Consider the following 144,179-nt stretch of genomic DNA (forward strand, 5'->3'; position numbering starts at 1 on the left):
CTGACAGGAGGCGTCCGATGCTGCTGACTGGCTTGTTGAAGTTGTGAAGGAGTATGGGTGTACTCCAAAATACTCAAAGAAGATTTTGAAAGAAAGCTGGTTTAATCTAAGGAAAATCTTTTAAGTACTCTGATTATGTACATAAAAGGTAGTGATAACCTGATAGTGTGTGTATGGAAAGCTTCCACTGGCATTTTGTAACAGTTCTCATGGGACTGAGCAGCTCATTTGATAAAGTGAATACCATTCTCCCAAGTGCGAGCACATCTGTCCCTGTGTTTTAAAAAAACCAAACCCCTCAACTCTGTACTTGTTTATACATTTCCTTTTTCATTGATACCTTCAGCAGTAGTTGCAAAGTAGCTATTTCCTGTGTTGCAGGAGTTTTGTCTTTTCACAAGAACTTTATAGACAAGATCTGAAGCCTCTTCAGTCTTTCTAGCCTTTGAGCAAAATTATGCTGATTCAAACCAGCAAGAGACACGTTCTGACAAGTCTGTATGTTCAAATTGAAACATCTCACTTTATTCCATCAAAAGGTTAACTTCAGGCATGTGCAGATGGACTTTCTAGTAAATGCATAGTCTTCAGGTTGCTTCATGTGTACCTTCTCTCACTTTGCCGTGACCAGCTTTCTCTGGTCAGGTTATCAGGAATAGTCAACGTGGATTCACCAACAGGAAATCATGCTTCACCAGTCTAATGGATAGCTTTGTATGATGGCATGACTGGCTGGGTAAATGAGGGAAGAGCAGTGGATGTTGCGTAACTTGATTTCAGCAAGGCTTTTGACACTGTCTCCCATAACAACCTTATAAGGAAGCTCAGGAATTGTGGGCTGGATGAGTGGACAGTGAGGTGGACTGAGAACTGGCTGAATGGCAGAACTCTGAGGGTTGTCATCAGTGGCGCAGAGTCTAGTTGGAGGCCTGTAGCTAGTGGTGTTCCCAGGGGTCAGTACTGGGCCCAGTGCTGTTCCAGTTTTTCATCAATGACCTGGATGAAGGGACAGAGTGTACCCTCAGCAAGTTTGCTGGTGACACAAAACTGGGAGGAGTGGTGGATACACCAGAAGGCTGTGCTGCCATTCAGCATGACCTGGACAGGCTGGAGAGTTGGGCAGAGAGGAACCTGATGAAGTTCAACAAGGGCAAGTGCAGGGTCCTGCACCTGGGGAGGAACAACCCCATGCACCAGTACAGGCTTGGGGCAGACCTGCTGGAGAGCAGCTCTGTGGAGAGGGACCTGGGTGTCCTGGTGGACGACAGGTTAACCATGAGCCAGCAGTGTGCCCTGGTTGCCACGAAAGCCATTGGGATCCTGGGGTGCATCAAGAGGAGTGTGGCCAGTAGGTCGAGAGAGGTTCTCCTCCTCCTCTACTCTGCCCTAGCGAGGCCCCATCTGGAGTACTGCATCCAGTTCTGGACTCCCCAGTTCGAGAAAGATGAGGAGCTACTGGAGAGAGTCCAGCGGAGGGCTACGGGGATGATGAGGGGACTGGAGCATCTGTCCTATGAGGAAAGGCTGAGGGAGCTGGGCTCGTGTAGCCTGAAGAAGAGAACGCTGAGAGGGGATCTTATAAATTTGTATAAATACCTTAAGGGCAGGTGTCAAGAGGATGGGGCCAAACTCTTTTCAGCGGTGCCCAGCGACAGGACAAGGGGCAACAGGCACAAATTGAAGCATAGGAAGTTCCATCTGAACAGGAGAAAGAACTTTACTTTGAGGGTGACGGAGCACTGGAACAGGCTGCCCGGGGAGGTTGTGGATTCTCCTTCTCTGGAGATACTCAAGACCCGCCTGGATGCGGTCCTGTGCAACCTGTCCTAGGTGAACCTGCTTTAGCAGAGGGTTTGGATTACATGATCTCCAGAGGTCCCTTCCAACCCCTATGATTCTGTGATTGATTTCCGTGCTCCCCTTTTCTCTGAACTTTCCACTACTTTGCCTATTTTTGTCTTGGTTGTTATCCTCCTACCCCTTATTTACTCCATTCAAACTAATATCAACTTTCTATAAGTACGTTATATTTACTAATCCAGGAGTAAAGCACAATAGGAATATAGCATTTAGCTTTTGGCATAAGCCTCAGTCTCACCAGGAACAAAAATGTGATGATTGAATGAATGGCCCATTGAAGTCAATAAAGATCGCAGCTTTACATTGTAATAGCTTTGGATGAGGCTTTAGCAAAGCTCCAGAGAATGCATTTAACCTTTTCTCATTGATGGTAATTACAGAGAATCTACTTTAGGCCAGGTCAATACTTGCCTTTCAGCTTCTGTTAAAAAAAAAAATCAAACAAAACAACATCCGAAACCTGAGTCAGTTAACCTATCCAAGCCTTAGGCCTCTTTCAACACTCAGTAACTTAGCTTCTCCAAATGCTACAGGAATCTGCCTCTCAAAACTGTGGTTCTAGGGCAGGGACCTCATACCAAGCCATACAGTCCTGCCTCTGTGCAGTATTTGATAGTGCCAAATACTACTTATTATCTGACATCACCAGCATCACTTTCTATCTTGCCTCTTAAATGCTATTTCCCCCTCTCATACTCTTCTCTAGTTACTTGTGAAACCATAAGGAACTCCAGTCTTATCTTGACTGTAAAGGCTTGTAGTCAGCACCTTCTGCAGGAGTAACAATTTGTTCAACTTCTTTAATGGCAGGGCTGGTGTGAGATGGCTATGAGCTTTGATAGGTACCTACTGAGATCTGTGATGCTCATGTAGCATTTAGAAGAGTGTAGCATTCTCGTAAGTACTCCGCAGATCTGAGGCTAATTCATGTCCAAAGTTCAAGCTCTTTTGCTGTTTCTTCAATACTCCATTTGTAGGGAGGAGCAAGACAAATGCAAAAGATTCCACAGGCAGCTGTGTCAATAATCCATACAGCCTAACAATCTCTGCTGTGCCAGAAAAGAGATGCACAGTTTAGTATGTCCAGTACTTAGTACTTCTCTAAAAGAAAAGTAATTCTGTTGCTGCCCATGAAATCCAACAGAAGGGATATTACCTGCATTACAAAGATTCTTGGCAATAACTGGGATAGCTCCCTGAACTTCTGTGTGCAATTCATTATGCAAATAGTGGAAAACCATCCTTAAATCTCACCCCAATTTCTTAAGGTAAATAACAATAAAATCAGTTTTAAATTCTCTGTGAAACCTTGTCCTAAATAAGGATCCAGGCCTGCCTGTGGATTTTACTTTACTTTTTCCTTCTAGTTGTAAAAGACAATGCAGAGGCCCTTAAAGACTCCCTACTTCTGATTGCCCCACGAACTAACAACAGAAGGGAAGTGAAGGAGGAAACACAGGCATCCAGGATGACAACGGCTTGTGGAGTCTTGGCTGGATGAGAGGGGACATAGTTTGGTGCGTTGAGCAACCCAGGTTCCGATCCAGAGGTGAGCCTTGGGAGCGGCGGACACGGAACCCTGCTGGGAAGGTAGAGTGACGAGCTCGGGACACTGGAGCAGGGGGAACGTCACCGTTTCCTGCCACACTGTCACTTCCTTCCTGCCACGCTGTTGTTTCCTGCCACAGTACTGTTTTCACATCGAGATGCAGCTCTGCACCAATCACAACGAGTTGCAGTAGTTTTGCCTGTATATGGATTGGGGGTCTGACTAATCAGATGCTGTAATAGTTTTGCTATATAAACCTTGTTTTTGCTGACTAATAAAGGTGAACGATCATACTCATATTGGGGTCACATTGTTACAACGTTTCCGTAACCCACGCCAACAACGGCTGACCCTTCTGAGAAGACAGAACAATTCCCTTCATGCAACAGAAGTAAGAATTCTTTAAAATGTCAAAATGTTGTACATTTAGTCCTTTATTAGCCTATCCTGAAGGCTCTGGATTATGATTTCCAAGATAAAGCTCTTGTTCCAAATACTGTAATGAAGGATAAGGTTACTTTTCAGATGCATGTCTGAAACCAAATGCTTCTCATCTAACATGTGCTGTTCCCGTTCATATCTCCGTTAAGGAGACAGACAGAGATCTACATTTTCTACAGGAACTAAAAATTTTTTGTGTACTCTTCAGGTTGATGCGACATAATAACCAGAAAAGATTTTATATTTAAACTATATGTAGAGCTTCATTTAATGACCTTTGGATACAGTGGTGTCTTAGTGAAAGCTCTGTACTACTCAAGACAATGCTAAATGAAATTTGTGACACTACTGTATTTGTAATAATAAGATCTGAGCGTGCATGAACCTGATGGCAAATGCAATGGCAGACACAGCAGCCATCAAAGGCAAATTTTTAGGCTGCCTTGCTAGCAGTGGTGGTTAAAGAAGAAAAAGCATATGACCTACTTTAGCAACACAGAAGAGTTCAAGCTGTCACATGAAAACAGAAACTCTTTACATTCCAAATGTAAATGTAGAAATACCAGAGGAAGTATTATCTTCTAGGAGGAGATCTAGATCGTAAGTATAATAAAGGAGGTCTCTTTTGAGGACTAAATCTAATCCATTATTTCTCCAGGCCTTCACACCATCAATGGATCAGGTAATGTCAGATAACATCGTTCTTTGTGCTACTGGTCAGTTCAGCTCTGGCTTACTTTTTGGTTCTTGTGTTCCCGAATAATGTTGTAGTAATCTACAATATAGAAGGCAACAAATTACCTATAGAATGGACTGGGAACGACATGTATGCTGCTGGTTTTGTCCAGACCAGATGAAAAGTTAACATCCTAATAAATATCCTTTTGGGACTGACATTTTCCCACCTGGGAAGTTATGGTGGTAACATAATTGTGCGGTGTTTGGAGGTGGGGGGTGTGAAGTGTTGTTTTTGTTTGTTTTTTTTTTTAATTTGTGAGGGCAAATAAACTTTCACATTATGTTGCTAATGAAATATCTATGAAAAGTAAAATTTCCTTCTACTGCAGAATTTTTCACTGAGTGTTTGACCAAAGTAATCTGTTAAATGCTGTGGGTTTGAGTTTTTTTTTGGTTTCCCTGTAGTAAGGTGCCACATTTTAGGTGGACCTAAGTGTATGTGAATCCAAGCAAACTGGAAATATACCTTTGCAGCTATGATTAAGACTCAAGTTCTTTTTCATAAACCAGGAAATTTGTCCTACGAAGTAGCAATTTGTGAAAGTAGTGATAGTTTAAGCCAATTTACTGGGAAGAGGGAGGTGAGGAGGGCAGGGAGAAGCGGATGTATTGTTGGCTACATCTCATTTGCTAGGCAGGCTTAAGGTGAATTCTCTGTTGCTTGAGATTGTTATCCAAAAAGTGGGATCTTTACCTGGTATGCAAGCCAATACGCATGGGGTCAAGGTATTTCTTGTATTACAAGTTTGTGCAAAGTTGGAAGCTAGGTGGTATTCCACAAAGCTAGCTCAAAATTCAGTTGAACAAGTACAAAATTTATAGAGTTTAGTTACACATATGCATTTTCTATACATATGCATTTTCTAAACTCCACCTAAAAGACACTTAGTTATGCACAGCAGTTTCCTATTTGTCTGTATATCTTTTGTCTTAATTTAAAGTTACAGTGTACTTTTAATCTATCGTGCAGGCTCAAGGGAGGTGGGGAGGGGGGAGGGAGGAGGTGAGTCTTGTGGTTGTGATCTCCTGCTGCCATCTTTGACTTTCACCCAGTTACTGTGAATTGTGCTGATAAATGTTTCCTTTATCAGTCCTTGAAGCCCTTGTTTTGGTTCCTCCTTTGAAAATAAGTGACTGTCTACATGTATGGTCTTTATGTAGTTACTGCAACAGTAGCTACACATAGAGAAAAGATAGCCCAAATAACTGTATTCCTAAAGTAAAGAGAACACATCCTGGCAGATGTTTTTTTATTTTAAAGTCATGATGGGTAAGTGGCATGAGTGGGCATTTCTAAAAGCTCTACAGGAAAATAACACAAAATCTTTTTTCAGAATATGGATCTTAGTGTCTTATATTCTCATAGGGCAGAAGGGTAGTATCTCCCCTTCCTTAAGAGCTTTTTGAATAGAAAAAAAATTTTAAATTTTTCCTTTAGTAATCCCTAAAGGGTCTGCTTCATTAGGTTTTTTACAGTTTCAGTAACCATACATGCTCAGAGATAAAAGGAGCTTTATCTGGCAGACATACTAGAAACAGTATAGAGTCTCTGTGCAAGAAGAAAAGCTATCTCAGGACATAACTGTATTAGATTTCACTTAAAATGTGTTTCTAAAGAAGGCTGTCTAGTGTGTGAGCACAGAGAACACCACTTCCAGCTCAAGAACAACTGGAGAAGAGGCAATGTAGCTATAAGCTGTTCAGTTATTTTTCCTTGTAGTTGCTAATCCAGTATCTCTATGTTTCTAGAGCAGCCCTGTGCCTGGGTTATTGTCACATTATTCATTATGTTATGATGATGTTCTGAGTTTAATTAAATAACCAGTCTTCTGTTTCTTGAAAAAATCATGGTATTATTGCTACTGGGAAGCTGAAGAATATTCTTATTTATGAATAAAAGGTCCATATTTGCTTTTGAATGTAATGTCTTTAGAACAATGTTCCATGCAGCAAATGACTTTCCTTGCAAGTAAAACATTTTCTACACCACTCAGCGAAGGTGCAAGCAGCAGCTCAGGCTTTTGAGACTGAGGACCTACCTATGTTCAGTAGCTAGTCACGAAGAAATTGTTTCATCTGTGACAGACCTCATTTGGTGGATCACTATCATCATGGCTATTCAAGGATCACAGTGGAGTTCTCAAAATGTTAATGGTCAGCTTTACTCATTTTTAAAACTAGGAAAATAAAGGGTAAAGAAGTGTATTCTGCTCAGGACCAGAGAGTTAGTTGTTCAGAGAGTATTTTGATGTAATTAATACATTCACTAGCACTTTGCTTAACAGCTAAACTGTAAAATAACTGTTGGTAACAAAAGTTTATCAGCAAATACCAATTTACTTCAAGAAATCCAGGAGTTGATGTAGTAACACATTTATTGATCACTTTACCAACTAAAGATACAATTTTATACAGTCAGTCAACAACAGTAACATACTTTATGAGAAGCTATGCTTTAAAAAATAGTGTTTACAATATGGATTCACTACAACTTTTCAAGCTAAGCTTTTACAGTGCTAATCAAACAACTGCTGTACTTGAATTTTTTACCTAAAACATCAACAATAATGTTGTAGACAAAGTAGCTTTTCCATTGTTAATGTGGGTCTAGAATTTAACGAGACAACTTTAAAAGGTTTAAAACATCCATAACATTGTCATTACTTTAACATTCACACTGATAAAGTGATTCATTAATACTTTCTAGCATTAATAAACAGTGTAAAAATATATTGCATATATATATATATATAAATTTGTTTCCCTTTCCTGAAAAAACCTAGTACAAACTAGTAGTATATGATCCCCCTTCAAGTTTCTTTTATTTATCTTAAAGATTGAATAGTAGTAGTTTTAAATTAACAGAAACAAAGATATGGAAATAGAGAATCACTGTTGTACTCCCCCGTAACCTCTTGTCGCAGTTACTAAGCTTATTAACCCCTTGGTAATGGTGGTTCCACTTTTGCTAACACCAGTTAGAATTTTGGCACTGACTGTGGTGGGGATAAGATTTTGCCCAGTGTCCTTTGCACTGGATGATGCCTGGCCCCCTTCATCAAGTGGTTAAAAATATTTGCCTAGAATATGTTTATCTATTATAGTTAAGATTAAGAAATGCTATGCTCAAGTTGTTAATTTTCAATAATGAAAAAAAGGTTCAGTGTTAGTGAGAAAAAAAAGTAAACTTGTAAGGTTAAATGATCATGTAAAATTTTTACTGTGTTGAAAACTTCACAGTGAACACAGTAGGCTAGTGCAGCTGAACGTTAATGCTTGCAATGCCTGCAATTACAAATATCACAGATAACTTTTAGCACACAGCAGCTTCCTGGTTTTCTGGACCAAGATGAAAGACAAATGAAAATAAGAACAAGCAATAGTAAGATTCACTGAAGATTTTTATCATGCTGTACAGTGCTCCAAGGAAGACTATGTCAAGACCTATCTCCATATCACAACCATCTAACAATTAAATTTTTATTGGTGTACTCAAATACAAAGCAGTTTTGCCTCTACGCTTTATGATCAGGTCCTGACAGCATGCACGTCCAGATCTGTGCAAGTAAAGAATCAAAACATCTAAACCAAATTAGAAATGGATGTTGGAACAGTACAGACAGATAAACAAGCTGGCAAAGGAATAAAGCATGATGTGGATAAATAAATGGTTCCTGACTGAAAAAAAACAACCTCAAACATTCAAAAATTATACTTCTGTATAAATATATATTTCTCCTGTAATATTTAAATCTGTGAAACATAAAACGTTGCTAAGAATAAACTTCAATATACTTATCCAACATTGACCATGTCTCTGCTTAACAGAATGCGAAGACAAGTTACTTTGTATTCTAAGCATTCTACAAAACATTCTTCCTGCTGCAAGTCTGCTGCAGCTGACATATTCTGAACCCAGCACAAAGATAAACACAAACAGACTTTTGTTGCATTCTAGAACTTGTTTTTTCTATGACCTTGCCATTTCATATACTACAGTGCTAATAAAAGTAGTTTGTCAACAAGATTTTACACAGAACATCAGAGTTTGTAGGTTAACTGACCTTACACAAAGCCTTTGTAAAGAGCTAGTAGGTATTTAGCATGAATATTACAGACATACAGCATTTCAGTTGCATTAACATAATGCTATTTAACAGAGCCCAGGCTGTGTTATTTCACATTATTTTATTACTCCATATAAAATAGCATTTGAGCAAATGCAAGCATAGAGAAACTCATCTGATGTAAACTGGAGCTTAAAATAATTCACCATTGTGGGGATACAGATTGCCCTCTTTTTTCTTACTTTGTTGATCATCCATAATATAGCTCCTGATCAAAATGTAAAGATGGATGAAGTGTGAGTGTATTTTTAGGGCTACATTTTAAATTAAGTTGAATGTAACTTTATTCATGTTTGTGATCTCTTCTGAAAAATGTGCAATAGAGAAATCTGGAATAAAGATAACTGAAGGTAAGGGCAAATAATCATGAGCAATATCTTTAAGACATTTACAATGCTTACAACAAAACTCACTTTGTACAGTGCCATAAATTTTACAGTCACAAAAAGAGATACTGTGTAACTATATTTGAAAATTAATTAATTGGCTGTTTACCCTGCAATGGAATATGGCAGGTGCGTAACATTTTCCAAATCTGGTGAGTCAGCTGGGCATTTCACCGTCAATTTCCAAATGTAAGGTATTAAAAAAAAAGAAGCCTCTTCTCTAGTCTTGCCACTCATACATATATATGTATGCCCCAAAGTAGTGCACATGTGCATGATTACAAAAGAGAATTTATTTTTTAAAAAAACATTTCAGACTACCAGTATGGCAAATGTTTGTCAGGAATATCCAGCAAATAGCCTGGGTTTTTTTCCATTTTCTTTATTATCAGACTTGCTCTTGCCAAAGTCTACGCAGAGTGGATGATCAATTAGGGTGAATGAAACAAGCCAATTCAAACATTTTTTGACAACAAAGTAAAGAGTTATATCTTAAACTTGTTTTGAAATCCACCTTCTCCATATGGATTTTGAAGCAATATAGCCAAGGTAATATACTGAAAAACATTTAAAAATACCAAATATATTAGTTATTTCTCCATGCAAAAACAAATTACTTGAACAATTATGACACGCAGGTTTTATCTGCAATATTGTTTAGCTTCCTGAAGCACCATTCTTAGCTGGGACATCTTTCAAAGCATTGTTTTTGAGTTTAATGAGCAAACAGGAATGCAACTAAAGGTCTCTCACTAGTTTTAGGATTCTAAAGACTTAAAACAAACATCCCAGTCCATCATTTCCAGCTTATACTAGGTAAGCCAAATGGGCACTTGGGTGCACAAAATGAGTAACTGAATGTTTAAAGGCTATTTTATGGGAAAACACTCCAAATACAGGAGGTACACATGCATCAAGTTGAGGCACTCCAGACGGTGAGAATTTCACCCAAGTTTGAGCTCTGTCAGTATGCTTTAGGTATTTAATTTTATAAAGGTCTACACAAGACTCCATAGGCATTGTACAACAGTCCTGTTTCCTGTTCCCACCTCAATATACCATGACTTTGTACTGACTAACTGATGATGAACAACTGTGTGTATACATAGTGAGTGTCAACTTGCTTCACAAAGTTGGGGCAAAGGAAAATACAGGGTCCATGGAGGGCATATTTTAAATGGTCTCTTGAGAGCACTTGGAGGAAACCTTGCTTTCACCCTGACTCTCTCCCCTACTTCCTTACTACAGATAAACTCTTGTCACACCAAGTCTATGTTGGAATCACTGAAGAGCAATCTCCCCCAGAAACAGGAGCAGGTAGACGTGTGAAAACATAAAAGCTTCCTTAGACCTTTACCTTCATGCCATGGAGGAAGAACGGCAGTGTCACCAACTGGCCAAGCTGAACAGCACTGGCTGCAGGACTCGAGTTTGGCTCTAATAAGATTCAAGGCTTAGATGAACACCTACATCATTTAATTACTTAGCTGTATCCAAAGAGTATGTGTACACACACCCCCCCGTACAAGTCTCATGTATTACATTACTTATTACCAACTAATAGACGAGCCAAGTACATAATATTCACACTACAAACAATGTACACAAAGGTGTAGCTATTTTGGCACACATGCAAGGCTAACAGTCAGTTAAGAGGACACATACTAGTGCAACATTACATTTGCTCTGTCATGAAGGTAAGATGTTTGTTTCTTGGCTAGTGTCAACAGAGAAGTCTCATTTGTGGATGACAGGCACATGCCCCCAGAATACATGCATCACTGAAAGGCAGGTTTGTGTTTTGAATATCATACATGCAGGCAGAAATCATTAAAATTTATTTTATAACTATGACAAGCCTTAAGTAAATAACTACCAATTACAACTTTAAAGTTTTGGCTTTGTGGAAAGATACACAAGGATTTTTTCTAGAGATGGTTACAGCTGGCTGGGATATGTACCACTTGCAAGCCAAACCCATAGCAGTCATTTGCCTTTTAGTTCTGGCTAATTCCAGCTACCATAAAAAATATTAATTGATCCGACAGAGGGAAAATATGGGTGACTGAAATGCTGATTCATGAACAAAGCTTTCTATAATGCCAAAAAGTTGTCAAAGGAATTTTTAATTTAGGTAAGGTCAGTAAAATACATGGAAAATATCATACTTCAATCCAAAATATCTTTGAAGGACAATATCTACGCTGGTGAAAAACACAAGTTGTGACATGTGAGTAGTTTTGAAATCTCCCTTTCCCTTCCCTAAAGTGAAAAAGAGGTAAGAAATATTGCAGGTTAAAAAAAAAAAAAAAAGTGGCTAGATCTCGGCCACTGTCCAATGTTCAACATGCCTTTGGGATTCCAAATAGGACTACAGCTAATGATAGCTGTTCACATAGGACTGCTGAAACAACAATGTATGTTTTTTAATGCCTGCTTCTCAGTAACACTATTGTGATAGCTCTGATAGCCACAAAAAGAAGAACAACAATTTTTGTTTCTGATATTTCTGTATTGATAAGATTGTTGCAAAACTCTCAACAAGTAACTAAAGCACATGGAGTGACTAGAGGGAATTAGTAAGCAAGTACTAATAAAAAACCCTATTTGACTTCTGCATATTTTATTTAAAAACTAGGTTATTTTTAGAAAATTATTTGTAAGTACTGTTTTTTTGCTTCAGTGAGGATTTTTATTTCTTGTCCTCAATCTTGCAAAGGCTTTGACGGTCGGGTTAAGCCTCAGTGGAGATACAGGTTAAGATTTTGTACTGCCATAGTTATTTACGGGTTTAATTTTAAATGAACAGTGTAATCCAAGTTTGATCTTTAAGGCAGTAATTGCTAAAAGCTACCTGAACTTTCTGATCACATTTCTTTTGGTAGCATGTTCAGCGGTAATAAAAGCAAAGATAATTAGGAACAACAGGGTTTTACAGAAGATGTCACATAGAAGAGTGCTGCACAGGATGAAATGCTGAAAATCAGACTGGAAAGTTAGATGGAATGAGTTCAGATGCCCCAAAAAAGATGAGTGTAAACCTTATTAGGTACCCACATTGTTACTTCAGACATGACATGTAGTTACAGTCTGCAGTATGGTGCACAGGAAGAGCATATGCTCTGCAACACTTCAAGGGTTGAAAATGGGTCACCTCCTGCCTCTCCTGAGCTCGCTCTTCCCCTCACCTCTGAGGTACCAGCTGTACTTGCTGTCCTGAGAGTGGAGGGAACAGCAGATGAAAAAGTAATGTACTTTGCCTCATTTCCAAGCAGGCCTGGAACTTAATGGCTAGCGTTCAAGACAGTATGTAGGCTTTCCTACAGATACTAGTGGAAAACTGTGAGTCTACTTCCATGCCAAGTGAGTAACAGTGAAAAATCTTTCCAAAGTACTGTCTTTCCAACCACAACTTCCCTTTGTCACTGTCATATCAGAATGACTTCTTTTCATGCATTTGTTTAAAATTTATTTAAAACTCAATCAGTTTTAAAACTACCCAACTGTAGAAATGAAGAAGAAACAGAGCAGTGTGTTCCTCAAAATCAAATACTGCTATCTGAAGCATATTCTCAGGTCCTGCTCCAAAGCTTACTATGCCATTGAAAATATTTCCAAGAACTTTGCATCAGGTCCATACAAAGTGCTCTGGTTCATGGCAGGGTTTTCATACTGTACAAGTAATGCAACGTCAACTCTGGCAGAACCCCAGGTAGTTCCATCAGCCTTATCTAAGCAGAATAGCTCAATTTCTAGTCAGTGTCAGCTTGGATCTGTCTGCATCCTCAACTCCTTTGCACACCTTCTATCTTACGAGCGTGCTGTTCTCTTCCACTGTGAGCCAGCAACTTAATTATACCTTAAAACCTTTCTAACCAATCACTCCTCCTGTGTAGCAAGTCTGGCGTTACTGACACTCAGTACCTGGGTACCTGAAAAAGCCTGTCACTCGTGCACCTCAGGGTAAGGATCACCTGATGTGCCAGACGAGGCAGCTAGCTCGCAACAAAGAGCCACATCAAGTGTACTGGAAGGGCTCCGCAGTAGATTGGACTTCACCCTTCAGTCGGTGTGGGTCCAGATCTTTTCAGTTACCAGTGAGTTAATGCATCAAGTCTTAAAGTCAACAGGAAGAACAGGGACACTGGTTTTGCCTGTGACTTAGCTGAAGGATTTATCAAGGCCTAGAGGCTTAGCCTTTTTATTCACAAAAAATCAGGACTATCTTGGAACCTTCTTTAGGTGCACAGGCACCAGTGATCTAAAAGAAGGTTCTCTATGTTTAGACAGTTCACTACCATGCTGCAATAATTTAGCTACTGTTGGTATCGCAGTATGCTATTTTCTGCCTCAGAGTGTGACAGGTCACCAGTGCAACACAGGAGTGGATAATGCTTCACCCCATGGAAATTTTTCTTCAAGAATAGTGGGTAACTCTTGGAAAGGCTTCACGAAGCTGGATGCTTCTCATCCTGTGCATCCTTACATACATCAAAAAAATCTTCCCAGATAACTAGAGCCAGCCATGGGAAAAGCCATTTACATCTTTACAAGAACATGTGCTGAGTTTTGGCAAAATTCCCACCCTCTTCAAAACAACATCCAAAATAAATTATAAACAAAAAAAAATCTCCCAGCCCACAAGCAAGTCCTTGCCTTTGTTTGCTATTGTTGTTTTGGTTTCAGGCTGATGTGTGGGCTCAAAGGGTCACTGGAGGCAAAGCTGTAAGAAAGGCTGCCATTCAGTGTCAGAAAAACAAAACAGGAACAGTTCAAGGGCTGCAAACGAGTGCGCTGTTTCCAGGCACTGGCCAAATGCAGACTGCTGACCTGCATGGCACACGGCTGCACACACTGCTCACTAAATTTTATGTACTCTGAGTGGGATGCTGATACCAGTGGGGGAGAGCAATAAATTTATTAACCTTTATTCAGAGTTGAACATGAAAACCAGTGCTTGAGCTCTTTTTGGCAAAAAGCAAAGCAGAACTGCTAGCAGCTGTTTTTGAATACCGAAAATCTTATCTTTCATAATTTTAGAGAAGCAGAGCAGTACACTAGGGTACTTGTTCAGCTCTTGTGGAAAATTGGACCAGACTTTTCTCTCCTTTTTAACCAATATAAAAAATGAGTTATTTTTATTCCTGTTAAACCGTTTTGGCATTCTGGGCGCCAGACAGCTCACACTCAGCTGCCTGTACCTTATGCCTGTGGAACTGGTTCTCCTTCTATAGCAGTGGAAAACCATTCTCACCAATACTATTACTCCCAGGTTAGGCAGCAAAAGTGAACAGGGAATCAAATCCCTTGGCTTTAAACAAATCTAACATAAAATGTTATGATACTATATTTCTGTGGGCAAATTGCACCTGATTACATGGATATTAATTGTAAATGTCCTTATTCTAAGGGACTGTAAATTAATGTAGTCATAGTCGATATTTTAAAGCATTATTAGCTTAATGCCCCTGCATTTGAAATGTGAGGCAGTGCAAACTTGAAAACAGACTGCAGAAAGCTTTAACAGGCTTTCTTAGGATGTCTTGTTCCTCACCTCTCAGGTTAGTACAATAGCTCCATCCACATCTAGCCAGTCAGAACCATGCTACACTACACACAGTAACAAGCACAAAGTATAGACAGGAGGAAAGTAAGGGCTGGTATTTTCCACCTGTTTCTGTTGACATAAAATACTTTAGAACCTATACTGTCCTAGAAACAGCTTTTTTTCAGTTTTTCATGAGTGGTGTATGACATTTACAGGCTAGCACCTCGTATACTACAACCACTTACTCCCCAATAGTATATTGTTCAATGTTTTAAGGAAAGTGCCAGATAGCGTATAAGACATTTTTTAAAAGTCCCAAAACAGCAGTCAAATTAAACTGCATAAATAATTATATTCTTCAGAAAGACAGCTATGAAAGACCCTCTTTTCAAAAGGTTCTCTTCAACATCCTCAGGGCAGCTGGACATTTAGGAATGTTTGAGATCTTTTGCTTGAATTGACAATGTGTGGTATAACTGCTCTTGACTTTGGGTTGGGTTTTTTTTTTGGCTAAAGTTCAACAAAATGATATATTTTTTTGTACCGATATATTGATTTTTGCCAATATACGCATGAGGAATGTAATGAAGTGGCATTGTGCTGCAAGTAGCTGAGCAGATGTTGAAATCAGTTCCAGTTCCTGAAAACAACTTCTTGACAACATAGTCTTAGCATTCACAATAACTAAACATGTGGGATTCATCTACATCATTCTTTCAAACATATTCTCTTTCCCCATCTCTTTCTCCCTTCGTGTTGTAAACCCTCAGCCTTATTTGCTTCCTTGTACTTTATGATCATATGTGCCTGCATGCTTATAGCCAGAAACATATCCTGAAGCATCCACCAGATCTTCTCGGCCAGCTTTGCCTTTTCCTTTCCCACTGGGATCAAACCTCTCTTTGTGAGAACCCGTGAATTTTGATGTATCTGTAAGGCGCGATACAGTTGGAGATGAAATGGCTTTCTATTGGAAGAAAGAAAAGAAACAAAAAAACCACATCAGAAATCAATTATTCCTAATAAAAATATTTGCACATTTCACTGACATTTAAATCTTTGCTAATGATGGAGACTATGTAAATATCTACTCACTTCCAGCAAAAGGGTAAAAAAAAGAGTTTGTTTCTTGCCATTACATACAATGACAATAATCACATAGCCAAGAACAAAACAGTGCAAGTTATGTCAAAAACTTTTCAAAAAGACTTTCAGTATGAGATACTTCTGATTGATAATCAAGCTCTAAGCACCAAACATATGAAGAAGTCATACGGAACAGCCATGTTCAAAATCTATTATGTCAACATCCAAGCATAAAAGCTTGGCTCCACCAATATGGAAAAAGCAAACCAACAGAACTACAATTCATTGCTTCATGAGACAAATTTATTCTAAACTCTAGGATTCATGAGAGAAGTAACAAACTAGAAGGACTGAAAGTTATTTTCAACATTAGCAAATTAGCAGTCTGTGATATGGCATTGAGCAAAGACTTTCCTTTACGTTGCTTCCACTGAGTCACATCAGGCCACTTAAAAATCAAAGTTTTGCTCTCGTTGACACAAAGAAAATTTGACTACACAAACAGAAAGAAAAAGATATTTCACAGAACAATATAGGAGCATGCTAACCTGTGTGCTTGGACTGGAAGCAGTCTCTTTGAGCCTTAAGTTTACATTTTAAAATCAGATGAGAAAGGGCGCTAAAGGAGAAGGGAAAACACAAAAGATTTTTGAATAGTAGTGGAAATGGAGCTCAGATGAACAAAGACTGATAAAATTTGGGTATCTTTCTTATGTGCACCACCCTGTTTGGGTGCATTTTAGAGACAAAAGTGACATGGGCTTCACTGCAGTGAAGTAAATGTTCTGGGAAATCTACCTTTCATCAAAAACCTCATTCCCCCTCTACCCATCCTCAGTCCAATAAATGCTCATTAATATGACCTAACAAACAGGCTTTCGAAGTAACACATCACTCTTGCACAGGATGATATATTTCGAATATCTTTTAATGCCAGACATTGAAACTGGAAAAGATGCTCGCATCTGTACGAAGAGGAACAGGATACTTAGATCCAGTTAGACTGTGAGTGAATGCTGTAACTTGCACCCCATGTGTCCTGGTTTCAGCTAGGATAGAGTTAATTTTCAGAGGAAGGTGGGAGGGGACACAGCCTGGAAGGCTAGCCAGACAAATGGGATATTCAATACCACAGGATGTCATGCTCACTATATAGCTGGGGAAGGCAGCCAGAGTCGGGTAACTGGCATGGAAGCGAGCTGGGCATGGGACAGTGAAAGAATCGCACTGTGTATTCCTTGCTTTGTGTATTCTTTTTATCAGTATTATTGTTGTTACTTTCCTCTTCATTTGCTGTTCTGTTAAACTTTCTTTATCCCAGCCCTCGAGTTTTGCCTTTTCTTCCAACTGTCCTTCCCATCCCACTGCAGGGGGGAGGAGTGAGCGAGCGGCCATGTGGTTCTTTGTTGCTGGCTAGAGCTAAACTACGACACCGGGCAAGCCACACGTCCTCCATACAATTTAAATAAAAGCTGTTTTGAGGGAATTTGTCCACATACATAACTCCTTAATGAGTATCTCAGGTTGTAAACTTCTGCTTTTCTCCCGCCAAACACACCCAACACGTGCCACATACAACACTGCACTGCTCCACAGAGTTACTTTCACATAAGGTCCTGAGTGGAGGTGTGAGTTCTGTCAATATCTGAAAGAAAATGACCGCTAGAGCATACATTTCTCAAAATAGCATTGCTGAATGACCTTTAGGGATTTTTGCCTTGCAGTCTCAGAGTACTATTTGCAGAAGTGGTTATTCTTCTATATTGAAAAAAAGAAATAAAAACAATGCTTAGGAGGAAGTACTGCTTCTTAATACACACAGTTTTCTTGTCCATATTAGCCTGCCAGCACCTTATAACCAGGAAACCTGTATTCACAGTAGAGCTAATTAAAAAAAAATACACCCAGTGATTAGTAATTGTGTTAGCAGCCCAGCTAGATAAAATGAAAATGCAATAAAAACGTATAAGCTGAGACATCAAAAGCAGCAAAGTAAAAGCTCCTGGCCTGCTGCCCAGCTGAGAATTTACTCTTTCGGTTCCTCAAGGTATTAGTAAATCCCACAGGTTACACACACAGTCATACAACAGAACCAAAGGATTGTGTGGCCACAGGACGTCACTCTGACAACTCAGGGAAAACAAAGACGTACACTTCTGTAAGAGTGCACAACCTGATAGCTTCACCCTGGGCACAGGCACTAGGAATTCTGTCCTACTTTAATTCTTACTTGTGAATCACTGTTTTGTTTGGTAAGTGAAGAGAAGCATGAGGGCTTGTACCTTGAACAAAAATTCTGGCACAAACCAGTAGAAATCAGCTTCTATATGGTGTAGTGTTTCCTGTTCTGCAATGTTCATGAGTAAGAACCCAGCAACGACTTGCAGACAAACTGTCAGACTGACTTAACAAAGTCTTCCACCAACCACCATTCTGAACCTTGCAGCATCTATAGTAGTAGGTAGTACACCTGTCTCACCTAACTCGTAGAAATACATGGGCTACCCATTTCGTTTTCAATTTAAAACCCCCACAGGTCATAACAGCTGCAGAAGCATATTAATAAAGGCTGACTGTAGGACAGAATACGTGTGGGGAAGTTTCTTACGCGTGTTTAAGTTATTACTAGATCATTCTCCCTCCAAAAGAACATATAATGCTTCTTACTTAAGACATTTTATTAACTATTAGCACACTTCTTGTGTGTTCTTAACAACCTTACTAAGAAAATGAAGATCCCATCTGTAAATCTCCCCATGTAAGCCAGCAAGGAAAAAGCTAGGGCACGATACTTGCCAAAGTCTCTTTCATTCTCCCTAACACCAGAAGCAGCTGCTATAGAAGATGCAAGAAAGCTTATCATATAATCAAAGGACTGAACTTTGCTCTTTGTTTACTCATACAACACTTTCACTAAAAGCCACAGGATGCTACCAGTGACAAAAGCTGTTTGTACTGTAAACATGGAAATACTCCAAATGCAAGACAGCAGCAATATTCAGTATAATGTCTATTACACTTAACACATATTTACTTTCCCTGTATTTCATCACCACTACTTTACGGAAAATCAGTTTTCTCTAAATGTGCATACACTCTCCATTCTAACATGCGGACAGAAGTTTCAGAAACTCTAGCTGACTGCCTTTTCCTTTACCAAATTCTTTCTCAGGATAGACAACTATTTTGACAATTTGTAATGGTAAGTTTAACCACTATTTGGAAAAAGGACTACAGCTTCTGCTTCTCTGTTTCAGTATGAAATGTGCCTCAATACGCAAATTACAATAAAAATAAATAAGAATTTTGGTACAATAACATAATTGTAATAGACATACTAAGACTTGTATGAGTGCAATATGAAAGGAAATGCACATATAGTAACACACAAGAAGAAATAGTAAAACAAGGATTAATAGAATGGCCTGTCTGAATAACAAAGGAAGCTCCCAGGAAACTACTCCCAGGACATCGTTCTCAGTGGTAAACTTGAGGAATGTGTTTTTTATATCAAGACAGCCTGAACTCTGATAAGACCACAAAACAGATGACTTGCCAGGGTAAAAAAGTGCATCCTAACAACAAGGCGATAGCAACAAGGTTGAAACGTGCCACATGAGCCTTTCCTTTTCCTGTTAGTCTGCTGGTAAAACAACGACACATTTCAAACCAACAGGGAAAACTGAGGATGGGCAACAGCTTAGCCTACAATTTACAGAGGCTGAACCAAGATCCTGAAGCAAAGGACCAGTCTGTAACAACTACTGACTCTTCAAGGTCATGAAACATCTATCAAAAAACTAGCTTGTCATTGTCAATCATGAAGAACCCAGGAGATGTAGTGATGTCTCAGCAGCGAGCATCCCTTTTCCTCTGTGTCCCACATACAGAGCAGATGCAATGTGTGTGCCAAAATGTGAGCAATTTGGCACACACACCTTTGTGCTTGACTGCAAGAGTGTGAGTGAATTAAATCTATTAGAAAATAGGTACATGTGAACATGAATCCGTTTACTAGAGACTTTGTAAATAACTTTTACCTTCACCTTCTGTAGGATCTTGCACTGAGTGGGGTTTTTTGGTTTTGTTTGTTTGTTTTCCCCCACTAATTTCCATTTGGAATTTACCAGTCATCTGTCTACAGATTTCACATCCACTTCTTCCTCCTGGTGTCTCTTTCATAACACTGTTACGTCATCTGGTGAAGACCTGTGCTAGGACTAACATGAAAACATTCTTTTATAACTCATTCTTCATCTCCTAGGGACAAGTATGTTCCTAGTGCAATAGCAATACAGCAAATGGCTGAAATACAAAAAAAACAGCTCTGTGGTTTAGCACCCCTTTGACAAATCTCAAAAAAAAAAACCCAAACCACACTTAATTAGCAGACAATTTGGGACAATGGTTCAGATCTTTCACCTTCATATCTATTAATTGAAAGTTGATACACATACGTTCAGGGAGAAAGAAACATCAACATTCTAAGTAAAGGTAAATTAACACCACGGATTAAAAAATTACGATCTTTTTGTCCAGAAAAACAGTTAAACAAAACCTAAAGCCCCAACATAATGAACATCACAAATCCAGAGCAAGAACAACAGTGATCCCAAATCCTGTGTTCTTTCAGCCCAGGATGGATCAGGCGGCTTCCTGCATCACAGGAGTCACAGTATGTGAAATCAACATAAAGGCAGTAGCTGCAAGCCAAATCTTTCTCGAAATTGTTTTTAACTGAGAAAGAACTGCAGCCTTTTCCTAAGTTGCATGGGAAGTCACTGGTGCACCTCTCCCCACATGGGACAGAATATTATAATGGAAAGATGGCAATCCCTATTGGTTTCCTACTGGGACAATTTCTGTGAAATGGCAGGCTCAGTTGGTTTCAAACAGCACATAATTCAGGCAATTTTAATTCCTTGTATTCATGCAATTTTAATTCCTTGTACAATACGCTATCACTCCCTGAACTGATCCATCCACATAGAAATCAGAGGTAATGAGATGCCACCATAAGTCTATGCAAAACACCCCATTTCTCCTTTTTCCTCTCCTTTTATGTTTCTTATGATGAATACGTATCCATTAAAAAGAAAATACTATTTCCTCTTTAAGGTCATGTGAACATTACATAGAAGGGCCAAGTGGAATCTAAGCATCCTGCTAAGGTGCTTTCTTTCAAAAAAAACTTTGTAAATACACAGTAGAATACACAAGGACTTCACGTCTGTCTTGGACTCCTCAATCAGAAGCAGCTAGTGGTACTATATATCACAGAATCATAGAAGTGTTGAGGTTGAAAGAGATCTGTGGAAGTCATCTGCTCCAAACCCCCACCTCCTCACCTAGAGCCAGTTGCCCAGGATCACAGCCGGATGGCTTTTGAAAATCTCCAAGGACAGAGACTCCACAACTTCCCTGGGCAACCTGTGACAGTGCTTTCACAGTGAAAAACTGTTTCCTGATGTTCAGAAGGAACCTCCCATGTTTCAGTTTGTGACCACTGCCTCTGGTCCTGTCACTGGGCATCACCAAAAACAGCCTGGCTCTCTCCTCTTTGCACCTTCATTTCAGGTATTTATATACATGGATGAGATTCACCCTTGAGCCTTCTCTTCTCCAGGCTAAACAGTCCCTGATCTCTCAGCCTTTCCTTATAGGAGAGATGCTCCAGTTCTTAATCATCTTCATGGCTGCTCACTGAACTCTTTCCAGTAGCTCCATATCAGTCTTCTACTGGAGAGCCCAGAACTGGCCACAGTACTCCAGGTGTGGCCTCACCAATGCTGAGCAGAGGGGAAGGATCACCTCACTCGGTCTGCTTGGCAATACTTTGCTTAATGTAGCCCAGAATACTAGTAGCTTTCCATGTGGTAAGGGCACACTGCTGGCTCATGTTCAACCTGGTGTCCACCAGGAGCCCCAGGTCGTTTTCTGCCAAGCTGCTTTCCAGCTGGGTGGTCCCCAGAATTTACTGGTGAATGGGGTTATTTCTTGCCAGGTGTGGGACTTTGCACTTCTCCTTGCTGAAATTCCCAAGATTCCTGTCAGCCCATTTCTCCAGCCTGTTGAGGTCCCTCTGGGTGGCAGCATCTGGATGACTTATCAGCCACTCCTCCCAACTTTGTGTCATCAGAAACCTTGCTGAGAGTACCCTCTGCCCCATTGTGCAGATAACTAAGGAAGATGTTAAACAAGACTGGACCAAGTGTGCCCTCTCTGACGTACACCGCTAGTTACTGGCCTCAAACTAGACTTTGCACCACTGGCCACCACCCTCAGGGCCAGCCATTCAGGCAGTTTTCAATCCACCTCACTGTCTGCTCATCCAGCCCTTATAGCAACAGCTCGAGGGGCTGCAAGACTCGTATGGGAGACCACACCAAAGGCCTGACTGAACTCCAGGTAGACGCTATCCACTGCTCTTCCCTAATCCACTGGGCCAGTCATTTCATTGTAGAAGTTCAAGTTGGTCAAGCATGACTTCCCCTTGGTGAAGCCATGCTGACTACTCCTGATGACTTTCTTGTCCTTCATGTGCCTGAAATTATTTCTAGGATTAGCTGCTCCATCACCTTCAGTGTCCTGAAGTGATTCATAAAGTTTATGAAGAAAGATTCCTCTATGAGCAGACGACTTATTTTTAGTGAACTGCCTTTATGAACTGAATGTGCAGCCAACTTGTTTTTATCAAAATGCTGTTTCTGTTGATGAACAACAAAACCAACCACTGAGACTCAACTGGCAACTGAGCAATGGGCAAAAACAATTAAAAAGGTAGTTGGGAGCTTATTCTTCTGCGCAACCCAGCTGTTCGTTGCTAATTGCACACAGGCATTGGGAGGCAAATAAAAAAAAGGGGGGTGGGGGGACCTGACCATCCCAGAGAAAAAATGTAGGAAGAAACATAGTGAACAGCACAATGGGCTGGATGAGGACAATTTCCATCTTAGCAAGTCGACATTCTCCCTTCTTTTTCATAATTAATCACAGACAAATGATTCTGTCTTGCCATACAGCAATTTTGCTTGAACTGACCTCCAGAGCTGCTTCCTAGATTGTCAGCCCGCTATCCAGCCCATACCTCACCATTTTGGTGATGATGCAACTGGGGCTAAGGCCTTGCCATAATCAAGGTGTACTACACCCCTTTGCCCACAATTCCAGTCATTTCATCCTACAAAGCAATGAGGTCCATCAGGCATGACTTGCCCTTGGCAAGTCCACACTGGCTGCTCCAAATCACCTTCTTCTCCTTTGTGCGTTGAGAAAGAGCTTCCAAGAGGATTTGCTTCACAGCCTCCACAGGGACTGTGGTTATGCCGACTAGCCTGTAGTTATCTGGATTAACTTTCTGATGCAAGTGGTGGAGGAACCAACAAGGAAAGGCGCTCTGCTGGACCTTGTATTAACAAACAAGGAGGGACTGGTGGAGGACGTGAAGGTTGGAGGTAGACTCGGCTGCAGTGACCATGAAATGGTCGAGTTCAGGATCCTGTATGGAGGAAGCAGGGCGATAAGCAGGATCAAAACCCTGGACCTCAGGAGGGCTGACTTTGCCCTCTTCAAGGAGCTACTGGGAGGAATCCCGTGGGCCAGGGCTCTCGAAGGCAGGGGGGTCCATGAGTGCTGGTCGCTTTTTAAACAACACTTCTTCCATGCACAGGAGCAATGCATCCCCCTGAGAAAGAAATTTAGCAAAGGAGGCAGGAGACCTGCATGGTTAAACAAGGAGCTTCTAGCGGAGATCAGGCAGAAGAGAAAGGTGCATGGCATGTGGAAAGAGGGACAGGCCACTTGGGAAGAGTACAGAAACATAGTGAGAGCATGCAGGGATGCGACGAGGAAGGCCAAGGCTCACCTGGAATTGAAGCTGGCAAGGGATGTCAAAAACAACAAGAAGGGCTTCTTCAACTACATCAGCAGCAAAAGGAAGGCTAGGGACAACGTGGGGCCGCTGCTGAATGAGGCGGGTGTCCTGGTGACGGAGGATGCGGAGAAGGCAGAGCTACTGAATGCCTTCTTTGCTTCAGTCTTCAGTGCTAAGACTGGCCCTCAGGAATCCCAGGCCCCGGAGGTAAGAGAAGAAGCCTACAGAGAGGACGACTTTCCCTTGGTCGAGGAGGACTGTGTGAGGGATCGCTTAAGCGATCTGGATGTCCACAAATCCATGGGCCCCGACGGAATGCACCCACGAGTGCTGAGGGAGCTGGCGGATGTCATTGCTGAGCCACTCTCCATCATCTTTGAGAGGTCCTGGAGGACTGGAGAGGTGCCCGAGGACTGGAGAAAGGCCAATGTCACTCCAATCTTCAAAAAGGGCAAGAAGGAGGACCCAGGGAACTACAGGCCGGTCAGCCTCACCTCCATCCCGGGAAAGGTGATGGAGCAGCTTATCCTGGAGGCCATCATCAAGCAAGTGGAAGAAAAGAAGGTTATCAGGAGTAGTCAGCATGGATTCACCAAGGGGAAATCATGCCTGACCAATCTGATAGCTTTCTATGATGACATGACTGGCTGGGTAGACGAAGGGAGAGCTGTGGATGTTATCTACCTTGACTTCAGCAAGGCTTTCGACACAGTCTCCCATGATATCCTCCTGGGGAAGCTGAGGAAGTGTGGGCTGGATGAGTGGTCGGTGAAGTGGATAGAGAACTGGCTGAATGGCAGAACTCAGAGGGTTGTCATCAGGGGCGCTGAGTCTAGTTGGAGGCTGGTGACAAGTGGTGTCCCTCAGGGGTCAGTACTGGGCCCAGTCTTGTTTAACTTCTTCATCAACGACCTGGATGAAGAGTTAGAATGTACCCTCAGCAAGTTTGCTGACGACACCAAACTGGGAGGTGTGGTAGATACACCGGAAGGCTGTGCTGCCATTCAGCGTGACCTGGATAGGCTGGAGAGCTGGGCAGAGAGGAACCTGATGAGGTTCAACAAGGGCAAGTGCAGGGTCCTGCACCTGGGGAGGAACAACCTCATGCACCAGTACAGGCTTGGGGTGGAGCTGCTGGAGAGCAGCTCTGCGGAGAGGGACCTGGGTGTCCTGGTGGACGACAGGTTAACTATGAGCCAGCAGTGTGCCCTGGCTGCCAAGAAGGCCAATGGGATCCTGGGGTGCATCAAGAAGAGTGTGGCCAGCAGGACAAGGGAGGTTCTCCTTCCCCTTTACACTACCCTGGTGAGGCCTCATCTGGAGTACTGTGTCCAGTTCTGGGCTCCCCAGTTCAAGAAGGATGAAGAGCTACTGGAGAGAGTCCAGCGGAGGGCTACAAGGATGGTGAGGGGACTGGAGCATCTCCACTACGAGGAGAGGTTGAGGGAACTGGGCTTGTTCAGCCTGAAGAAGAGAAGGCTGCGAGGGGACCTTATAAATGCCTACAAATATCTGAAGGGTGGGTGTCAGGAGGATGGGGCCAAGCTCTTTTCAGTGGTGCCCAGTGACAGGACAAGGGGTAATGGGCACAAACTGAGGCACAGGAAGTTCCGTCTGAACATGAGGAGGAACTTCTTCTCTCTGAGGGTGACGGAGCACTGGAACAGGCTGCCCAGGGAGGTTGTGGAGTCTCCTTCTCTGGAGATATTCAAGACCCGACTGGACAAGGTCCTGTGCAGCCTGCTGTAGGTGACCCTGCTTCGGCGGGGGGGTTGGACTAGATGACCCACAGAGGTCCCTTCCAACCCCTACTATTCTGTGATTCTGTGATTCTGTGGATCCTCCTTCTTGCTCTTCCTGAAGACGTGTGATGTTTGCCTTTTTCCACTCACTGGGAACATCCCCCACATGCCACAGCCTTTTGAAGATGATAGGGAGCAGCTTTGTAATGACATTGCCCAGCTCCTTCAGCACCCTTGGATGCATCCTACCTGGTCCTCTCTCTTCCTTTACTGTGGGTACTGCTTCACACCCACAGACTCTGCTGCAGGCCCAGGGACCTGGGACCCCTGAGGGCAAGCCCTACTGGTTGAAAAGGCAGGCAGAAAAAGACACTGAGTATCTCTGCCTTTTCCATGTCACTTGTCATTAGGTCCCCTGCCACACCAAGCAGTCAGCCCACACGTCTGCTACCACTGCACCTACAGAAGCCTCTCTTGTTGTCCTTCACCTCCCTTGCTATTCTCCACTCCAGCTGAGCTTTGTCTTTCCTCACTCTGTTCCTTCATGCATGGGCTATATTCCTCCCACACAGCCTCCCCCTGCTTCCACCTCCTGTGTACCTCCTTTATGTGTGTGAGCTCAGTCAGAAGCTCCATGTTCAACCATGTTGCCATGCTTCCTGCACATGGAAACGGACCGTTCTTGTGCTCCAAGGAAGCTGTCTTGAAGATCAACCAGCTCTCCTGGGCTCCTCTGCCCTCCAGGGCAGTTTCCTGTGGGAAACTGAACAGGCCAGGATCTGCCCTTCTGAAGTCCAGGTCTGCAATAGTGTTGTTCATCTTGCTCACCCCTCTCAGGATCTTAAACTTTACAGTCACCTGGTTGCTGCAGACAAGGCTCTCTCAGCTCTTGCATCTTTAACCAGTTCTTCCTTTGGATTGTGAATAACAGGTCCAGAGTTTCTCCTTGAACCACTGATCATCCACATTAAGACTTTTTTAAATTAATTTTAGAAATCTTATGGATCACTTCCAGTTATTTTAGCTTGGTTAATGTCATCCCTGAGTACCAAGGCCTCGGATTGCGAGTTTTTTTCCAACTGCCTAAAGAAGGCTTTATCTATCTCTTCTTCTTGATCAGTAGGTCTGTAGTAGATGCCTACTACAACATCATCTGTCCTGGTCTGTATTCTGCTCCTTATCTGCAAGTTCTCTACTTGCTTGTCACCTGCCCCAAGGTAAAGCTGGATGCAGTTGAGCTAAGCCTTTACATAGACCACGATCCCTTTTTCTCATTTTCCCCACTGTATTTCCTGACGATCCTCTATCCATCCACTGCAGCCCTTCAGTCAGGACAGCTGTCTCACCACACCTCCATAATCGCAGCAAGGTCATAGCTCTGCAACTTATTTGTCCTGCTTGTTCCCCATGCTATGTAATTTTGTGTACAGGCATTTGAGATGAGCCCACATCCTGCTGCATTTACAGGTGGATGAGAGCGTCCCTGGTCAAGCTTGTCACCTAGACACATCTGCTCTGCCCGTTACAACCTTTCCTCTTCAGGTTATGGTAACCTTCCATACCCAGTTTAACACTCTGCTCAGTAGATTAGCAAGCCTAGTTTGCAAAGACATTCTTGCTCCACTTTGTTAGATTTATTCCATCCCTGCTCAATAGCCCTCATTTCTCTGGTCACAGAAGCCAAAGCCCTGTCTGCAACACAAGCCGTACAGCCAGGCATAGTCCACTTCTACCTAAGCTTTCCTCCTCCCTGTAAGGATTGAGAAGGCAAGACCAGAGCTCCATGCCCTTTGCTCTCACCCTAGACTTCTGAAGTCTCTCTTAATACACTCCAGGTTGCATCTGGAGCAGTACTGTTGATACCCACAAGGAAGAGCAGGAAAAGGTCCATATTAGAAGCCTGGACAAGTCGTGGCTTCCCAATCCTGGGACCTACAAAACAACAAAACTCCTGAGACATCAGGTGGAGTCAGAAGATACACGCCTCAATCATCTGCAAGAGGAATCTCCAGTAACTATCTGTGCCTGGTACCCATTGCTCCTGATACCTGGTACAGCACTGTTGCCAGGGTATGGTGACTCCCATTATGGAACGGAAGTGTAACAGCATGTGAGAAATTCTGGACGGCAAAAGCCGTGACCCCTCTATGGTCAGGGATGCCTCCTGTGACTGTTCACTCAACTCTTGCTCAGCTTTTGGCTAACACATAGCTCATACTAAGGCCTGATGCACGCTGGGAGCAGCATCATTAGGTCAAAGCAAAGGTAACAGGTAGGCAGGCCACAATAGACAGGAAGAGATAAAGATCATTATGCAGCCATTATCACCTGCAGCTTGCTGTCTCCCACAGCCAACGTTCTTGCATACTGATTGTCTGGCACCCTTTTCAGAATCCACTAACTTATGGAAATTGTATAGACCAAACCCCCAGACTGACAGGTATAAATACATCAGCTTATCCAAAAGGTGTTTGAAGCTGATCCAACAGCAGACAGACTGCTAAGGCTTTCATGCCTTCTGGTGTGATACAAGGGACGTTCATGCTGTGACAGAAGAGGAAAGAGGGAGGACCCTCACCATGAGCTACAGTACTGTGACACACCCTCTGTGACACCCCCTCCGTCATTATTCTTCTTCTGAGGATTGTCTATGGTTATTGTATTGCACACTGATTATTAAGAATTTGACCTGATCTGCGGAGGGTCCAGGTGACTGAAGATACCGGTAACTGCAATTTTAGCTAATAGGAAAGCTATCCTAATTGCTAGAAATTCTGTGTAAGGATAAGCTATGCTGATTACTAAAATCTTTCTATAATAATATAAAATCTTTCTATAATAATAAAGTTCTAATTATAACTACAAAAGTGTGGCCTTTTCTCATTCTACCAAGGAGCCTTAAAAGCACTTGCTTGTCCCCATAGTATCAGGTAGTGCTGAGTGACACTATTATTCATTTTTTCCATTTTGTGTGGACACTAAGTTCAGGCTTAGCTGACTCTGACGGGTCTTGTTGATGCTCACCAGTGCCCAGAGTACTAATACCTATTTTGAAATTGGAGATCTGTGGGTGGAACATATCTGCAACTTCTTCTTGTTGCCAGAAGTCACAAGCTTCCAGTCTTCTCCATCTTGATAGTCTCCATCCACCTGGTATCCAGCTGTCGCTCCCCCCTCACCTTGTGTAGCTTGGGTTTTCCACAAATACCATGTCAGTCTCCTCTTCATCTTCCCTCTTAATCTGGAACCTCAGGACCTTGACCACAGCACATCTCCCACAAGAGAAGCCACCACTGCCCTGACCTCCGGGGAGAGGCAGAAGAACTCTCCAGCACAGGACCTGGATAGAGGGCTCCTCCCTCTGAGCCAAGGACTCTGATATGCTAATGGTAGTCCTGTGGACTATTACTACACCTTAATGGACATCCATGTGCTAGACACTACGTCCTGAAGCATGTTGAGACCACCACTGTACAGTCTTCAAGAAGACCCACATAGTCTGGAGTGGAATTTCTGAGCCTCTTTGCACTCCTGCTGCAACAACTGCTGTCTCATTTGCTACGCTCTGTAGGCTGTGCTCTGGCTTCCTTGCTCTTTCCTTAACAGGTCCCCTTCTGTAAGAATATAATCCTGCCCACATCACCACCACCCTGAGCCCCCATTCCCTAGCTTTTAAAGTTCTGTCGCTGCTGTACTGCCCTGTCACCTACACCTACACCTCACAGCAAATTTGATTGGACTGGGTCCTGAGCAACCTGATCTAGCTTTGAAGTGATGCCTTCTGTGAGCAGAAGGTAAAATGAGATCGTCCCAGGTCCCTTCCAACTGAAATCATTGTACATTTCTATGTCAGGTTCCCTGTTGAACATACACTGAGGTTCAGCTGGCTTCATTTTAAGAGCCAGCAATGACCAAAGCAAGTATATGTTCCACATGAGGTGTAGAAATGCATTCAACAAAGTTACAGCACACAGCTTTTGGGACAGGAAAAGAAAGAACCTCGGTCTCGCTCTGGTAGCCTTTGTGTAAGAGTGAGGCCAATTAAAAGGCCCTAGACTTTGTTTACATGTCTGATCGTAAACTGTCAAAGATACATGACCTGCACTGTATATTCTATTACCAGATCACTACCAAATGAGCTAATAAAGTTATGGCTTAATTAACCCCTACCACTTGCCTGTTGTTTTTCTTCCTGTGTGACTAAGCCAACCATACACCTTACGCTGCACATTAGAAAGTAGCCCAAAATTCCACTCAGTTTCAGTGTCTGGCTGCAGAACCTTCTCAACCACATCAGCCACAAGCTGGCACTTTTGTAATTCTGCAACATTCTGAAGAAAAATAAAGATGAAAAGAAAAAAAATCTTCTATCACAACATACACCAAAATCCTCATTGTCTGCCGTGGAAGTAAGCTTTCCAATCATCCCTGTTGAAGCAGTGGTTTCCCCAGGCTGCCATTCAGCAGACATATTACCCTCCTCCCCAAAACAGAGAGCACAAAACATAAGAAGTTAAGAAGAATCTCCAAATGCTGCTGAAGTATACTTATCCACAAGCCTCACTTAATCATGATTTCAACTCTCTCCCTAATATGTTTAGATTAATGTGTCAGTAGTCACACTGAAGTTTTCTGGCTGAAACCTGAACCAAATCTACATGACCTATAGAGAGCTAAGTGTGACTGAGTTATTCTATAACAGTTTAAGAAAAGCTTCATATAACTCTGTCTAACCATACAGAAAGCAGTCCAACTTAAAATTTCCAGGACGTAGACTTCTCAAAGTAAACAAAGCATTAGAATGCTTGTATATAGATTTCATATCTGTATTCCCAGGTTGCTGGGGGGAGAATGACTGTGTATTTATTTATTTTAATACCTTTAATATTCAAGTGTTTGGGTCATTTTTACCACCGGGTACTAAATTAGCATGCTAAACATAAAATTTGGAAGTTTTGCCCCCCACACTTCCAGCCTGCAATCTCCCTCCCTTTAAGCTCTGTCTCCTGCTCCTTACTTTGCCAGTAAGCAGGAGAGAATATCGTGATCCTCCTGCTCCCCCATTATTTCTTCACTACTTCTCCAACTCTCCCCAGGACTCCACAGACAACAGGAGTATAGGTAAGCCTCACACTGCTGGCTCATATTCCCCCTTCATTCCTCTCCTCCTGCTACTGGCACATTCATATACCTCTGCAGAACTGACATGATACTACTCTGCATCTGCAAAGCTCTCTCATCACCCTATCATCCACGCAGAAAGAGGCTGCTCCCTCATTAACAGCCACTCATCATTTCAGTATCCGACTGCTGAAATACCGAGAACAGAATCAGGAGTGGGGCCTAGAAGGTGGTGCACCATTCAAAGGGAGAATCCCTGGATAGATGTACAAGCTATTCAAACTCACTAAAATGAGTGAAGGACAGAAATAAAGGTTCATTATTTTAAGTCTGTGTCAAAACCACCATTTGTTTCAAATGAGAGTACAGGAGTAATAAAACAAAGTCTTGTTAAAAATCTGACAAATTATACCACTCAAGAGATCTCTCCACTTGACATTTCCACTGTTCATTTGTGCAGAACCAATTTCTGGAAAGATTATTTACAACTGGATTTTCATTCACAGCTCTACATCCAAAAGTCAGGAGGATCACAAATTTTAAGCAGATGAACTAAATTGACAGGACTATTCAAGTTGATGTTAAACACTCCAGTATCTCCTAAACTACAGGGTAAAAGCTTGCCTAACCTGAGCATTTAAAAGGACAACCAAACTTAAGCACACTAGGCTTTGTAACTTCCTTTTCATATATAAAACTTAATGCCAATATTTTAAAAAGAAAAAAAGAAAGAACATTATAGTTCTGACAGACTTGGAACAAACAAAAAACAAAGACCAGACTACATAATCATTCCCAGATCTCCATTGTTCTGGGATTCACATGGTGTATTAAACGTATTTTAAGGCGTCTTTGCTTTAGTCTTTTTGGTATTTCACACACCACCTTTGACCTGTTTGATTCGGTTCTAAATTTAACTCCCTTCAACCCTCTTTGATTTGGATACACCACTCTTCACGAATGTTTCTATGCTTTAACCACACACAAGAGTTCTCCTTGAATTTTCCTGACTGTGCTGCTAGGTGGTACTTCAACTCTAGCAGAAACAATGTGTCCTGGTTTTGGTTAAAACAGAACCGATTCGCTTTTAGTGAATCTTCCTTACAGCTAAGTTCCTCTAAGTAACTGCATTTTTCTGAGGCTGGCTGCATATTTTACAGACACTGTCTGCTCCAAAGCTGGTAACGCCTAATGTTTATAGTCTTATTGAGCTATTGGTAGGAATGGAAGGCAGGAAAGGCCCCTGTTTATAATTATTACTATAGCAGCCAAGGTCACTAACAGACCTTTTATGTTCCACAAATAAGGAGTCATAAAGGGTGATACTCGCAGGGAGGGGCAGACAGAACAGGTGACCCAATATTGGCCAACTAGGTATGCTATGTCATACATGTCATACCAGTTTAAAGCTGGGGGATCACGATGGTCTTGCTCTCTTTGTCCATGGCTGGCTTCTGAACAGGACCCTGTTCCTTGTCCCGCCTGCAATCTTGATCCAGATTCTGATCCGTGCATTCCTGAGTCCAGTTCCCGTCTACTGCTGAGTGCAGTCCAGGACTGCCTGGTGCTGCCTGGCAGCTGCTGCGGCGAAGCCGGTGCCCGCAGCACCCAACTCCAGGAAACTCAGTATCAGTTTTGTATAATTTATTTCTCTTATTATTATTAGTATTATTAGTGTTATTAGTAAAGTTGTTTTAATATTCCATTTGTAAGTCTCTCTCCCTTTTCCTCCTTTGTCCCTTCCCCTGGTGGGAAGGCAGGGGTTAACAGAGAGCATCTGCCACTCTGCTTACTGCTGCCTTGCTCTGAACAGTGACCCACTGACAGTGCCACACAAGCAGCAGTGCCATACTCAGCTGTTGCATAATCTCCACTCCCACTCAGCTCAGCACAGTTGTTGCCTTCAGGCCCAGAGGCAGGCTGCCTGCCTTGTGAGTTGTGAGGGGAAGCAGGTGAACAGAACACCACTGTGGTAGAACAAAGGACACGCTAGAACAACCCATCCATTAGATCAGTAACATACCGTTACTCCAGATATAATCGGGGCTTTTCCTTCAATTAGTTTATATATTTCTTGAACTGCTTCCTCATCACTCTTGTCTTTAAATCGCTTCTTGGAGAGTTCTTGAAGAGCTTCCTTAAACTGCTCAAAAGTGATAGTTCTGGAAGACTTTCCTCTGTCAAAACACACAGAAATTGAAAGAAATTACAGGAGAGCACAACAAGTGTTCCAAGAACAGCAGAATGGTTTCAGTTTATCACTGTGAACAACCGAAAACTGCAAGAGAACAGGAAGATCCACGCAGCCCACTTACAGCGTCAAATAAATCACATCCCAGGAACATCACTTTCTTTTTTACACACATCAGTAGGACAGCACTTTAGAAACTTCCCTTGATGAACATTTAGAAATACAGGGGAAATAAAGGGACCTGGCCTGCTGCCAGAATGCCTCCAGCTCATCAGATCAAATATAGTCTCATTTGGTTGATCACTTGGAAAGCCTGCATGCATAAAAACCAAGAACTGAAGCATCATAGGTGAGGTTTGTTATTTAATGTTTCAATTCCTCTCTGAGTAACTGGTTATAACATATTATTCATGGGTCACTATTCATGTATTCACAAGTAAATTAAGAATAATGCTGTTGCGTAAAGCAAACTATTGAAAAGCATTTTTAAAACTTGAAATTCCTCCTCTACTAAAGACTGACAAATTTTGAAGTGATGCATTTAAATTCAATACCTGTCATCTTTCTTAGACAATCGCCTTCATAAAACATTACAGGCTCATGGAAAACACAGCATAGCAGTCTGACAGACTCCTAAAATCGGCAGAAATTCAGAGCTGAAGCCTTGCTGTAGTTTTCACCACTAGAAAGCTGTTCTTTCCACACTAGTAAATTACGTGCACAGGTTTACTTTTAGCGGAGAATATATTTCGGTAACAGTGTACAGTGCAAATTCTGATAAGTAGAGTGGAAAATTCACAGTTTGCAAATTATTTGTAAATTATTTATAATTTATACTGTCACTCCCGCAGATCTTTTACACCTATCAGGCCAAAGGGTTCAGCTGAAAAAATACTTACAAAGAAACTCCGCATTCACTACAGAGATGTGTTTAACCAAAAGGGTATTAATGCAAGTCTGTTTTCAAGTATTTTAAAATATTCAGTTTAGGCAGTAGATAATGTAGTGGAGTACACACTGGTCCTTTCCTTTCCCTAATACAAAACTATATTTAGTGTTATTCATTTTAAAATTCAGGTATGAGGCCACTCATAATTAAAAAAAAATATTTTCTATGAATTACATCACACACAAAACACACCTTTTCTTGTGTTATTAAATTACATATTCCCTGCTCTTTAGAACAAGAATTTACACATGAAAATTTAGCCATACGTTTCAATCTGAAAATTAACAGATGAAGTAGAAAAATTTTCAAAATATGTTCTGATACTTACATAAACAGTACCATCTTTAATAGCAGAGCATGTTTTCAATTGTTTACAACACTATGAAACCCTCAAAGTCAAAGGAATATTTGAGAGTCCATGTTGCTGGGAAACATGCTACTACACAAGTTTTGTTTGCTGCTAAAGCATTTATTTTTATGTCAATTTAGAGAGCATTTCAAGCAAATCAGTAAAACACCCCCAAACCACCACACAATCCGGACTAGTCCTTTCAGTGACAGCTGTTTATACTGGAATAAACAAGAGATGCAAGAACAGAGAAAGTGTGCACTAGGAACAGAAATCTCAGGCTAGAAAAACTATGCATAGAAATCTAATTTTAATTCAAGCATCAAAGAGCCACTGTCAAAAGCAATTCATCTGTCATGGACTTATCTTTGCTCTTCTCTCAGACACCTTTAGAGGTCACATCCCCCTCAGTGGAGGGTGCCTCCACCACAGAAAGGGGGAAGCGAGACTTCTCAGTTTCAGACACCAACAGTTAGGAAGTGACTTCTACTTCAGTTAAACAAACACAAAATGAAATTTCATCCCAGGCTTTTAAAACAAGAATAAATTGTTACTCACAACAAAATTCAACACTAATGCAACCCTTTACAGACCATTCATTACTAGTATCCTTTATTTCCAACACAGCCCAACATGTAGCAAATCTTTACATCCCTCGCACTCCCTATTTTAGCCAGAAATAAACTTAACCTGTTTCCTAGTCAAACTTTGCTGTTTGCAACTACTTCTCTGCTTTAGGTGAAGCATATGCTGCAGTATCTCAAGGAATTAGCTAGTAAAAGAACATGATAATACGGAAATAACGAATATAATCCAGTATTTCACTAACCAGAAAGACAGATGGAATAAACTGCAACTAACTACTTGGAATTTGTCCAGGATTCTCATTAATAGGATTAACATCCCTCTTCTGATAAAACATGTCCAAGAACTTTCAACTAGCTCAAGAGGTCAGGACTTGGTTTTGTTTTGCCTCTCATTCACAAAAAGATAGCATTAACAATCACTGTAAAGCTTCAGCATGACACCACGCTAAGGCCAACCTTGTCCACTGCAGACTCACAGCCAAGCCTAATGTACAGACCTTTCATATATAAGTTTCTGTAGCACACAGGTTACCTGGGAGTCTCCAATGAAGACTAGTACAGTTTAGTTTGGATCATCAGTCAAGATCATCACAATGGGAAAGGGAACGACCACTTTCAGTAAAAAGTGTTGAAGTTCATGTTGACTCCTTTTATTTTTATTAAAACATGCAGAATTTATGGTTCCACACTTAAAAAATAGAAAAGCGTGATTCCACCCCCCCCGTATTAAAAGGAAAACCACATCACTAAGAGGAGCAAAGAACATCTCCTTCTGGTCTAAGACAGCCATTCCCACCTCTCGCATTTGGTCTTTTCACTGTCACACTAACATGGAAAAAGGAAATGAGATTCTTTTCCCTCCAACTCAAGGTGTAAACACAAATTGGATACCTACATGGGCAATGCAGTATTGCTGCTGGACCCAAAAGAATAAGAAATGTGCATCATGTCAAATAGTCTTTACCAGAAAAAAAATTGATTGGAGTGACACTGAAAATAGGATTGGGAGTAAAGGAATTTTTTGGAACTATATCCCAAGTAAAAGTTTCCTAAATAATGCTAAGCTTTAACTTTGAAATTTTTTATCTTTTTCTATATTCCAAAAGCATCCTCTCTCCTCCTCCCATCTACTAAAATATTATCAAACGCATTTGAAAAGCACCATAATTAACTGAAAAATTCTACAGTTGCAAGATATGCCAAGTCTTGTGGAATACCCTAAGAACACAACTATTGACTAACTCACAACATGTTCTGGCACTTTTGATACGCCATGTATGGTACACATATGCCATGTACCATAGCATCTAAATTACGAAGTGGCAATGCTACAATCCTTCCCATCTTTAGAGGAAGGTCTCAAAGAGCTCCGAGAAGCTACTGTCATCATTTTTACTCAGCAGGACAACATGCTCCAGCCCTCTCTTCTATCTGTACAGTTATAGGTTGAATGCAGAGGAGAAAACAGACTGAGTAGGTAGAAATAACAGAGGCAAAGTCTCTCAAGAAACCTATGTAGCTCTTCATTTACAGGCTCTTAAGCCACAGGATCAGCCCCCTCCAGGTCCACTAAAAATGCCCTGTGAAGAAGGACTTGGGGGTACTAGTGGATGAAAAATTGGACATGAGCCACCAATGTGCACTCACAGCCCAGAAAGCCAACTGTATCCTGGGCTGCATCAAAAGAAGCGTGGGCAGCAGGGCAAGCGAGCTGATTCTGTCCCTCCACTCTGCTCTGGCAAGACCCCAACCTGGAGTCCTGTGTCCAGCTCTGGAGCCCTCAGCTCAGCAGAGTCATGGACCTATTGGAGTGGGTCAGGAGGAGGGCCACAAAAATAATCAGAGGGATGGAACACCTCTCCTATGGGGAAAGGCTGAGAGAGTTGGGGTTGTTCGGCCTGGAGAAGAGAAGGCTCCAGGGAGACCTTACCTTTCAGTACTTAAAGGGGCCTTAGAAGCAAGCAGGGGACAGATATTTAAGCAGGGCCTGTTGCGAGAGGACAAGGGGAAATGGTTTTAAATTAAAAGAAGGTAGATTCAGACTAGATATAAGGAAGTATTTTTTTATAATGAGGGTGGTGAAACACTGGAATATGTTGCCCTATCCCTGGAAACATTCAAGGTCAGGCTGGACGAGGCTCTGAGCCAGCTGATCTAGCTGAAGATGTCCCTGCTTATTGCAGTGGGGATTGGACTAGATGACCTTTAAAGGTCCCTTCCAACCCAAACTATTCTATGATTCTATGAAAAATGATAATATTATGAACACTGCATGACACACAATGTAGTCATAACCTCAGTTTCTTTCCACCATTTTTAATGCCCTGGTCACACTCAGGAAGGCCCTTCCTGACAGCAGCTTTTCAGTCATGAAGTTAAACTGAAAAAAAAAAACAACCCCACAACCAACAACAACTAAAAAACCTCAAACAAACCACTTTCTTTCTATTAAGTAATTGCTACAAAGAATCAGTTTCTTTGTGTATATTTGTAACTTGGTTTTAGAAGCTTATTATAAATGTCTCGTTTCCATGGGAAAAACAAAACAAATATATTAACTTTTTTTTTCCAAGTGTTACAAGTTCAAACAACTTGTCTGCAATTAAGTGACAATTGTCTGCAATTAAGGACGATCTCTTGGCTACTAACACTCTTCTTTTAGGTTTCCTAAAACATTCACTCCTGTTCATTTATTAGACTGACATTTTTTTCTTGCTACTTGTGATAACATACCAAGTTGTCTTGATGTAGTCTAGAAACATTATGTACATTAATCACAACAGTTAGTCGTATTTGAAGGAAAAAAGGGTTGTACTTTGTCTCTGTAAAATACATCACTCATCTAACGGATGCTTTCAATTTTCCAAGAATGTCGCTGTAATGTTAGCAGCACAAAGTCCAAGGCTAACTGACCTGTCAGCCTCACCTCTGCCTGGGAAGATCATGGAACAGATCCTCCTAGAAGCCATGCTAAGGCACGTGGAGGACAGGGAGGAGATTTGAGACAGTCAGCACAGCTTCACCAAGGGCAAGTCCTGCCTGACCAAACCAGTGGCCTTCTATGATGGAGTGACTACATCAGTGGACAAGGGAACAACTACAGATGTTGTCTAACTGGACCTTCTGTAAGGCCTTTGACACGGTCCCCCACAACACCCTTCTCTGTAAACTGGAGAGAGAAGAACTCCATGGGTAGACTATGGATGAGGAATGGGCTGGATGGATGCATCCAGAGAGCAGTAGTCAACAGCTCAATGTCCAGGTGGAGATCAGTGATGAGTGGTGTCGCTCAGGGGTGCCTGTTGGGACCAGTACTGTTTAATATTTTCATCAGTGACACAGACAGCAAGATCAGGTACACCCTCAGCAAGTTTGCAGATGACACCAAGCTGAGTGTTGAGGTTGACACGCCTGAGGGACAGGATTGCCATCCAAAGGGACCTGGACAAACTCAAGAAGTGTGCCTGTGTGAACCTCATGAGATTTAACAAGGCCAAATGCAAGGTCCTGCACACAGGTCAGGGCAACCTCCGGTATCAACACAGGATGGGAGATGAAGGCATTGGGAGCAGCCCTGAGGAGAAGGACTTGGGGATACTGGTGGATGAAAAGCTGGACATGAGCCACCAATGTGCACTCACAGCCCAGAAAGTGAACTGTATCCTGGGCTGCATCAAAAGCAGCATGGTCAGCAGGTCGAGGGAGGTGATTTAGCCCCTCTGCTCCGCTCTGGTGAGACCCTACCTGGAGTCCTGCGTCCGGCTCTGGAGCCCTCAGCACATGAGAGACGTGGACCTGTTGGAGGAGGTCCAGAGGAGGGCCACAAAAATAATCAGAGGGATGGAACACCTCTCCTATGAGGAAAGGCTGAGAGAGTTGGGGCTGTACAGCCTGGAGAAGAGAAGGCTCCAGGGAGACCTTATGGCAGCCTTCCAGTACCTGAAGTGGCCTTCTAAGAATGAAGGGGACAGACATTTTAGTAGGGCCTGTTGCGAGAGGACAAGGGGTAACGGTTTTAAATTAAAAGGAGGTAGATTCAAACTAGATATAAGGAAGTAATTCTTTACAGTGACGGTGGTGAAACACTGGAACAGGTTGCCCAGAGAGGTGGTGGATGCCCCACCCCTGGAAACATTGAAGGTCATGCTGGACGAGGCTCTAAGCAAGCTGATGTAGTTGAAGATGTTCCTGCTCACTGAAAAGGGGATGGACAGGATGACCTTTAAAGGTCCCTTCCAACCCACTCTATAATTCTAATGTGTTTAATGAAGAAGCAGATTATGCCACGGGTCTGGTAGTTTATTTTTTTCCTTTTGTGGTTTACAGTTTTCACTTTCTGCTCTGTCTGGGCTACACACCTCACCATTTTTACTGGCCTCCAGCCCCTCAATTCACAGCCAAAAAAAAGTCCCAAACTAAAGCCAGGTCCCTAGGTAGGCTAGCCAGGCTGCTAGAACCTTGCAGTGTAATGGAGTATTTAACATATCCTGTGAAGATCTCTTTCTTGGTATATATTAATCAAGTACAAAATTACAAAACTTAGATATACAATGCAAAAATTTACAAATGAAAAAGAGAACACAGTTGCTTAGATAAAACTGAACAATGTATGACTAACTCAAAGCATAGACTTGTGTAAAAATTTGACAAATATAGCTGAAGGGAGGAAGGCGGCAGAGGAAGAACTATGCTGTAACACAATTCTACCAGGTTCTTTGCGCTGCACTATGTAATAGCTCTAAAGAAAGGTGATCGTAAAAGAACCAATTAAGAACACAAAACTTGATGTATCACCTTGCATCAGAGACTTCTACCCAATTAATGAGTAGAACCAGGATACTGAAATTAGACATCTATATGTTGATGCAAGTAGGAGTACATTGGCAAACTGCTGGGAAAGAAGATACCCTTCCAGAAGATATCCTCAGAAAAATGATCCTAGGGAGAAGATACAGAGATCTTCAGCTAAGGTAGTGGTTGCTTCTGGAACACATGCACCTTTGAGTGCATGTCTGTTTACCAGAAGTGGACTCCCTTTAGGGAAAGATTAGGGCTGACAACGAAGACATCCAGACAACCTATAAATATAACTTCCAGTGTCTTGGCCAAGTCAGACATAAGGAGTGGGACTGAATGGCTTCATGTACCACACAACTACAAGGCAATGTAGTCTTCAGTTTTCTCACCATTCCAGGAGAGCAAAGCAAAAAGAGAGACACAATGCAAAATGCAGTGCAAAATGCTCTCTCTGTATCATAGCAATAGTCTTGACTTGCAGAAGCCTCTCTGGAGTCAGGGAGTGGGCAGCAAGGGCAGAAGAACACATGTCATTCACTCAGGAACTGAACCTGGAAGTGCCAGTTTCCCTCCAGGTGCTTTTTGTGTCATTACTGAGCAAGGGTAAAGCAGAGTGCACCTAGATCATTCCAAGTATCTGAAACTGTGACAGCTTGTGAACTGCCATGCTTTGAAAGTCTGAAGCAGGAGGACTTCACCAGCTCACTAAACTAGCCGTCATTATTTTTATCAGGCTTTATTTTAACCTAAGCATTTTAGGCTTCTTTCATGAAAACTCTCTTCTCCTACATTTGAAGTTAACCTTTTTCTCCTCTTACCTTTATTTTTGTAGCATTTCCTCCCTAAGTGCTTCACTCGCAGTGAAAATTCCATTTCCAGAAAAATAAAATCTGAAGTTCAAAAAAAAAAAAAAAAAGGCAAATCCTGTCATCATTTAACCTGGCAGGGGGAAACCAGGACGACGGAGCCATTCACTCACTCCTCTACCCCCCCAGTGGGATCTGGAGGAGAATGGACAAAAATTCACACTCGTAGGCTGATACAAAGATAATTTTAAAAGACAACAGAGGAAATAATAATGATTACAATTATAATAATAATAAAAAATACGCAAAACAAGCAATACACAATACAATTTTTCTCACCACACAATGACCAACTGCGCAGCCAGTCCCCAAGCAGCAATCATGGATTGTGTGGAACTCCTGGATTTTGCCAAATTCATGGAAAACGTCTGAACTCACGGAAAACGGTTCCTGCCCCCCAGCCAACCCCCACTTACGAACTAAGCATGATGTCTACGGCATGGAATACTTCCACTGGCCAGCTTGGGTTAGCTGCCTGGCTGTGCTCCCTCCCAGCTCTTACACACCTGCTCATTAGCCAAACACGGGAAATGGAAAAACGTCCTAGATTTCTTAGCAACAACTAAAACCATCAGTGTACTATCAATAGCATTCTCATGCTAAATCCAAAACACAGCAGCTACTAGGAAGAAAAGTACCTCTATCCCATCTGAAACCAGGACAAACCCAAAAGCTATGAGCCCATCAGGTAAAATAGTTTTGGGCAGGGAATGAAGAGGGGGACTGGAGAAACAAAATGACTTGGCAAAAACGTGTAGTAGGTAAAAGCTTCCAAACAAAAGCAAACCCCAAAATGAGTTAAAGGGATTAGAGATTAATGGGATTTAAGGAGGGTGAGGAAAAGAAAAAGTCCAAGCAGAAAGCAGGTCTGATGGCTATACAGGGCTTAGAGGAAGAGACTAAATTAATTTAAAAGCGTAGCAGAATCCACTTGTTTGGGTTTGTTTGAGGTTTTTTTTCAGTTTAAGAAAAATAATGTTAAATCGGGATATTTAAGAATAAAGATCCATGTAATGGTTAGCTACCGATAAAAAGCTGCAAAGAAGTATTTGGAAAATTCTCTGAAGCCTGAAGAAAGTGTGTGCCCAAACTTACGTCAAAGGAGTTTGCAAATTCATTTCTCGTGACAGGCCTGAGTTTGAAAAGAGATAAAAACGTGTGCTACCAACGGTCTGGGAGGACTTCAACTTTCCTTGTCAACGTGAAGGAAGGGTTTGAAAGGAATGTTGGTGGATCGCTGAGCGCTGTCAGTGTAGCTCTTTGACGTGCATAGCGGAGGGCTGGGCTGATGGCGCCTCATGTTTTGCTAATTACTGTGTAGTCTCATGGGGGCTGGGAGGTGCCTTAAAGAACCGCTTGGGACTGACCCCACAGTTTGGATGGAAGCCAGGAAACAGCTGAGTCTGCGCAAGAACAAAAGGTCAACTAGAGGTGACGAAGAAGAGTCACCTATCTTCATCCCCATGATCCCCGATGACCACCACGAGGAGGCCCTGCGCAAGCACAGTTGGGAGGAGTCCATGGAAATGACCCCTTGGAACTAATTTTAATAGGAAGTGGGGACAGGTTATGCATATGTATAGGTGTATTGGTAAATCTAATGCATATGTAATACTTGGTTGTATAAGTTGAAGAGACGAGTTGCTGCTCGGTACGCACGACTTTGGTGGGGCTACCCCCATGCCGCCCGGTGCCAAATAAACATCGCTACTGTACAGTCTGACGGATTGGGGAGTCTGCTTGCTGCACGTCAAATGGATACCATACAAAGAAAAGAGATGTTCTGGCTTTCAATCCCCTGGACTCTGCACAAAGAATATAGTAACTATACACACACAATGGATAAAAGACAGTAATTTTATTGTACAGCTTTTATCCTTAGAATGCTGTCTACTTCTGTGAAAAAATCCAATAACTGACATGGAAATTTCAGACCACGTTTTTCAGTAACACAGAAATCTATCTTTCAGGTGCATGAAGGGCTAGCAGTTTGTCAGCAGAACTCAGGTGGAAGTCAGACATTAAAGGACAAAGCAGTGGCGAGTGACAGCTGCAGGGAAGTTAGCCAGAGTACAGAAAGATGTAACAAATGGACAGCAAAAAAAGAGGCTGCAGACGGGTCTTAGACCCAAATGACAGGGGACAAATCAGTCCTGAAGCAGGAAGACGGTGCCTCAGAATCAGGCTTCTGCAGATGTACTGGTTTCTTCTCCTGAGGGCTCAATTTATTTGACACTCTTTGGTTCTTGTCAACCTAAGGATATGCACTAGTCTGGGCACGCACACAGAGATCATACTGTTAACCACAGCATTAACAACCTAATACAGTTCACAGCTGCCAGGGACACTGCTGAGCACATCCAAAACATGAAAACCCAAGAGGACAATGTCATAGTGCTCTTTAAGTCAGTCACATACCAGTAAAAGAAAGTAGTTAAGGATAGCTGAAGATTTACTAACAGTTCTCAATAGCTAATCATTTCATCTGCTGGTCTTCCTCAGGCTGTGATGAGCTTACTACACAAGCTAGTGATAAGAAGCTATTTCCTTAAAATAATACTTAGCATTTTGTCTTTCAGAGAGCTGAAGAAGCTGATACAGCCGCTGCAGTTTCAAAAGCTTTTTCTGCTGCTGAAGTGCAGAGGATTATGGCAAAGGTATTACAGCTGACAGGACAGGGCAAAGAACCAACATCACCTGTAGTTTCTCTGCCAGTTAAAGCAGCACACATGAACTCATTGCTCGATAACCCAGGAAAGAAAAGTAGGAAGCACAGATAAGGCATCCTTCTAGAGCTCACCAGCAATTCTATAGGAGCTGACACATCTCATTCATGTCCCAGAAAAAAAAAACCACCAAAACCAAAACCAAAAGAACGACACACAAAAACCCAGCAGCTAGGTTTATTTTGACTCACTCTCCCCAGCAGTGTGAAAATATATGGTTAAAAAGAAGACCAGTCTATATACAATAAAACAGTGTCCAGCACAAACACTGTTGAAAGGAAGCTAGAGTACAGCCAACGCTGCATGGCCAAACATCCTCTCAGCAAAAGCGAATGCATTTGATCCTAAGCAGTTAACCCACAGAAGCTATACAAAATTGTTCATAAGTATGAAAAGAAAAAGATTGTCAAGGACAGCTTTCAGATTATTAGCTATTTTTCAGGACTTCTGTTATATCATTAACCTGAATTTGTATAAATACATGACAATCAGGGATAGGAAGAGAGACATAACCCAATTAACTTTCGTGTTAGCACCCAGTCCCCTCAGGCTTTTGACAGCCAGTAACCTTCCTTACTGCTTTCTCTCCACATGTAGAATTCATGTTTTGACTGTACTGACATTCAGGGAAGACAAGTTACCTCTTTTCATGAGAGCAATTAACCAAGAACAGGACATCGTGTTCGACTGAGCAAAGAAAAGTTAAATCTCCACAGTAGACACTGAACAGTTACAATAAGACAGTGCTATTTTTATTAATGAGACTCAGAACAAGAAAGCTCAGTATCCCACTAAGGACTAGATATTGTATGATTATGTGATACGACATCTTACTCAATTTAGACAAAATTCAAACACAACTACAGGAGGTCAAAGAAAAATGGCATTATTAAATAGGACTTGACATAGTCAGATCTTCACTCATTAAGTCTCATGATATTAGAGCTTAAATTATGCTTTCATTAAGAACAGAATTAGACCTTGAAAGTCAACCATTGCACAAGGAACAGAATAATAACTGAATCCAACTCATTATTATGCAACAACAGTGAGGATCCAAGCTTCTTTCGAGCAACATATCATTAAGAAGTTGTTCTCCTCTCAGTTTTTCCTTAAAATTTAAAAAAGACAAAAATTTATGTGCTGCTAACTTTCCTATAATTTCTTTCTTGTTTTCTTCCTGCCATTTTGTGATGCTTCAGCAAAAAGTCCAGTTCCATATCTTTACAATGTCTAATATTATGAGGGCTTTTTTAATTCCCAGGCAGGATCTCTATAGCTACCAAAATTGTCATTTTGCTTACATTGGGCCAATCCACATCAGAGCAGCATGAAAAGAACAATGCAAAACGGTGGCAAAGGAAAGGTTATCTATTGCAGGGCCATGTTTTTAAATCACTGTGAAGCTGAAGTAAAACTACAAGTGCAATTTGAACATTTTATTGCTTGTTTCTATACAGAAAGATGTCTGGAACACTCTGTTTCAGTGTGGTCTCTGATAAAACTCCCATCCTAATTCAGAAGTTACACTGTTCAGTATAAAGAACAGTCACTGACTGAAGACAAGAAACATAAAGGGAAAGGGATGGAAGAAGCAACCTTTAATTCACATATAGCATATGCACTCTATTATTCAGGCACTGCAGCTGTTTGTTAATGACCATACTGCAATTTTACTCATATTTTGTGGCCAAGAAAAGCACTAGCTGATAGCTGAGGTACCCAGCTCCCCTCCAGCTTCAGGACATTCCCCCGTACCCTCCAAGTAAATATTTTCAGTTACAGACCAGTTTGGGCTTTTTTTTTGAGAAAAGTATAATACCCTTTAGGACTATAGATAAGAAGTGTCTCTGCATAGCTATTTCTGAAACATAATTTAAACATTAAGTGATATGTCTTGATCTATTTGGGGACTATAATAGCAGCTCATTGCTTCCAAAAATGCTACTATGGAAGCCAGAGCATCAGTCTCACCTAATTCAAGGTGGGATTTTCCTTTAGAGTTTAATAACACAGAACTGAATACCAACAGATTTTTATCAGACCATCCTAATAAGAAAATACAATTGTCAGATGGTTTTACAACAGCGACATTCCAGTTTTTCAAAGGATTTCACAGGGCTGGGATTTTTTCCATGTGGCAAATCACATATAAGTGTGAAAGCAATTTCTGAACCCGGTGACAGTTCAATGACAGTGAACTCTGAGAGGTCAGATACATTCAGGTAAGTAAAAAAGTGTGTGTATGTGGGAGGGGTTGTTTTAGTGATCCTGAAGACAGGGAGCAAACACGGATGCACATGTATCTGCCAACCTTTTCTGCTGGCAATATGAGAAGGTGGCAGCATTAAAAATAGACAGCTGGCGTTAACTGAGAGAGCAGGCTCAGTCTGTGGGAACCATTGACCATGGATGGAGATAGAAAGGTGTGAAATCAAGAATGACACACCAAGTGAAAGAATAAAAACAAACCACAATGGTAGAAGTATCATATCCAGAGGTCACATGCAGAGAAACCCGCAAAACATCTGTTTGTCATGACAAACGGCCAAGGACCAAATCACAACCTTCAAGAAAGGAGACTCCAGACTGCAGGTGAGCACACAGCAGAAACAGCTCAAGTTTTCTTTAAAACAGAACAAGATGTATAACCTAAATAACAAAAGAAACTGTACATGCCTCCCTTTCTGGAAGATTGCCTTCCCACAAAAAATTGTGTGGTCGCAGGAAAGTTCTAAATACGCAGACAGTCTCTGATCTCCCCATTCTATGTGTGTTCCCTGTATGGGAGATTCAAATCTGTGTTAAAACTCCAACACTCACAACCATGTCCTGCTCCCCATATCCCTATTATCTTCATCTCTTCCGAAACAGCAGTTAGAGACTTCTAATTGCTAATGCAATTGTCTGCATTGCCAGCAGTTATTCCCATTTTACAAACAAAAGGCAAGACAGAAAATAAGGCAGAATTGTGGCTAAAACAGTCTCTCAAACATTTAAAAATTAGAGTAGGAGAATATTTGAAGAGATATCCACCTGAAGAGAACTGTACTATTTAAAAAGGGAAAACAGGAAATCTATAGTAGTTTGACATGCAAAATATTCCTCCTAATCTTTGCCCACAATTAAAAAAAGCACACAGAGAGAAAAAATAACTGCATGTATTTGAGATCTACACAATTGACATTTCAACACTTTAAATCATGTTCTTGCTTTGGGTACAGCCTTGGTCAGTCCGCTACAAACCTGCAGAAACATCAAGTTACTTTGAACAGGCACAAAGCTAGTTAGTTCACTCAAAAACTGGATGCACACAAAAATTTGTGGAAAAAGTATTTTCCTATCATTTGGAAAAAAAAAAGGGGGGGGGAGATAGGAGATGGGAAACAAAACAGGAGATCTATGAGTTCAAGCCAATTCTTGCTGATACGAAAAATTAAGAAGCAAGCTGAAGTTAAACAAGTGTTTTTTTAAAAGTCCAGACTTGCACATGACAAAACAAACTAAAAGCTAAAGGTATTCCAGATACCAAATCCAAGCTTTCAGAAATATGTCTAAATTTGCTCTTGTTCTTATTTGGTAGACATCATGCTTCGTAGTTCAGATTATATACAAGTCATATAGAACACTATGCACGTAAATGAAGGTTTTTATGCAACAAAAGAGTTTTAATTGGTGAACATGGTATTTTTGAAAACCGCGTATGCAAAACTGTAACCCACTCAGAAATCAAGTTAATTAATTCTCTCAGGTGAGGTGTTCAAGAGAATGTCAGAAGACAAAATCTACAGCAAGAGCACAGTTTTGCTCAGTTCACCTTTTGCAATAGCTTTGATATGTCCTTACCACTGTGAATGAGTAGGGCAACACCAAACACACTGAATTCTTCTCATGGCATGTAATAAAATGCTTGCAAGTTAACCTGAAACTGAAGCCTATGAAAAACAGCTCAACAAAGACAGGCCAACATTTTTCAGAGACATGATGCTGCAGTCACGTGACATGAAACCAAAAAAACCCAGCCAATCAAAACCTTAAATAACCATAAGCCAAGGCTGCTTGCATTCAGACCAAAGAATAAATGCAAGACAATTGTCATGTCAATGGGATCCTTCTTTAAGCACAGTGCTTTCATTTTTTGCCTGGATCCAAATAAGCTAATTTTGCTGTGAGTGGTCTGACTTCATACACATTCTACATTCTTGGAAAAAGCTCTGTTGCAATATTACACAAAGCAATGATGCATGTATCCATTATAGAAGTTACTTCTCTCTGCTCACTCAAGCATCAACATCATTTCCAGAAAAATCTTACTGTTCTTTTGCAGAACAGGCACTGAAATCACCTCCACAAGAACATACAGAGTGATGAGCAGTTTTTAACTACTGCGAAGTGCAAGACTTACTATGTAGAAGCTCAACAGGCTCACATTCTGCTAACACTTGTAGCTGGTCTCAAAACACCACTGCTCATGTGCGCCACAGAGATATTCATAAATTGAGAGGTAAATACTTGCTTTTCTGTTATCCATGTCTTCTAGTCAAGTATGAGTTCTGGACTGTTTCTCTCCTTATTAATTTGTTCCACAGCAAACGTCTCTTTCCTACAGAAAGAGAACTGGGACTAGGGGTAGCTGTCAAAGCAGACGGGAAGTCTTCAGGCTAAATTATACAGCAGCAAAAGCTATGTAACACTTGCATATGGGAAAGGTGACGCCTCATTTGTTCTGCAGATCCACAAGTCTAAAAGACAACTCCACATGTATGTATTGCCAGTCCAGAGAATATTCTTTAATAAGTACCTCTGCTATGCCTCTACCATTTCTCCTGACCTTATCTTGTGGAGATATGTACCTTTGCACAGCTTACGGAAAAAATAGCCAATGCATCCGCCTACTTACTTATATTGTATACCTCAAGAGCCACCTCTATGCACTTCCTATCCCAACACAAAGTTGCAGTAATTGACAAGGCAACCATCAAACTGAATGAAGATTCCCCTACTAATCACAACAAGGAACATCTGCGGGAAGTGCAATAGACCTCCCATGGTATGTGCAGGCCCTTGCACTCTGAGACCTAAACAATTCAATGCAGGCAAAGCAGAGACTGAAGACAAAAAAAATAGAGGGTTTGCAAACCATAGAGTTCTATCCATTTCCTGATAAAAATCCTAAGATAAAGCTAAAAACCCTAAGATAACTCTACTAGAGAAAGTCTGCCAAACAAGTAGTTAAAATAAAGCCACATCCAGCTTCAGAAATAAGCCATTTTAATTCTGAGGCAGTCCTCCTCGGAGTGAGAGAGATCAATCCTCTTTCTGTGTCCAAAGAGGGAAACGTATTTTACTAATGGAATTCTCAGTTGTACCACAGAATCTGCAGAACAGTCCATGCCAATGATGTCCTGGCTTTGTGAAAGATACAAACAGTGACCAAATTCTCTATGGGAATCCATCTCCTCCCCTGGATTAACTGTTTATCAGTCTTTATAGTGCTGATTCACGTGCTCCTGAAACCATCGAAAAGAAACGCAGAAAATTATGACAGTTAACATCAATACAGATATTCTCTCATTTACATCACTTCTCAATTCAAAGCACTAGATGTATTTAAAAGATCCAAAAGTTTACAATAAGCAGAGGTTTACCCACACAGTTTTCTATCTTATGGACATCATTATCACGAACCAAAATGATGAGGAACAATTGGGAAGCGTCCAAGCTGTTGGAATGAATTGTGAAAGCAGAGAGGAGACTATGAAAGAACAAGTGTACATTCTTCTGGAAATCTGTGACTTATTTAGATCAACAGCTACTGAAGGAAGGTATCAAGCCAGCGCTGGAAAAGGTGCTGACAATTTTGGAGATGTCTAGCATAACTTCGATGACTGAACTAAGGAAGCAGCTAGAGTTACTGAACTGTTAGGGGAAATTTCTGCCAAATTTAGCCTTTTACATCTGCTGCAAAATCTATCAGGGCACAGGACCCCATTGCATGCCAGGAAGAAACTGAAGCTGTCCTTAGACAAGTTCAGTTGAACAACGTTGCTGTGATCAGATACCACTGAACAGTTAACAGCATGTAACAAGCTCAAAATACCTTAGAAGCTTTTCCTTCCAAAAAAACCCAACAAACCCACCAAAATAACCCAACCACGCTTACAATGTAAGAAGACATACCAAACATCAGAAACCTTCTTCAAGAATACAAACTCCCTTTCGACGCACCTCTTGTTCATTTTCTGTCAGGTCACTACTCTCCAGCTTTTGAATACAAACTGCTAAATACGTGCTGCCCTCTTGACTTTTGCTTTGTACTAATGGCACTTTCTGTTTCAATTCCAAACAGGAATTATTACATTCTTACATTGGCAATATCTAGCAGCTCTTAGTTACTTACATTCAGAAAATAAGGTTTCATATCTTTTTTTTCCTGAATCATTATATCAATTCTCAAGCTGACATTTTCTTCAAAGACACAGATTTTACCAGCTGAAGCCAAAAAGTCCAGTATTGTTCCAAATTGTTATTTGCTGACAATATGGTATTTTGGTCCGAGAAGGATATTCAATGTAGTAATATCCGTTCCCACTATGTTTGGTACAGGAGGATAAGTTTTCTACATTGTGGCCAGTTAATGATGCAATTAATATTAGAATTCTGTGCTTTTATTCCAACACATACGTCAGAAGACTGGTTTATCTACCAGATCCTTATATACCCATTTATTTGTGATATAAGATCTTCTGAATGAGGACAGCTGAGGAATTTGCATGGAAGCTAATTCAACATCTTGTCTCTCACACTCCACTAGTACTGCCTGTAGCGTAGATTGCTGTACGTAAGCAAGTCAAGTATATCTTCATAGCCTATATAGAAAAACTGCATACTGACCCTTGCAGGAAAACAGGAGGAGATAAAAGCAATAGATTAAGACAATGTGCTGCACAGCACATACCAGCCTGTGCAGGTCTACAGTGGAAACCCCCCATAACAAGCAACAGATAAACATCTTTGCAGGGTTATATGCTGATCATTTTTATCACAAGACCTCTATATTAGGTATGGTTATACAAGTAGTTAATTTAAAACTTGCTTAAGGACTTCATGCATGTATTATAGCTCTGACAGTAAGGATAGCAAAATCAGAAGGAGCTCAACAGCAACTGGCTCAGGCCAATGCTCTGCTTCAGTTACTACACAACATCTGACAGGGTAGAATATAGCCAAAGCAAGCTTTATGCACTGCTAAACACCTTATCCTACACCTACACGACTCAGCAAAGCCCTGTGAGACCACAGCTACAAAAATCAATATCTGTCTTTGCGCCTTCCTACCCTACAGCAGAGGCAGTGTGTCCACCTCTTTAGAGGCATCGGAAGTCAAATCCTCTCATGCCTCAAAGCTCCAAAAGACTCACAGATTTTCAAAGATGACAAGGCGAATTGTTGGCCAGAATTCTTCTGAGTATGTGCAAATGAGGCACACTGTGCGCTTCCTTTTATTAAATAACAGTATATGACAGTTAACTCAATAACACTGTAGAGACTGTAACTCCTTTAAAAATCACCACGTATGTCGGAGAAGCTGTGCTGTTCAACAAATTACTTCTTCTAAAATTAAGAGATTACACTTGCAGCAAGTACATAAAATAATCTAATCAACACTTGGCATAAATTATTTGGATAACTGACTCCAGAAAGTACATCTTGTCATCTTCTTTATCTCAAGACTTTGACAAATGGAGTTGAAACACCTCCAAAAAGCACAAATGTCATGGTAGATAACATTAAGTCAGTGCCCCTAACATTAAACAAACCCAGTTCTCTATGCGTAGCCCTTCAGTACTTTTACTGTTTACCTCAGGTGACCATCACTTCACTGTCCATCTGGACTCTGTCTATCACAGATTACTACTTAAAGACATAGAAGTTAAGGAAGCCAATGACTGGGTGACACAGTGTAGCATCTAATAGCGGAATAAAAGGAACAACCTCCCAGGCATGCATGAGATACTATATTGTTGGTCACAGAACACAGAACTAAATCAGAAAAGGAACTACGAAAATGTCCTGGGTTCGTCCAGGACAGGGTTAATTTTCACCAGAAGCCAGGAGGGAACACAGCCAGGCGAGCTGACCCAACCTGGCCAAACAGAGCAGGGTATTCCATACCATGTCTCGTCATGCTGGGTTCTGGTTGGGGGGAGCCGGGCAGCAGGAACTCTCTCGCTGCTCTGGAGCGTGCGGCAGCGGCAGTCAGTGAGAGTTGCTCTCTGCGTTCTCCTGTTTTGTGTTGCGTATTCTCATTATCAGTATCATTGTTGTTCCTCTTCCCTTTGTTTGCTTTCTGTTAAACTGCCCTTATCCTGACCCACCAGTTTCTGCCTGTTTATTTCCATTCTCCTCCTCACCCCAGCTGGGGGAGAGGCAGCTGCGTGGCGCTTTTGTTGCCAGCTGCAGCCAAACCATAACATTAAATTTGGCGCCCAAGTGTGGGGCAGGGCTAACAGCAGGGCTGAGCAGAGTGTATTAAAACAGCTTTCTTAGATTTTGTTATACGCATTTATTTTGTTAGTTAAACAGTCGCCGGCAAAAAAATGCTTCTGACTTTAATCAAATGGCTGTGGTATTTGAACCCTTACTTGCTGTACGTGTTCCCTGTGGTGATGTTCGTAACCTCGGGGAAAAGGATCAGGATGACGATTTTGCTGTACTGTATGATATCGACTTACGACCTGGTAACATCACTGTGCATGAAATTAGGCTTGTATTTGCATGCGGCACTGCGGTCACTTCCATACCTTGGATCCTATATCTTAGAATTTATTAATAATGGAACCCAATCTGTGGGGAAAACCAGAGGGGATACTTTCCCCCACTCGTTCACCCCTCCTCTCTCCTTCAGGCCGGTCCTAATGGCTTTTGAGAATTTCGAGTACCCGTGGGATGCTCAGGGCAGCACTCTCCTTTTGTCATGCCTCCTGAATGGGTTGCAGGTTTTGTTTAGGGTTAAACAAGTAGTTAAGAACATCGTGCAGAGACCTGCCCCGGGGCTGGATAGCTATGAGTGGCTGGGTGTGTGGGACAGCATGGGCAAGTACCTAGGGCAGTGGACACCCCTGATGTTTTTGAAACTCACCCCTGAGCAAGTGCAGAATCCGGACAAACTAGTGAAATATCTGCAAAAAGTGTGCTGCCACCCTGGGAACTCCAGAGAGACACAAATCACCCCAATGTGCTGGGGTCTGGCCCACACCTACCGAGCTGCCCTGTTCAACACTGTTCAGTGCCCTAAAGGGGAAAGGGGGGGAAATGAAGCAGCAGGCACTGCGACTGGCGCTGCCCCCCCAGCCACCCCTGCAGCCCCTCCAGCCCAGCAGGCTGTCACAGCCCACACAACCGGCACCACGGCTGCCGATGCCACAATCGCAGGGGCGGCCCCGGTTTCCCCAGCGGGCACGGCGGCTGCTCCAGCCCCAGCTCCAGCTGCAGGCATCGCAGCTGAGCCAAATGACCAACCTGTGCCGGTAGCAGTCGCCCCCGTAAAACTAAAGAAAGACGCAAAGAAAGCAGATCACTCCGGGAAGGATAACAATAAGCTAGGGTCATGGCAGGAGATAGAGGCAGAGATCATCACCCAGTCCCTGTCCCTGAGCAAGCTGCGAGACATGCGGAAAGATTTCAGCTGCCACCAAGGCGAACACATTGTCACCTGGCTGCTGTGGTGCTGGGATAACGGGGCCAGAAGCTTGGAATCAGAGGGCAAGGAAGCCAAGCAGCTGGGATCCCTGGCCAGGGATGGGGGCATTGACAAGGCCATTGGGAAAAAGGAACAAGTCCTCAGCCTCCGGAGGAGACTTCTCTCAGGCGTGAGGGAGAGCTACCCCTTCAGTGAGGATTTTGTATGTTATCCTGGCAAGTGGGCCAATATGGAAAAGGGTATTCAGTACTTGAGGGAATTAGCTGTGCGGGAGCTGGTTTACTATGACACAGACAATGAGCAGTTACCCACAGACCCAGATGAAGTCCAGTGTACACGATCCATGTGGAGGAAGTTTGTACGGAGTGCACCCTCCTCATATGCCAACTCACTGGCAGTAGCAGACTGGAGAGGTGAGGAGGCACCAACAGTGGATGAGGTGGCTGTCCAACTCCGGCAATATGAGGAAAGTCTCTCTTCCTCCCTCGTCTCAGCTGTGGAGAAACTGGACCGGGAGGTCCAGCAAATCAAAGAGAATATGTCCTACTCCCCACCTGTAAGGGCCAGCATCTCAGCCATTAGGGGCAAGCGTTTCTCTGCTCAGGGGAGAGGATACAGAAGCTATACACCACGGGGCAACCTGTGGTTTTACCTGCGCAACCACAGAGAGGACATGAGGAAGTTGGATGGAAAACCTACCTTAGCCATAGAGGCATGAGTGCATGAGCTGCAAGGTAAAACAATCACAAAAGGGGATTCTGTTAGGAAAAATGCTGCTCCAGTTTCCAGTAGTCAGCTCTCCAGACCAGGTAGACAGTTTGATCTTGATTCCAATCCTCTTGAAGTGATCTCCAAGTCATTTTTACAGCAGGTGAGCAGAAAATTCTCTGACCAGGATTAGAGGGGCCCTGCCTCCAGCCAGGTGGAGGAAAGGGACAACCAGGTTTATTGGACAGTGTGGATTCGGTGGCCTGGCACATCAGATCCTCAAGAGTATAAAGCTCTAGTGGACACTGGTGCACAGTGTACTTTAATGCCATCAGATTTCCAAGGGTCAGAGTCCATGTGTATTTCTGAAGTGACAGGGGGGTCCCAAGAGCTGAGTGTATTGGAGGTTGAAGTGAGCCTGACTGGGAAGGAGTGGCAGAAGCACCCCGTTGTAACTGGCCCCGAGGCTCCGTGCATCCTTGGTATAGACTATCTTAGGAGAGGGTATTTCAAGGACCCAAAAGCGTATATAAGTGGGCTTTTGGCATAGCTGCTTTGGAGACGGAAGAAATTCAACAGCTGTCTATTTTGCTTGGTCTCTCGGAGGATCCTTCCATTGTGGGGTTGCTGAGGGTTGAAGAACAACAGGTGCCAATCGCGACCACAGCAGTGCACCGGTGACAATATCGCACTAACCAAGACTCCCTTCTCCCCATTCATCAGCTGATCCGCCAGCTGGAGAGTCAAGGAGCAATCAGCAAAACTCGCTCACCCTTTAATAGTCCCATATGGCCAGTGAGAAAATCTACTGGAGAGTGGAGACTGACAATAGACTACCGTGGCCTGAATGAAGTCACACCACCGCTGAGTGCTGCCGTGCCAGACATGCTAGAACTTCAATATCAGCTGAAGTCAAAGGCAGCCAAGTGGTATGCTACAATTGACATCGCTAATGTATTCTTCTCCATCCCTTTGGCAGCAGAGTGCAGGCCACAGTTTGCTTTCACCTGGAGGGGCATCCAGTACACCTGGAATCGACTGCCCCAGGGGTGGAAACACAGTCCCACCATTTGCCATGGACTAATCCAGACTGCACTGGAAAAGGATGAAGCTCCAGAACATCTGCAGTACATCGATGACATCATTGTATGGAGTGATACAGCGGAGGAAGTTTTTGAGAAAGGGGAGAAAATTGTTCAGATCCTTCTGAAAGCCGGTTTCGCCATTAAGCAAAGTAAAGTCAAGGGACCTGCACAAGAGAACCAGTTTTTGGGGATAAAATGGCATCAAATCCCAATGGATGTCATCAACAAAATAGCAGCTGTGTCTCCACCAACCAGCAAAAAGGAAGCACAGGCGTTCTTAGGTGCTGGGGATTTTTGGAGGATGCACATCCCAAATTACAGCCAGATTGTAACTCCTCTGTACCATGTGACCCAGAAGAAGAATGATTTTGAATGGGGCCCTGAGCAAGGACACGCATTTGAACAAATGAAACGGGAGATAGTTCATGCCGTAGCCCTTGGTCCAGTCCGGTCAGGGCAAGATGTTAAAAACGTGCTCTACACCGCAGCCGGGGAAAATGGCCCAACCTGGAGTCTCTGGCAGAAAGCACCAGGGGGCACTCGAGGTTGACCCCTGGGGTTTTGGAGCCGGGGATACAAAGGATCCGAGGCCCGCTGTACTCCCACTGAAAAAGAGATTCTGGCAGCATATGAAGGCGTTCGAGCTGCTTCGGAAGTGGTTGGCACTGAAGCACAGCTCCTACTAGCACCACGACTGCCGGTCCCAGGCTGGATGTTCAAAGAGAGAGTCCCCTCTACACATCATGCCACCGATGCTACGTGGAGTAAGTGGGTCGCGCTGATCACCCAGCGCACCCGAATGGGAAACCCCAGTCGCCCAGGAATTCTGGAGGTAATCATGGACTGGCCAGAAGGCAAAGATTTTGGAGTACTGCCAGAGGAGGAGGTGACACATGCTGAAGAGGCCCCACTGTATAACCAGCTGCCAGAAAATGAGAAACAGTATGCCCTGTGGCATACACGGCGAACACGGAATGCTGGCACAGGGGGACTGCCACATTGCCGCTTCCTGCCTCCTCGCCGCTTCCTACGTTATCGTCGCTTCCGCATGGAGATGAAGCTCTGCGCCAATCGCAGCGAGTTATAGCAATTTTGCCCATATATGATTAAGAGTAACTAACCAATCAGAGGCTATAATTGCTTTGCTATATAAACCCTGTTTTGCTGACTAATAAAGGAGAACGATTATACCTATATTGGGATCACATCGTTACTACCGAACCAGCTTCCCACTCCAACAATTGGTAGCAGAGGATGGTTGATTTCCCTGCAAATCTCCGAGACTGCAGTAAGCAGCGAGAGGAGGGAGTGCGGAAACAACGGCTGGGAGAGGTGCTGCCTGGGTGCAGAGTCGCAGGGCAGACATGGATGGCCACCTCCCAGAGAAAAAACAGGCCCACCGGTGCTGCCTGGAGCAGACACAGTTTAAGGTGGAGGCCAGAGCCGCAAGCATGGAAGTAGAGGTTGCGGCAACGTTGCTCATCGGTATGCTCTCTAAGAGAGGAATAGACACAACGGCAAAACAACTCGTGGAGTTGATTAAGTTGGGGCAGCGATTGGGTCACTTTGTGGATACCCGACTACTGTATTCTGTCTCAGAATGGCAAAAGTTGGGAGAGACAATGTGGGAAAAGACAATAGTGGGAGAGGAAAAGGAAGAAAAGGAAATAAAGGCTGTCCAGGAGCTTTGGCGAACAGTATTAGAGACTTTAAAGGCTATAAAAGCGGAACGGGAGGTAGCGTGTGCAGCAACCCGACTGCTAGCTCCTGAATCCGTAAAAGATAAAGCGCCTAAGCCTGGGACATTAGCACGGGTTTTTAGTCTACCTGCTGTAAAAGGGATGACTGGGACTACCTGTAAATCAGTTGCCGAGATTCGGGCGAGTGCGGAGAGTAATTCAGACGCTGTTAAAGGGGTGGAGGTCTTGCCGGAAGTTGCCGTTAGAGAGACTAAGCAGAGAAATGAGCCTCATACGGAAGTACTGTAACCCTCAGGGAGAGGGGAGGAGTGGCTAGTACTGCCCACAGAGGGGGCAGGCAAAGAGGCACAGCCTACAGCATTGGCCTCTCCTCTGTATCCTCCGTTGCCACCCTCAGCGAGGCGCCTTCGCTGTCGACTCCCCCTAGGGGCGAGCGAAACGAATTGCAGGAAAAGGGAGTGTGTGATCTTTTACAATCGGTTGTACAGCGCCTCCAAGAGATGAACTTACAGTTGCAGCGTATGTCAACCACCGCTAGCTCCCCCAAGCGAGAAGATGAGGTTTCCTCTCCAAAATGTTTAATCGAGCCTCCAGCTTCGGTCAGACCTGGCTGCTGGAGCAGTGTCATAAGGGACGCTATCCTGCACGGAGAGTGGAGTGTTGCTGCCAACATAAGAAGTAATCAGGCGTTAGCCTGTCCTGTGGTACAGGTTAATGGTCATGGCAAATGGGAACCACATGACTGGAAGATTTCACAACAGGCCCGTAATACCACATTGCAATATGGGGTGAAATCTGAGGTCACTCGACAAATTGTTACCTGGATTTATTCTGCTGATTTGATGTGTCCATATGATTGTCAGAATTTAATGCGATTGTTGCTAACCCCTACTCAGTTCCTATTATGGGGGTCGGCATGGCAACAACGAGCGATAGATGAGGCAGTGCGACATCCGGACCAGCGAGACCCTTATTATGGAATAACAGCAGAGATGCTTATCAGACAAGGAACCTATGCTAACCTGGAAGTGCAGTTAACCTTCCCCGCGAATATACTTCAGTTGTTGGCTCGTCTTGTCCTGGAAGCTTTCCTCGCGTTGCCTGGTTCGTCTGCTCCATCCTTCGGAACCATAGTGCAAGGAGCCACCGAAAGTTACAGTAACTTCATCGACCGGCTGTGGGACGCGGTAATGAATCATCCAGATTTAAACAATGAGAGCAAACAACAAATGTTTCGGGTACTGGCTTTTGACAATGCCAACAAAACTACAAAGCAAATTACTTGCCAGTCTGCCAAAAGGAGCAGGAGTTGAAGAGATGCTGTCCAGCGTAGAGAGAGCTGGTGCACAGAAGCAACAAGTGACAGTTGCTGCCGCCGTGCAAGGCGCAGTCAGAGAAGTTGTCCAACCGCTTGCAGCTGTGGTGCAACAAAATAGCGCTCAGCAGATGAGACAGCCATACCGTGGTAGTTGCTATTGATGTGGAGAAGTGGGGCACATCCAGCGTAACTGCCGTGGTGCCATCTGGTGTGAAAAATGCCAAAAAACTACCCACGCCACAAAAGCATGTTCGGGAAATGGGAGGAGGAGTGCGGAGAGAGGCCGCGTGCAGAAAGAAATGAATGCTCCAGGCAAAACAAGAGTTTTTTTGCAACAGCATCAAGCCGCAACCCGAGGCAGCTTGGGAATCGACTTGGACACCACAATAGACATCATCCTTAACAACACAACCGTGCATGAGATTCCTAGTAGCGCGGCTGGGCCATTGATTAATCCTAACAGCAAAATAGAAGGACTTTTAGTGGGATGTTCCTCTGCAGGCGTCAAAGGACTACTTATCATTCCTAGAGTTATCAACGCCGACTATGCAGGGCGGATTTACATTATGGCTCATACCTTTTGTCCTCCTCTGTTTGTCCCAAAAGGCAGCCGGATAGCACAAATTGTAGTGATAAGTAATCCGCTCAACCATTCTTCAGCGAGAACTCTCCGTGGAAATCAGAGCTTCGATTCCACAAGTCCTGCAGTATGTTTCACCACAAGGATGGACCACTGGCCCACCATGAGCGTCGTATTGAGTCAGAAGAACGAGTCAGTACAAATCTACGCAATGCTAGACACCGGAGCTGACGTCACGATCATAAGTACAGTTGTTTGGCCGGAGGAGTGGCCCGTGAGTGCTCCCGCAACAGTTGTCGTAGGTGTAGGGGGACACTCTACTCCCATGATGAGCAAATACCCTGTGCGAATAACTTTTCCCAAAGGGCAAGAAGTCAATTTGAGGGTCTAAGTTATGCAACTGCCTGGAACTCTTGCAGCCCTGATTGGGCGCGATGTTTTGAGTCAGATTGGAGCTGTGCTACTACTCCTTTTTAGTTATGGGCACTGGCAAGCAGTCGCCCAACCCACCATTAACCTGGCTTTCCAACAAACCTGTGTGGGTTGACGAGTGGCCCATGACAGAAGAGCGACTGCAAATAACAAGGCAATTAGTAGAAGAACAACTCGCTACAGGCCACATCAAGCCTTCAGTTAGCCCGTGGAAGACCCCCATTTTCGTCATTCCAAAAAAGAGCGGTAAATGGCGTCTCTTACACAACCTGCATAAAATCAATGAGCAAATGCAACCCATGGGAGCCTTACAACCTGGAATGCCATCACCTGCTATGCTACCGTCAGGTTGGCACGTGATCACTGTTGACTTAAAGGACTGTTTTTTCACTATTCCTTTGCATCCGCAAGACACTCAGCGATTTGCCTTTTCAGTACTGGTTACCAACAAAGCAGCGCCTTCAGAACGATAGGAGTGGGTTGTCCTGACACAGGGCATAAGAAACTCACCCACGCTATGTCAACTTTATGTTGCTTGGGCCTTAGCCCCACTCAGGAAACAGTGGCCGAACACGATCATTTATCATTATATGGATGACATCATTTGCTGTCAACAAGACGCGTTTGGTGACGATTCCTTGACGCAACTGAGTACTGTTTTAGCCAGCAAAAGCCTTGTTGTCACTCTGGAAAAAGTTCAGCGATCTGCACCATGGAAGTATCTTGGATGGCGCATTTCTGACGCTAAGATCCAACCACAGAAGGTGGAGCTAGCAACAAATTTGTGCATGCTAACTGATGTACAAACTTTACTCGGAGATATCCAGTGGGTGCACAACTGTGCTGGTATTTCCAGTGCTGAAATTGCACCGCTGACATCGTTACTACACGGCTCACACCCCAGCAATGAGGTCACCCTATCAGAGACACAACAGACAGCTTTGCAACACATCGTGCAGAAGCTTCAAACAGCCTGGACTGCTAGACGACTTTTAACCCTACCTGTCTCCTTGCTTATTTGCAGACATGAAAGATCATCTCATGCCCTTGTTTGTCAGTGGCAAAACAAGAAAGGGAAGACACAGGACTGTGTAGCGTCGTCGAATAGCCCTGGTTCTGCCACTGACAAGTCCGCTAAGGGCGATGATCCATTTTACATACTAGAACAGCTATTTTTAAGCGTGGAGCCGAAAACTAGTATACAGACACGGTCAGAAGCCATAGGGGAGCTAATCAGAAAAGGCAGGACACGGGTAGTGGAAATGGCAGGACAGGAGCCAGAGGACATCAGTATACCTGTCAAGACAGCAGACTTAGAATGGTGGTTGAGACATGCCCTACCCATACAGGAAGCCCTATTAGGCTATGGTGGGAGGATACATTCCCAACAACCAAAGGGGAAATTGTGGCAAATCTTGAAGTGTAATCAATGGCTTGAGAAGCCCAGAGTTCAGGAGAAGCCGCTGGCCGAAGGGGTTACAGTGTATACAGATGCAGGCAAGAGGCTGGGTAAGGCAGCTTGCGTAAGGTTGCGTAAGGCTGTGCTTGGCAGGAGGGGGGCCAGTGGTGTCATCACATGATACAAGGGCAGGATGGGGATTCGCTGCAAACCTTAGAACTGACTGCCGTGGTCTGGGCCTTAACTAATTGGCTAAATGAGCCTTTAAATGTAGTAACCGACTCCCTTTATGTGGCTGGAGTGGTGCCACGGGTAGCAGATGCCTTGCTTAGGGAAGCAGTTAACCCTGTATTAGGTAAATTGTTTATCCAGTTGCGGACCGTACTGTCTCAATGGGCCGCGCCTTGTTGTGTCATCCACGTACGTAGTCATCAATGGGATCTGGGACTAGGGCATGGTAATCAGATTGCTGATTATTTAGTTAGTCCCGCATGCCCTATGCCTCCAGTAGACAAGTTTCAGCAGGCCAGACAGAGTCATGAGAATTTCCACCAAAATGCGAGAGGTCTGCGAAGGCAATTTGGGCTGACAGAGAATAAGGCTTGTTATATTGTACAGGCCTGTCCCAAGTGTGGAAATCAGGGTCCAGGAATAGGCCAAGGGGTAAATCCAAAAGGACTGCAGGCACTTGAGCTATGGCAGATGGATGTTACACACATCCCAGAATTTGGGCGACTGAAGTGCGTGCATGTTACAATAGACACCTTTTCGAAAATGATATGGGCTACTGCTTTACCTGGGGAGAAAGTGCAACATGTTTGTAAGCACCTGCTTGTGTGTTTTGCGGTGCTGGGAGTGCCTGAAGATATTAAGACTGATAATGGACCTGCATATGTCGGTCAAAAGCTAAGATCATTTTTATTGACGTGGTGAGTTAAGCACGCCACAGGGATCGCACATTCTCCAACAGGGCAGGGGCTCATAGAGCGTACTCATCGTGTGCTAAAAGACTATTCAGACAAGCAGTGAGGGGTTGAAAGAGAAGTGCAACCAAGATTGCATCGAGCTCTTTTTACATTGAACTATTTGTGCCTTATGGGTGATCGGGAAGCACCGCCGGTGGTTATACACCACCAGAACCTAAGGTTCAATACCATGACAACTCTGCCGCAGTTTAAAGTAATCTATAGGGACCCGACTACTAGAGAGTGGGCTGGACCCGTACCAATAATCTTTAATGGTCGAGGATATATGCGTGTTTCCACAGATCATGGTTCAGTCTGGGTGCCTAGCCGAGCCGTGAAGCCTGCTTTGAGTCAACAAGGAAAGTTAGCCCAGGGGCAACAAGCAGACTCTCATGAATAGAACAATCGAGTAGAAATAACCTGAATCAAGGGAAAGATATATGAGTGGTCACAATGAGATACTTGTCACTGATATCAACTGTGATGTTTGTAAAACCTGTAAGCCTTGGATTTTGTGTATCTGTTACACTTGCCAAGGACAGTGGTGGTGTACCTAGTTATAATGTTGGTCATTTTGCTAACTATAGTACAGGCAAATGTGCGAAAGAAACTCAGGTGAGTAATTGTAGTGCAAAACTCATGCAAGTTCTAAACCGTAGATTACCCTGGGATCCTCAAGAGTTGAACTTGCAAGGGTGAATGAGAATTGGTAACATGACCGAAAAACTGGACTCTCAAACAGCACACCAACCAGATACAACAAAATTAGGGGTTTTTGGACAGATTGCTCACCTCACTCTTTGGTAATTTGCCCGCTTGGCTTAAGGAGTTAATTGTAGAAGGTTTGCGTATATGTATTGCGTTGATTGTTGTTGGAATTATAACGTGTATTTGCTTTAATTGTCTTAAAAAAGCTCTCTCCAGGATGATTGACTGTATCTGGCTTGCTCAAAAACAAGAAAGGGGAGTTGTGGAGTCCTGGTTGGACGAGAGGGGACATAGTGTGGTGCCGTTGAGCAACCCAGGCCCTGTACCAGAGATAGGCCTGGAAAGCAGTGAACGCGGAACACTGCTGAGAAAGTAAAGTGGCAAACATGGAACGCTGGCACAGGGGGACTGCCGCATTGCCGCTTCCTGCCTCCTCGCCGCTTCCTGCGTTATCGTCGCTTCCACATGGAGATGAAGCTCTGCGCCAATCGCAGCGAGTTATAGCAATTTTGCCCATATATGGTTAAGAGTAACTAACCAATCAGAGGCTGTAATTGCTTTCTTATATAAACTCTGTTTTGCTGACTAATAAAGGAGAACGATTATACCCATATTGGGATCGCATCGTTACTACCGAACCGGCTTCCCACTCCAACAGACAACGCCAGTCGAGAGAAGTGGCCAGTGCTCTGTCTTTACACCGACTCCAGGATGGTGGCCAATGCCTTGTGGGGGTGGCTGCAGCAATGGAAGAACAACAACTGGCAGCGCAGAGGCAAACCTATCTGGGCTGCCCCATTGTGGCAAGATATTGCTGCCTGTCGGGAGCAGTTGGCTGTAATAGTGTGTCATGTGGACGCCCATGTCCCTAAGAGTCAGGCCACTGAGGAACATCAAAACAACCACCAGGTGGATCAGGCTGCCAAGATTGAAGTGGCTCAGGTGGCTCTGGACTGGCAACATAAGGGTGAACTGTTTATAGCTTGGTGGGCCCATGACACCTCGGGCCACCAAGGAAGAGACGCGACATACCGATGGGCTCGTGACCGAGGGGTGGACTTGACCATGGACACCATTGCACAGGTTATCCATGAATGTGAGACATGCGCTGCAATCAAGCAAGCCAAGCGGGTAAAGCCTCATGGTATGGAGGACGATGGCTAAAATATAAATACAGGGAGACTTGGCAGATTGACTGCATCACTCTGCCACAAACCTGCCAAGGCAAGCGCTATGTGCTCACAATGGTGGAGGCCACCGCTGGATGGCTGGAAACCTACCCTGTGCCCCATGCCACTGCCCGGAATACCATCCTGGGCCTTGAAAAACAAGTCCTGTGGCGACATGGCACCCCTGAAAGAACTGAGTCGGACAATGGGACTCACTTTCGTAACAGCCTCATAGACACCTGGGCCAAAGAACATGGTATCGAGTGGGTATATCACATCCCCTACCATGCACCAGCCTCTGGAAAAATCGAACGGTACAACAGGCTGCTAAAAACCACCTTGAGAGCAAAGGGGGGTGGGACTTTCAAAAACTGGGATACTCACTTACCAAAGGCCACCTGGCTCATTAACACCAGGGGATCCACCAACCGGGCTGGTCCTGCCCAGTCAAAACCTCAGCACCCCATAGAAGGGGATAAAGTCCCTGTAGTGCACATGCGGAACATGTTAGGGAAGACAGTTTGGGTTAGTCCTGCCTCGGGCAAAGGCAATCCCATCAGCGGGATTTCTTTTGCTCGAGGACCTGGGTGTACCTGGTGGGTAACGTGAAAGGACAGGGAAATCCAATGTGTACCTCTTGGGGATTTGATTTTGGGTGAGAATAGTCCATAAATAGATTGTATAAAGTTAATTGTTAAATAACCTTGTCACTGTCTGTTATCACTGTTATAATTGTTATGTGTTGTACCAGTAGTATCGTAGTAAGAATCATCCAGATTAAAGAAGGATGGACTTTTTGCATGTAAATCTAGCAGAGCACAGTGATGATGGGACTGGACCCGGTTTTCAACAACAGGCACCCAGCAACTTCATCGAGATCGACGTCTCCAACCTGCAGACTGTGGGCACGGGCCGCACCAGATACATCAGCCATAAGCTCCAGATGCAGCAAGCGACCGCCCATCACCACACATCACCTCTCCTGCCACGGAAGACCATTACGACAGATGGAGCCTGAAGTCAATGGATTAAATGAACTCAACGGACACTTTAGAGTGATGATCCATAGACTAAGGGAATGACATCTGGACACAGGTGAAGCGGTGGTGATCAACTGGAAAATGGGGGACCTGGGCATGACATCGATGGTATAGAATAAGGGGTGGATAATGTCCTGGGTTCGGCCAGGACAGGGTTAACTTTCACCAGAAGCCAGGAAGGGACATGGCCGGGCGGGCTGACCCAACTTGACCAAACAGAGCAGGGTATTCTATACCATGTGCCATCATGCTGGGTTCTGGCTGGGGGGAGCTGGGCAGCGGGTACTCTCTCGCTGCTCGGGAGCGCGTGGCGGCGGCAGTCGGTGAGAGTTGCTCTCTGCGTTCTCCTGTTTTATGTTGTATATTCTCCTTATTGGTATCGCTATTGTTACTGTTCCCTTTGTTTGCTGTTCTGTTAAACTGTCCTTATCCTGACCCACCAGTTTCTGCCTGTTTCCTTCTATTCTCCTCCGCACCCCAGCAGGGGGAGGGGAGGCCACACGGCACTTTTGTTGCCAGCCGCAGCCAAACTATAACAGAAAATCAGACAAACTCTTCAAAATGGCCAATGTTGACTGAAGTTGCAGTCAGCTGGATTTGCAGGTCAAACTCAAAACCAGACTGTTAAATCAGCAAGCAGAGTTCATATCAACAATACACCTGGAGGAAAACCAAACAGCTTCTTTGATTGACTGCTCAGTATCCTTTCTATAGGTTTCTTCATCTGGCTAGAAGAGACTGAATAGGCCACAGTCTGTTGTCTGGACAAAAAAGAAGATCAAGCTAGTTCTGTGCATTTTAGTTCAACAGCTTTCCCAGCTACGCCATCCACTTCAGCGTAAGGTAAAGCTTTCCCATTACTCTCACCTGAGGTGAAGTGATGAAAGAAAAACAACCTGTCTGGAAGAGGAAACCACAGTTCCAGCTTCTCTGTAAAAGTAACGAAATAATTTCTATTTATTTTTACTATAGAAGTTGAGAAAACCAACCGTGCTATTTGTGCTATCTTAGTAAAGGATGAGATGCTGGAACACGTGGCAAATGTATTGGTCCTCTCAAGGAATTACTAAGCTGAATACTCTTCACTCTTCCTCTTAAACCAGTATCAGGACTTACTGGGAGCCAAAAAGTTTTACTCAGATTATAGTAATTCTCAGATTTGCATTCACACCACTCATTAATTACTAGCATAAAAAAATGCTCTAAACTCAAATCACTGACAGTTCAACACCATTTTCATCTGACACCTATTTCCAGTACAATGCTTGAAAAATAAAAAAATTCTTTATTTTTGCATATACACAAGAATATCACCTAATAGTGTGGCTATCAGCTACCATATGGGATATACATGTTCTTTCATCATAGCTAACTTTCCTATTGTTTTCTTATATTTGAAATCTATCTCTCAACTTACAAAGCACTTGAGATAAAAATGTTAAGACCCTGTAAATGCCAAATTACTCCCTTCTTCCTTTGTCTATATACACAGGCTCTTTTAAGCCTTTTCTTTTGCTAAAAAAACCAAACAAACAAAACCAAAACACTTAAAACCTTCTCACCTAGAGACCCTCTTCTAGAGCTGTAAATGCTAATCAATACATACTGCCTGCAAACCTGGGAAATCTTCCACTGACACCATGCCAAGTGAGAGTAGTATGACACATGCAATTTTACCCACATGAGCACACCGATCTCCACGTGGATTACAAGTGCTCCGGGCATCTGTTTCCATACAGCATCCGCCACAGGAAGAAAATGTAAATAGCTTAAATTTGGAGGGAACATTACTACCTGTTTCACACTGAGACAGAGGAAGACTGAGCATAAGGAGTATCAAAACAGTGTTCATTCTGGTCCCCTAGCACCACCAGCTAGCTTCGTGCGCAGCAGTAGTAGCTGCTATACACAGGGAAGTAACGGCACAGGATGGTAAACAGTGTAGTCACTATTTTTCATCTGTCCCATATCACAGAGCCTTGTTCTTGCAGAAGTGAACATACAACACCTTTATGTGAAATACAGACTGCACATGACGATGAGCAAGAGCTGCCTACCCTCCCCTCTACAGTCCTCCCATCAGTAGCCTCTTGTATCACTCCCACACTACTTTGGGTCAGATAAATTCTCTATTCTCAGCACTGTCAGTTCCATTCAGAAGCTTAACAAACACCACCCCACACTGAGTAACAAACTCCTCAAGTATCATAAGGCAGGTAAATCCAGGGTTAATTGGTATTGCACTGGGAATTATAATGAGTATATCTGGAGATCTTGTATAACTGAGTTAGACTCCGAAGACCAAGCACAGACCTATCTTGTTTTCTCATACTGATTTTTCAGTTGTGGTGCAATAATCTACTATCATGGTACAGTATCACTGTGTATCTGTTGGCTGAAAGAAGAACAACTTGCCCTTGTACACACTTTTATTATGAAACAAAAGCTATCACTTGCGTATTTTATATAGCATAAAAAAATACAGCCATTGACAGCAAAACAACTGCTCCTCTCATCAGCCTACTTTATTTTTTTAAACAATATTTGCAACTGAAGGGCACAGAATAAAGACTCAGCACATCTGGGCAATGAAGCAAGTGCTGTCATGTGTCATGTGAGTCACAGCCTGGTGCCAGAGATCACCACTGTTCTGCAGCTGCTGGTGCCCATGGTCACAAATCGCACAAAGTGGTACAATGCCCTGCTGTAGGAGCAGAGACGACGAGATGAACAGATCTACAGCACTAACAATTTCTCATCAGATGATGGTGGCTTATCCTTTTCGTTAGAGTCCTGTACTTTGATGTCTGCTGAAGGAGCACTCAGAAAGCTTGCTGCTTTTCTAAGCATCCTATGCAGCTCATGCCACAACCATGGAAATATAGTAGCAGTGTAAGACTAAAAGATTCCCCTCACTTCCAGGACTCTTCCTTCCAGAACAAAGTTGAGGCAGAGAAGAAGGAAGACAACTCAGCACTGCTAAGGTCATGGGCTTTTCTGTGAGCACTCGTTATCATCCTTTTTACAGAGCAGACAGTTTAAAATACTAAGCTAAAGCCAAGAAAGCCAGAGCATTCACCCGGCACAACGCAAGAGGCTGGACAACCAGACCAGTGCAGCACCACACAGCTGCAGCTGCGTTGCCTCCATTTCTGCAGCGAGCACAGTCCATGGTGAGGTCTCGTTAACTGTGCGCCATACGGCTTTGCGCAGAGTGGGGCACCATTCCCAGAATGAATCTCCAGAACCAGCTACTGGGAAGTCAACGCAGCGAGAAACGCTACTGGGCTGCAGGCATCTCATACATTCAGAACAGACATGGAGTGCAACTGTTGTGACAATGAACTCCTGCCTCCACGGAAACAGCTTGCCTGAAGACAGAAAACATCTTCTGGCCATCGCTGACAAAGGTTCAGGTTGGATTTAAAGCTGTTCCGCAGCCTAAGCAGAAACTTACTACCTTGATGCAAAACACTGCACTTGCACAAGGCTTTCTGGGGTTTTTTTTGCCTGAATTATGAATGTCCAGACAGTACAGAAACATTCCCTTCCTGCCTTAGGTATTGTGTCTTCTTAGTAACCAGTGGATCAGACCAAGGACTGGAGGCAAATGTTACCTAACAGAGTGGCAGGCAGAGCACAAGCATTACTCCCCCACACTCTCTTTTTTTAAATTTTTTTGATTTTTTAAAAACCGATCACCTTTTCTCAACTCACTTGCTAAACAGATCAATGACACTAACACTCTGATGGGAGAGCTGCAAAAATTGGTGCTGGCTCTTCAAAACAACCAGTAACTTAGTAACAGCACTTCCGTGCAGAAAAACAGCAGCGCGCTAGGAGTGCCTGTGCTGCCCAAAGTGCTCGCGACGGGCAGGAGGCAAGAGGCATACACTATTCCTTACCAGAAGGGTGTACATTTTAGCCATGGTCTTCCTGGCTACTCTCCGTCAACTGCAATCATCCTTCCTCAGTTCCTCACTGAAACTGAATGGCTTTCTGCATCTACTCCTTCCACTGTAAAACTTTAGTATCTCATAGCATTTCTTCCTAGAAAAGGTTACCCCAGAGATTTCTTTATCTAATTAAAATGTTTTGGGGAGCCTTCAGAATCCGCACCAACGTCAGCAATCTTAGCAAGGTTTTTAAAATTATTTATTTGCTGGTAACACCCAGAACCCTTGTAAAGAATGAGAATCTAAAACTGACTATGAAATGAGGAAAAAAAAATTCTAAAAGGGAAAGTGTTCCCTTTTTTACAGGATCACACCAGGACCCCATGCCAAAATGATTTAAAAAAAAAAAAAAAGAATTCACAGGAATACATGCATATGCCTTAAAAACCATGCAGAAAGTCAGGAACAGAGATTAAGCTTTAAAGAAAAATTTGGATTTCGTTCATGTTTCTTCAGTTTAGCGTGCACACAGACACACACGCGTGCGCAAACGATAAGCAACTCCACTTCGGTAAAGCCAGAAAGCAGTAAGTAACACCATTGTAATTAGTCAGAGTGATGGCTCTCAAAGGAGTGGTTTCCAGTAACACCACTTGGGTGTTTTAACACTGCAAGGCCTAACTCTATGGACAGCACCTAAAACATCTTACCAACCAGTAGTCTGGACAGAGCTAGACCAAAATACATTGAGAAGGTGCCTTGCATGTGACACCCCTTCCAGGAACAATTTCAGATTAGGAAGTTGAACCTACCTGGCCCAGATCTGCCTCCCTCAAGATAAGACCACCTAGTGCCCAGCCTGCAGGGGCAGATCAGGTCTTTCACACTTCGCATTTACAAGTGACCCTTTCTTTTCCTCCTCTGTAACAGTGGCCCCAGACTCCAGCTCCCAAGCGTTTCAAGAGTCCAAGCAACTACAAGTCATGGGATCCAGCAGCCTGATCAACACAGCCTTCCACAAAGTTAAAAACAACGTGCCAACACTTCTCTGAGGAAGAGTTTTACATGCCTATCGGCGGTGAAGATGAAACAGAATAGGGAACAGATAGGACAGACTCACAGGGGTTTTTAAGCTGAGCTGTCGGTGAATCCTTCTTCAACTGAATGTTACAACCAGTCTTTAACGAGACTTGTTCCAATTCAGTTGTAAAACAGTCCTCAAACTTCTAGGTAATGGGAAGCACACAAGAACCAGGGTCTCCCAAGTCAACCCACTGGGTTCTTTTAAAAAAAAAAAAAAAAAAAAGTTGAAGGAAGATTAAAAACTGCATCAAATGCAGCATGCTTCCATTTACCAGCATCACATCCTAAGCGGATAACATCTTCCTTCTTCTAGCAGCTTTATACACACAGGCAGACTAAATATAGATTAATTACAACATTTATGCTATATTCATCTTCTTCATGAGATGGCTGATTTCTCACTCATGTCCTTATTTTAGGAACGAAACAACATACGTACATACACACACGCTTTGTTCCTACAAAATTTACACTTCGACTTCAGAACAGCAAGTTAATTTCTATTGTCTGCAGAGGAACGTAAAGAAACATACGTATTTTTTTTCTGCCACAGTCATCATATACTGTAAACAGTCCCCTGACCGTCTTGCTGGCCCTGCACTGGGCTTGTGTAAGTGCATCAACCTCTTGTTCACACAAGGGAGCCCCAGACAGGCCACAGCACTGCGCATACAGTCTCACAAGCAACAAACAGAAGAAAAGGATCACTTCCCTGGACCTCCTGGCTACACATTTACTCACGCAACCCAGGATGTGCCTTCCCTTCCTCACTGCCACGACTCACTTGCTGCAAGGACTCACGTTCAAATGGTCGTACATCACAACCTCTAGAGCTGCTTCCTACACCATGTCACTTGTCATTAGGTCCCCTGCCACACCAAGCAGTCAGCCCACACGTCTGCTACCACTGCACCTACAGAAGCCTCTCTTGTTGTCCTTCACCTCCCTTGCTATTCTCCACTCCAGCTGAGCTTTGTCCTTCCTCACTCTGTTCCTTCATGCATGGGCTATATTCCTCCCACACAGCCTCCCCCTGCTTCCACCTCCTGTGTACCTCCTTTATGTGTGTGAGCTCAGTCAGAAGCTCCATGTTCAACCATGTTGCCATGCTTCCTGCACATGGAAACGGACCGTTCTTGTGCTCCAAGGAAGCTGTCTTGAAGATCAACCAGCTCTCCTGGGCTCCTCTGCCCTCCAGGGCAGTTTCCTGTGGGAAACTGAACAGGCCAGGATCTGCCCTTCTGAAGTCCAGGTCTGCAATAGTGTTGTTCATCTTGCTCACCCCTCTCAGGATCTTAAACTTTACAGTCACCTGGTTGCTGCAGACAAGGCTGCCTCATCCTTTACATCTTAATCATCTTCTACTTCAATCCATGGAAAACAAGAGACAAAGTCTACATTGATGTTTAACAGCCTAGAAAATACTTGCTTGTTAATCTGTAAAATGTGGTAATTTTGTAACTAACACAGATTTCACATAGAATCTTGTCTAAATGAAACCGGTGATTTTACAAAATGTTGGAATATGATGAAATTAGACTGATGTGCAAAACAAAAAAAAACCCCAAACCAAGCTTCTAAAAACCCACAAGACAAGATCTCGTACCAGACCCCTACTTCTACTCTAAACCAGCAGAAGTTCTTGTAGTCCACAGGTGGTGTACACCACAAATCGTAGCAAGTACTAAGCAAGCTGCTACACAGTACTGTATATGATATCATGCAGTATTCTATATCAGCTAGAAAATTAATCACCCACCACTGTATCTACAGGTTTTCATGTGATGTCTACTCACACAAACAGGCTTTTTTAAAATCATAATCAGCACACATCATTAGGGGTACAGAACTTACCCATTTTACATGCAAAAAACAAGCCTGCATAACAGCAATTGAATCTAAATGCTTCTTTCTTCTCGTAAGTGATCACTGGTTTACTTTTAGAATTTATGCCTCTTGACAGAAGGGGGTGTAGAGTTGCACATTTTTTAAAATAAAAAGTCTTTCAAGGCTAAAGTGGAAAAGGCAACATTACATTTGACTTCTTGGACAAGAAAGGAAACTGGACCTTAATTTCAATTAAAACAGAATATAGATGATGTGGTGAAGAACACTTTCTGTTGTAACTCACCTACATTTCTATCTGTAACTGCTCTACTTCACAATTTGCCTGGGAGAGATTTATTAGCACAGATTATGCTCTGCATACCATTCCATATCCACTTCAAACTTATTTCCTCATGCAGACATATTAAAGTACATAAGTTAACAGTTATGCCTACTTCATGCATAAAGTAGGACTACACAAATCAGGTTTTATGTCACTATTAAAAGAATCTCTCCAGTAGGGAAGTAAAACAGGACTTACAACTACTACATGCTTTGTTCATATATAAAGACCACTCCATAACTATTAACATATGTTAAAAATCCAAGAGAGGCTTCAGTAAAATCTCTGTTAAATACAAACTCCTTCAGAGAAACCTCATGGAGAGATATTTGTTTTGAACGAGTGCAGGTGTCAAAGTACAACCCCTTTCAAATATACTAAGAAAGCAAGAAGTATCATAGTTGTCCAACAGAAAGAAAAGACAACAATTCTATTATAGTTGACAAACAGGGAAAGCATGTCCTCATTCTTGCAGAGTCATCCTGCCAGCCACTCAGGGCAAACACTATCGATTAACTCTTCTACAGCCTTGTAGCGATGGTGAAGCACTGCTGAAATAAGATCCAGCTGGTCTCAGGTTGAAGCGCTCCTGTAGAGACCTGACTGATCCAGCCTGTGGGAACCAGGCTAAACAGCTGACTGTGCAAGATGTACTAAGGATAGGGTATGGGTGTGACTGCTCAAAGTCAGGGCACAATAAAGTTTGTTGTGAAGATTCTCCATAGGAACCAAACCTTCCTTTCTCAAAAAGATGGAGGAGAGTTTTCTGGCCTTTAGAACACATGGCTTCCTCAGCAACAAGAAAACATGTCACAGCAACATAAGAAACTATTAATAGAATTTAAGAGGACAATTATGCTTTCGCTTGATCTTTTACCAAAGTATTTTAGAGGCTAGAGAGTAAGGTATATTTACAAAGCTTCTGCAGATTAACTAGTCTTCAATAACAATCCAGTATAGAACCACAAAAATTTGTTTAAAATTTAACACATGGTAACATCAAAACAAACAAATGTTTCCATGGAGACAACTACCTAAATAAATGCTCACAATGGATCCAAGGCATGACATCACCCAGGCCTGCCTGCAACCATAGTAACATGCCAGGGTAAACAGAAATATTTTTATTTTTCTATCTAATAATGTCACAGAATTAGCAGCTTTATGGCAGCGCTTAAACCATATTCTTGCAGTGCTGAGTAGTAACATTTCTAAAATAAGAGTAAAGGTATTTATATCAGGGCTATTACTATTACTGTATTAACTACATACAACAAGTGGACTATGTGTATGGCATAGCTGACGATCAAGTTTTCCAGAGCAGTTGTTGACCCCAGTAAACAAAGAAATTTAAGTTCCTAAGGCAACAAGCTAGAATGCTGGTCAGAGATCAGTAACATCTATTCTTCTCAGTATTCTGTTTTCCTTAATACAAAAACTCTGAAGTTCTTCAATTGTTGTGTCTCACTGTATTGCTGGATTAAGCAGATGAATGCAGCCACACATTGCTTTTCATACCAAACGCAGAACACTTCTGTGGCCTTCTCCTGTGTCACCAAAGAGCTTGCTTTCTCCAAGGCAACAAGATTCACTAAACGCATATTTGCACTCTGCAAGCACAAAACAAGACATACAGACTACAAACTTTTGCAGCTCTGGAACAGTAACATAAGAAACAGTCAGTTAATAAGGAAAATTTCCAAGAAGGAAGGCAATTGTTTCAGCTACTATAAAGATACCCATGGAATTCCCATTCTCATGGAAACCATCCATTTTCAAATGCTATTGCATGCCTGCAAGTTGTGTGTCTCTAAATTCAGTAGATCCAGATTTCATTATTACTCTTAGTTTGCGAAATAGAAAAGAAAGATGGCTCTATAACGTTCAGATAGTATGTGAAAAATGAATGTTTGGAATGATGTCACGTTACTAAGATATTTATACTAAAACCCTTCATTTTAGCAGAAGACTGAGCTACAGGGAAAATAAAGTTGTTATTACAAAAATGGTGAAATACTATTTTTGGTCCTGTCATTAAAATTTCATACACAGTAATTTATGAAAACTTTCCTTCTCATAGAGTAGGATTGTTGCTTACCTGTATCTTCAAGTATGGCAGTGAATTTAGGGACCAGCTAAAAAAAATTATTTCCCACAAATTATTTTCAGCCTTTTTTTTTTTTTCTTCTTAACAACTATATGAGCAGGTTTTTCAGAGAAGGGGTTGCTTCATTTTTGCCATTTAAAGAGAAAAAGCTATCCTGATACCAATTAGCAAAAGAGTTTATGTAACTTCAAGCGAGGAGTTAGCTTTGAAATGAAAATTTACCCTGCAACCATAGCATTACCATTGTATGCAGTTCAAAGAACACAGGAAGAAGAGTCCAACATCTCAAGTTTTGGCTGTGAAACTATAAAATACAGTAAGGAAAGCTTACTACATAATTGCATTTACAGTTACATATACTTTTGTTGGTTTTGCTGCATTTTTAATAGTTTTCATCCCGTAAGATGTTGTAAAACTTTGTAATTCACTCCTCACAATTTCTTTTTCTTTTTCAGGTGCAACATGCATAGAAAGATAATGATATACAAGATGTCTTCATTGTATGCTTTTCTAACCTAAAAAAAAATTTTAAAATTTACTTTTCTACTTATTATAGAAATTACAGTCGATCTCAACTATATTAATGCAATCTAAATATTTGGCATAACTGTAGGTGGTTTTCCTCTGATCTTTAGGGATGCAACTTATAAATATTCAGACACGTGGCTCCTCTCACACGTGGGATTTGGCTTTTCAAGTCATTCCATTGCAAAATTCATTGCTGCTTAATTATTTCCTGAGCTGACAATATAAAGTTTTTAAAACAGTAAGGCAAGAAAAAAAAAAGGGGGGGCAGGAAAAGACATCTATTAACTCAGTCTTCAACACACAACAACTTATATTACAATCCACCAAATTGGAAGGATTTATGAGACCCTTAAGACCTCCCCGGTTTGGCGGAGGTGGGGAGAAGGGTGTTGAGTCTACCAAAATGTTCATTACTTCTCAGGATTGAACTAATAAAATCTCTCCTGCAGCACAGAAAGTTACCAGTCAGAAAATAAAACACTGTCTTTCAGTAGGTCTTAGGTAAACATATCTGTTACTAATTTCCCCTATTACTTTACCCGGACTATCAGCAAATATCAGTTCCTACATATTTGGCCAGTATCTGTAGCAGGACAATAAATGAAGCCTGGGAAAGTTAGCAAGACAACAAACGTGGTCTTTATCCATAAATTTTTTATATGGATAAAAATTTTATCCATAAATGGATAAATTTATCTGTTTATCCATGGATAAATTACTATTTATCCATAGCAATTCATAAATCCAAAGAACAATTCTACTAATTATTTTTAGTGTTTGAACAACACATGGCATTATCATAAACTGTAAGTATAGCTGTCTAGAAAACAAACCCTGCTAAACTAGGTGTCTTCCCAGTAATAGACCCAACAGAAAACCTGTGTCGAAGCTCTACCACAATGCTAGATGGCAATTGTAGTTGGGTATGACAAGCATCTCTTCTTATCTTTGGGTGTGTTCTCTGGCCAGATTACAGCTGCCAAGATCCACCAGCCCCATCTCGCTGAACGACTATGGCCAACTGTAAGAATCCCAGGCCAAAGTCCATCTCGTGAGACACAGTCCAGCTGAAGAACCTAAAAACAACAGTGAAGTACAGAGCCTTCTGACACCCATAAGCAAAGTCTCACTAAGGCATGGAAGCAATACTCTGCACTTTCTGGGGAGCTGGAAGTGTTTAATGTTTTTCATGCAACACAGATAGGAAAAAACTTCGGTTGTCAAAAAACCTTAGTGGTCTGGTGGGAAAAAGCTGCTTGTAACACAGAAGTGAGTAAGAGCTTATTTTGTGAGTATGCCTTTTTTGATGCATCACCAAATCTATCGTTATCCTTTAGCTTAGTGAATGTGAAGCAATAGAGAAATCAAGGAAAAGCAGTCATCTGAACCTGCTCAAGAAATCCTGTACACTCAGTCCATGCATAAGCCTCCTAAATTATAGCATACTACTAACACTTGAGTAACTACAGTCATTAAATCTTTCCTTGTTAAAACTTAAAATACTATATGTGAAATAAATATGATCTAGACTAAAAAGAATTCCTGACATATGCTCTCAAGAATAAAAATGTAAAAGAAAGCCAACACTTCAGAAAAAGTGGAAGCATACCTACCAAAAGCATACATATGATAAAACAGTTTCCTAATAAAGATAGCAAATCTTAGCTATTGTAAGTTTCTCCAGCTGCCATTTAAGCAGTATTAATTTAAAAATAAAATAATCTTAAGAGAGAAGAATATATCAAATACATGTTGTATGTACATGTACAGGTGAGGAACGTGCAAGTAATTAATCAACAATTAAGGTAAAAATGCTTCTGCATTTGATGCAGTAATCTTCTAAACTGTTAAATGCTAGATAGAGAGAGGCAAAGATGGCATGCTTCTTCCAAGAGAAATACCAACACTTCACAGCAGTCACAGGAGAAAGGTCTGAGAAACTGGCCCTTCTCCTCACAGAGGCAGAGACGAGAACATCCCCGAGCTCAGCTGAGCCTGATGAACAGCTGCAAAGGGCTATGCTGACATTCCCCTCGAGCCCCAGGTCCCTGCCGCCTCTGTAGAACAGGACTAAATGTCTTCTACCCCAGCAGGCACCAAAACTAACACTTCTCTATACCTGCTAACATTGTACAATTGTTTATGCCACATCATGGGGTTGTCCCAGTATTAATTTGTTCAGATACCGACATGACAAAGTAGCGCTAGGTTTTATTATTTCCTGTGATGACAGACACAGAGAAATTTTTAAGTCGCGAAAGCCAGAGAAAATTTGAAAATAAATGCCAGCGTTGTCTATCATGGTTTAAGAAAGAAACAAACAACCCTACTACCTAAACATCCACTTCAAATAAGCTCGTTCACTGACAGTATATCTAACTCTGGCAACACAAAATCTAAAAAATACAATCAGAAAGTCAAAGAGAAACTGGACTGATACAAGAACAAGAGGGTTGGAGTGTGCATATATAGTGTTTTCAGTCACCTAGATAAGATCCCTGAGGAGACAAGAAACAAAGAAAGCAACCAAATAAATATGGGCATTCTAGCTGTGCATGTTAAAGTGGACAACCTTTCAAGATCAAGGGTCCTTTCTTCTCTGCCTTCCTATGCTTTGATGCACTCTAAAGGTTCAGTGCTTGTAGCAAGTTTTCCCAACTACCGTTGTAAGCAACTCGGTTTGCATGTCCTCCCCAGCATTACATCACCGTAGTTGAGAGCACAATCCAAATAAATGCTCCTGCAAGCTAGAAGTACAATAAAGGGACCTTCCTTACAGTGTGTCACTCAACACAATGAGATGTGAGACAATTTAAACAGTTACTGTGGTAATAAAAAGGAGAAAAGACAAAGCTATCGGATCAGATACCAGGGAGAGGAGGAAGGTGAAAATAATCCAATTCTACACATAAAGCAAGAACAAAAAAAAAAGAAAAAATTATTTGGGGCTTCATACAGAATATGCCGGAACAGTTGAATGTCTTCCCTTGGATTTGATGAATTTCAAGCCTGCCTAGGTTTCCCACGTGGGGAGAAAGTTTTACTAAAGCTCCAGTCTGCTCACAAGAATAAACTAGGACAGCTGAGATAATCCTAACCAATTAATCACAGCCATGGGTCTGCATCACAAATTCACCATCAGTTTGGCATAACACTTTAAACTTGAGTAGGTGTTGTGCTGGACATCTGGACTGTTGTTAGAATAATGGCTTTTAGTATATATGGCACCTTAGCATCAGTCTTCTGAGGCTGAGCTTTGGCAAGACGTAAAACTACATCGTGACTTCATTCAGATATCCTTCAGGAAGCATTCACATCCTCTGCTGAAGTTTCAAAAGAAAGTGTGTCTTGGAATTTGTCCTGATCACATTATACCTCTTTGTACAGCATAACACCTGTGACACTGCAGTCAGTTTAAGTCAGCAGGACAGAAGCTGGAAGCTGTATCTTCACACAAAGCAATAGTCTCACAAAGCAACAAGAAAGAGTTTGATTCTGACAAAGACACACAGTGCCTCACAACTTAAGTAAGCAACAGAAGATAGATTTAGATGACATCCAGAAAACATGTTGGGGAGACAAGGAAATAGTGGCAGAAAGGAACTTACTTGATTTTACTGAAGACAATGTCAACATCTGTGATTGTCACGTTCTTCCCATCTATCACATGACAGTCCTTACATAGCTTTGACCAGTTCTTCCCATGCATTTCTTTCCCCGTGGCTCTTGTATCACCATGGATGGCAAATTTTCTAAAGGCCTCTTCCAGAGCACTTACTTCTCCTGCCATAGCTCCCTCATGGGAGCTGTTTGAATCACAGGATAATCGTTTTGCTGCTCGGTCCTTTGCTGGATCTGAAGGAGACTTTGGAGGAGTCTTATTCACAGGTTTGGTTGACTTCACTTTATTGTCAGCCATTGTGCTAAAAAGAAGAGGAGGGTAAACTCATTACATAATTTGCACTAGTTTACTTTCTGTTGAGCTACAGGCTACAGTCCATGTCACAATGTATGAATAACATAAAAATATTCTATAGTCTATATTTTAGAGTCTATTGTCCTGGGTTTGGCCAGGACAGGGTTAATTTTCACCAGAATCCAGGAAGGGGCACCCCACCCCAACCTGGCCAAACAGAGCAGGGTATTCCATACCATGTGCCGTCATGCTGGGTTCAGGGGGGGGGGGGGGGGGGGGGGGGGGGGGCGGTGCGGCGAGAAGGGAAGGGACTTGCAGCTCGGGTGCGCGCGGCAATGGTTGTGGAGGACGGCTCTCCGAGTTGTGAGGTTTGTTCTGTTTTCTCCTTACCTGTATCGTTGTTGTTCCTGTTCCCTTTGTTTGCTGTTCTGTTAAACTGCCCTTCCCGACCCATCAGTTTCTGCCTTTTTCTTTCCATTCTCCGCCGCACCCCGGCGGGGGGGGAGGGGTGGCCGCGTGGTGCTTTTGTTGCCGGCCGCAGCCCAAACCAGAACACTTAATTGGCGCCCAAGCGTGGGGCGGGGATAATGGCAGGGCTCAGCAATGGGTGTTAAAACAGCTTTCTTAGATTTTGTTAAATTTTGTTATAGGCATTTTTCTGTGTTAAATAGTCGCTGGTAAAAAATGTTTCTGTCTGTGATCAGATGGCTGTGGTTTTTGAATCCTTACTTGCACTATGTTTTCCCTGTGGTGATGTTCATTACCTCGGGGAAAAGGATCAGGATGATGATTTTGCTATACTGTATGATGTCGACTTATGACATGATAGCGTCAATGTGCATGAAATTAGGCTTGTATTTGCATGCGGCACTGCGATCATTTCCATACCTCGGATCCTATGTCTTAGAATTTGTTAATAATCAAACCCAATCTGTGGGGAAAACCCCCTCTTTTCTTTCCATTCTCCTCCGCACCCCGGTGGGGGGGAGGGGCGGCCACGTGGCGCTTTTGTTGCCGGGCGCAGCCCAAGCCAGAACATCTATAAAATTACCAAGAACTCTGTGCCCTCTGCCATCAAACAGCCATGTATACATAGAACTATGTAACTTTCTGCCCATCTAGAAAAATATTCTAGCACATTAAAAAAAAAAAAGAGTCAGCGAAAGAACATTTCAAAATAGGGCAGAAACCTAATTTCACCATCATTACATCAGCCAACAAGAGAAGACTTAGTGTTTGTTTCTATTTTTTCTTTTTTTTTTAAATAGCAATCGCCACAGTCACTCTATTGATTTGAATAAAAAGTATGCCCTTCATGTTGTAGACATTACTACCTACTTTTATTTCTGAAGGAAAAATAAGCAGCCCTTTATTTTCTGGACTGTGGGGTTTCAATTCTTTTTTATTGAAAAACCAAGTGTTTTGAAAGTGCAGCAAAAATATTAATGTTATAAGCCTTACGTTGCATAATATAAGGGCTAACAAGTAAGGAAGCCTCAGAAATGCTTAGACAGGTCTCATTTGCTAAGAAAACCACTCATTCCTCAAGTTGATGCCCAAAGAATTGTAGCTGTAGAATTCCTTCAGAATGAACACATCCATGATGCAGGAGCACTGGGAAGGGATGTCAGTACCACACAGAACAACTTTCAGATTACCCTGTGTTCATGTAGGACAGGTTTGCCTCTTAAAAAGAAACCTTAAACTGAACAACAGAAGACTAAAGTTGTTTTCAGTTGCCTTCATAAAGAAAAAACTCCTAACATGCCAGAAGCGTTCCACTTTGCCTTCTACCCATTCACTCTTTGCTGCTAGCAGAGACACTGAAAAGCCTAAGGGTAGTGTGCCCTGTGTGCCTGTCCCAACAGCTACATGCAGACTGTTGTCCAGACCCAATCTGTAGTGCTGCTACAAATTTTAACCCCTAAAGAGGTTCTTCAGGTATCAGAAGTTTTGCAAATACTCGAAGAAGGCTGGAAAGCCCACCATACTTACCTCATCCATTCTTCTCAAGTCACAGCTGCACATCACGTGACTAACATATGCAAAAATTGGTATGTATTTCTACTTAAGGTTTTATTTCTGCATCAGATAAAGTTCTTTTGGTTTATATACTGTATTTCTATACAAACTCTTCAGCAATGGAAACAATTCTAAGTGTCTCCCTCTTCCGATATTGATTAACATCTGTCACTTGACCAACCAAGGCATACCTTTCCTGCACTGCAACAGAACCAACCATAACTACCTGCTACGCAACGGTTATTGTTAAGCTTCCTGATCAGAAAAAACCTTTTAATAAAACTATACTAAAGGACCTTTCTCCTTCACACTAGAGCAGACGCGGCACGGCCAAAGTACTACTGCCTAATTTGAAAACATTCAAGTAAATGCTTAGGAACCTTGCTATATCTTAAGCCTGGAGATCCTTCTGCTTTGTTTACACTGTCAGTATGAGTTTTGACCAACAAACCAAACTGCTAAATTCAAATTTATATGACAGTAATTTACTAACTGTAGCCCGAGAGTTGTATGTGCACCTATGAAATAAAAAGAAATGCACAGAGGGGGGAAAAAAAGAGTGTGAATATTTGAAGTTCATTTAAAAGTTGAAAACATAACCAATTCCCATTTATATTTCCTTTGCACCCTGTCTGCTCTCCAAAGAACAGCAATTTTACCTCAATAATCTCTTCTTAAAGTCTTCCAACACTGAAACTCCAAAACAATAAGCACCCACAGTAAATTGTAAGCTACTACAAGTATTACAGATGCATACATTTTTAACAAATTAGTGACTAGATCTGTTTAAACTGCCCGATTGATCAGGCTACACACATTCTTTTGCTACCAAAACTGTGGTGAGAGAACATAAGAAGAGAAAAAAACACTGCTGACACAACCTACGCAAAAGAGAATTACATTAAAAACCAGACCATGAAGATCTATGATCTACCTCGGTCTTCAAGGAAGCTTGACTTCCAAAAGCAGCACCATCTTCCAAGCTTGCACCATTTCAAAACCACGAAAGGTGGAAACTAGAACCAGAAATTTTCCAAGCTAACACTAACTGGTGAAAGAGAGAGGGAGAGAGAGAAGGAGAGAAAAGAAAGAGAGGCAGAAGGAGGGAGGGAGGGAGAGAGAGAGAGGGAGCAGAGGGAACAGAGGGAGCGGGGGCGGGGGGGGGGGGGGGGGGGGGGGGGGGGAGGTGCTGAGTTTCAGCATCCATGCAGGGACAGGAATGATTCTCACACATTGATACAACGCACAGCCGATTCCGTTTGTTGGTCTGCTTGCGTGGTTATATACATTTTTCATATCTGCACACGCGATCACGCTTATTCGGATAGGCTACGGACATAAATCACGCGCTGTTCACGCACCCCATATTCCCTTATGATTGGTAACTATGCACTAACGCTAACAGCAACAGGCCGCCTCCACGTCCTTGAACACATCTTATTTTTGCTAACCCGCATCATGTGCACTATCAGAACTTTCTCAATTGTTATTCTTAGCTGTCCATTCCAGCGGCCTGTTCAGTTATGCTAACTGTTTTGCTTAAGCGGCCTAGTCATGCTAACTCTCAAACTACATCAACCCCAACAAGAGAGGGAGAGAGAGAATGCACATCAGCAAAAAGCAAAGTCCATACTTTAATGTCTGTATAGGATATAAAAAAAACAAAGTTACCTCCATAAGCAGGTAACAGGACAAAAGAAGGTGGAGATCTGCTACAGTAAGGTATGTACAGCTCATATCATTTTGCAATTTTATCCTGTGCCAAATAATCCAAGAGATTTTCAGGAATAGCCTCCTCTTGCTCTTTAAAAATTCTGTCTGAAAGCGTTCTGACTTTCTGAATGGTATGATTTTTAAAATGACTACATTATTTTTCATCCATACTACTGTTTTATACTGTCCCAATATGATAGCTATATCTACTGAAAATATTTTTTACTTACTTTCAGTTGCATAGGAAAAATGCTTAAACGAACATATTTGGCCTTAAGACAGTTCACTTCTAGACTTTGTTCTCTCAGATATCAATAAATAAGCTTTGTCCTGGAGTGTCTGGAGTAGTTCTGGGTCCGGGGGGAACAGGATAGTGTCTGTAGAAAAGGCTTCAGTTTTGAATGGTGAGATCTGGCATGCAAAGTAGACTCATTTTAAAGAAATCCTAACCATCTAAAGCAAAAGGTCAAGATAGATTAAAACTATGGCTCTGCTGTGGTTGCCAAAACTTGTCAAGGATGCTCCTGTTCTTGCTGAACCATAATTACCGTTTACTCATTAAAATCCCACATAATAGTATGAAGTTTCCTAAAAAGCAGCTATCTGGTTTACTGACCTAGCCTCAACTGAAAATTCTGTTTCTTAACACTACAAACAATACACTCTGAAGAGAAATATATTCATTCATACACTATATTAGAAAGTAAAGAGTTGCACAAGACAGGATATGAAGTCAAATTTTTAATGAGGTCAGCTCCTTTAACTTTTTTTAGTGATTACAGATGAGGAAGGAGATCATACCATGTTGAAGAAATTATCTCTCAAAGAGAAATACAGAACAAGCTGTTTGCCAAAAAATCAAGATCAAATGCAGTTTTGAGTCTTTCTTACCCTTTTTTCCCTGGACAAAGGGATCAGAAGGTGCTTGCTACCTTCTGCTAGAAGTAAAAATTAGCAGCAATTTGAGGAGAGGCCACAGTATGGTGATAAGTGGAAGTGACAAAAGAAAGTGACTACTCTACAATACCAATACTAGAATTCAGTAAAACAAAATTAAACCACTGTTCAAAAGCATAAGCTGTGTAGATGACGACTATAACAATTACAGCTAACCAAAGAAACACCTTTCATCACCATCCAAAAAGTCTAATATGCACAGTTAGATAATACCACATTTCCAGAGCCAGCAGAGGGAGGGAAGGTGGGACTAGCCACTTATGCCATCCTCTCCAAATACTTCTGGCCCCAACCTAGCAGGTCCACATCACCAAAAGCAGTCATATAAGACATTAAGAAAGGGGTATAAGCAGATGCCAGAGTTCAGAAGGCTTTGTGAAAGAACAACTGTCCCAAAAACCTGGAGTTCCAGAAATCCACAGAATATTTCAACAACTAGATGTTTTGTTGTGAACTGCTATAGTCTGTGTCATGTAATACTCCTTCAGTATCATGAAGAAAGTGATTATCCCTTCTCTCACTCTGCAATAGGTGAATAATGCAGCACAGTATACAAGCAGACACATCTATACAGACAGAGATTAAGCTAGAGATCAAACTGAATGAGGTCGTGACTAACTCATGCTAAAATAGACTGAAAGTGCAGATCTGTGTTCTCAGCACATGCCTAACCCATTAGAAAAAGTTTTCTCCTATCACCAAACTTCTTTTTAGCCAGAGACTACAACACATACTCATCTGCAGACAGACAGAGCTGGGAGAACTCCCCTACATAAAGTCACAATCTGGAATATTCAGAAAATGAGGGGACAAGCAGCTATTGTTTCTGTGAATTCCTGCTGCCAATTCTCTATAGCTGTACAAATACCAGGTACATATAAGTAAGCCCAAAGCCTCAGTACTGACCAACTGTTAGCTCTACTGAAAGATTTGTATTAATTTACACTCACTTATCCACATCCTCTCCAAATGTCAACATATTGCAGGAATTCTGGTACAGCTTTGATTTAGATTTGGGGAAATTGCTCTTAGAAGTAATCCATCTCTCAGCACCAACAAGGAAGACATGAAGACTTACGAAAATACAGAATATTTTTTCCAACAATTTCGGCAGCTTATGCAACTCTATGGAATACGCATGTACCCTCCCTGGTCAGAACTCACCACTGCACCTTCCCTACCCTGTCCCTGAGAATTAATGCGTGGCTAATCTGCTCAGGATGTGCAGACAGCTTAGTGTTTGTTACAAAAGTTAAGCATCGCTGCCATGTCACAGACAGAGAAACCAAAGCAGAGGGATGGAGAAACATGTCTGTTCTGCTGCCAGAGTTCAGAGCATAATGCGGACCCTGGGACTCAGACTCTAAACTGCATTTATTATTAGCCCACAAAAAGCAGGTACATGATTGTATGGAGTGCTCTCAAGAACCAACGTTCTCTGACTCTATGTAGGAAATATAAATATAGTTTCTAGCTGCAGATGTATAAACCCAGTTTACGATCTCCATACCAAAAAAATGCTTTTCCAAAGAAAAAAAGAAGAAAAAAAAACAAACCCCCAAAAACCAAAACAGGAAACTATCAAAGTATGAATTCTTAGCTCTTTGGGCTATACCATTCACTTTCTCATCTCCTTGTCTAGCTTGCTTCTAGCATGCTAGGAATATTCTGTTCCCAATACAAGTTGAATTGTTTTCATTTGCAGCAAGTATTACAAAAGCAGTTTTTAATGGAAGTCTTGCAGCATTAACTGCCATGGAAATGAGTAAGAGTGCATTTGTCTAAGCACGACAGACTAGAACACTACACTAGGTACTTATTACAGCCTCAGATACAATCCAGTTAATAGAAAAGGCAGCTTATTTTAAAGCTGTTTGCTCTTTAGAATATTCACCAACAAAGAATTGGCTTAAATCAGGTCAACAGTCCTGTGAACTAAGGAAGACTTTCAGTTCAAACTTTTTAATGGCAGAAAGCATTCAAGCACCAAGCAGACCTCTGTTCAGGAGACTGCTGAGATTGATGGCTTTGGAGAAAAGATTCAATAGGACAATGGCACAGTTGCAATGCAATAATGGTATTACTAACATCTGCTCTTTCCTATAATGCTCACCTTTGCATATGCCAACCTTCCTTCTCACGCACAACACCTAGTTCCATTGCAACTTGCAACACAACTCCACAAGACCCCAAAGTTGTGTTTACACTGAGCATCAGGGTGATCCCCTAGCTAAAATCCAAAGTCTGCAGTGCAAATTCCTCAACTTGAGCCCAAAGACAGTAACTTGGATAAAATAGCCCTAAAATGGAATATCTGCTCAAGTTCTGTCTTAGCTCTGATCCCTCCCTAAATTCTTAACCCCTTCTACCATATACCCCCGACAACTAAGCAGCAAAAATCTACAAATTCTGTCCTTGACTTCCTTCTGTTCTGCAATTCCTTTTGCTGTTGTTTTTACCCAGAGTCCAAGGTTCTGCTTTGCTTAGTCACACCATAGAGCTTTGGTCACAAGGTAGAATGGAAATGGTACCCTAGCCATACCCTAAATATCCACCAAGATATAATCAAAAACAGAGATTCCCCAAACAGCTTTTCTGCAACCTCCTTGCCACCTAGCAATTCTGTTGCACATTTTGCCTCCATGACCTCTTAAGTAAGAAGCAGGTAATCGACAGCACAAATCCCGGACTTACAAGCAAAGACACTGTTCTACTATCTGCAAAATGTCACCAGCAGGTTTAAAAAAAAAAAAAAAAAAATCTTTCAAGCTCTCTATGCCATTTTCACTAGTCCTTAAGCCAAGTATGAGTATGCGGCCTTTCCAACATTCTTGCTCTTTGTAACAGGTATTCAGACCAAAAAACTCCCTAGATCATGGGTGAATTTCATCCAACTGATCTCCCTTGCATCCTCACCTTACAAAGGGGGGAAAATTTAACAGATTAATCTGCAAAAGCATCTATACTTCTACTTAGTTGGCCAAGAAAAATAGGATTCTACATTAAGTCAGATAGCATCTCTTATACATGTGATCACATCAGACATCTGAATGAATGCTCAAGAAAACAGTAGCTAGGAACCTACCAAATTTATTGAGAACTAGAAACAGAGCAGTGGGAAAGAAGAGAGATGGTGGACCCCTTGCTATGCAGTTAACACAGCCAGCAAGTTGAGGTAAGTCTGGTATTACATAAAGATTTGAAGAACCACACCTTGCTAACATTTTTACTTCTGTTCTGACATGGGAATGGGAAAAAGTAAAACTTGTGGGTTTAGATTAAGACAGTCTAATAAGACAACAAAGGAAACAATAATAATAATAGAATATGCAAAACAAACCACACACAATACAATTTTCTCTCACCACCCAATGACCAATTGTGCAGCCAGTTCCCAAGCAGCAATCACAGAACTCGCGGATTTTGCCAAACTTGTGGGTTTCACTGAACTCATGGAAAAAGAGAGAGTTCCTACCCCTGGGTAGCCCCCATTTATAAAGGGAACATGGCATCTATGGTCTGGAATATTCCCACTGGCCAGCCTGGGCTGGCTGCCTGGTCGTGCTCCTTCCCAGCTCCTGCACACCTGCTCAGTAGCTGAATATAAAAAACTGGAAAAAGTCCTTGATTTCTTAGAAGCAACTAAAACCATGAGTGTATTATCAACATTCTTCTCGTATTAAATCCAAAACACAGCAGCTGCTGGGAACAAAATAAACTCTGTCCCAGCCAAAACCAGGACAGCTTCCTATTTCTGTGCCATTCTTTTAGAAATGTATCAGCGTCAACCTCTCCACACCTACATTCTCAGCTCCTCAGCCTAACCAAACTACCAGCCTTCCTAAAGATATTTCTTAGGTGGTCTTACACCTGACAGGTCATTTGCTTTCAGAAAATAGGAAGACTACAAAGAATTCTGCCCATGGGCACAAAACCTAGTAGTTTTATGTTAACTGTTATCTGTTTTTACCTTCGATTCTCCTGCTAATCCTTCCTGCACATCAAGTGTTGGTACGTATGCAAGTGCTTAAGGTGTAATTTTTATTATAAACTTTCTGCACCATTGGCAGAACTTATCCACTGCACCACAAATAGTTGCCATTCAAAATTTAAGACCTTCCAGTCAAGCCAATTAAAAAAGAAAGCAACTTTTCAATGAGCATGAGAAATGCTATTTTTATGAGCGAACTGGATTCATAACATTATCGAACTGTGCAAGGCATTTCAATTTGTCTGACTGCATCTGTTTTATTTTAGTACTTGATCTATCTTCCCAATGTTTTTAAAATGTTACAGAATTGCAGTTAAAGGGAATTCTCATTTATTTTCTGTCTGTAATTATTTATGCCAAATAAAAACAGCAGAGACAAAGTACAGCAGATGGAATCTTTTTCCCACATTTTTGCATAAACATTCAAGCTGAGGGAAGGGATAAACAGCTGGAGAAATGCAACATCCTCCTAATAAAATGCAATGCTTTAGACAATGCTTTTAAAGCTTCCCTTAAGCTTCCTTCACAGCTATCAGTAGGAACCAGAGTTAAGGCATTTCTCTTCCGAGTTCTGCTCTGGGCATATTTCTCCACATGTGATGCTCAAGTGAATAAGAGCTGCCCATTTTCCCTAGCACTGTAACACAGAAGAAAAACGAGCAGAGAACACTGCAGGCCAAGCAAAGCTAATGCAATTCTATCTACATTTAAACCAATCTTTACTTAAGGAAAATTAAATCCTTTCACAGGCTTTGTGAGGAACTGCATGGCTGAACCTCAAGTTCTCTCCACAGTCTACACGTATCTAGCACTATGGACAAGGGCAAGGCTGCCTAGATCACAGAATCATAGAATCATAGAAAGTTTTGGGCTGGAAGGGACCCCTAGAGGTCATCTAGTCCAACCCCCCTGCAGCGAGCAGGGACACCACTAACTAGATCAGGTTGCTCAGAGCCCTGTCCAACCTGGTCTTGAATGTTTCCAGGGATGGGGCCTCCACTACCTCTCTGGGCAACCCGTTCCAGTGTTTCACAACCCTCATTGTAAAGAATTTCTTCCTTATATCCAGCCTAAACCTATCCTGTTTTAGTTTAAAACCATTACCCCTCGTCCTGTCACTGCTGTCTCTACTAAAAAGACTGTCCCCATCTTTCCTATAGGCTCCCTTTAAGTACTGAAAGGCTGCAATCAGGTCTCCCTGCAGCCTTCTCTTCTCCAGGCTGAACAAGCCCAACTCTCTCAGCCTGTCCTCATAGGAGAGGTGCTCCAGCCCTCGAATCATTTTTGTAGCCCTCCTTTGGACCCGCTCCAACAGTTCCATGTCCTTCTTGTGCTGAGGGCTCCAGAGCTGAACGCAGTACTCCAGGTGAGGTCTCACCAGAGCAGAGTAGAGGGGCAGAATCACCTCTCTCGACCTGCTGGCCACGCTTCTCTTGATGCAGCCCAGGACACCGTTGGCCCTCTGGGCTGCCAGCGCACATTGCCGGCTCATGTCCAGCCTTTCGTCTATCAGTACTCCCAAGTCCCTCTCAGCAGAGCTGCTCTCGATCCTTTCATCCCCCAGCCTGTATTGATAGCGGGGATTACCCCGACCCAGGTGTAGGACCTTGCAGTTGGCCGTGTTGAACCTCATGAGGTTCACACAGGCCCACCTCTCCAGCTTGTCCAGGTCCCTCTGGATGGCATCCCGTCCTGGTGTCTCCACCGTACCACTCAGCTTGATGTCATCTGCAAACTTGCTGAGGGTACACTCGATGTCGCTGTCCATGTCACTGATAAATATACTGAACAGCACCGGTCCCAGTACGGACCCCTGAGGGACTCCACTAGTCACTGGTCTCCCTCTGGACATTGAGCCGTTGACCACTACCCTTTGGCTGCGACCATCCAACCAATTCCTTATCCACCGAACGGTCCACCCATCAAATCCATGGCTCTCCAATTTAGAGAGAAGGATGTTGTGGGGGACCGTGTCAAAGGCTTTACAGAAATCCAGATAGATGACGTCCATTGGTTTTCCCTTGTCCACTCTTGTTGTTACACCATCACAGAAAGCCACTAGGTTGGTCAGGCAGGACTTGCCCTTGGTGAAGCCATGCTGGCTGTCTCGAATCACGTCCCTGGCCTCCACGTGCCTTAGTATATCTTCTAGGAGGATCTTTTCCATGATCTTCCCAGGCACAGAGGTGAGGCTGACGGGTCGGTAGTTCCCAGGGTCTTCCTTTCTACCCTTTTTGAAAAGGGGCACAATGTTTCCCTTTTTCCAGTCACTGGGGACTTCCCCTGACTGCCATGACTTATCAAATATCGTGGAGAGTGGCTTGGCAACTACATCAGCCAGTTCCCTCAGGACTCTGGGATGCATCTCATCAGGTCCCATGGACTTCTGTACATTTAAGTTCTGCAGGAGGTCCCGAACCTGGTCTTCACTTACAGCTGGAGGGATTTTACCCTCCTGGTCTCCTTCATGTCATCCATCTACTCGGGAGGGGTGAGGAGAGAGGTTGCCAGTGAAGACTGAGGCAAAAAAAATTGTTGAGTACCTCAGCTTTCTCCTCATCTGCTGTTGCCAGTTCGCCGGTCTCGCTCATGAGCGGGGGTACGCTTTCTTTGACCATCTTTTTCCGGCTGACATACCTGTAGAAGCCCTTCTTGTTATTTTTCACATCCCTTGCCAAGTTCAGCTCCAGTTGTGCCTTGGCCTTCCTGACCCCATCCCTACACAACCGGGCAGCTTCCCTATACTCTTCCCAGGAAGCCAGTCCCTGCTTCCACTGCCTGTGCAGTTCCCTCTTCTTCCTTAGTTTGACCAGCACCTCTTGCCTCAGCCATGCCGGTCTCTTCCCTTCTCTGCCCGACTTCTTACACTTGGGGATCGTCTAAAGGTCCCTTATGTTCTTAAAGTCTGCTGCTTCAGCCTTGTCTGAACCCAAAAAAATAAACTAACCTTTAAGTACAGATTTTTTTCAGCTACCCACAGCTCAGTACAAAACAGGCAGGGAATACTTCCCTTGCTAAATCATGAAAAGTTCTTTCACATCTATAAGCTCCTCCAAGATGAACTGTTTTGGTACTCGTCTTTTCATCTGCCACATAATGCACTGAAGCTTTGGTCTGTATACTCGGTTTTCTGTCTGGGACCAAGTAAGTTCATATCACACACTCAGGACACTGTGAGGCAGGGGAAAGATAAGGAGGAAAAGAAAAAGAAGAGGGAACATTAAGGCAACTGGCAGGAGTAAGAACCTAGGCTTTTCCATAGCTGCCTTAGAGTCCTGACACAGTTAAGATTCCCTCTTAGCATGAGCAAACTGAATTGCCCACTGACTACACATAAAAACTAACTATAGAGAAAAACTTCCCATCTGTTTTGATGGGCATACCACTGTGAGCCAAAAAAATCACCAGCACAAAATCGGTCTGTTCTGTTCCGTCAGCACTTGAGATAAACACCCAGTCAGAAAAAGCATCCTGAAACCTGAACAGGCTATGTGTACTTGTCCTGGACCACATGTGCAGACCTTGTGTACTTAAAGATCGTATTTATACTATGGTATTTTACCAATAACATCCTCTCGATGTACAGTTACTTTCACTACCGTTTCAAAGTATTCCAATAACCAGACTACATTGTAATAGGAAATTGTTGCAGTACTTCTACGTATGGGCAGTTTGGGATGGGGAGGATGATGCATTCCCTAAATGACTTTCTGCTGAAGGTATAATTTGTTACTACATATTTTTTGTGAGTTTGACCACATTAGAGAGACGAGATGCAGAAACAGCTAAAACAGCTTACAGAAAACACTGGGGGCAAAGCAATGTGATTTTTCCTGTATAACGCTTTGATTTTGAAATGGAAACTCAGTTTCAAAATTTTAAAATATTACCTTAAATTTAAGGAATGGTAAAAAAATGAGTAGCCTGAAGATAAAATGTTTCATATATGGCCAATGTAGATTTTTAAAATTTTACTTCAACTTTCAACATTTAGTCAAGTTAAATACATTTTTAAAATCCCCCAAAATCAAGCCTTTACTCACAAGTCCCAAGAGCACCCTTTGATACCAGAACTTCCTTCAGAGAACTGTGCAAGTCTTATATCAAGTTCTACAATTCCCTTTGCTCCAATGTACAAGAAAGAGAAAATGCATAGCTGGATAATGCACACGCATTTACTAATGTATCTTTCTTAACAACAGCTGCATTCCCTTTTTTGTACCACTTACAGTCTTGTTCTGTGTTTTGGATTATAATATTTTGGGGGCCAGGCCCAAGTCTTTGTTCCATGTTTATACAGCACCTAACACATTAGTTAAGGTCCCTGATCACAGCTCCCAGACACTATGGCAATACAAACAGTAAGAAAAATATTTCTCTTCAACTAACTGGCAGAGGCACCTAAAAGCACTTCTTCCAATAGCAGTCATGCCAGTATGGCAGAGAAACACTAGGGCTGACAATTATGTACCTGCATTGAATTTCAGTTACACACAGCATAAAAATTATCTTTGAAGAGAGAAAAAAATCCTGTTTTGTTGCTTGCTGAGAAAGAGTCCATTTCATTTATGCAAGGGCTGCAAGCAGTATGCATGTACAAATAAAAAGGACATGACATCATCGAGCGACTACACCACAGGAAAGACTGTTCTTGTTGTAAGTTTTTCTTCATACACCGATACACGCTTGTGAATACAGTCACATTCTCACACTGAAGATTTACATAATCAAAGTATGCACAGCAAAGAAACCTAGCAGATATTTTAATTTCCATCTTACCTTACCATCTGAGAGCAAGTTATCAAGTTTAAACATTGTATGGTTTATTCTCCATGGTATTCTGAGATATATTAAGTATAATTAATTGCCTCTACCTACAGTCAGAATACTCTAATCTTAACATAAATTGACATAACTGCCTGCCTGCCCCCCCCCTTAAAAGAGCCTTATTTTTTTTAAAATTAAGCTCAAGGTACAAACAGTAAAAATAATTTCTATCATACAGCTGTCTATACAAAGTAACCAGAATCACTATAACTATTATAAAAATTAAACAAAAGACATTGTTTTCCACCACAGTCAATCCACAGTTTAACCTGGGCACAGAAACAACTACTTGCTAGACGAATATTTCCATTTATAAAGATCTTATCTTACATTTACAAGGGTCAAGTGCAAGGACTGCAAGAGATTCCTATGTGAACTTTAACTGCAATTTGATCCTTGCATGGCATGCTGTCTAAGCATTACACTGTACTATGATTTAATACTGAACGCACACTTCAGCAGTTAAAATTATGGACTATTTAAAGGTATATGTAACTGTGACCCAGAGAGGTACAAAAGCATTCAAAACAGTATTTTATTTCAGTTTTGGAAGGGATGAGGTTGAGTTTTGAGTTTTTAGGGACTGTGAAAAACAAAAGAAGTGGCTCATCATTAAAGGTTTTAAGAAATGGCCACTGACATTTTAAAAATAAATAATTTGTATAGATTCAATAAACAGCCGTGCTATTTTAAGCCCGAGACTATGAAAGCGCGTAGGTATCCCTCCGTCTTTCCCCCAAGTTTTCACAGCACTAGTGGGGAAAGAGAATCCCAAACCTTATTGTTTCATTATCATGCTAACACTTACCAACCTTCTAAACCGTGTTACTTAATAACACTAATTGAGAAAACAGTACGGAGGCTCTGTAACAGTGAAAACGGTCTCACATCACGTGTTTCACTTCAGGCTGGGGGCTGGTTTCACCCCTCCTTTTCTTTTTAAATAAATATAAGCAGTTATGCAATCCTCTGTAAAATCTGAGAGAATTTTCCCCCCTAAACCTGCTCACGCAGACCCTGCTAAACATGAAAGGGGAAGCTGCTTGCCCGCAGCATCCGCCTCAAGTTCCAAAGCTGCCAGCGCTCAGCACACGCACCTCTCACACGAGTGCTGGGTGCCTGAACACACACCCAGCTTCCTCGCGGGAGAATCTCGCCCAGGTACCAGAGCTCTTACCCAGGATTGAAGAAATACTCGCAAACGCTGCTGATGGGAGGGGGTATTTTTGTTTGTTTGTTTTCCACACTATCTAGCCGGGGTCGAAGATGAACTCGCAGGATTTTGTCTCGCCCTGTTCTTCCCCGCAGAGTGCTGGGCTCTGTACCGGCGGCTGTCACACCGCAGACCCCGCAGAGACTCCCACGCCTGGTGCCCGTTTTCAGGGAGGACGCCACGCAGCAGCGGCTCTCGCAGATACGGCCCCTCCGCTAACACTCGGGCGTTTAAAAACAACAGCAGGCAAACCGCATTTGCCCACCCATCTCCGCAAGAGCGGACCGCTTGCTCCGCACAAGCGCACGCAGCAGCAGCGGCGGAGGCTTGGCTGCCGCCGGCCCTCACTTCGCAGCACAGCCCTCGGCGTGCGCGCATGGCGGGTCTCTGCCCCGGCTCCTCGGGAAGATGCCCGCAAGCACAGCCGCGCTTGCCAACCGCCTGCACCCAGCTATCAACGCCGCCCGTCCACCGGGAAGCAGTGTGTGTGCCCCCCCCCGCCCCGCACAGGCTGCGGCCGCGCGTCCCCTCCCCGATGGCGACAGGAGGGACATGCGGCAGCCGGCGCCCGGCCCGGCGGGCAGGCAGAGGAGCGCAGCGCTGCACCGAGCCCCTTTCCACGCCGGTCCCGTCCGCGGGGCTCTGAGGGCAGAGCAGGAGGAACGCAGCAGGACGGGGGGGACAGTGAGGGGTTAATTCTGCGGAGAAAAGCCGCCGCCGCCGTGCCCGCAGCCCCCCGCCGACGTTACATAACCCCTTGCGTCTTCGTTAACCGACTACAAATCAATTAGCCAGCGCGCTGAACAGGGGGGAGCGGCAAGAAACACAGCCCCACCCCACCCGTGGGGGGCCCGTCTCGCCCGCCGCGCGAGAGGCGCCCACTCACCGCCGGCTCCCGAGGGGCCGCAGGTCCCGCCGGCACAGCCCGACGCTGCCCGGTGCTGCCAGGAGCCCGTCTCCAGCCGGCGCGGCGGCTCCAGCAGGCACCGCCCTCGCTGCCCGGGCATTGGCGAGCGCCCGGCGCTGCCCGCCCGCCCCTCCGCCGCTCGCCCCCATAGGCCGGGCGGGCTGTCCGGCGGGCGGCCGCCCCCGCCCCTCGCCGCGCCGGGGGAAACGGATCAGCGGAGGAGCAGCCGCCGCCTTTGCTGCCTTAAATGGCTGGGTGCGGCTGGCAGCGCGTCTGCCCGTTGCTCTATGCCCGGTGCCCGGCAGCAGGTGGGCAGGGGCAGGCGGAGGCTCCCTGGCAGCTCCCCCGCAGCGGCTGGCGCGGGAGGCGAGGCCGGCTCCAGCAGCCGCCGCCTGCTCGGGCGCCCTGTGCCCCCCGCCTGGGGAAGAAACGGGGCTGCGGAGCGCTGCCGGGATCTGGCAGGCTTGGGCCCGGCTTGCTGCTCGGCTGTGGTTTACGGTGAGGTTGTTGACGTAAAGTCAATAAAAACCGTGTAGAAGACTGGGCTCCGCAGTGCAGTGGGTGTTCCATAAAGCCCCACGTTCCCTCAGCTTGCCACTTGCCCAGGAGCAGGCCCGGGGCTGGCACAGCGGAGAGCTGCAGCCACTGACCTGGTCTGGAGCAGTCTCATCCGAAGTCTCCGAGCACAGGGATGTCTCAGGAGTCAGCAGACATCTCACAAAATGCTGTGCGTCCTCATTCGCAAAGTTACAGCCAGACTCTGAGGACCCGGCAGAGCTTGGTGGACTGCAACATGATGGAATCAAGTCACAACAACCCACCTGCACAGCTGAGGGAGAAAACCAAAACGATCCCGTTAATGTGACGTGCGGCAAGCAGACTCCCCAATCCGTCAGACTGTACAGTAGGGATGTTTATTCGGCACCAGGCAGCACGGGGGTAGCCCCACCAAAGTCGTTGCGCGCCGAGCAGCAACTCGTCTCTTCAACTTACACAACCAAGTATTACATATGCATTAGATTTACCAATACACCTATACATATGCATAACCTATCCCCGCTTCCTATTCAAACTAGTTCCAAGGGGTCATTTCCATGGACTCCTCCCAACTGTGCTTGAGCAGGGCCTCCTTGTGGTGGCCATCGGGGATCGTGGGGATGAAGATAGGTGACTCTTCTTTGTCACCTCTAGTTGATCTTTTGTTCTTGCGCAGACTCAGTTGTTGCCCTCAGATCATTTTTGTGGCCCTCCTCTGGACCTTCTCCAACAGGTCCATGTCTATCCTGTGCTGAGGGCTCCAGAGCTGGACACAGGACTCCAGGTAGGGTCTCACCAGAGCGGAGCAGAGGGGCTAAATCACCTCCCTCGACCTGCTGGCCATGCTGCTTTTGATGCAGCCCAGGATACGGTTCACTTTCTGGGCTGTGAGTGCACATTGGTGGCTCATGTCCAGCTTTTCATCCACCAGTATCCCCAAGTCCTTCTCCTCAGGGCTGCTCCCAATGCCTTCATCTCCCATCCTGTGTTGATACCGGAGGTTGCCCTGACCCGTGTGCAGGACCTTGCATTTGGCCTTGTTAAATCTCATGAGGTTCACACAGGCACACTTCCTGAGCTTGTCCAGGTCCCTTTGGATGGCAATCCTGTCCCTCAGGCGTGTCAACCTCAGCACTCAGCTTGGTGTCATCTGCAGACTTGCTGAGGGTGTACCTGATCTTGCTGTCTGTGTCACTGATTAAAATATTAAACAGTACTGGTCCCAACAGGCACCCCTGAGGGACACCACTCATCACTGATCTCCACCTGGACATTAAGCTGTTGACTACTGCTCTCTGGATGCGTCCATCCAGCCCATTCCTCATCCATAGTCTACCCATGGAATTCTTATCTCTCCAGTTTACAGAGAAGGGTGTTGTGGGGGACCGTGTCAAAGGTCTTACAAAAGGTCCAGTTAGACAACATCTGTAGTTGTTCCCTTGTCCACTGATGTAGTCACTCCATCACAGAAGGCCACTGGTTTGGTCAAGCAGGACTTGCCCTTGGTGAAGCTGTGCTGACTGTCTCAAATCTCCTCCCTGTCCTCCACGTGCCTTAGCATGGCTTCTAGGAGGATCTGTTCCATGATCTTCCCAGGCACAGACGCAAGGCTGACAGGTCGGTAGTTCCTGGGGTCCTCCTTTCTACACTTTTTAAAAATGGGTGCGATGTTTCCCTTTTTCCAGTCACCAGGGGCTTCACCTCACCACCATGACTTTTCAAGTATCATGGAGAGTGGCCTGGCAACTACATTAGCCAATTCTCTTAGGACTCTGGGATGCATCTTGTCAGGTCCCATAGACTTTTGTATGTTCAGGTTCATCAGGTGGTCTCAAATGTGACCTTCTCTTACAGTGGGAGGGACTTTGCTCCCCCAGTTGCTGCTTTGTGGTTCATCCACTTCAGAGGTGTGGGAAAGAGAGTCTGCCAGTAAAAACTGAGGCAAAAATATTAAGTACCTCAGCCTTCTTCTAGCCTGTTGTTACCAGTTTGCCAGTCGTGTTCATTGGGGGGACTACACTGTCTTTGGCCTTCCTTTTCTGGCTGACATAGCTGTAGAAACCCTTCTAACTGTTCTTTGCATCCCTTGCCAAGTTCAGCTCCAGCTGCACCTTGGCCTTCCTGACACCATCCCTGCACAACCAGGCAGCGTCCCTATACTCTTCCTGGGATACCTGTCCCTGCTTCCACTGCCCATGCATTTCCCTCTTGCTCTTTAGTTTGACCAGCAGGTCTTGACTCTTGTGCTCTATGGAAAGTGTCCTTACAGATCTGCCAGCTCTGGTATGCTCCCTTGTCACTGAGGACAGTTTCCCAGGGGGTCCTATTGACTAACCCCTTGACCAGCTGGAATTTTGCTTTCCTATAATTCAGGGTCCTGACCCATAACTCTCAAGGCTGTGAACTCCACCAGTGCAAGATCACTGCAGCCCAGGCTGTCTCCAATCTTGACGTCTCTGATTAGCTCCTTCGCATTGATCACCAACAGGTCCAGTAACTCATCCCCTCTGGTAGGGCTGTCTATTACGTGGCTTAAGAAGTTATCCTTGATGCACTCCACGAGTCTCCTGGATGGCCTGCAGTTCACCGTGCTACTTTTCCAGCAGATGTCATGGTGGCTGAATCCCCCAGCAGCGTGAGAAACTGTGAGCACGATGCCTCCTGTAGCTGGAGGCAGAAGGCTGCATCAATAGGCTCCCCTTGATCAGGCAGCCTGTAGTAGACACCAACCACAAGGTTCCCTTTGGTGCCTTGGTCTCTACTTCTTACACATAAGCTTTCCACCTGCTTGGGGCTGTTCTTCAGAGACAGCTCTTCACACTATCCATTTCTTGACCTGGAGGGCAACACCTTCATGCCACATTCCTTGCCCTTCTGAACAGCCTGTAGCCATCAACAGCCACACTCCCATCACAGGACTCTTCCCACCAAGGTTCAGTCATAGTTTTTTAGCAGTATGGTGGCTTCCAACTCCTCCTGTTGGTTGGCCATGCTATATGCATTGATGCAGAACCATTTCAACTGGGCTGTCAGCTGTGTAACCCTTTTAAAGGAACACACCTTAATTCCTTTGAGATATTTCACCAGTGTTTCCCTGTTGGTTTCCATTACCTCATGAGCCACTGGCTCGTCTCTGTAAGACTTCAAGTGTGCTCCAGCATATGCAGCAAGTCTCGCAGCAACAGGCTGAAGGCCCTCACTAGCACCTCATCCCTCAAACCTTCACATGTCATCCCATGGTGTGTCACAGGCAAGCCTGATATTATCCCCTTCCCCTTTCAAGTCTAAAGCTCTGCCATTCAACCCCACTAGCTCGTGAGCAAAGACCCTCTTTGCCCTTTGAGAAAGATGAATCCCCTCTGATGCCAGCAAGCCTGATGTCGTGTTGACATTACTGAAAAATACAAAATTCTGGTGGTGACACCAGTCACAAAGCCATATATTAATAGACTGGGTCTGTCTGTTTCTTCCAATATCGCTGCCTGCAGCTGAAAGGATTGAGAAGAAAATTACCTTTTATGCATACAAACACATTTCTGCAATTCATACATACATATACATACATGCACAGCTACATAGATCAGTACAGACAGAAGCACTCAGCACTCATACAAACACAAACAGCACCAATGGCCTCATCTTGTTACCTATTGGCTGATAAGGATGAAGGTCCATTAGTAGGAAATATGTACATATATATAATGTGGATTCCTCTGGTAGCTGAGCTTAGATATTCAGTCTATCCCTGGATCCCCAGCCTCCCCCACTGATGTGCCCTGGACATATAAGCCCTGAAGACCTGCAATCTCACTCCAGTTGCTGGTACACACCTCACTCACAGACACACATACTGTGGATCTGCTGATATCTGAATCCCCTGTCTCCCCTGCTGCTGTACCCTAGACTTATGAGATCGGAAGGCCTGCAACCCCACTCCAATTGCTGGTGCAGACCTCCTCACTCACGAACACATGCACTATGGATCTCTCAGTAGCTAAGCTTAGACACACAGTCTATCCAGTAACTGGCTGTGGATCCCAGGTCTCCCCAGTTGCTGACACCTGGGCACACTAGTCCCCTGACCCCATAGTCTCACCCCAGCTGCTAGTACCAATTTCCTTGCCCACAGCAGCACATAAACATGCACGCTGTAGATTCCTCCACTAACTGGGCACACACTACCCAGTAGCTTAGACATACAGTCCACCCAGCCTGGATCCTTGTTCTCCCCAGTTGCCTCCCACACAGAAACACCGACACATGCAGTCACTCAGTTGACCTTCAGATCTTACAGCCTCTCCATCAGTTGGCATAGACCTCCTGGTTCCATTGGTAGCCAGCTTCTCCAGTTGCCTCACTCCCAGAGACACACCTTATTCCCAAGCCTTTTAACCTCCTTTTCACCTAGTTTGGTTCAATATTTGTACTCTCACTTGGGCCAATTACTCACACCATGGACACATATGTCCCTTGATCTGCACTGCATTTGTTGGGACTTGTTTTTACTCACTCCAGTCTCTCCAGTTGATGACACTGCTGATATGCAGGCCATATAATCCATGGTCTGACTCCAGCTGCTGACACTTAAGACTTCCATACGATCACATACATACAGAACAGAGTCCCCTTATTCAGGAAAATAGTTAGAAATGGAATTTAAGAAGAAGGCAGGACAGCAGGTGGTGACCAGGTGTAGGGCGTGGCCAGACAAGCATACTGACCAGCTACCTGTTGATACTTGAGCGACCCCTTTTGTCCTCTTAGCCCTCTATTTACCCACACTTGTTCCTCTCCAAGCCACCATCATCCTTCTCTCTCTGCCTTTTGTTTGTCCCCTAAACATGCCATAAGAAGTCTTGTGCAATCCCAAGATTCTCTGAATGTCAGCCAAGGTTCAGACTTGATATTTGGAAACATTTCTTTACTCACAGGGTGGTCAAACCCTGCAACAGGCTTGCTAGGGAGGTGGTTTATCCCCCATGCCTGTCAATGTTAAAGAGATATTCGGACAACACCCGTAATAACATGCTTTAACTTTTGGTCAGCCATGTAGTGGTCAGGCAGTTGGACTAGATGATCATTGTTGATCCCTTCCAACTAAACTATCCTATCCTATCCTATCCTATCCTATCCTATCCTATCCTATCCTATCCTATCCTATCCTAATCCTATCCTATTCCCCTGCATCCCATAATGTGTCCTGTACCCCCTAGGCCGTAGCCCCCACTTCAGTCCATAAGTTGCTCTGGAGAGCCTTTCTAGACTCATCTGGTGGGTTTCAGACCTGGACAATGGTCCCTTTGTGACAGTCATGAGGAGCACTGGGGCAGGGAACCTGTTTCCGATTTCCCTATGAGGACAGAGGTTTCCCTGCTTGCCATTTTTGCTCTGTGTTACATTTAGTGTGTGGAGATGAGCTTTTTATCAAATAACCTAACAACACTTAGTTTCTGTCGCACTTTGAAGACTGCCTGTCCTCAAAGAGAGAGGGATTTAGAGGTTTAATTTAACACTAACTAAATTTATTAATTTAGTTCCTAGTCCGGAATGCCATCATCCAGGTTTGGTAAAGACAAATGAGTCATAGAAAGAAATCAAGCATACCTTAGGGCAAGCATGTTCTGCCAACATAATCCTTGCAGGCCTCCATTCCATCCTTCAGTTGATGGTCTGCCAGGTAGCTCACCCTCCAGGGGCCAGGGTGGGGATGAGAACAAAGATTAGTTTATTTCATTCTTGAACTGATGTTTGTTGTTCAAGATGCTTGTCTTTTACACCTCCCAAACTAATTTTTATAAAAGTGTGGTACAAAATCACAAAAGCCCATTTTAGTGTTATCTGTATCGGGTTTATGTGGCAAGGTGTTGATAGTGGGTGGGCTACAAGGGTGCCTACTGCGAGAAGATGCCAGAAGCTGCCCCCATGTCAGACAGAGTCAATTCCAGCTGGCTCCAGGATGGACCCACCACTGACCAAAGCTGAGCCTGACGGAAGCACATTCTGATAGCATATTTAAGAAGGGGTGAAAAATGCTGCGTAACAGCAGCAACCGGGAGAGAAGAGTGAGAATATGTGAGGGAGACAGCTCTACAGACACCAAGGTCAGTGAAGGAGGGGAAGCAGTTGCTGCAGGTGCCAGAGCAGAAATTCCACTGCAGTCATAGTGAGGCAGGCTGTCCTCCTGCAGCCCATGTAGGTCCACAGTGGAGCAGATCTCCACCTGCAGCCCATGGAGAACCCCACACCGGAGCAGGTGGGTGCCTGAAGGAGGCTGTGACCTTTTGAAAAGCCCATGCTGGAGCAGGGTCCTGGCAGGACCTGCAGCCCTCTGGAGAGGATCCCATGCATCCTTTTCACCTTGACTGTATGCTTTGTAGGCTTAAGGGCACCTGTTGAGGAAGGATTCTATGTTAAGGACAGTGTATTCAGAGGTATTTGGGGGATTGGGCAGAAGGGTGTTGTTATGGGTTTGCGTGGCAAGGTTTTGGTAGTGGGGGGGTGTTATAGTTTAGCTGTGGCTGGCAACAAAAGTGCCATGCGGCCGCCCCTCCCCCTGCTGGGGTGCGGAGGAGAATGGAAAGAAACAGGCAGAAACTGGTGGGTTGGGATAAGGGCAGTTTAACAGAACAGCAAAGAAAGATAACAGTATCTTTCTGTTACTGTTGTTATTGTTACAGATGAGATACAGATAAGGAGAATACACAATGATACAGATAAGGAGAATACACAACACAAACAGCAGAACGCAGAGAGCAACTCTCACCACCCACCGCCGCCACGCGCTCCCGAGCCGCAACTGCCTTCCCGCTGACCAGTTTCCCCAACCAGAACCGAGCATGCTGTCACATGGTATAGAATACCCTGCTCTGTTTGGCCAAGTTGGGTCAGCTCGCCTGGCTGTGTTCCCTCCTGGCTTCCGGTGAAAATTAATCCTGTCCTGGCCGAACCCAGGACATTATCCACCCCTTATTCTATACCATCTACGTCATGCCCAGGTCCCCCATTTTCTAGCTGATCACCACCACTTCTCCTGTGTCCAGATATCATTCCCTTAGTCTATGGATCATCACTCTAAAGAGACTGTCTTCCCTAAAATGTTCTGCATGTGCACTACAGGGACTTTATCCCCTTTTACAGGACGCTGAGGTTTTGACTGGGCAGGACCAGCCCGGTTGGTGGACCCTCTGGTGTTAACGAGCCAGGTGGCCTTTGGTAAGTGAGTATCCCAATTTTTGAAAGTCCCACACCCCATTGCTCTCAAGGTGGTTTTAGCACCCCATTGTACCTTTCGATTTTTCCAGAGGCTGGTGCATGGTAGGGGATGTGATACACCCACTCGATACCATGATCTTTGGCCCAAGTGTCTATGAGGCTGTTGCGAAAGTGAGTCCCATTGTCCAACTCAATTCTTTTGGGAGTGCCATGTCACCACAGGACTTGTTTTTCCAGGCACAGTATGGTATTCCGGGCAGTGGCATGGGGCACAGGGTAGGTTTCCAGCCATCCGGCGGTGGCCTCCACCATTGTGAGCACATAGCGCTTGCCTTGGCGGGTTTGTGGCAGTGTGATGCAGTCAATCTGCCAAGCCTCCCTGTATTTATATTTTAGCCATCATCCTCCATACCATGAGGCTTTACCCGCTTGGCTTGCTTGATTGCAGCGCATGTTTCACATTCATGGATAACCTGTGCGATGGTGTTCCATGGTCAAGTCCACCCCTCGGTCACGAGCCCATCGGTATGTCGTGTCTCTTCCTTGGTGGCCCGAGGTGTCATGGGCCCACTGAGCTATAAAGAGTTCACCCTTATGTTGCCAGTCCAGATCCACCTGAGCCACTTCAATCTTAGCAGCCTGATCCACCTGGTGGTTGTTTTGATGTTCCTCAGTGGCCCGACTCCTAGGGACGTGGGCGTCCACGTGACGGACTTTTACAGCCAGCTGCTCCAACAGGGCAGCAATATCTTGCCACAATGGGGCAGCCCAGATAGGTTTGCCTCTGCGCTGCCAGTTGTTGTTCTTCCATTGCTGCAGCCACCCCCACAAGGCATCAGCCACCATCCAGGAGTCGGTGTAAAGATAGAGCACTGGCCACTTCTCTCGACTGGCAATGTCTAAAGCCAGCTGGATGGCTTTCACCTCGGCAAACTGGCTGGACTCATCTTCTTCTTCCGCAGTTTCTGTGACTTGTCGTGTAGGGCTCCATACAGCAGCCTTCCACCTCCGCTGCTTCCCCACAATGCGACAGGACCCATCCGTGAACAGGGCATACTGTTTCTCATCTTCTGGCAGCTGGTTATACGGTGGGGCCTCTTCAGCACGTGTCACCTCCTCCTCTGGCGATGCTCCAAAATCTTTGCCTTCTGGCCAGTCCATGATTACCTCCAGAATTCCTGGGCGACTGGGGTTTCCCATTTGGGCACGCTGGGTGATCAGCGCGACCCACTTACTCCACGCAGCATCGGTGGCATGATGCGTAGAGGGGACCCTCTCTTTGAACATCCAGCCTGGGACCGGCAGTCGTGGTGCTAGTAGGAGCTGTGCTTCAGTGCCGACCACTTCTGAAGCAGCTTGAACGCCTTCATATGCTGCCAGAATCTCTTTTTCAGTGGGAGTATAGCGGGCCTCGGATCCTTTGTATCCCCGGCTCCAAAACCCCAGGGGTCAACCTCGAGTCCCCCCTGGTGCTTTCTGCCAGAGACTCCAGGTTGGGCCATTTTCCCCGGCTGCGGTGTAGAGCACGTTTTTAACATCTTGCCCTGACCGGACTGGACCAAGGGCTACGGCATGAACTATCTCCCGTTTCATTTGTTCAAATGCGTGTCCTTGCTCAGGGCCCCATTCAAAATCATTCTTCTTCTGGGTCACGTGGTACAGAGGACTTACAATCTGGCTGTAATTTGGGATGTGCATCCTCCAAAAGCCCACAACACCCAGGAAGGCCTGTGCTTCCTTTTTGCTGGTTGGTGGGGACATAACTGCTATTTTGTTGATGACATCCATTGGGATTTGACGGCGCCCATCCTGCCATTTTATCCCCAAAAACTGGATCTTTTGCGCAGGTCCCTTGACTTTACTTCGCTTAATGGCGAAACCGGCTTTCAGAAGGGTCTGAACAATTTTCTCCCCTTTCTCAAAAACTTCCTCCGCTGTATCACCCCATACAATGATGTCATCGATGTACTACAGATGTTCTGGAGCTTCACCCTTTTCCAGTGCAGTCTGGATTAGTCCATGGCAAGTGGTGGGACTGTGTTTCCACCCCTGGGGCAGTCGATTCCAGGTGTACTGGATGCCCCTCCAGGTGAAAGCAAACTGTGGCCTGCACTCTGCTGCCAAAGGGATGGAGAAGAATGCATTAGCGATGTCAATTGTAGCATACCACTTGGCTGCCTTGGACTCCAGCTGATATTGAAGTTCTAGCATGTCTGGCACGGCAGCACACAGCGGTGGTGTGACTTCATTCAGGCCACGGTAGTCTATTGTCAGTCTCCACTCTCCAGTAGATTTTCTCACTGGCCATATGGGACTATTAAAGGGTGAGCGAGTTTTGCTGATTGCTCCTTGACTCTCCAGCTGGCGGATCAGCTGATGAATGGGGATAAAGGAGTCTCGGTTGGTGCGATACTGTCGCCGGTGCACTGTTGTGGTCGCGATTGGCACCTGTTGTTCTTCAACCCTCAGCAACCCCACAACGGAAGGATCCTCCGAGAGACCAAGCAAAATAGACAGCTGTTGAATTTCTTCCGTCTCCAAAGCAGCTATGCCAAAAGCCCACTTATATACGCTTTTGGGTCCTTGAAATACCCTCTCCTAAGATAGTCTGTACCAAGGATGCACGGAGCCTCGGGGCCAGTTACAATGGGGTGCTTCTGCCACTCCTTCCCAGTCAGGCTCACTTCAGCCTCCAATACACTCAGCTCTTGGGACCCCCCCTGTCACTCCAGAAATACACATGGACTCTGACCCTTGGAAATCTGATGGCATTAAAGTACACTGTGCACCAGTGTCCCACTAGAGCTTTATACTCTTGTGGATCTGATGTGCCAGGCCACCGAATCCACACCGTCCAATAAACCTGGTTGCCCCTTTCCTCCACCTGGCTGGAGGCAGGACGCCTCTAATCCTGGTCAGAGAATTTGCTGCTCACCTGCTGTAAAAATGACTTGGAGGTCACTTCAAGAGGATTGGAATCAAGATCAAACTGTCTACCTGGTCTGGAGAGCTGGCTGCTGGAAACCGGAGCAGCATTTTTCCTAACAGAATCCCCTTTTGTGATTGTTTTACCTTGCAGCTCACGCACTCGTGCCTCTATGGCTGAGGTAGGTTTTCCATCCAACTTCCTCATGTCCTCTCTGTGGTCGCGCAGGTAAAACCACAGGTTGCCCCGTGGTGTATAGCTTCTGTATCCTCTCCCCTGAGCAGAGAAACGCTTGCCCCTAATGGCTGAGATGCTGGCCCATACAGGTGGGGAGCAGGACATATTCTCTTTGATTTGCTGGACCTCCCGGTCCATTTTCTCCACAGCTGAGACAAGGGAGGAAGAGAGACTTTCCTCATATTGCCAGAGTTGGACAGCCACCTCATCCACTGTTGGTGCCTCCTCACCTCTCCAGTCTACTATTGCCAGTGAGCAGTGAGCACTTAAACATTTCTAAATATCTATATTCTGTATCATTTCATAGAATGATCAAGGACTAAAATAGCTGCTGCAGCCTTACTCATTTTCTGATTTCTTTTTCCCTCAACTGCTGAAAAACATTTTGTTGTCCCTTTTGGTAGTTTGTTCAATTTATCATATATAGTCCCGACTTCACTCTACCTTTGTTAGCTCAGCATTTATTAAGACCCCCAAAACGCTCTCAGGAGGAGACATTCGTCACACTTTTCTGTTTAACAGGAGGGGAACCACCAGGAGGTGAAGCCTCAGAACTGCAGAGAGGGTCACGCAGCAGTGAAGTCTGGTAACAAAGATTAGGCACTGCAGTGAATAAAGTAACCAAAACCTGATGGCATTTGTACAGAAATGGCCGCACTAAGCAATTTCCTTAGTGCAAGGCTTTTTCAGCACTGTTCTGCCTCTGGTGACCTACATGCTCAAATGCTTCAGGGAGAAGTGGCGAAGTCAAAATGAAAGGTAAAAGCTCTGCCAAGCCTGCTCGCAGAGCAGAAGCAGCCCTTCAGGTAGTCACAGCAATTAGCAGCTAGAATCCGAGAAGCTGGGTACCTTTTTGTTAAGTTTAGCTTAAATTACTTTGTGTCAGCAGATATGAAAACAGATGAAGCATGTCTTAAACTCACCGATTTGTTCATCTCAGATGTCGCTGACTGCCCCAGCACTAAATTCCACAACTATTTTCTTTGTGTAAAAGTAAGAGTTCTTTTACTGTCACACGTTATAACAGACTACTGTTAACAAGTGCTCATTGATTAGGAAATGAAGCGATAAGCGATGTAGATTTGTGTTAAAACTAAGTGATTGTAATGCAAGCAGCTACCGCGTCATCATTTTTCTTGGCTAGAGACAAGAATAAAAGCCTATCCAAAGTCTTAGTTGTGATACTTTCTTTTTCTAGTGGTGTTAAGACAAACAGAGCTTTGTCAGATCTTATCCCATCAGCATGAAAATATGCTGATACCACACATGTACTTGTTGTAATTCAGCCTAGAATCAACATGTGAAGTTATAGCCCCACTAAAACTAAAAGTTGTACCATTAACATCATAGGACTTAGCATTTCATTTGTAGTTCCCTTACTTTCTCATATACTGTTACTAAACAAAGGCATAGAAAAGTCAGTTTGAAAACAAAATGGAATCTGTTCTGTACTGCTTAGGGAGCATGTGGTTCAACATGATAAGAAGCAAAGGGCCAAACACAATAAAGGTTCTCATATTCTGTGTTGTTATTGGATTTAGGTCTAACATCGTATTTTGCCACTTAGTGCTTATTCCTTAGAAGTATTTGAATAGCTGAGTCCCACTCTTAGTCTAGGCCTTCATCTGTTACAAACAAAAGCCAAGCAGCTGCAAAATACAGAGCAAATAGTCAACTACAGTAAAACCAGAGTATTTGCTGGTCAATAATATGAGCCCATACAAGAATCCTTTTTGCTACCCAGTGGAGGTGAAGACTCTTCTTTTCACACTAAAAAGCACAGACTCTCTGTCAAAGTTTGCTGAAGCTGATCGAGACATCTTTGTCTTCAGGTGTTTAGATTAGACTTCTTCCACTTTCATCACCACTCTAACAGGATGTTCCAGTGGAGCATTGGTCCACATCCCAAACAGCCAATTTCATACTCTCAAGTGTCAAAGTACCACTACAGGTAGATTACTTTGTGTCAGACTATAAATAGGAATACCTGAGACAAGCAAATACACTCTGCTGCTCCTGGTTTTGGAGTGTGAAACTCCTGCGGTGAACAAGACCAGACAGGTATAGGGAGAAAAAGAAATCAGGCATAAAACTGAGGTTTAATCAGGCATGAATTGCTAGAGGACATTCAACGCCTGAAATCTGGAGGTTTGCTATGTCCTTGCTCTTTCTTCTTTGGGGGAATAAAAAGGGGAATCAAAATGTGAAATGATAATTGAAGTAACTAGACTATTGCTGTTGTAGGTATTTTTGTAAGGCCCTACCCTCATGATAGTTAAAAGTTTTGTAATCTTGTAAGTTTAAAATTAACTATAGAAACTAAGCAACAGGATTTTGAATACTGTGTTATTGTTTCATTAGAAGGATGTACCTGTCCAAAGTAGAACCAGAGAGTGATGAATTGTAAGAATAGCTAATGAGCCATGAAAAGCTGCTGAGATTGCCAGAAGAAACAGCTAACTAGGGTAAAGGTGATTCTGGCAGGGGCAGATCGCAACCACCAACTCACAGACCACCTACCCCAGTTATACCCCAGACTCAAAAGATGAAGAAGCTGAGCATGCATAGTCATTTACATGCTGGATGAAGAGACTTTGACCAATCATTTAATAGAATAGTAATGCATATGTATTAGGAAGATGAATATGGTAATGTTAAGTGTATAAATAAGTGTTGATTTGTGAACGAGGTGTGCTGTCTTGGGGCAGACACCCGTACTTATGGAAATATGCAATAAAATACCTCTGCTCTGTGTGTATATTGGCATACTGCACACCAGGTAAATGAACCCCAGTTTTTGGGGACAGCAGTGGTTCATCACATTTAAATGCTCATGATCACTAAAATCACATCAGGTGAGTTACCCAGAGCTAACAATACACAGTTGGTCAGCTTTGTGCTTTTATGTTGGATATATGTCCTGTTTAGGAGAAGAAAAATAACTAGTGCTCTGATCGCATCACAAAGATGCAGAGGGATGATACTTGATGTTCTGGGAAAACAAAATCAAGCAAAAAAACCCACCAGTACTAAATTATCAAACAAAAAAAAAAGTTTCAACATTGGAAATTTGTTTGAAATGCTCCTGCATTCTTTTATTACAGCAGCAGAACTTCTAATGTGAGCCAGAAAAATTAATTTGTCTCACAAGGCAAAGATGTGAGAATAACTGGAATGAGAGGGGCAATTTCTTCAGGTTTCTAAGGACATCAGAGTCCCTACAGCAGTTGACTGCAATGTACTTTAGCAGCTTCCAGCTCAACTGAGCTACATAGTTCAGTTTCAAAAACTCTGGCTCTGTGAATTGTCACATTCTCCTGTAAGACAATGATTCATAAATAATTGGCTTAAAATAATATTACTTTGGTTTATTAAGTACAAGTGGAAAATATTTTTTTAAAGCGCTGTTGGTCTACCAGTTGGGCAAAGCAGAAATGTGCTAAGCAAAAAACCAAAATGAAATATAAGGGCTAAAAAAAAGCATCATGCATTATAGAAAAATATGTGAAAAATATTTGACCAAGTTTTACAATGTGTAACACAGGCTACGTTGCCCCAACAAAGTACGTCAGCAACAAAGCCACTAAATTTTGCATTGGTGTTGAACTACAACAAAAGCATCTAAAAAAATTTGGGTTACACAATGACTGTCTCAGAACACTTCTGCCAGTCATTCACGCTCAGAATAGTTTTCTGCATAATAAATCAGAGCACTCTTTCATGGCCACCTCTCTGACAATCCACTCTTGTGCTTCATCTGATAGCAAGAGGGAAAGATGGGGGACACTGATTGATGTGGCTCTGTGTTTTGGATTTTTGTGGATTTTAATTTAAAAGCGATCTAGGTTCACAAGTAGATATTTCTTCAAGTAAAACCTTTCATAGACTAGAGTCGTTATCTCACATCTTTTTTGAGCTGATGGGAAGAAAAACACTAAGTGAAAGAGACATAATTTCACACTGTGGTTCCTGAAGCAGCATCCAAATACAGAACTGCAGAGAAACAGAAACATCAAGGCTGGTATGAATCAAGCATGAATGGAAATGCGTAAGTCTGAAAGCAGAGGGGAAAAACAAACTGCATGTGCTGATGAAACCTAGACCAGCTGGTGAATTGACCCTGACTGGGATACCGCTGCACATGGAGGAGCTGGAGATCCACACCACAGCCGGCGTGAGCAGGCACAGGCCTGCGCGGCGCGTCCCGCGTGACTGTCCAGCTGCGCTGAGCATCCTGGCCTGGGCCTGACAGTGCAGCCAGAAGTTCTCACATCAACAACCTTCAGCAGCAGAGCTGTTTTCTCAGAAGAAAATGATTTAGTATCTCGAAGGACTGAAAAGGAGGAACTTCTCTCCACAGATGGCATCTGGAAAGTGTACTGTGGCAAAATCCGTCCAGAGCCCATCTGATGCTGCACACATGCTGCTCAGCATGCGAAGAGAGAAAAGGTTTACTCACTAGCTGCACTCCTCTTTTTATTCTGTCTTATTAAAACAGCTATTTCATTAAGCCATTTGTTGTCAGGTCTTTCTTATCGAGCTGCAGAAAGAACCTTGAGCCATAGCTGTCACCTCACCCACACCCTAGACCTTGGTGCAGACCACTGGGTTGGCACAATCTCAACACATACACATGCAGCTGACAGAGATACCTAATTCAGGGAAACAAAGGACAGACTGTTTTCAGAGAAGGAGGCAAAAGTATAATTAGTAAATTAGTGATGTTGCCTAATGACTCTCCGAGGTAGGATATGATGAAAAAGCAAAAGATGACTGTCACTGTGAATTTGTACAAGTGCAGAAGGTATGCCCAGAGAACCAGGACGTGGTTACTGATCAAGAATAATCTAGGACGTGTGATGAGAATTTAGTAGTGCTCTTTGTTCTGTCACCAGAAGTAATCATGGCCAGACCACTTGGATACGCACACCTTGGTGCTGCTGAATATGTGAGTATGAAAGAACAGGGCTGAAAGAATAGGTGACATGTAAGACAGTGAGCATAAGTGAGATGAGCTTTAAAATCAAAAATCACCATCCCTTCCTGTACGGTCTTGCACAGAGTTTTCTTACATTAGATGCCACATCAATTGGTCCTGTACTGAACTTCACTAATTCAGACACAATTGTCTATAATAAAAAGGAGCATATATCCCCAGCCAGGTGTCTGCACCCTTTGCTGGTCTGGTTTAACAGAGGAGAACAGGTCTAACTGTGCTATACATGGGGGACTGTCACAGTTAAAAAAACAGTTTCAAGTCATGGAATTTTACCTCATGTAGTTAACTGGCAATTAACAAAGTTAATTATTGATTTTAATATTCAGAAATAATGACAAACAAACACTCAGTGAAGACACCTCAGCTTCTCTCCAGTCACGTCTCCCCGCCCACTTCTGGTCCCCAATCTCCTTCCTGTAAGTCACACTCAGTCCTGTTGGCGAGGACGGTCGGTGCAGGAGGCTGGGCTCAGTGCACTGTTGGTCCTTTTCTTTTGCTGCTGCTTGTTTCTTACTCAGCTGCTCCAGCATGGGCTCTCCACTGGCCACAGGACCTTTGGAGTCATATCCCCTCCCTCCCCCCCTCCCTCCCACCCCCGGGGTCTCCTCTGTCTCTTACCAGTGGCTCTTTGCTCCAGGCCATTTTTTGGGTGGCTCCTTGCACCAGCCCCTGCTCAGACAGCAACATGGTTTAGTGCTCCCCTGGCATCTCTCCTTGTGCACCCGTTTTGTCGAACCTTACTCTGTCCCTTTGCACTCCCATGTCTCTCTCTTTTTTTTCAGAATCCTTCCTGTTTGGCATCTCTCTGCTTTGTCTACTGATGGTTGCCACCCTTTCTTAAATACGTTCTTGCAGAGGTGCCATAAACTGGCTCCCTGTCATTCCTGAGCAGCTGTGACAAGCACAGGACTGCACCTGACCTCCTCCTACACGAGTCACTCCTGCAGCCCCGCTGCTACCAAAACCTTGACAGCCGTGCTCAGTGCAGGGAACCATGAGCAGCCAAGAATATCTGAACATCCAAATCCAGGTTGTTTCAGTGATGAGTATCGTCACTGAAATGATACCACCTTCCCAGGATACAGTCATCTGTGCCTGAACTTTTCCACACACCCATAGCTTTCTTTCAGTTTTTCTTGCTTTTTAAAAAAAAATTTCCTAGACATCAAAGTACATTCAAAGAAGAGAGTAGGTCTTATATTAAAGACACAGAATACAGAAAGAAAACAAAAAAGAGTGATAAAATTATGTCTTCAAGATCATACCACAAAAAAAATCCATTGCATTTCCTGCTCCATGCCATAACTAGAGGGATGTTGAAGGTTGTTTTCCTTAAAGGACCTGAGTATTTGGTTTAACATCTGGCCATCTGGTTGAAGATGTTCCTTAACTGAGACCCAAGAAATGGGAACACCCATATAAAGCAACACAGCTGGGAGACACAGTCAGTTTAGAGGAGGAAGATATCAAACAATAAAGCCAGATGACTGAAAACTGAAGCAACATCTTAAAAGTGGACAGTATAAAATATGAAAATTTTGGCACTAACTGGAGAAAAACTGAAAATTAATTGGAAACTAAACACAAGGACATGTATTAACTATCAGTAAATCAAAAACATAGATTACTGAAAAGGCAAACACATTCTAAAATTCTGTTAAACAGCATTTTCCAGTAAGACTGGAAAGTATTCATGGCCATTAAGGCTTATTAGTGAAACAAAAGGTGAATTCAGGTAGCACAGAGAGAAAGAAGGGCTACTAAAATGTTCAGGTGAAGTGCATGAAGACACGCACTTGTCTTATGAGAGAGTAACACAAAGAGATGGCTAGGTTTCAACAGACTAACCTACCGACAGAACTTTCTGACTGCTTCCCCCTACACAAAGACAGAGATAGAAAAGAGCTCTTTAAGGCAGCAGACTGGCAGATCGGGCACACATTGATTGTGAAAAAATTCAGGCGATTGTCAGACAACGGTTCCCAACCAGACAGCTGAGACCGGGGCACACCTTTCTGTTGGGAGCAGAAAGGACGTGCCCTGCCCACAACAGCGTGCCACCGGCTAGAGGCGAGTGAAGCGGCTTTGCCTCTGTCAGTACAGACGGTATTAAAAGGGCAGGGCAAACATACATGTGGCTCCACAAGGTTTATTTGGCCTGGTAAGTGCTGTTGCTGAGCACTTGAGCGTGCCTGCCTGGTGCTTTCAGCGCTCACCGTCCTGGCACTATGCAGGGCTCAGGCTGGCTCTTCAGTCTCCTGTGGTGCCTTGCCTGAAAACATCATGTTCCCACGCTGGAAAGGCCCAGCGCAGACTCATGTCAGTGCTTCTGCTCTCACTCAGGCGAACATACACACTCTTGCACATCTGTTCTCTGCTTTCCTTTCACTTCCTTCTGCAAGGCCACCAAGCCCAGTTCTCCTTTTTCAAATGAATGGAAGAAAGCAGCACTGATAAAAGTCTGCCCTTTTTTGACCCACAGGTCTGTTCTTGTGCACCCCATATCACAGCACCTGACATTTCACTATAGCACTGAAATGCAGGGCTTGTGGACAACTGCACATAACTGCTTGCCCAGCCCACCTTTGTGGTCCATGCTGTTAGAGGTTTGGTTCTGACCCGTGAATCAAGAGAGGAGTCCATACACATATCACCCATCGCGGTGCAGAAGAACTGCATGTTACTTCTGGAATCTCCAATTCTTCCCAGGTTTCACTGACTTTCTATTAGTTTCAGCTCTGTATTCAAGTCAATTAAACTTTCCTGTCTCATAGCACCAGGGTGCCAGTGGAAAGAGAGGAGGGAGAACTGAAAAGTCTCCATGTTCTGGCAATTAGCACAGCAGGATGACAAGCCATCAGAGAGAGGCCATTTCAGCCCCTGTAGCACATTAACATCTTGCAGTGTTAAATTTCAAGCCTCAGTAAGTCTTCTGAACATGCAGAAATGGATGTCTCATCATTGGGCAAATGTCTTCTAGCATGAACAAAACATATTACTCTAGTGTCTGGAAACTTGCCCTTCTTTTCTGTTTCCCCAAACAGCAAAGTACTGATGATTGCAGTCTTCCAAAGGAAAAAAACTACATAACATGTAACATGGGCAGATGATCCTCTCTCCTTGAAACTGTGGAGGAGCCAAACTCTTTTGCCAGGTTCCTCCTATGAAGGATTTTTATTAGTGGCTGAAACATGTCTTATTCAAGATTTCAGTCCCAATTATTTCAAAGTTATAAGCTACTGAAAAGTCAGTCCTGCTATGAAAAGCACTGTGCAGTTTATGGTTGCTGCTTACTAGAGTTAAAGCACGTGTAACTTCTTCACAGTCATAAAGTGGAACGGCAAATAGCGCCCACATCTTCTGGGCACAGTCCCATATAAGAAAAAGTAAGAATATGATAAAAATTTTCCATTTAGCAATACAAGAGTAGCTAAATCTCCCCTTCTGATTTCCTTAGCTGTCCAGACATGTGTAGTACATTTTTTTTCTTCATATCACATAAATGCAGGTTGTTCCATTGGATATTTACAGTGAACATCATAGAACAAATTGGGGGGTGGTCTACCTCTTATTGTTTCCATCCCAATTCACTCCTGTGCCACAAAGACCCTACACAGGAATTTAAAAATCTTCACCCAGCAAAGCCTAGCACAGAAATTCTTCCAAACACAGAATACCAAGCAAATGAAAAAATCAAAAAAAAAGAAGGTGAAGAAATTAAGAAATGTCTAAAGGTTAAATTGCTGTATTTGAGAAACAATATTACATTATATTTGTAATAGACAGAAAGAGACCTGTCCTGGCAATTCCGGTATTCTGCTAAGCAAGTGCCTGTTTCACATCTGTCTAGAACAGACCTGTTGATGCAGTTGCTTTTAGCATGATTTGCTCTTCCTCATGCAAGCCACTATAAGCGAGATTCTCAAAAGCTTTTGGTAATTTTGCCAGAGGAGAATTTCATATGCCTATCCCGCATGTCTCTGGCCACTCAGCCATTACAGAGTAAAAAAACCACTGATACAAAATGGCCAAAGGCGATGGAAAAATTTTCAGATTTCGATCAGCCAGTTCTGAGCACACAGAACAGCAATACCACGTACAGTCTCCAGGAAATTCAGTTGCTTGGAAGAAACTCTGAATTATTGTATTTCCCCTCCTTCTGGTTTTGCATGGCTATCCTTCAAATTCTTCAGCACAGTAGTACAAATTGAAACCAGTACAAAGCTTTCAGTTTTGACATTCTTCACCTACTTCTTTTATTTAGTCGTCACAGCCTTTGATGACGTAGTCCAGTTATCCACAAGACTAAAAGATAAAACGGTAGAAAGTTGGATTAAGGAAAACTTTAAAGTAAAAATAATTTTGTTTAAATTATCATTCATTTTAAACAGTTAAAATTAAAATTTATTCTGCTTGCATTTTTTTCATTAAATGCCAAACAATGCAGCAATTATAAATATTGGCAGCAAAAACCACTGCATCTAGAACACACTGCAGAATATCACAACTTGTACCTAGAAGATGGACTTTAAATTCTGAAAAGAACTAATGCATCAATGGTAAGGTGGATGAATGTGCTTGGATATATTGTTTAAAGGTTCTGGACAGAAAATCTGTACTCAGTTTTCATATGTATTACATTTTATTCAGAAATATGACTAACAGCAAACAAAAAGATCATAAATGTTGTCAGATAGTTCCAACCACTAAGGAATTGCTTAGATACCTGCCTTTTCATTTGTATCGTCTCAGTATTACATTACACAACCTGCTCTTCTCCTCAAATTATATCATATTCTCACACAAAAGCCAAAATATTTTATACATGCTTGTGGGAACATAGCTAACAAAAGCTATGCTGTTCAAAGAAGACAGACTAAACTTCTCCAGCTATAATCTCAACACACACACAAAATTATTAACATATAAAAGGAATGGAAAACATTTTACAGGTGCATCCACATTTCAGGTGTTATTAAAGACTAAAAGAAACCCAACCATTCACAATAAGCCATAGGAAAGCCGAAGCATGCATTTTCCATGTCAGGGGTCCTTAATTTGTTCAGAAAGCTAACCAATAAAATAAACACATATCTTCATTAAGCAGCAGAACACATGCACTGGACTACAGTAATAAGGTTAATATTTAAAAGAAGATCTCCCCAAGTATAGCTTTCATCACCATGAAGGCTATTTAACATAGACACCTTAATCAGAATGTTAAAAAGATATAAAACAGGATATTGAAATGTTGCACAAGATCAAACGGAGCAGATAACTGGTACAAGAGTGATAAGAATTGCTACTAATTAACAAATGGAATTCTTCAGAATATAACATTCCAGTATTCTATTTTGTATACCCAAGCTCATTAGAACAGGTGGGAAAATGACAAGTTTTTAAAATAAGTTTGATCAGATCCCTTACTCTCTTACATACTTACAAACATTTTGAAAATGAAAAAGACTTCTGAGCAGTGGTAAAAGAAATTCAGTTTCACCACTGGCTCACTTTGCAATCAATAAACCAGTCCCATCATTTCAATTCTTTGCATCTTTAAATGGTAACTTTCTCAGAGGTCTGTTGAAAAGTCTACTAAAAAATCGTTACCAATAATACAACTTAAATTTCCCTTGAGAAACATTTTAGAGTGTATTCAGATCAATCATAAAATAACTTAGGCTAGAAGGGACTTCTTGAGGTCATCTTATTCCGCACTTAAGGTTAAAGCAGGGCTAAGGTCAGTGCTCAGGGTTTTATTCTCCACTATCTCCAAAGACAGACTTCCTTGTGGAACATGTTGCAGGGCTTGGCTACTCTCACTCTCAGTAATTTCTCTGGGAAGCCATTCAGTTTGGAAGGCTGTCTTTACAGCTTTATATTCAGGACTAGGAATGCAAAAGTGCATATTCCTAGAACTCAAACAAACCTAACCACAAACACAGGAAGTCAAAACATTCTTCAAGCCATGTATCCAGACTGGGAGTCCATAAGATAGATGACTGAAATAAAAAATGACACTTCGAAAGTTAAATATAATTACAACTAGTACTTTGTCAAACAATTAAAAACTTTAAAGGAAGGTCAGGATGAAATTTCACTTATGGAGAACCCTAAACAGTGATAAAAAGACAACATTGATGCCTACACCATTCCCTACTCACCAGGAGCACATGCCTGGCAATTCTAGTGAACAGGACTAGAACTGGAAATCCAGGCAATTCTTGCATGATACCACCTACAGTGCCTCCACAGTTTTGCTAGAAGAAGGAAGCTAAATGTCTTATTTGAGCCATTTAAAATTTACTTTTTAAAACGTGTTTAAAAAAACTGACAGCAGCAAGGAAGAACTGCATCCATAGGAGGCCAGGGCCTAGCTGGTGTCTATGACCAAATTCACTGTCTCATCTCATCTACTACTGAATTTCAGTCCTGCTATAGCTGCTCAGCTTCCCGACCACCTCCCACCAGTTACCTCCTTTGGATCAAGGGGGAACAGAGCAGGGTACAAAACAGCGCGATGGCTTTGCGTTGAATTTCAGAGTGAAAGCAAAGCTGCAATCGACACACCGAGGCCATGGAGTACTAGCAATCATGGCCTGAAATCAGAACGGAAAACATCCTGGACATCAGCACTTCTCCAAGAGCTTTTAGCTTCATGTGAGAATACAGAATAGCTTAGAGCTCCACTCTTGAAAGCACTGCTTCCCAATGCAATATTATCTGCCTTTAGAAAATTCTATGCTACTTTCTCCTAGGAAGTTCTATTTAGCTGATCAAATAAAAGGTTAAAATATACAGTAAAAGCTTAGCAATAAAGCTGAAAGTTGCTTTACAGATGAATCAGCAAAATGCAAAGCACCACCCTGGCATTGATAGGAGCTTGGTTTCCACACTGTTTCACTTTTACAGTCACAAGGAATCCATTTATGGATATTGTGTTAATAGTTGCTGCATTATTTGCAGAGGAATTAAATAATTTCTAGCACAGTTTCTCAGTTGCTCACCCACACTAAAATTATTCACAAGACTAAGCTGATAAATAAAGTAAAATGAAGTTCTAGGTGAGAACAGAGTTACGGGCCTGTCACAGAACCAGTGCCAAAGCCCACTTCAGACTGGAAGTGGAATCCTCTCTTTAAATGTTTTTGTACCCACTGGAAAGAAACAGCTGTGGTCCCACTCCTACTAGGTGTGCAGGCCAGAGACCCTCAGCACCCTGACAGGCATGCTGCGGTCAGGCCTTCGTTTTTTTCCTTTGAAAGCACATTATGTCATACCGCAAAGCTGCTGTTCCAGCAAACTGGCTGCCAGTCTGTGACAGCCAGAGTCCTTCCCAAAGGCAACAAGGCAGAGAATACAACCTGCTTCAGCATGCCCTCAGCATATGAATGTTCAGTAATAAACATACAAATGCACATTGATTACATCACCACAGAACTCATTTTAAGCTAAAATCTTGAAAAAAAACCCCAAACCCACACAGACAACACTGACTGCAAAAAGAAGGCAACACTTTTCTCCCACATAATGCTTTGAAGGAGGCTGACAGAGCTCAGTGAAGTTTTTCTGTCATTTCTATGTGCCACATGGCACAGATTCATGAGACTCCTGTCAAAGGCAGTGTGAGCACAGATGTTAAGTAAAGAGGAGAGGCGGGGAAGGGAAGTATCTCATGTGTGGAAAAAAAATTGAATGTGATTTTGCATGAAGATATTTCTTCAGTTAAGCCCACTTTAGGTCTTTGGAAGCTTGTACGTGATTTATACAGTTCCTTACAGAGCACCCCTTTATCAGTGGACGTTAATAATTAAGTAGTTCTGACAGAAGTCTGCATGCGCTTCCCAACCAGTCCTAGAAGGATGGCCATGAATGTGTCTGGAAAATCCTTAAAAAAAACGTGGTGGGTGAGGCATAGGAGAAAAGAAAATAAATTTCAGTTTTCAAGATTGCCAGATTTTCACCTCAAGAAAACAGCAAAATTGATGTGATACTCACGTCTCAATCTGGTACAGATTTTCACCTTGTTCAGCTGGATAAATGTTGGTGTGAAATAAGTCCCACTTTTTCCACTTTAAAATACAGATAGCTAAATCTTTGGACATCGTTTGAAGAAAGATGTCATGCTTTTTTACATGTTATTTTAGAGCTGTGAATTTGTTCCAAGATGAAGTACACAAGCCCTGTTTTATTATTTTCTTGCTAGAAGTTAGGAAACACATCAAAACAAGCTTCCCCTAGGTGAGGCTGTGTAGCCCTGGAACAGGTTGCCAGAGAGGTTTGGTACCCTGGAAGTTTTCTAGACTCGCCTAGGCAAAGCTACAGCTGACCAAGGTGATCAGGCTAGCTAACCTCCAGAGACCCAGTATTTCTGTGACCCTTTGTAAGCAGAAAAATGTTACAAACAACAATGAAACAGGGAAGAAAATTACGGTGCAGGCATAAGAAGAGAAAATCCAACTGACAAACCAGGGAATTTCACCGAACTCTCATGTTGGTACCCACAAGCCTCCAGGAATAAATATGGATTCTCTCATATCTAGGGTTTAGGTAATTTGACAAATGAATTACTGATAAGACTAAAACCATGTGACATCAGCTATTTTTAGCTGCATCTGTACAGACAGGAGCTCTTTTGGAATTGAACTTGATAACACCTCTGTTACCATGTGATTTGACACAGGACTGCTCGTAAGGAAATCAACCATTTTAAGGCTAAGGATTTTAAGGAAACTATAGGAACTTAAATCTTCAGTACCCTTCTTGCGGAACTGCTTGGATTCTGGTGATGTTTTTTTCAATCTCTACTTTTTCAGAAGAGTATTTTTAAGAGACTCATGAATATTGGAAGACTAGGAGTGGTTAGAGCATCTTTCTAGTAAAATACTCAGTTCGGTGTTCCCTGACAACCTTCAGTTAATTCCTGTCAAACCAGACAGTGATTCTCCTGGACTAATATTCTGCCTCCTTAGCACTAGTGATGTACCTTTTAAATTGACCTTCATATTGCAAGATGTTTATAATTCACATACAGCTAAGTGAATGTTTGAAGCTCATTTACAGACATTTTCTGTTTATCTAAAACAAGAGACTGATAAGTTACTGATAGCAGTGGAAGTTGGACCCTGTACTTCTCTGTTAAACAGCTTTCCTTTCAAGTCCCTACTGAAATGGGGACCGTGATGTTTGGTCATTCACATGTAGGTCACATTATGTCTCTAGCCTGTAATTCTTGTAATTCTTCTTTTCAAATAGTTCAGTTGCCTAAACAAATGGAATAGATGAATAAGCATCAATGGTGTTCTCTAACTGAAATGTGCTCAGTATGACAGATCCACAACTACAAGCTTTCGTTTTGTACTAGCAGCCCTTTCTACTGACCATACAGAGCAGTTTAGCTACCTTAAGTAAAGAAAGTCGTTTTCTGAAAGTAGAGCAGGTGACCAGTTGCATCTTAATTTTTCATTCCTGTTCTCATGCTTGGACCTAAGTAGAAAAAGAGAAAGGACAGCCAAGGAGGGAATAACAAAGAAATGATTCTTAGCCATTTCTAGAACACTTACTACTCATGTGAAAACAAGAATAACCCTGAGACTGCTTTATCACAAACCAGGAATTTGGAGCCAATACACCTCCCAGAACAGAGGAGCCATGGCAAGCGAAAGGTGTTGGTCAGAATCTCCTTTTTATGACAGTATCTTTCAAAGAAGGCTAATTCATTGATGAAAATTCTTTACCTTAATGCATTAGTGTAATGAAAAATTGAGAAACACACTAAAGCATTTTTAATCAAAATATGCTATCTATCTAACTTATTTTAAAAAGACCTACTGCATGTATATTTCTCAGCTTTGCAAAAGCCACAGTCGTGGCACTTCAAGATTTCAAGTACTGTGCAGGTCACTACACTGAGTGATTATAACAAGCCAATGGATTTACAGCCCAGACTAACAGCAGTTAGATTTCTTTGGGAGTTTAAAGCCCTGTAAGCTGCTCTGGTCCTGACTGCTGGTAGAAACAGAAAGAACAGCATGTCAAATGCAACTAAGCAGCCACATAGCTTAGAATACAGCCAACGGCTAGACCAGTGAGGTCAGGAGGGGGTTGATTCAGATCATGAATAAACAAGGTTTACTGTTGTAAGACATGGGATCATAATTACCAAGTAGAGAAAAATACAAGCCCAAAAGAGCATTTTGGTAACTTGTGAACACTAATAAACTTTTGCCATCTTCTCCAGCCTCTGCATTCTTTTCCTCCACCCACAGGCGTTAGCATGTTATCTTCTTCCTTTTTGTTGTTATTTTGGTTTAGTCTTGTTTCAAGCAAAGAGCAAAGGGATTTTTCAAGAAAAAACTCTTGCTTGCTTTCTTTGTGAAGCTCCTAGGACATGTTTTGACCCTGGCTAATCAGTATCACAGAGATGTTTGAGTTAGCTGTGAAGGGGCAGTCTTCTACAAGCACCAGTGAGGGCAATGAGATTTATGATCTCGTTGTCCAGTGACTACGTGGTTAAACAGCTGTTTCTTTTAATGCAAGAAACAAGCAGCCAGACTTGTTCTAAAGAGTAAAACTCCCCTTTCCTGGAAAGATGTTGTGCCTACAACAGCAAGTTGTCACGCTGAGGTACATGCTTCCCTAAATTAGTCAATAAAAGGAATGCTAGCAAGACAGGTTTTCACTTTCACCCCTCCAATGAGTCATTCAGAGGTTTAGCAGTTCATAAATGAAACCCAACATCCTGATGGTTACATGGGCTACATAAGATTTTTTTCTCTTAGCATTAATTTTCTGAGCCAGTGCTAATCAGATAAGTGATGAGGGTACAGTCTTTAACTGTGTTGTGAAGAAAAGCAAAGATATGCAAACTGTAACCATGGGACATGGTTATACCCTGTGATATCAAGCACCCTAGCAACTGGAATCTACAAACAGCAGCTGGAAAACACATTCTCATTATTTCACTGAATTATTGTTTTTACACTGAGACTACTACATTCATTTACAGGGATTTTTCTTCTTCCCTCCACTGTGGAAACAAGTCTCATTACAAAGCTCAAAAGACAGATATTTCACATATAGATGTACAATTTGGACTTGGAGAACTGCCCTGTAATGATGCAACAGAACACAAGGCCTTATCTCTGTTGGATAAGGAATGATGTCAACAGTAGCTATGTTAACGAAGAGGTCAATAATGACTAGTAAACATAACCCAGACAATCAACTAAGTGAGGGGTAAGCCATCAGGGGTTGGTGCAGAAGGCTTTTACAAGCCCTTTAAAAACAAATTCTTCATTGCTTTGTATCGGGAACACACAAAGCAGGATCAGACAGCTAGCTGGACTCTTTTAAAATCATAATAGAGAAATTATTGTACATCTTGGATGTACAAATACCCCCAGCAGCATTTTGTGAGAGACCATATGTGAGTACGCAAGAGGAAATTAGCATTTCTACTGGGCAGGCAAAGAATAGGTCAATAGGTCACAACACAGTGCAACAATAAACAGTTCATCAAAAAAAAAACCACACGCGACTTTTTCTTTATTCTCTGATCTCCCTTGGACAATTCTTGAAAAAGTCTGTTGATTCACTAATTTTACTTCACGTTCTTGACAAATAATTCTTCCTTCTAAACACCTTGCCCATACCTATGGTCTCAGAGGGTACTGGGCAAGGGCTACTTTTCAGAACAGTGCTAAGAAAAGCATCAAGGTAAATGCTCTTCATTATTGTTCTGCCTTGCGGACTCCACCCGAAGGCTATGAGAACTATTCATACCAAACAACTGAATCTTCTCTGATGAGTCTCTATTTAAACAAGTACCAGTAAATGTCGCAACTGAAAATAACACATCTTCATTTTCGGATTTAACTTGGTCTTCTTTCAGGGCTTTGCCAATTGTGCCGTACAGTACTGCACCTGCCAGGTGCCTTTCCCTATGAACAAGAAATAAACTCTAACAGTTGCCACACAAAGATGTTATGACATCCATGTGATTTATACCTTCAAACTGCTGAGCACACCTTAACTCTGCTGTTCAATGGGTGGCTGTAGTTTAAACTTCTCCTGTAAATCCTCTGGAATGATAAAATCTACATTTCAGTGCCTCCATGTTTTTTGACAAACCATTCTGCTTTCATCTAGTTTGCAGGCAATGTTTCTGAAGTGGAAGTAAATATGCTAAGACAAGAATCCTGAGAATCAGCTAAAACCAAAAAACAGCTTTTAAAAAACAGTATGTACTCCATCTCAGGATTTTTCACCAAAATTCTGTAAAAGTGCTTATTTGCTTCTTGGTTTGGGGGAAATATGGGTGCTATCAGTTGAACAGCAAACAGATGATTCCATGGTGTGTTTACTTGAGATACTGCCAGAAATCCACACCTTGCAGTAACAGATCTGACTCAGGGCACACAGCACTTGAGGGGAAAAAAAAATCAAACAACAAAAAGAAATGTGTGAAAAAATCTCACCAGACAATATTTCATTCTAGATCCACACTGAAAAGAAAGACATTGGGAATTCCTATAGAAGTAATTAAAGGAAAAAGACATTAGGAAGCAAAGAAAATTACACTGGTTTGTTCTGTTATGTGGTTTGTTTGTTTCTGTTAAAAAAGGTCTTTCCAATGTAAACTGTGTCCTTAATCTCAGCAGATACTACATGAAGTGCTAAAGTTAGCCAATTACCACAGCTGTTTACAACAAACTCTTGCATAATTAAACAAACATTGTCAGCAATTTCCAATGCAGTGAATATTCCAGCCACTTAGACCTCGGCAGACAGCCCTGTCAAAACAGATACAAAGACTACAAAAAGCAGGGCAACATAGAAAGTACATTTCATACTTCAACTCTTAAAGCAATTACCTGACTTTAGTATGTAATAATGGTGTAAATATCAAAATAGATATCTAAATAGCGAAGAAATTAATTAAGCTCCTGACCCTTATCCAGTCGAAACATCTTGGACTGAGAATGCTCAAAACAGTATTTGTTTTTGTATTCATCTGTAACCTGGTGACAAATTCTTTGTGCTTCATCAGTGCACAAAGTGCAAGTGATTTCTGCACTATCTGTTCCTCAAAATAGCATCTAACTAGGGTTAATCAGGACTTGCAGTCCCTTGCAGATCTTACCAGCTTTAGAAAGGCAGTTTAACATGAAGGAATGAAATGTAAAGACCCAGCAAATTATCCTGTCACTACCTCATTCTTAGTTCGGTATCTCCAGATCTTTCTCAATGAAATAACCCCTTGCTCCACCTCATTCCACAGAGGCAGCAGTTTCTGTTCAGGTCTGTAGCAAAAGCGACCGATGACAGGTAACATGTCGCAGAACCCACTACAAATTTCAGTGCTAGAGATCATTTCATGAAAAGAGTTGGACAGTCAAAGGAGGACAGTAACTTCTATAAACTCATGATATTTTAGGGACATTAACACAGCAAACTCAGCTGTTAATTCGGTGAAGGTCTGGCTGCAGACAACAGCCTTTAATGTGGGGAAGTGAGGTGCAAATCCATTCCCTCATTCCCACAGCAGTTATTTCCCAAGTTAAAGATGCTGGAATGGATCACACATAGGTCCCTATTAAAAACAAGCAGACAAAACTGTGTACCTCTAGTCATACCAATTTTTCATCAGGATGGAAAGATCCTTATTCCTATTAAGGCAACAAAGAGCCACACAATCAGTCCCTCTGTTTTACATGATGTTTTAATGAAGCTCACATGAGACTGAAATTACTCTTCTGGTACTTAAAAGTCAAGCAGAGAAACCCAATATGTATCCTCATAACAGAAACTTGATCTCCTTGGCTCCATCACTGTACGTATGTAGAGCAGAAAAAGTAGCAGGAATAAAGGCAGACTGAACTACAGGATACTCTCAAAGATGATTGATGCCTCCATTAGAATTTTGTATTTACGACTTTTCAGTACTTTAACAAACACTCTTCTAAAGTGGTTTACACTTATTCTGATTAAACCCCCAATTTATGCTCAAGACTGTGATCTAAAGATCAGCAAAGCGTATGGTTCTTGTTCATCAGCAGAATGGGAAGTAGCAGCCAGAGGTAAAGTTTAGGGAAGTGGACTAGTGTGGAGTCCTGGCTGGACGAGAGGGGACATAGCTTGGTGCGTTGAGCAACCCAGGTTCCGATCCGGAAGTGAGCCTTGGGAGCGGCGGACACGGAACCCTGCTGGGAAGGCAGAGCGACGAGCTTGGGACACTGGAGCAGGGGGAACGTCACCGTTTCCTGCCACACTGTCACTTCCTTCCTGCCACGCTGTTGTTTCCTGCCACAGTACTGTTTTCACTGCGAGATGCAGCTCTGCACTAATCACAACAAGTTGCAGTAGTTTTGCCTATATATGGATTAGGGGTTTAACCATTCAGATGCTGTAATAGTTTTGCTATATAAACCTTGTTTTTGCTGACTAATAAAGGTGAACGATCATACTCATATTGGGGTCATATCATTACAACGGATCTGTAATCTGTTTATGCTTACAAATATCTGAAGGGTGGGTGTCAGGAGGATGGGGCCAAGCTCTTTTCAGTGGTGCCCAGTGACAGGACAAGGGGCAATGGGCACAAACTGAGGCACAGGAAGTTCCATCTGAACATGAGGAAGAACTTCTTCCCTCTGAGGGTGATGGAGCACTGGAACAGGCTGCCCAGGGAGGTTGTGGAGTCTCCTTCTCTGGAGATATTCAAGACCCGCCTGGACAAGGTCCTGTGCAGCTTGCTGTAGGTGACCCTGCTTCAGCAGGAGGGTTGGACTAGATGACCCACAGAGGTCCCTTCCAACCCCTACTATTCTGTGATTCTGTGATCTGTAAACCACGCCAACATTTGGTAGCAGAGGATGGACGGTTTACCTGCAGGAGTCCCTCGGTCTGCGGTGAGCAGCTAGAGAGGGGGCGTGGGAACAACGGCTGGGAGGGTCCTGCCTGGGTGCGAACGCACAGGGCAGACACAGACGGCCGACTCCCAGGAATTTTCGAGCCACACTGGGGCTGCCTGGCGCAGCTAAATTTTAACGTGGAGGCCGTGGTCGCAGGCATGGAGGTGGATGCTGCGGCAACGTTGCTAGTCGGTATTCTCTCTAAGAGAGGAATAGACGCAATGGCAAAGCAACTCATGAAGTTGATTAAACTGGGGCAACGATGGGGTCACTTTGCGGATACCCCGCTACTGTTTTCTGTCTCGGAATGGCAAGAGTTAGGAGAGACGATGTGGGAAAGGACAATAACGGGGGAGGAAAAGGAAGAAAAGGAGATAAAAGCCGTCCGCAAGCTCTGGCGAACAGTATCACAGACCTTAAAAGCCATGAAAGTTGAACAAGAGGTGGCGTGTGCTGCAGCTCAGATGCTAGCTCCGGAGCCCGGGAAAGATCACGCGCCTAAGCCTGGGACATTAGCATGGGTTTTTGGGCTACCTGCCGTTAGAGGGATGACTGGGATCACTTGTAACACAACTGCCGAGATTCGGGCGAGTGCGGAGCGCGGTTCCGGTCTGGGCACAGAGGGGGGTGGCCCACCGGAAGTTGCTGCTAGAGAGATCAACTTGAAATACCAGCCGGACTCGATAGTAAGACCGCCACCGGGGAGCGAGGAGGAGTCAGGCGCGGAAGTGCGACTGTCTTCCGGAAGAGGGGAGGAGCGGCTGCCTTCATGAAGAGGGGAGGAGCGGTTAGTACCACCCCCAGAGGGGGAGGGAGAAGGGGCGCGGCCTGCAACATCAGCCCCTCCTCTCTATCCACCCCTGCCATCTTCCAGCAAGGCGTCTCCACTCCCGACGCCCTCTGATGGCGGCCAGAGCAAATTGCAAGAAAAAAAAGCGTGCGATCTTTTGCAGTCAGTTTTGCAGAGTCTTCAAGACATGAGCTCGCAGTTGCAGCATATGTCAATCGTTACCAACCGCCCCACTGGGAAAATGAGGCTTCCTCTCCGAGATGTTTAGCTGGGCCTCCGGCACCGATCACACCTACCCGCTGGAGCGGTGTTATAAGAGATGCCATCCTAGATGGACAGTACAACGTTGCCACCATTATGAGAGGTACACAAGCCTTAGCCTGTCCTGTGGTACAGGTTAATGGATCAGAATCGTAAGTACGGGTGTTTGGCCGGAGGAGTGGCCACTAAATGTTCCCACAACGGCTATCGCAGGTGTGGGGGGACACTCCACTCCCATGATGAGCCAATACCCTGTGCAAATAACCTTTCCTGAAGGGCAGGAGGTCACTTTAAAGGTCTATGTCATGCAGCTGCCCGAAACGCTTTCAGCCCTAATTGGGCGCGATGTTTTGAGTCAAATTGGAGTTGTACTAACTACTACCCCTTTTTAGTTATGGGCACTGGCGAGCAGTCGCCCAACCCACCACTAACCTGGCTTTCCAACGAACCCGTGTGGGTTGACCAGTGGCCCATGACAGAAGAGTGACTGCAAATAACACGGCAATTGGTAGCAGAACAACTCACTGCAGGCCACATCAAGCCTTCAGTCAGCCCATGGAATACCCCCATTTTCATCATTCTGAAAAAGAGCGGCAAATGGCGCCTCTTACACGACCTACGTAAGATTAATGAGCAAATGCAACCCATGGGAGCTGTACAACCTGGAATGCCATCACCTGCTATGCTTCCGTCGGATTGGCACGTGATCATTGTTGACCTAAAAGACTGCTTTTTCACTATACCTTTACATCCGCGGGACACTCAATGGTTTGCCTTTTCGATACCAGTAACCAACAAAGCAGCACCTTCAGAGCTCAATGACGATTCCTTGACGCAGCTGAGTACTGTTTTAGCCAGCAAGGGCCTTGTTATTGCCCCGGAAAAGGTTCAGCGATTTGCACCATGGAAGTATTTGGGGTGGCGCATCTCTGACGCTAAGATCCAACTACAAAAGGTGGAGTTAGCAACAAATTTGTGCACATTGACTGATGTACAGATTTTGCTTGGAGATATCCAGTGGGTGCGTAACTGTGCTGGTATTTCCAATGCTGACATTGCACCATTGACATTACTACTACGTGGCTCGCATCCCAGCACAGCAGCCACCCTATCACAGACGCAGCAAACAGCTTTGCAACACATCGTACAGAAGCTTCAAACAGCCTGGACTGCTAGGCGATTGCTAACCCTACCTGTTTCCTTGCTTATTTGTAACCCTGCCGAGTCACCGTATGCCCTTGTTTGTCAGTGGCAAAACAAGAAGGGGGAGACTCATTCCTGTACAGCATCGTTGAATAGTCCTGATTTTGCCACTGACAAGCCTATTAGGGGTGATGATCCATTTCACATACTAGAATGGGTGTTTTTAAGTGTGCAGCCGAAGACTAGTACACAGAAAAGATCAGAAGCTGTGGGAGAGCTAGTCAGAAAAGGTAGGACGAGGATAGTGGAAATATCAGGGGAAGAGCCGCAGGATATCAGTATACTGGTCAAAAGAGCAGATTTGGAATGGTGATTGAGGCATGCTCTACCCATACAGGAAGCTCTGTTAGGCTATGATGGGAGGATACATTCCCGACAGCCAAAAGGGAGATTGTGGCAGTTCTTGAAGCGTAATCTATGGCTTGAGAAGCCCAGAGTTCAGGAGAAGCCGCTGGCCGAAGGAATCACAGTGTATACAGATGCGGGCAGGAGGCTGCCTAAGGCAGTTTGTGTTTGGCAAGAAGGGGGCCAGTGGTGTCATCATATGATACAAGGACAGGATGGAGATTCGCTACAAATTTTAGAGCTGACTGCCGTGGTCTGGGCTTTAACTAATTGGTTAAATGAGCCTTTAAATGTTGTAACTGACTCCCTTTATGTAGCCGGGATAGTGCCTCGAATACCGGATGCCTTGCTTAGGGAACCAGTCCACCCTAGATTAGGCAAGCTGTTTATCCAGTTGCGGACCGTACTGTCTCAACGGGCCGTACCTTGTTGTGTCATTCATGTACGTAGCCACCAATGGGATCTGGGACTAGGGCACAGCAATCAGATTGCTGACAACTTAGTCAGTCCCGCATGCCCTATGCCTCCAGTAGACAAGTTTCAGCAGGCCAGACATAGTCATGATAATTTTCACCAAAATGCAAGAGGTCTGCGAAGGCAATTTGGACTGACAGAGAATGAGGCTCGTTATATTGTACAGGCCTGTCCTAAGTGCGGAAACCAAGGACCAGGTATAGGCCAAGGGGTCAATCCAAAAGGGCTGCAGGCACTTGCACTGTGGCAGATGGACGTCACGCACTTCTCCGAATTTGGGCGACTGAAGTACGTGCATGTCACAATAGACACCTTTTCGAAAATGATATGGGCCACTGCTTTACCTGGGGAGAAAGCGCAACATGTTTGTAAACATCTGCTTTCGTGTTTCGCAGTACTGGGGGTCCCTGAAGAAATTAAGACCGATAATGGACCTGCCTACGTCAGTCAAAAGCTGAGATCATTCTTGTTGACATAGGGAATTAAGCACACCACGGGAATTGCACATTCTCCGACAGGGCAAGGCCTCATAGAGCGCACTCATCGTGTGCTGAAAGACTACTTAGATAAACAGCGAGGGGTCGAAACAGAAGCGCAATCAAGGTTGCATCGAGTTCTTTTTACTTTAAACTATTTGTGCCTTATGGGTGATCAGGAGGCACCGCCTGTTGTGGTGCATCACCAGAACTTAAAATTCAATAGTGCAACAACTTTACCGCAGTTTAAAGTGATCTCTAGAGACCCGACTACTGGAGAATGGGCTGGACCCGTACCAGTGATATTTAACGGTCGAGGTTATATGTGTGTTTCCACAGATCGCGGTCCAGTCTGGGTGCCTAGCCGAGCCGTGAAGCCTGCTTTGAATCAGCAAGACCAGTTAGCTGAGGAGCAACAAGCAGACTCTCACCAGCAGAGCAATCAAGTAGAAGTAACCTGAATAGAGGGAAGAGTATATGAGTGGTTACCAGGAGGTACTTGTCACCGATACCACCTGTGATGTTTTGTAAGATCTGTAAGCCTCGGGTTTTATGTAATTGTTACACTTGCTAACCATAGCAGAGGCGGCGAATATCGTTTGCGAAGCATCGGTGTGATCAGTGCCTTTAATAGGGCGCAGCGTAGCTCGCGCTTTGTTACAAAGCTCAAGACAAAAGGAAGCGATGCTTATCTCTGTAGCCGCTTGAAGTAAGTAAAGTTAGCAAACCAGAGAGTTAAAACCGTAAGGGTAAGTAGTTCTTTTCATATAGCCGAAGTAAGTTAGTGCTTGCTGTTTGGATCGTCCTCAAAGCGGAGGGGGAAAGACGAGAGTGAGATGCTTACATCAGTTTTGAAGGGAATGGCAGGAAAACGAGTGGTTACCCTGTTAGCCGTACTCTTTACATGTTGTCACACAGAATCACAGAATAGTAGGGGTTGGAAGGGACCTCTGTGGGTCATTTAGTTCAACCCTCCTGCCGAAGCAGGGTCACCTACAGCAAGCTGCACAGAACCTTGTCCAGGCGGGTCTTGAATATCTCCAGAGAAGGAGACTCCACAACCTCCCTGGGCAGCCTGTTCCAGGGCTCCATCACCCTCAGAGGGAAGAAGTTCTTCCTCATGTTCAGACGGAACTTCCTGTGCCTCAGTTTGTGCCCATTGCCCCTTGTCCTGTCACTGGGCACCACTGAAAAGAGCTTGGCCCCATCCTCCTGACACCCACCCTTCAGATATTTGTAAGCATTTATTAGATCCCCTCTCAGCCTTCTCTTCTTCAGGCTGAACAAGCCCAGCTCCCTCAGCCTCTCCTCGTAGGGGAGATGTTCCCGTCCCCTCATCATCCTTGTAGCCCTCCGCTGGACTCTCTCCAGTAGCTCTTCATCTTTCTTGAACTGGGGAGCCCAGAACTGGACACAGTACTCCAGACGAGGCCTCACTAGGGCAGTGTAGAGGGGAAGGAGAACCTCCCTCGTCCTGCTGGCCACACTCTTCTTGATGCACCCCAGGATCCCAATGGCTTTCTTGGCAGCCAGGGCACACTGCTGGCTCATGGTTAACCTGTCGTCCACCAGGACACCCAGGTCCCTCTCCACAGAGCTGCTCTCCAGCAGGTCCACCCCAAGCCTGTACTGGTGCATGGGGTTGTTCCTCCCCAGGTGCAGGACCCTGCATTTGCCTTTGTTGAACCTCATCAGGTTCCTCTCTGCCCAGCTCTCCAGCCTATCCAGGTCACGCTGAATGGCAGCACAGCCTTCCGGTGTGTCTACCACTCCTCCCAGTTTGGTGTCGTCAGCAAACTTGCTGAGGGTACATTCTAACTCTTCATCCAGGTCATTGATGAAGAAGTTAAACAAGACTGGGCCCAGTACTGACCCCTGAGGGACACCACTAGTTACCAGCCTTCAACTAGACTCAGCGCCGCTGATGATAACCCTCTGAGTTGTGCCATTCAGCCAGTTCTCAATCCACCTCACCGACCACTCATCCAGCCCACACTTCCTGAGCTTCCCTAGGAGGATATCATGGGAGACTGTGTCGAAAGCCTTGCTGAAGTCAAGGTAGACAACATCCACAGCTCTCCCTTCGTCTAGCCAGCCAGTCATGTCATCGTAGAAAGCTATTAGATTGGTCAGGCATGATTTCCCTTTGGTGAATCCATGCTGACTACTCCTGATAACCTTCTTTTCTTCCACTTGCTTGATGATGGCCTCCAGGATAAGCTGCTCCATCACCTTTCCCGGGATGGAGGTGAGGCTAACCGGCCTGTAGTTCCCTGGGTCCTCCTTCTTGCCCTTTTTGAAGACTGGAGTGACACTGGCCTTTCTCCAGTCCTCGGGCACCTCTCCTGTCCTCCAGGACCTCTCAAAGATGATGGAGAGTGGCTCAGCAATGACATCCGCCAGCTCTCTCAGCACTCGTGGGTGCATTCCATCGGGGCCCATGGATTTGTGGACGTCCAGATCGCTTAAGCGATCCCTCACACAGTCCTCCTCGACCAAGGGAAAGTCGTCCTCTTTGTAGGCTTCTTCTCTTACCTCCGGGGCCTGGGATTCCTGAGGGCCAGTCTTAGCACTGAAGACTGAAGCAAAGAAGGCATTCAGTAGTTCTGCCTTCTCCGCATCCTCCGTCACCAGGACACCCGCCTCATTCAGCAGCGGCCCCACATTGTCCCTAGTGTTCCTTTTGCTGCTGATGTAGTTGAAGAAGCCCTTCTTGTTGTTTTTGACATCCCTTGCCAGCTTCAATTCCAGGTGGGCCTTGGCCTTCCTCGTCGCATCCCTGCATGCTCTCACCACGTTTCTGTACTCTTCCCAAGTGGCCTGCCCCTATTTCCACATTCCATGGACCTTTCTCTTCTGCCTGATCTCTGCTAGAAGCTCCTTGTTTAACCATGCAGGTCTCCTGCCTCCTTTGCTCGATTTCTTTCTCAGGGAGATGCATTGCTCCTGTGGATGGAAGAAGTGTCGTTTAAAGAGCGACCAGCACTCATGGACCCCCCTGCCTTCGAGAGCCCTGGCCCACGGGATTCCTCCAAGTAGCTCCTTGAAGAGGGCAAAGTCAGCCCTCCTGAGGTCTAAGGTTTTGATCCTGCTTATCGCCCTGCTTCTTCCACGCAGGATCCTGAACTCGACCATTTCATGGTCACTGCAGCCTGCAGGCGTCTTCGCTATAAACAAAGCAAGCAGCAGAAACATGGCCATGCTCTTGCTATTAGCCTGGGTCAGTGCTGTAATTTTAAGAGTCTGGAGCAACCCCTGAGCTGTATGACTCACTTCACAATTCTCAGTTGACATTTCTTGTACATCAGAAGGACTGGTGAACATGCTCAGGTATGAAATCTGATTGTGTATCAAGTGGGAGGTTTTCATCAGTCAGGATTCACAGTTGTTGTGCAGATTTCAAAGCCTCCCAGAGCTTTAAAAATAAAAATTAATTAATTAAATAAATAAATAAATAAAGGTCATATCACTGAAGACCAGAAGGCTTATCCATAGAAAGGAAGATTGAAAACAAGGCCAGTAATTTTCATCAGGAGAAGATACTCCAAGGAGCACAGTGCATTTGTTCTGAGAGTAACCTGTTGATGAAGAGTATAATTGTCTCAAGCCTTTTTAACATGAGTGACTGCTTCAAATATGTCAAAACCATCTACCCACTAACTCTCTGTTGTAAAACTGGAAGCAGTTTCAGTGAGTTAAAAGATTTGAATACTTTCCCCCCAAATACACTTACCTGCTCTCTCACCCTTAGACAAGAAGCTGAAGCATTCTAGGTACTAGAACAAGGGATGGGTGGTAATTTACCAAGACATGAGTGCTGAACGATAACGATCCTGGACGTCATGTCCAGTCTGTAGGAGGCTTTTGTTCTAATTTTTGGATTGCTTCCACGGCAGGAAGCTGCTTCAGTTGTTGCTTTAGTGTTTTCTCAGAATCACTATAGCAACAGAAAAAAAAACGTAGAGCAATTAAGGTTTCTGGTCTTATTAAAAATATTCATTGCTTTATTGTTTTGTGCAATGATCACAAAGTTATTATGAGATCATGCGCATGTTTCTAACTGGTTTAAATTGAAAATGCTGCATCAGTTTAAGGAAGGAAAATAGAGATTTCTTGTTTCTCTATGCTATGTAAGTTTTTCCTGTAGCACATATTTTAAAACAAACAAACAAAAAAAGCTAAGCTCCGTAACTTTTGTCAAGTGTTGAAAATAATTATTTTCTTCCTCAAATCTGCTGTAAATCTTATTTACAAAAACAGATTGGTAGATTCTAGAAATTATAAAAATCATCACTTCAAACAAATTCTCCCATTCCCCTCAGGAAAAACAATGTTTTCCTCAACTCTGGCTTCAGGCAAATTTCAGGTTGTCTCAAAGTTAAATCTTGGAAAATCTGAGAATTTGAGGGGATGAAAGGTGGATTATATTTGCTTTTAAGAGTGGAATTTCATTGATTTTATTTCATGGAAAAGGGAGTACCAGAAGAATTCACAGAATCTGAACTTTGCTTTAAATTTACATTTCTATTTAAATAGCAACAGCAAAACTTAATGTTATCTAAATCAAAACTAAATATTTTTTATTTAATTCAAAGAGCATAGCAAGGTTGATCTATAGTTATGGTTGATCTAAGATCTTGTTTTTTCCACTTGACAACTTAAAATAATAACTCCCTAAACCCCATGGTTTTAATAGTTTTAAAAGCTTACTCTTTCCCTTTCATTTTGTTATCTCAAAATCTCTCTTTCGTATATGGATTAGTGAAACACTGAGTTAGTAAGTTTAAAAAAAATCCTATGCTAACTTATTACCAGCTAAATAATGCTATTTTAAAACACATGTTTATATGCTGTTTTAGCTACAAGTCAATTTCAAACATCCTCATATCCCATGTCTAAAATACATTTTGATGCATATTTTCAAATAGAATATTTTTCCTAATTTGGAATGTACAAAACCATAGGAATTCAGAGTTCATTAAGAAGTTTTAAAAGTAAACAAAAATAAGATCATAATTTAAAATAAACTACTAAAGAGACCAAATGCCCCAGAATATAACAAATGAGATCAGGCAGAAGAGTTGCAACATGACACTGAAAGGAGGCAAGTGTATGACAGCCTGCAGCTGCAACTTTCAAGATACATATCTGCAGGTTGAAGAATTTTATTTCACTTGAATCTTAATGAAAATTAACTTATCTGTTTCGTAGTCCTGACATTTTACTCAGTGGATGAGTATTCTTCTGTACTACTTAGTTACTCTGATCTTAAAACACTGTAACCGACCAACACAGCCCCACAATAAAAGAAGGCTCAGAGAAGATGACCAAAAGAATAATTATCTCAAGGAGAATATAAAGAATGACCACTAATTATTGTAAAAAATGCTGAACTGATCTCAGAGCAAGGGGGACCGGAGGGTAATCCTTGGTTTAGATATAGGAGTGTACCAGGGGGTCACTGGGTTGTATAAACAGTCGTCCTTGAGGTGACAAGTGGAGAATAATATCTTCCTGAGCTAGCTTCCATGGGGGGGAAGTGGATATGTGGTTCAGCACAACAGAGGGTATAAAAACTGAGCAACCAATAAAGCATGTTTTAATTTGTGCCAGCAAGAATAAAATGCATTTCTGTTTTCTTGTACAGTTTCCTTTTACCAATGAAAAATAGCACTGCAGGAATGAGTCCAAAGGCCAGAGAAACAGTTGGTGCACACGAGCAGTATCTAAACTGGGTAACTGCGATTTGGTGTTTTCTGTGTAAGCCCAAATGCTTTCTATGACTGCTCAATGTGAGCTGAGTGCAGCTTGAGCGGGCAGCTTAACGGATAGGGTCCCGATCTGATGCATAACCAGCACTAAAATATTGGATGTAATAGCAACATCACTACTTATTTTAAAAAGCAGTAACTGAATTGACACTCTGTGGAGCCAGAACCTCTCCCTCAGTTTAGTGCTTTGCTTCCTGTAGGTATGTGCTGGGGTTTTTTTGCATCCAGGTCTTTGCACGTCAGTCATGTCAGCAATTCCTTTGGCCCTGGTCCTTTAAACAGCATTTCAGGATTTTGTATGTTAGATGTTGGCAAGCTAAGGGGGGGGAAACCCTTGAGGGTCTTCGTAGAACTTCATTCTGTGCTGTTGTCGTCCATACGACTTGAACTTGCCTCAGAGTTTGCATCTGCACTATTGTAAAAGATTTTGCTTCTGGGTGTGTTTAAGGTCGTCTTCACACCCTTCCTGCCCACTCCCCCAAATACCTCTGAATACACTGTCCTTAACATAAAACCCTGCCTCAACAGCTGCCCTTAAGCCTACAAAGCATACAGTCAAGATGAAAAGGAAGGAACAGGAATTCCAAGGCCCTGCTGTCCTTTTCCAGAAGGCTGAAAGGCAGAGGTTGCCTCTTTCTCAAAGAGTAATTTTTGTTATCTTTGAAGTGCTTTCAGAGCTGCAGGAGAATAGCATGAATTTGGGTCTAGGTTCAGGTCACCGTAGCCTTTGTATTGCTGTACGGCCATTGACATGCCCTTGTGAACTGGTTGCAAGGAAAAATGCACTCCCCGTCTTTTCTTGTCCTGTCAGTAGGCACTACTGAGATGAATCTCGCTCCCTCTTCTTAACTTCCTCCCACCAGGTATTTGTACACATTGAGGAGATTGTTCCTGAACCTCCTCTTCTCCAGGCTGAAGATTCCCAGCCCTCTCAGCCTGTCCTCATATGAGAGATGCTTCAATCCCCTTACCATCCTTGTTGGACTGTGCTAGAACTGGTCCAGTAAGTGTATATTTCAGTTGTTCTGGGGAGCCTGGCACGGGACACAGCACTCCAGATGTGTCTCACCAGTACTGATGAGAGATGAAGGATCACTTCCCTCAACCTGCTGGCAAAGCTGTGCTATATGCAGCCCAGAACACGGATGGCCACCTTAGATGCGAGGGTGCGTTGCTGGCTCATGGACAACTTGCAGTCCACCAAGGATGCCAACGTCCCTCTCTGCAGAGCTGCTTTCCAGCCAGTATGCTCGCAGCATGTACTGGTGCATGGGGCCATTCCTCTGCAGGTGCAGGACTTTACATTTCCCCTTGCTGAACTTCGTAAATCCCCTCTCTGCCCAGTTCTGCAGCCTGTAGATGTCCCTCTGAATGGCAGCACATCCATCTAGTCCATCAGCCACTCCTCACAGTTTTGTATCATCTGCAACGTTGCTGAGCTTCTCACTCTGTCCCATCATCTAGATCATTAATGAAGATGTTAAACAGGACTGGACCCAGTATTGAACCCTGGGTGACACTGTTAGCAACTCGCCTCCAACTTGACTTTGTGTCACTGACCACAACCCTCTGTGTGGGCCCGGCTCTTCAGCCAGTTCTCAATCCACCTTACTGTCCACTTATTTTGTCCATACTTTGCCAGCTTGCCTATGAGGATGTTATGGGAGACAGTGTCAAAAGACTTCCTAAAGTTGAGGCAAACATCGTTCACTGCTCTCCCCTCCATCATCCACCAAGCTGTTCACTTCATGGTAAAAGGCTGTCAGGTCGGTTAAGCATGATTTCCCCATTTGTAAATCCATATTGACTACTTTTGCTCATCTTCTTGTCCTTAAGTACTTTGGAAATAGTTTTCAGGAGGATTTTCTCCATTTCTTTCCCAGAGATCGAGGTAAGGCTGACTAGCCTGTAGTGCCCTGTATCTTCCTTCTTGCCGTTCTCAAAGAAAGGAACGGCATTTGCCATTACATACATTGGCACACATGTGGCATTTGCCATACAGTCTTCAGGAACCTCTCCCCGTTGCCATAATCATTCCTCACAGCGACACTGGCCAGCTCCCTCTGGTCTCATGGGCCTGGGATTCCTGAAGACTGATATTAGCAGTTGAGGGAAAGAAGGCATTGAGTACCTCAGCCTTTCCTGTGTCATATGTCACCAGGCCCGCTGCTGCACTCAGCACCGGGCCCAAATTTTCTCTACTCTTTCTTTTGTCTTTTATGTACTTGTAGAACCCTTTCTTGTTGCTCTTCACATTCCTTTCCCAGATTCAGCCTCAAGTGGGCCCCGGCTTCCCTAACCCCATCCCTGCATGATCTTAAATCCTCAAAGCACTAGAACAGAATGTTAGAAATTACCAAGAAACATCAAATTTCAGTCTCATTTCATTCAATCCCCCAATGACAGAATGGTTTCCCTTAGCCTTCTCCTGAAGATTACAAGATCGCATTTCTAATTGGAAAACATTTTTACATAAAAACCACTATAGCATTATTTTTTGAATGAGGAGTAGTCCCAGTTTAGTAATAACTACATTATTTGCATAGGCAATCCAGATTTATGACATGTAGCAACCCAAAAGTGAGCAAGTGCCTTTGAAAGACACAACAACCTTTCTTGATTTTCTAGTCATGATTTAGAGGCTCTGATCTGCAGGTACAAAACTGAGTATTTGTTTGCTTTACCTCGATCTGCACTGCAGTGGGTTATACTGTCGAGAGATGCTAACTGATAAAATTTGTAGGGTCAGCAAACATTGGACATGCTAACAGGAGAAAAAGAATTGTTATACTTACCAGAACACTGATAAAGTTTCTAAATCAGAGATGCAGAGCATGAATCAAAATCTAGCTAAGAACCTTCGCTAGCCTTTTTAACTCTCAGAGGTTGAGAATACCAGCAGTGCCAGCTAAGGACAGTAACATGAGGCTGCTTACGATGTGCAAAAGCCCGATGTAGTTGGGCCTGCAGAAATATCTAAAGTAGACAGACAAGACTGAGTGATCTATAATTAAATACTACCAGGTGGGAAAAGTTCAGACACTAGGAAACTTTTGTTGTGTTTGCTAGTATTGCAGTCCTTGCCTCCACTTTATAAATGGGTTGAGCAGTCAATGTAATCAGTGCTAGAGCTTTCCTCCCAGCACTGTATTTGCTACAATTCTACCTTACTTACAATTCTACCATGCTACCACCATAACGGTGTTCTACTGGCTTCCTGGCAGAATTACCCTAGCAACTGTTTAGTAGAAAACTACAATCCATCATACCATTCAGAAGAAGAGATGTTGCAGATTACTGGGCAGAACTGTATATTGCAAGTGAGATAAATCTCTGTGTTGCCGTAATAATTTTTTTTTCACATCTGCTGCAGTTTTTAGAATTTCTGCAGGTTTCTTTAGTGCAATAGAGATTGCTTGAGTGCATAACAGTACAAAGCTGTTTTAAGTTAGCATAGATAGTGTTTAATTTTTAAGTGGAATTCACAGCGAATACTCCAACAAAACACAACTCAAGCTTACCAAGATACTGATATCTACCTCCTAGATGCAGGGGCTTTTTAATGAGAAAAAATTAAAAAAAACCCAAACCCAAACACCTCCTGGGTTTCTTATTAGAAAAATAAAATGTGTTTCTCTGATCAATCTGTAAGCCATACCAAGAAAGTATAGCTGTAGGATTTCTGGAAGAACAGGGACATATTGTGAGCAACCCAGACACTCTGAATATGGACTTGATCGGTCTGTAGCAGCACAGGCTTCAAGGCTATCGAGAGGCCGGCTGTGGATAAACAGATACCCCAAGGCCGGCTGCGGGTAAACAGGTGTTCTATTAATAGATGCTTTATGAATAGGGACCAATCATAACTGAGTGCTGTACCAAGTGCTCTCTATATAATCCAGATTCTCTGCTAATAAAATTGACTGTTATGGATCATATTGGTTGAGTCCTTGATCCCACCGCAACATATAGCTATATTTTTCCATCGATTAAAAAAAGCATTAATGGACATTTTAGACATATCTAGTTTCTTTTAAAAAAATCCACAAAACACAAAGAAGAGAAGCAAAAGAAGAACTTTAAACCAGAGAATTATTGCAACATATTTACATTATTCTTTCTCTGAAGTACACAGATGTATTACAAATACTGACATAAGGTCCACCCACACACACACCTGTGCAGGGCTTCAGGTAACAGCAAGTCCATGATGATCTGCTAACTTAGACTGCTAGAAAATTATGTCTACAGAATTGTAATTTTGTACAAATACCAACAAGGATTTCTGTGTTCATCACAGCTACAATGTTATAACTTTACCAATTCAGTTCATTCTTAAACCAAATTACAAGAATGTCCTGAATTGCAATAGGAGTATTACTGAAGAGTGTCATAAGTCACTGTAAGCCAGTTTGTTTAGTAGTAAATGTGAACAATGTTCTAGTCCCTGTACACCAGAATGGGATAGGAGATGATTTATTCTGAAGTCTTTCCTAGTATTTCTGGCAGCAAAGGAACATGTAAGAACAGAATGCTTGAGATAACCTCCTATGTTATCTCAGTTGCTAAGCTATTGCTTGAGTCAGTTAGCAATTCCAAGGCCAGTGTAAATATTTATAATTTATTAATATTGGCCATGCCCTAAGTCAAAGGAAACACCTTAAAACAGAAGACCTAAATGTGCAAATAATTTGAAACAGAAGCTACACATTACTGGTTAAGAAAGCCTGTGCACACATTAGACTGTCATTTCATTCATTGTCATGACCCAGAGGATTTTAACTGTTTTAAAAGAAGCAATGAAATGTTAATCCTCTAAAAATTATGCAATAATGATATTACAAGCTTTCTGTGTGTCTTACGTCAGAAGCAGTTTAGCCCATGTTGCATGCGTTCAATATGACAGGTTTTAAACTGCAGTCGAATAACCAGGAGATAAGAAAACATAATCTCCAGAACTCTGGCTTCAGACGTGGTAGAAAAAAACCAACAAAGTGGAAAGGAACAACAAAACAAAAACTCCACAAACACTACAAACTTCAGATTGTTCTCAAAGCATAAAAGAAGAACCTTCATTAGAACTTGATTTAGTGTATACTGGTATTAAAATGTATTAATTGGAAGATCTGTCACGACTTCCAAAAGCAGAACCTGTTTGTGGCTGATAAACAGAGCGCAGTGTTTGTTGCCCAGAGATTTCAAAATGCAAACCTATGTATACCCACTTAAGGGTGTGGGTATTTGACTTCCATTTACATGGAGTAACCAAAATGACAAAGCAAACAGGTGACCCAGGGATGGAAACCAGCTTTCCCTAGTGCTCTGTGGTGCCAACACATTTTGGTTAAATGTACAATATGCAACAAAAGGCACACTACCCAATGGGCAGAAGACCAAACATGTCCAAGGGAATATACAAATCCACAAGATCTCAAACAAATTTGAGGAACTGCCATTTCACTTCCAAGTGTCAAAATGGAGCGATCTTGTAACTCCAATAAAATAGTTTCAGCTCTGCCTTTGCACAGCATAGCAGAAAGGGGAGATTGTCCACTGTTACTTTACCAAAATATTTACTTTTTTTTCTCTTCTCTCTCCTTCCTACCTTTTTTTATAACAGCATCAATCACTTTCCACAGCCTTACTGATCTACACAACTCATTGTTTGAATTTTTCAAGTATAGATCCTTTAAATAATGGTCAACCTACAGATTTTTATTTACTTCAGGCAACTGCTGCCTCCTTAGATGGAGGCCAGGCCGTGAGGAAGAAACATCATCTGGTTGCTCACAAGTGAGTCAGACTTCATGTGAAAACCAAAGCACATCCTGCCCCATTTTCCCTGCCGCAGGATCCTCATACACCTTGTCCTCCTCTCTCTCAGCTAGTTTCAAATTCTTTTGAACAGCTACTTCTTACTGTTCATAGTTTGGCAATAGATAGGACTGAAAAGAGAATTCCAGATACCTGCTGGAAACTTTGCCTTCATTTAAATCATATCATCTTCACTTGATCAGGATTTTGTCTACAGTCCTAGCAGAAAAAAGATCAAGCAACATACAGAATATGTAAGATACCAATTTCAACTGTTTTGCAATTCATACAACCTTGCCAGTGGACATTTGTCAGAATATTATATTTTTTCTTTATTAAATTAGCATTCTCTAGTTAAATGAAAAAAAGACATACTTGGATCTTCAAGAAAATATCTGCATAACAGACATAACAGATACTTCAGTTGGCTTAATATTTTAAAGAATGAGCCCTGTACATATAAATTTTTAGATCCGATATCATGCACACTAACAGAATAGAATGTAGAATATTGTCCAGTTTTTCTTTATATAAACCAAATATATACATGAAAGTACAAGCAGTTGGTTTTAGCTTTGTTATATTACATCCATTCAACATTCAGGTTACCTAAACTTAGAAGTTCAAACTTCATATCTCTTCTGCAACCATACTAAAGAGAAGACCTAAAGACATTTCAGAAAATTATACTTGAAGATTTGCACATGTCCAGGAGTACAATGATTATTATTAATCATTATTTTAAAGATATTTTAATAACTCTTCTAGAACATGAGACAGAACAAGTATTTGTGCAGTGCAAGAAAAATGATTAGCTAGTGAAGGACGTACATAATAACACATGCCTGTTCAATATATTTCATATTGTGGTAAGCAAACCTCAATATCTTTTTCACCAGGGTAGGTACAGAACTGGGGTAGGATGACTGTGAATGCCTGGAATGCAAACCCAGCATGGGTTGTGCTAGTCTACATGTTTTCACAAGGTACTGAGTTTTGTTTAGCAGGGTAAGCAGGCAACCATGCTAGATTAGAAATACCAAGCCTATTCCCATTTGCAGGACTAGAGGGATTAGGGAAAAGACAAAGTTTTGAATTCAGAATTTACCTGAAGAGAAGGTATTCTATCAGGTCACTTTTCTTGCACTTCCAAGTCAGTTATGTAGTCCCTGCTTGTCAGAACAATTAACTCCAAAGTCCCATTATAAGTTAACGTCATTCTAAAACAAACAGAAATCAGGGTAGTTGGTACCTAACTTAAAGATATTTACAGATAGACTAGAAACAAACCAGAAGCACAGTAAGAGTTGGAAATTCCCGACCTTTCTGTGGAAGGGAAGTGAAAATTTCTAAGCTGATTTCTTTATAAACTACTGAAAAAACACTGATGGTATTTTTGATTTGCAGTGAATGTGTTTAACCCTGCCAAACACTGACATATTATCCAGAAGACCACTGGAAAGAAACAGGGTATCTCTCACTCGTTGTAAAACACTGTCCTGGGTTTGGCAAGGACAGGGTTAATTTTCACCGGACTCCAGGAAGGGGCACAGCCGGGGGGTGGGGGCTGACCCCACCTGGCCAAACAGAGCCCGCTATTCCATACCATGTGACGTCACGCTGGGTTCCGGTGGGGGGAGGGGGGCAGCGCGGCAGGGACTCTCTCGCTCGGGAGGGTGCGGCGCCGGTCCTGTCCGGGAGAGCGGGTCTGTTGTGCGAGTTTGTGTCCTATTTTCTCCTTATTTGTATCGCTGTTGTTCCTGTTCCCTGTTCTGTTAAACCCCCACATTTAAAATATTTTAATTAAATATAATAGAAGAACATCTCCGAGACTGAAAGACTTGCTTGCTGTGCATCAGTCAGTTTTCTAAGAGGCTTTGAGTCCCACGGTCTCTCTCCTTTGGTTTCCTACATTTCAATCAATACACATTGATCTGTTCTCACTGCCTCAGCAGCCACGGGAAAGGCAAGCAGTAGGCACTCTCTTACGAAGTTCTTTTAACACTGACTAAATTAGGGAAGGAAGTTAGGAAAGATGCTGTGTAGTAACTGTAGGAAGGTGAAATATATACTCAATTCAGCTAATATTTGGGAATTTGGCCTTAGTTTAACAAATATGATAAAAATATGACTAAATTCCAGGAAGTTAGTTTCAAGGCAGACAGAAAAATGTACATTCCTGATATTGCACTGGCCTAATTCTACACATAAGACAGTGTGACAGACGTAAAAAAAAAGTTCGTAGGGATCCATAACATAGATAGAAACAGTGCTTTAATAAATTTTGTTCCTTGAAACAGCAAAATTATTTTAATAAAAGCAATTCTAAACATTTCAAATCAGAATATCTTTTCTCTGCTTATGAGTTTATAAAGTCTAGTAAAAGGTTGCTCTAATAAAAGAAATGGAATTTTAAATGTATAATAACAGTACATGTAGGAAAGACCAGCAAGTTTTTTTATCATGGCCAAGCCACCAAAAAAAAAAAAAAAAAAAAAAAAAAAAATCAGAAAAACCTATCCCCTCCCCCTCAAACCCAGAACTTATTTGTTTCCTGTTACTTGATAATTTACACATCAGCTTTGCAGAGATAACAATGATGTTTCTGGATGACAAGCCTATGTTTATTTCTATCAAAGACTGGAACAGGATTATTCATGCATTTCTTAGCACCTTTTACACTGCTGGGTCAATTGTAGCAGTAAGGCAAGAGAGTAAGGCGATGAAGAAAATGTAGACCAGTGACAAGTTCAGAAGGTATCAAGTGTTTTGACGACAAACTATCACTCAAAGGAAAGCAAACTGTGATCAAGCACATACCCCTCCTAACAGTTTTGCATCATATGACTTAAACGTTTATTTGTAAGAGCTTCAGTATCATAAGGGAAGAGGAAAAACATCAGCTAGCATAGCTTATCTTCCTCTAGTGCAAGTTAGACCTCTGTTCATTTTGCACCTTCCCCTCTCAGTTGGCCAAAGTGTATTTTCAATACTATGAAAGGAGGAAACATTTTTTTCAGATTTTTTTATACTTACTGTATAAAAGCTAAATATTACTCTCTGCCCTTCCTCAGATTTTTAGGTAGCATGTGACATGCCACAGAATTGTGTGAATTAAAACTGTAATTAATAGTATTGGGAACTAATTAAATGCCCATTACAATCTTCTTTCTTTCACCTCTTTGAAGCCTCCTCCCTCGATTCAAATCCAAATGTGACAAGGTCAGCGTGCCTTCCTCAGGACAGGAAATAAATCTGCAGTCTAAAAAGAATCTCCAGCTCCATGTTCTTCCCCAATTCAGTAGAATTACATCCTAAGACAATCACTTAGAAGGAAATGTTCTTTAATATCCAAAGTACATGAATTGCCTTCCTCAGAGTTGGATGTTACACGGTCATCTTTACAATTCTTATGAGTCATTGTTAGCTAGTGCAGAGAATGCAGGTAAAAAAGGTGATTTACCATTCTGTTATTGCAAAAGGCCAAGGAAAAAGGTCATACATGAAAGCTGCCCCACTCTCAGTTCATAATTTGACCCCGTTCTTCACAAAGGTGTTCCTCCCAGCTTATCTCACCTTGCTTCCCACTGTTTTCTTGGCTATTTTGCTATAGTCATCAGAGGAACTTTTTTTCCACAAGTTATAGCGTGACCACCACATTTTGGGAAGTTCCTGTATTAATTTGTTTCTTCGTTCTTCTTATGCTGAAGAACCTAAGGGCTAGGTTGGTTATTGCCTGAGCCTCCAGAATTTCAGTGCCAACCCCATCCTAGTTAGTTGCAGAGGTGTTCAGGACTAGTCCAAACAGCTACTAGGAACAAGTTGATTACTTTGCACTGGTTGGCCTGTCATTCCCCTCCCACCTCTAAAAATGAACCTGCTACCTATCTGCTAAAAGAACCACAACAAAACAAAAAAATTACTACAAAAAACCCCACAAACCTGGACCAATGGTCAGAAAAAATGAACTGTCTATGCTAGATTTAAACTAGAGGACAGCTCTTGTCCTGGTTAAAAACTGAAGGGTGTTACAATCAGAAGAGGTATCACATGTGCAAGGCTGAAAATAGTTGCCACACCATGTTTTTGTTTTGTTACCATGGCAGCAATTACCAATATTTTGAAGAGAATTACTGCTTACTGACACAACAAAAGTACTATGGGAAGGTGTTTTCTTCACCAATCCAGGAAGTTTCATTGTGTGCCCAAATGCAATTATTTCCTATGATGTTTAGGCAAAGTTATTCTTCATCAAAAACAGCACAGCAGCTAAGCTGGCAAAAAAAAAAAATCTACTTCAGTGCAGAGACACAGAAGTTTTAGGACTTTGCCACCTCAAATATCTGTTAAAAGAGGCACAAATTTAAGAAAAAATAAAAAGAGGAGTCCCAATATTTCATGTATTAAATCCTTCTGTCAGCTAGAACATAAAAACACTTTGCCAAATAGGTGACGAATGCCTGTTTTGGCTGAATTTTTCTTTTATACTTCTGTTAGTGTTAGAATCAAAACCTCTTACTACATTCTACAGCTTTGGTGTGTAACAACTATGTATTGAAAATGGCATAAAAATCAAGCTTCACAACAGTCACTAGGATACTTCAGGTCTTCCTAGCTTAGACTTATCTTCTTCTCCAGAGAGAGAGAAAAATGGGAAGACCTCTGAATGGACAACCTGATCTGCCAACTCGTTCAAGAATTCCTGAGCAAGAAATGCAGAATACTACGGGGTTTACAGATCTCTGTCTTCCTTTCTCTCCTGCACTGTAAATGCAGTTGTGCTTGTACTAAGACATACTTTTCACAGTCACGTCATTCACATCCATCTTCATTTGTAGATTCTTAATGACATTTCCAATACAAAGCAGACATTAATATATAATGAATTTGGCTTCTTTCACTTGAACTTACATAAAGCATAGGTTACTGTTATGGTTTGGCTGCGGCCAGCAACAAAAGCGCCACACGGCTGCCCCTCCCCCCACGGGGGGCACCCTGATACACCTGGTGGGTGTTTTGATGTTCCTCAGTGGCCCGACTCTTAGGGACGTGGGCGTCCATGTGACAGACTTTTACAACCAACTGCTCCAACAGGGCAGCAATATCTTGCCACAATGGGGCAGCCCAGATAGGTTTGCCTCTGCGC

The 144,179-nt window shown here is 43.2% G+C and overlaps 1 protein-coding gene across 1 annotated transcript; it reads right to left on the minus strand.

Annotated features, from left to right (window-relative positions):
* Positions 1–6,945: 6,945 nt before the first annotated feature.
* Positions 6,946–93,178, minus strand: TPPP (tubulin polymerization promoting protein). The gene is made up of 4 exons (XM_075416994.1): positions 93,053–93,178; positions 77,136–77,450; positions 32,495–32,648; positions 6,946–15,616 (listed from the first exon to the last, which is right to left on the minus strand). The coding sequence occupies exons 2-4, from the start codon at positions 77,444–77,446 to the stop codon at positions 15,422–15,424; spliced, it is 660 nt and encodes a 219-aa protein (XP_075273109.1). The 5' UTR covers positions 77,447–77,450; positions 93,053–93,178; the 3' UTR covers positions 6,946–15,421.
* Between the last annotated feature and the right edge of the window lie 51,001 nt (positions 93,179–144,179).

The sequence above is a fragment of the Opisthocomus hoazin genome, chromosome 3, assembly GCF_030867145.1.
Source record: "Opisthocomus hoazin isolate bOpiHoa1 chromosome 3, bOpiHoa1.hap1, whole genome shotgun sequence".
NCBI lineage: Eukaryota > Metazoa > Chordata > Aves > Opisthocomiformes > Opisthocomidae > Opisthocomus > Opisthocomus hoazin.

What these genes read in the sequence shown, in the direction of transcription:
- TPPP (XM_075416994.1), bottom strand. Translation starts at nt 77,446, where the DNA reads ATGGCTGACAATAAAGTGAAGTCAACCAAACCTGTGAATAAGACTCCT. An exon ending in ATTGTCTTCAGTAAAATCAA is followed by an intron (nt 32,649 to 77,135) that starts GTAAGTTCCTTT and finishes GTGTTTTGACAG; the next exon opens with AGGAAAGTCTTCCAGAACTA. An exon ending in CGATTATATCTGGAGTAACG is followed by an intron (nt 15,617 to 32,494) that starts GTATGTTACTGA and finishes TTCTTCCAATAG; the next exon opens with AAAGCCATTTCATCTCCAAC.